Genomic DNA, 144,179 nt, shown 5'->3' with positions numbered 1-144,179 from the left:
GATTGACTGTCCCTATTCATGGGGGGAATAGAGTGTTTACAATAGTGTTGTCAGTACCAGGGAAGACACCAGGATCCAAACCTTCATGTCCCTTACCTGCCACCAGAATGAAATTCGGTAACCAGGGACGCAATGTTTTAGATATAGCAGTGCCAATGGATGCTATTATCCATTATCTTCCTAGCAAATTTGACTTGTCACAGCACTGCTTGTTGAGAACACATAGAGACCCAAGGGACGAGTCCCCCAGGGTAATGAAGTTCAGATAATTCTGAAAGGAAAGAAATCCAAAGATACGCACTGTTTGTGTGGGGCAGAAATGGCCAGGGTGCTGTGCGGTGTGGTTCCATGTACAAGACAAGAACCTGAGACAAGAAGGACCCATGAGAAGAAGGTGGAATGTTATGCCTACCCTGAAACAAATTTTCAGTCAAACCTGCTGTTGAGTTTTCAGTTGATGACAAGTCAGTTTATATGAAAATGAGGTGTTTGCCTAATTGTGTGGGCAACATATTAGCATAACCTGACAGTGTCCCTGAACCTCTGAGGGATCTGCTTAGTGCAAACCAGCAGTTCACAAAGAGCTAATCATATTTAAAATATATTATCTGGTACCAGCTGCCATCTCTCAGTTAAACTTCAGAACACACATACCATATGGATGAAGATAAGAAAGGAATGATTGTGACTCTGGATCAAAATGCTCCCAGTTCCCGAAGGTGCATGATTTAACTGTGAATGCCAACTGAGATCCTAACATCCTATACAATCAAAGATGAACTAGTCTCTGAACTGGTAACTCATAAAAGACAAATCCCACAGTACATAGGTAAACATGCAGATCCAATCCAGTTATGTACTGTATCAGGATTTGGTTTGTTAAATCTCATGCTGTAGAATTGTCTCTTTCGTGGTATCATTCATATATAATGAATAACGGAGTTAGTTTGTAAATCAATCACGGAATACCAGGACATGGTAGTTCCCACTTATGATTCAGAAACCCCCAAGCATTTGAAAAGATGTTCCAGGAGGTTTACATTTTTAATAATGGCACCACTTTCAATTTTTATATCAATAAGTAATTATTTTGGCATTTTTAATATTGTAGCTTAGGAGGTCTGACCGTGTATTGTGTATGGGCAGTAGTCAGTGGTGATCAGGAAAGAGAGCTTTATAACTCATTCACAGCTCAAACTGTTTATCGCTTTTCTCAGCTTATTAGCCCTCGATGGTTTTAAACATTATGACTATTAGTCATAAGGCATGAGTAAATACAGGAAAGCAAATGGAATTATGATGTCCAAATATAGTTAATGAATAAAGTGGAAAAATGATAACTATGAACATCTAAACACATTTCTATTCACCAAGGTTGTAATTTTTATTTCTCTGCTAAAAAAAAAATCCCTATATAGCACATCTGGAATTTCAAAATAAAATGCTGGGTAAAAAGCAATTACAGCAATAATAAAAAACATTGATTTCTTATTAGTAATAAAGACTATCTGTTCCTGTACCAATTAGTTACTAAGAATTACCTACAAATGTCATCTTGAAATCTTGAAAGGCCTTTATCTTAACATTTGAAAGGAAAATTATACATATGTATGTAGGTATGTGTGTGTATGTTTGTGTGTTTTCTTAACATTTGAAAGGAAAATTGCATGAGTTTGTACATATAAAAACATGCATATCTATATATATATATATCTCAACTGGATTTTCAAAGTGTAAAATGCAGACAATTTAAAGAAACATGAAATTATTTCCCCCAATTTTGATCCTTTAACACATTGTTAAATTTCAATATATTTACATGTACTTTCACCTCAAATTCAAATAAACTATTATGTCATTAAAAAATATATAATATCAAATCAGATTTTATATTACAAAATTTATTTAAAGAATATGTGTTACTTGTTAATTTAAAAGTCTACATATTATCTCTATCACTAAGCAGTTATTAAAATGAGATTTATAATATAATAGTTTCCTAACCATAAAAATAAAATGTTTACTTAAAATTATATCATGTACCACACAAAAAATAACAACCTGATTTTTTAGATCTTTAGATTATTTTCATTATTATATATTAGTACTAGAGTAATTTCCAAGTCAGATCATTTGGAAACACTATCATAGATTATGTATATAGAGAAAAAAATAAAACGTGTCATGGAGTAATACTTTCCCTAAATGGCAATGAAAATATTTTCCATTAACATCAATTCACTCAAGGAGCATTTACTGATTCTTTCTATCAGGGTGCACTAAAATATTTGAACAGGAATAAATAAAATTACATCACGTACCACACAAAAATAACAAACTAATTTTTTAGATTCTTTAGATTATTTTCATTATTGTATATGAGTAGTAGAGGAATTTCCAAGAGAGATCATTTGGAAACACCATCATAGATTATGTATATAAAGAAAAAAAGAAAACATGTTATGGAGTAATAGTTTCCCTAAATTACAATGAAAATATTTTCTATTAACACCAGTTCACTCAAGGAGCATTTACTGATTCTTTCTGTCAGGGTGCACTAAAATATCTGAACAAGAATAAGTAAAACATGATCAACCATTCAACATTCACAAAACATCTATTTTTCTGATAGTCTGTTGGGCTCTGAAGGTATAATATTGAACAAGGTGGACAACATGCTCACTTTCATTAGATGTAGAATTCAGCAAGAGAGATAAATCAACAAAAAATTAAAAATTATGGAGAAAGCTATGAAAGAAAGTAAATTCATAATAATATAAATATAGTTTCTAAATGTTCTGCATTAGGACTGACCTTCGACATACCATGGGAGATTTAACTATACTTATGGATAGCACATTAGTAGTTCTGATTTGGGCAATATAAATGTAAAGGTACAGATAATGAAGGTTGAAAGATGAAAGGGGGAGGAGAGGTGAGAAGAAATGAAGACAGCTAATCTTTTCATCCAACAAAACCATGGTTAAGAGAGAGTTGTAGCTACACTGCCCAATGCAGCTACTATTAGCCACATGCGGCTACTTAAATTTAAATTAATTAAAATTAAGTACAATTTCAAATTCTGTTTTTCCTAAGTCACACAAATTCCAAGTGCTAAATATTCACCTGGAGGTAGTAGTTACCATATTGAAAAGAGGGGATAGGTACATTTCCATTATCACGGAGAGTTCTACTGGACATTGCTGACCTACAGTAAACAGATAAAGCAGCAAGGATTGAAGAGTGCCGTGTGGTGGAAGTGAGATTAGTGATGTAACCAGAATGAGAGGAGACAGGAAGGTGGCTCAACCATCAATCAAGGCAAAATGTCAATAGTGAAATGATAATGCTCAGTTGAATTATGCTTTCTTTTTTTTTTTTTTTTTTTTTTTTTTTTTGAGACGGAGTCTCGCTGTGTCTCCCAGACTGGAGTGCAGTGGCGCGATCTGGGCTCACTGCAAGCTCCACCTCCTGGGTTCATGCCATTCTCCTGCCTCAGCCGCCCCAGTAACTGGGACTACAGGCGCCCGCCACGACGCCCAGCTAATTTTTTTGTATTTTTAGTAGAGACAGGGTTTCACCGTGTTAGCCAGGATGGTCTCGATCTCCTGACCTCATGATCCACCTGCTTCAGCCTCCCAAAGTGCTGGGATTACAGGCGTGAGCCACCGTGCCCAGACGAATTATGTTTTTATAAGGCACTATATTTAGAGTCATTGAAATAACCACCAAAAGCATTAAAGATAGAAGTTGTTTCCGTAGAGAAGTCTTGAGGAGAGGTGCAGTGGGGCTAGGGAATACTGCCTTTCATTGTATATGTTTCAGTACCATTTAATTTTTAATCATCTGCAAATATCACTAAATTTAAACACATTTTTGAATTTTTAAAAAATATTTAAAAATATGTGAGAAAACAAATAGGCTTAAGTAGGCAGGCTATTTCTGGGGACTTCATAGTAGTTCAGGGGAGAAATCACGGTTTTTCTCTACAATCAGTAGACAGCCCAATGATCAGTTTAAACAGAGAAGGTGGGAGGACAATAACGAAAGGGAAGAAAATAAGAATATGGAGCAAAGGGCTTTGATGTAGTCAAAAGGTTGATAAATAAATTAAATTCAAGGTATTGTCCTACTTGTGTCTAACAATAATTTGAGGAAAAGATGTGTGGTCTTTCTCACGGCCTAAATTTCAGCCCAAGGAATAGAAAGCTGTTCAGGGGAAGTCCTCATCTGACCCATACCCTACCCCTGGTGCACACACTTCCCCAGCTAATGAGTAGGACATGACAGACACAGCTGGAGGGTGTGCAGTCTCACCAGAGAGTTCTTAGAAAGGACAAGTTAAACCGTCCCATCTGTATGCTAGAGGAATAAACAGTGATGTTCCTATGCAGTGTTCCAATTTCTTCAAATACATGCAATTAGGAACAAGCAGTAAATATTACATTATTATGTTAATGTTCCAACTGGCAGGCTCCAGAGATAATAGGGTCTCCCAGAGTATATGTATGAATGGAACTCAATGTCCTAGAGAAAAATATTAAATATGCAAGTTATCAGATAACTTTCATGGCCAGTTTCATACTTACTGCTCTACTTGTTTCCTACTGGCTGTTGTTTCCCTTTTCCAGCTTATTCTTTTTAATTTCCTCAAAACAATATTTATATAGGTGAGGAAGGTAGCGTGTAGCCTTTAAGGGAGGCATGGGAATAAAGCAATTAATGAAATACTAGATTTTTTTCAGAAAAATTAAACATTATGAACTTGTAGCCAAGTTTTCTGCAGTAAATTAGGAACATAATGCATCTCCCTGACTCCAAACACACAACAATGATATATAAATAGCCAACAAAAACAATATAAATAAACTCAGAAACAAGAGAGGACTCTGGGGACCAGAAACAGAACTGAAACGTAAAATCCGTGTGTAAGACTAAAGTCTCAGATGTGCTGGGCTCTGAGTCTGCAGTGAGTGGTGATAGGAGGACCTCAGCTCCTGCAGGATACACAAGATTAAAATTGTTTCATGCAGGTCAGGGAAACACTGACCCTTGAAGGTGCTTGAAGTCATTCTGTACTCATAAAAGAAGATGGAAGTAATACTTGACCAGCATGAATCTGCAGCTTTGAACAGGCTACAGGCCTATCATTGCTGGAAGACACGAGCAGAGCATAACAAATCAGACAGTGATTAGTAAATGGGACACCGAATCCCACTGCTTAGTGACTGGATCTGTGATATCATCATAATCCACACAATGGAGATAGTCTCACAACGGCCCCAGAATGCCGTTATGGCAAACCCACACGATGAGTGGAAGTAACTGCAGAATCTCTAACCAGGGATAGTAATATCCTCAATACTAACTTACTGTCTTTATCTAGTCTAGAGTTTAACTAGAAGATAGAAAGTAAAAAGACACATACAAAAGGTCCTCCCCAAATTACACAAACAGCAAAATTCCAAAATGCATTAAAACATCTAACATTAAGAAAAACAACAAACAAATGTAACCATAAGAATATTAATTCATTTTGGGTGAAATTAATTTTGTGTAGCAGTTTGACAAAGACGTTAAGTACACAGAGTACTCTGAGAATTAAGTGAAAGAAATATTCTAAGATGAGCAAAAGTTTATGAATCAAAAAGAGAAATTTAAGAAGAGATGAATATGGGAAGATCTAATTAGAAATCTTGGGATGAAATAGTATATAGTTATTGATTTAAAAGTACTTGATAGGGTGGTTAAACTCTATGTTGCATACATAAGAGTAAGTTAGTATTGAAAATATCACTAAGAATGAAGATGAGGAAACAAAGAGATGAAAAATATATATAAGGAATAAAGAGGCAACAAGGATGGAGTAAGAGGCTACAGCATACATCTAATAGGAATTCCAGAAGAAAATAATAAAATAAATGGAGGGAAGTAACACCTGAAGAGATAATAACTACAATTTTTCTAGAATTAAAGAGAATTAAAAACTATTAACCTTCATAGCAAAAGTACATGTTAAGTACCAATATGAATAAAAATAAATCCACATCAAGGTACATTCTTGTGAAACTATAGGGAAGCAGTGGCATAGAGAAGTCCTTAAAAGTTGCCAGATAGGAAAAGACAGATTACTAATAAAGGGATAACCTTCACACATGAAACAGGTTTTTTATTGGCAATGATAGATGCCAAAATGCAGTAAGATAATAGCTCCAAAGTGCAGAAGAAAAATAACTGGCAATGTAGAATTGTATATACAAATGGACTATCTTTAAAGAGCAAAGGCTAAATAATGGCATAAAATAAAAACATACTATATATACAAATGCTGGGTCCATCCCACAGACTCTGGCCAAGCAATGGATGAAAGGAGTATGCAGACACAGGTATTTTACCTGACAGTGCAGCTAAGGGACTGCACCGCTTAGCACCACCACCGAGAGTGCAGCACCAATAAGCTGGAGCCATTTTTATTTATTTAGTACAGATTTAATGACACAGGCTTGGAGCAAATGCAATTTGTGGGTAATTAACATTGTCGACCCCCTGAGTAGAGAACAGTCCTGCATGCAAATGATCAAAGGTTGGTTTCTGGAGACATAAGTAAATCAATTTATCTAGATAAGTTTCTTTATATTCCCTTGTTATCTACCCTTTGCCCTTAAGAGAATTTAACTGCCTTCAGCTAAATTCTCTTTCAAAGCTTTTGCAAAACCTCCTGGCCTTCCAAGAAGGTTTGTGTCTTTCCCTATAATTTTTCCCACCACTTTGACCAAATCTCCTACATACAAACACAAGAACTTACCATCCATAGCCCTCACTACAAGTTCTATTAAAAGATAAGCCAGAAGGAAAGTGAAACCAGAGAAACCACGTGATAAAAAACAATAGGCAGAAATTGATAAAACAAGTAATTCTAATTAACACACTGTTTCTAAAAAGGAAATTTTTGTAATATGAAAAGAAAAACTAAAATGTGTTACTGCAGGGAGGGACATTTAGTTTTAAATATGTAGTTTTACTATGTAAAGCTCTCTATTGTGACTAGTAGAAAAAGACAAAGGCTGATTAATTGTAGGCTTTGTTACACAAATTTATATTGAAGCAAATCTGTTTAAATATTTAAAAGTAACTACTAAAATAATAGAAAACATATTTCATTGCATTGAAAACAATTTCAAATTGCACTGAAAAAAATGCTGCTACTTTTCACCTTCTGCTGGTTTGGAGGCAATGGAATTTTTATCTAATGTTTTAGTGATTGGAAATATACACAATGTAATTAAGTGAACAACATGCCAAATGGAGACAAAAGAGGCAAATAAAAAAGGCATCTAAACAAAGTGTAATATGATGGCATAAATCATTGCAAATATATTTAAAAATCCAATAAATAAAAGTGGGTAAATCTCAATATTATAAGAAAATAAAAGATCAGATTGGATTTCCAGCTACATTCTGTTTACAAAACAACACAGAGCAAAATAAATACATAAATTTTAAAAAGCATGGTCTCATGAATAGCCCACGGTGAGTGTTTCATCAGTGGCAGCACTTCTTTCAATGGTGATTCAGGAATCTAAGCTTTTTTTTTTTATCTTGAGTCTCCTTTATCTTCAATACATTACTCCCAATTTCATTTTGCTTTGGTTCACCGAGTGAGTAGGAAAGAAAGAACGGAGAATTGGGCATGAGAATATTTTTGTGTGTGGACCTGGAAGTGACATGCATTACTCTCGGTCACATTCCATTGACTAGAACTCACTTAAGAGCCCTAAGTCAACTACATTAGAAAGGAGGCTATTAAGAAAGGTAGCCTACCAGATGCCTAGGAAATAGAGGACAGGGGGAAACACTGTTCTTCTACTCTCCGCATTTCACATCTGACACCCAAGTGTCTGGGTTTTCTTCTCCCATTAAGCAATTCTTCAATTCTCTGTCACACCAACTGGGTGTTCTACAGTCTAATTCAATTCAATTCTAACAGTATCCACCTAGAGTTAGCATCAGATCCATCACAAGTTAGAAAGCTCAATCCCACACAGCTGCCCATCGCTTCAGATGCCAGCTGTAAGTCCTAGGTTGTAACCTGTATTTTTGACCAACTGGCTATAAATCAGGGCTTCTGACAACCCCGTCCTTGGGTTTGGGAATTTGCTAGATTGTCTCACAGAAGTTAGGGAAGTTACTTTATTTGCATTTACCCATTTATTATAAGAGATAAAACTCAAGAACAGCCAGATAGAAGAGATGCCTAGGGCAAAGTATTGGCAAGGGGGTTCCATGCCCTCTCTGGGGTGCCACCCTTCCAGTAACCTGCAACCCCTTCCATTAGGGTTTTTACTGTAGGCTTCATGACATAGGAATGATTCGTTAAATCATTGGCCAATGGTGATTAACTCGGCCTCCAGCTTCTCTCTTCCCTGGAGGTTCATGGGTGGAGCTGAAAGTTGTAGCCCTCTGATCACATGGGTGGTGTTACACTGGCAACCAGTCCCTCATCCTTAGGAGCCTTCCAAAAGTTACCTCACTAATATAAACTCAGATGTGGTTGAAAGGAACTTGTTATGAGTAACAAAAGATGCTCCTGTCACCGTTATAGCTCCAGAGCTATTTCAGGAGCTGAAGAATTTGTTATGATTATTGTGGGAATGGCTAAGTCAAAAATTGGTAAAAGAGCTAGGGTATAAGCACTGGGAACTAGATTTAGAAAACTGCTATATGATGCTGATAAATGGCAAGCTATGTTACAGAGCGGAAAACGTTTAATGAAAGTATTGTTTGCTATCAATATAATGAACGTCAACATTTTAAGGCAGAATATAGCAGTGGTAAGCTGACTGCTGCTAGCTGCCTTTAATGAGATATTATAAGACAGCTGAAAATTAATCAGCTGAACTGCAAACTGAATTTATGAAGGATTGGGAGACTCAAAAAAGCACTTGAAGGGTTGGAATGGAAAACAATATTCAAGTCAATGGTGTGACCATTATGACATAGACTCAAGGAAAAGACCAAACCCAGGACACTATCAGTAAGATATGGCCTCAAGGTAGAGGACATACTAAGATTTTGGCTACTAAATCCCTTGTGACGACTTCTGAAAAAAGTTCTTCTCTGCCAAAGTGTTCCTAGAAAGATTAAGGGTATGTCCCACAGAAGCTTGATATGCCCAAATTCTCTGTAATTAGGTCTTAAGAGAAGGTGCAAGTCTAAATAGTATTGTGGATATAGCTTTTAGCACATGGGATTGAAGAGAATACAACAAAATAATATGAGATATTTATCCTGGCAAGTGTCATTATCAGCCTGAGTAAAAGGAGACTAATAGGAACTAAGATGTAAAAAAAGAAAGTACTCCTAGACCTCGACTTTCTGCAGGCAGGAAGTAGGCTGATAAAACTGTTAAGTTGTTAAGAATGAAATACACTCAGTGCCTACTTCAGAAGTGATTTAAAAAGATGGAAAAAAAGAGAGAGGGCACAGCCAAGCACCACAGGGAAAAAATGGGCTGCAGAGCCATTCGAGTTTCAAACTGGAATCTAGTGAAGATATATTCCCTAGTCTAAAAATAAAAAGATACTTGCCATATTTGTTCAGTAGTATTCAAAATTGCTGTGACTGCTATGTGTTATTTTCTTTTTGTGAATGGGAGAGTTCATTGCAGTTATTCTTCCCATCTTTCTTCATTGCTGGGTGTGTGGGAGGCAGATAACTTGTCTTTTTAGTTCTGAGTTGCATCCAGACCCAATATTGATAATTAGGTCCTTGCTTTAGAGCCTAATGCTTTGAATGAGTCTTTCAGGGGTATAATAGAAAGGGACTGAGTGAACTTTGTATAAAATGTACCTAAAAGCATAGCCTGTGGTAAATTTCATTATTGCTCCCAATATTTCACCCCTCGCTGCCACCACACCCATTGCTAATAGGACATTGCAGTTCTTCCTACTAGAGGCAGGACATATTTCCCCATTCCACCGATTCTGAGCTTGTCTATGTGTCCTGTTTTGGCCATTAGAATGTCAGCAGATGTCACATAATCAAGACTTGAAGTGTTCTAATGAGTTTGGACTTGCTGTCTTTCATTTATGCCTTTGTTCTGGGTAGCCTACTGCTGCCAGAATTATGGCAAATGTGTGAAGCCAACTTCACACAAAAGCTGAGTCTGTATCCAAACTCAGCTGAGCACAGACAACATCAGCCAAGCTCTAGTCAAACCAAAGGTGTTTAAAATATAAATAATTCTTTTTTTGTTACAGCCCATTGGTGTTGTGGATTGTCTTAGGCAGTATTACTGTGACAATACTTCATTAAAAGACTTTATTTTTTTCTACACAGATAAATTAATGCTAGACAGTTTATTTTTATTTCAACAGTTTTGGGGGAGCAGGTGGTTTTTAGTTACATGGATAACTTCTTTAGTCGTGATTTCTGAGATGTTGGTGCACCTGTCACCCAAGCAGTATACACTATAACCAATGTGTAGTCTTTTATTCCTCACCCCTCTCCCACCCTTCCCCCTGAGGACCCAGAGTCCATTATATCATCCTTATGCCTTTGCATCCTCATAGCTTAGCTCCCACTTATAAGTAAAAACATACAATATTTGGTTTTCCATTCCTGAGTTACTTCACTTACAGTAATGATCTCCAACTCAATCTAGATTGCTGCAGATGCCATTATTTCATTCCCTTTTATGCTGAGTGATATTCAATGGTGTATAGATACCACATTTTCTTTATCCACTCATTGGTTGATGTGCATTCAGGTTGGTTCCATAGTTTTGCAATTGTGAAATGTGCTTCTATAAACATGCATGTGCAAGTGTCTTTTTCATATAATGACTTCTTTCCCTTAGGTAGATACCCAGTAGTGAGATTGCTGGATCAAATGGTAGTTCTACTTTTAGTTTTTTAAGGATCTCCATACTGTTTTCTATAATGGTTGTACTAGTTTACATTCCCACCAGCAGCATAAAAGTGTTCCCTTTTCATCACGTCCACGCCAACATCTGTTACTTTCTAATTTTTAAATTATGGCCGTTCTTGCAGGAGTAAGGTGGTACCTCATTGTGGCTTTAGTTTGCATTTCCCTGATAATTACTGATGTTGGGCATATTTTCATATGTTTGTTGGCCATTTGTATATCTTCTTTTGACAATTGTCTATTCATGTCCTTAGCCCACTTTTTGATGGTTTATTTTTCTTGCTGATTTGAGTTCCTTGTAGATTCTGGATATTAGTCCTTTGTCAGGTATATAATTTGCTAATATTTTCTCCCACTCTGTGGTTTGTTTGTTTACTCTGCTGATTATTTCTGTTGTTCTGCAGAAGGTAGACAGTTTAAAGATGTAAATACGGGATAAAAATTTTTAACATATATGAGCAAAAATAGAGAAAAACATTTTTAAAAATTTCTGGAATAAACCAAAAGCACAAAGTATAAAAATGGCTAATTTTCCTACGTTTAACTTTAAAACTTTAACAAAAGATATCAAATATTAAGATAAATTATGAAGTCCAGATTGAAATATTTGCTTATGTTTACCAAAATATTATGTAGAATATATAGAAAAGAGAGCTAGACAAACTAGAAACTAAAGCTGAACAAACTATAGCTAAACAAACTAGAACAATAGTCGAAGGTATGAACAGGCCATTTACCAAAGAAAAAATCTAAACGACTGATAATCACGTGGAAAAATAAAAAAAAGAATCACATTAGTAATCAAGGAAATACGAAATAAAATGATGAGATATTATGATATTATTTCATATTGTCAGGATGGCAAAATTTTTAAAAAGACAATACTAAATCTTGATGAGGACATGGATAATTATGTGGGATTTTTAAATGGGTACAACTGCTTTGGAGAATATCTGGCATTGTATAGTGAGAACCAAATCCAATCTGATTCACTGTTTTCCATCCTTGTGTTAGACAAGTCTGAGAGCAGACATACTTTTCTGCCTCTTTGTGAAACAGTATTTAGCTACTTGCTCTAGGAAATATTTGCTCCTGGAAGATAAGATTGTGAGGCTACAAAAATAACTTACTTATCAAGACTAATAGCTTGCTCATCAAGGCTTGCTTCAAGAGCCTTGCCTCACTGTGCCCACCAATCCAAACCTTTTGTGTCATAAAGGCTACTTAATCCCCTGACATAGAAGTTCTATCTTAAAATCACCTAACCCAGGTCACAAAACTATATAAATAGCTTCTTCTTAATTCACTGTCTTGAGGCACTATTAAGACTTGGCCATGAGAATGTTCTTTCTTATTGCAGTGGGCCTAATAAACTGAGATTTGTTTATCAACAGTAGGCTTTGTTTTTGTCTTCTCTTTGGAGGTAGTGTTTTTGTTTTCTTTTCTAGGGATATCTGGGGAAGCAATAAAAATAAAAAGGCAAAGATTCATACACTATTCGATTCAGGAATTCATCTTTGAATATGAAACCTAAAGCAATATAACTCCAACAATGAGTTTAGACTAATTAGTGAAATGGGAAATTAGTTTGATGAGTCGTGACCTACATCTTATTTTTAGAATAAGATAGAATGAACAAGAATGAACAAGAATGAAATGAAAACAGTAAATGAATAGAAAATAATAAAAATAGCAAAACAGTAAGAAGTTGTTTTATAAATGTTTGGTTTCAGTATATGTCTAAGTGTGTGTATGTGCATGAGTACACATGTATATTAAGCCACTGCCTTAAAAACTTTTACATATGTACACAAGAAAACCTGTATATATTCAATGCAGAAGATCTATAATAATAAACAACTAGAAAAACCCCAATGTTCATCAAACAGAATAGATAATATGCAGTGAATACTATAGAGCAGCTAAAATGAATAAACTGCAGTTATGTAAAGAAAAAATAGATGAATCTCAAAAACATACGGCATGAAAAAGGAAGTTATACAATGATATATATACATATTTATAAATAAGAAAACTACACTAAATATTTGTTGGGAATTCTATAAGCTAGAACAATATGATGCAAACGTATAGAAGCTAGAATCACACACAAAATCAGGGCACTAGTTTTCTCTGCAGAAGGTGGAAATGAGAATGAGAAAGCAAGGGACAAGTTGGAGCAGTGAGAGGAGGGAGAAAAGGAAGAAGGGGAAAGATCAAGGACGGACAAACGGGCTTCAAGTGTCTTGGTATTTTGATTTCTTTTAAAAATCTGAGGCAATAATGGCAAAATATTAAAACCTAATGAAACATGAGGTGGGAATAGCAAAACACAATAACTGTTGTCTGTCGTCGAGACACTGTTCCAAGCACTTTACACATTTTATTTGCAAAGTTATTTGCTAAATATTTTCCCTTTACTTTTCTGTACATTTGAATGACTTCACAATTTAAAAAATAAAATTAGGGGCAAAATGGTAACATATTAAATGTAAATAGTAGATATATCGATGTTCATTGTAATTTTCTGTATGGCTAAAATCTTTCATTACAGAGGCACATTTAAAGAAATCAGTTGTTATGACAGGACTGGTAATTAATTCTTAATCCGAGACCTTAAAATATAGGCAATACATAAAAGTGTTTAAGATGATCTAGGCACAGATCTCTAGTTTTCTGTTTTTTAGCAGAGTTCCATTAAAATGTTTGCTGTTGTTTTGTAAAGGATCTGACTGGTCATCCATAGAGATTACAAGGTGTGGCTCTTTTCTCTTCAGAGAAAGCACAGAAAGTTCAAGCACAGAAAGTTTCATCAAAGCCATACTGGTCTTAGCCCTGTGCCATCTAGGATTAATTAAGTGTCTCCATTTTTCCCCCTCTTGTCCTCCTCCAAATAACTGAAGGGCATATTCAGAAATGATGACAGAAAAGGGCCAAAGTTCCCACACCCTGTTTGAGAAAAAGGCTGGATCTGAAGAAAGCAGAAATCAATAACATCACACTGGGTGGGCTGTGGGAAAGAAAAGAATGATCTAGTGTGAAGTTTCATTTGAACAGCCTTTTTTGTGGTCTTTATGTCTGGAATTTCTTCACCAATCTAAGGCTGAGATCTCAACCGGTTTTATTATGAGATGAAAACAATCAACATCAAAATCGTTCATAAACTTCAGATGAGTTCTAACTCAATGACAGGCTCTCTGAGTGGAATGTGCATCTTCTCTTTGAGTTGGTTGTTCGTTTTGGATTTCCAGGTGTCTTGGCTCCACCAATGGTCCTCCGGTTGGACCATTATTTCACAGCACTGACCAGCTGTTTGATAAAACTGACTGAACTAACCTCTTGTTTTGATATCATGTAAATACTGCTCAGCTCCCTTCCCAGCTCTGTGCCTTCTCTCCTGGAAGAACTTGGCTAACAGCCAACTTTTAGATAAAAATCTGAAGATATGGATCCAACTCTTTCAGATTCAAATCAACACCACATCCTTCTGTGTCCTTCTCTTAAATAAGAATTTTCTTTAAAACAAATAAAAGTAATAAGTTTTTGGACATAGTTTTGAAGCTTATACTTGAAAGTATAATGTAGAACTGAAGTCAATATAAAGCTGAAATATTTAATGAAAAAAGTAACAATATTCATAGTTATACAAAAGGGCATCATACTGGTTATGGTATGCCACGTCTTCTTCCAAACATTTTACAAATACAAACTCATCCTTCCAACAACTCTATGAAATAGGTGATTATTACTCCCATTTTATAGCTGAGGACATTGAAGCTTGAATAAATTAAATAATTTGCCCAGGATCATAAAGTCAGTGGTAGATCTTACTGGAAACTTAGAAATTGTATGGTTCAACTCCTCCTTTTAAACATGAGGGAGCTGGCGGTCCCAACAGGCTGCACTGTTAACATGAGGAAGTCCACTTGCTTCCAGGGATATTACACTTTCCTCTTGAGAGAGAGAGAAGGATACTTGCCTAGGCCCCTAACCCAATTATATCAACACTGGGTTCACACCCTTGTCTCCCAGTGAGAAAATTTAGACCAGAGAGGCTAAATAACTTGCTCATGGTCAGGCATTTAGTAAATAGCAGGGCTAAGACCTAACTGCTCAAGTCTCTAGAGTATCGACCTGGTTCTCTTGACTGTGAATTTGGCTTTCTCTATCAATTCTTTTTTTCTCAGAATGATTTTAATTTGCTTTATTCTCCATATTTTAAAATTTTTATTAGAAATGGGTTCATCTTCCCATTCAGCCTCTAGGGTAAATTCTTTTCAGAATTCCAATTCAAATAAGGTTTCATTGATCATTTCACCATAAAGAACTTGTCAAAACAAACCTCTAATTTGATTGGGGGTTGGAGATTTCTCACCGATTTGGGAGTCTTCTTGCTTTTTTGTGTAGTTTGGGCAACATTCATCAGTTGCCTTCCCCCAGACCTTGTAATGAATTGGCATACTGAAACCTGGGTGATACAAGCCCTTTGACCTTTCCTATGGGTGTATGATAACATATCCCATGACTCCTCTTATTCCTTTTCCCGTAGAACATAACTTGGCTTGAAAACGTAGCTGGAGAAGATCCAGAGATTGTCCCTTTAAGAATTTATATTGTGCTGATTAATATTAAACAACAGAAAACAGATACCAAAACAATGAAGATACTCTCCACCCTGTCCCCTCCCCTCAGGAATTTACTTGAAAATTGCAACAACAACAAAAATTCAGCTAACTTCTCCCCTCCCTCCAATTTGGGCACAACAGTGGTCACATCTTATCCTAAGTTGTTTCTTTTAAAGGGATCTTTTCTAGAAAGTCCACATGTTTGGGAAAATTGATATACCGAACTAGACAGAAAATAGAAGAACCAAGACATTTGATCATGAGAACAGGTTTACTCAGAGTCAGCCAAATATCAAAGCAATACAACCCAGCATTACTTGAATTTTTTCAACCCTATGTTAACATAAACATAAAAGCTGGGGCATTGTTCACAATGTAATGATGCTAGTATTTCTCTAACAGCATAAATATGTACTGAATGGCACTTTAGGAAATGTCTTCTGGCTCTTCTGGAAAGTTCAAAGTTTCCTAAGTAATGAGAGAGGTGAATATAGCATCTATTCAATTTCCCTTTCACATATTCCTCTCTCCTTTGGCATGGCCTGGAGTCCATCTGCCTGCACCATCTGCCTTGCCCTTAATTGCCAGAATTGATTTGTCTGATATGAATGCATAACTAGTAACAGGGGACTTGAAAAAGCATTGCTTTAATTGAATTCTTTACTAATAATAATATTAGGGTAGTCTGAAGAATGTATTCTGCTGAAAAAGCCATCTTGGAAAGTTGAATTTGTTGACCCTAGAAATAAGGTAGTGATTAGGAGAAAATATTTTATTGGATATCTATAATTTTCCATGATTTTTAAAGACCTTTCTGCCTAGTAAAGCACAAAACCGCCACTGGCATCTCATTCAGAAAGCACACAGATCTTCAAAGAGGGTATCTGTCTAAAAGTGATGTCACTGGGAGACAAGAGAAAAAAAGTGGTCAAAAGAAAGCACTGTGTAGTGACTATGTGATTTAAATCCCAACTTCTTCAAGCAGTGGGGCATCTTGGAGCAATGTTGCTCAGCTCTGGCTACATAGAATCACCAAGAAATGTTTTCAAAATACTATTGGTGACCATATGATCGTTTTCAGGTGCAATTGGATTCAGTTTGTTAGTATTTTGTTGAGGATTTTTGCATCTATATTAATCAGGGATATTAGGAGGTAGTTTTCTTTTCTTGCAGTGTCTTTGTCTGGCTTTGGTGTAAGGATAGTGCTGGCCTCACATAATGAGTTTGGAAGTATTCCCTTCTCATTTTCAGTTTTTTTGGAAGAGTTTTAGAAGGATTGGCATTAATTCTTTAAATGCTTGGTAGAAATTACTTGTGAGGCGATCTGGTACTGGGCTTTTCTTTGTTGGGAGGTATTGAATTCCTGAATCAATCTCCATGCTAGTTATAGCCCTGTTCAGGCTTTCAACTTATTTATTATTTAGTTTTGGCAGTTTGTATGTTCCCAGGAATTTTTCCATTTCTTTTAGGTTATCCAGTTTTTAGTATGTAATTGTTCATAGAAATTTCATGTAATCCTTTTTATTTCTGTGGCATCACTTGTAATATCTCATTCATTTATAATTTTGAGTCTTTTTTTCCCCCTTAATTTAACTAAGGACTTGTAAATTATCTTTTCAAAAAACCAACTCTTAATTTTGTTGATATTTTTCTGTTTTCTATTCCATGTATTTCTGCTCTAATCTTTGTTATTGCCTTCCTTCTGCTAACTTTGAGCTTATTTGTTCTTCATTTTCTGGTTCCTAGAGGTATAAAGTTTGGTTGCTTATTTGAGATCCCGCTTTCTTTTAATGTGTGTATTTATCACTATGAACCATCTTAGTGCTGCTTCTGATGGATATCATAAATTTTATGCTGTATTTTCTTCTGTCTTAAGATATTTTCTAATTTCCTTTTTTATTTCTTCTTGACTCAATGCTTGTTCAAGGGTGTATGTTTAATTTCCATTTTTTGGTGAAGTTTCCAGTTTTCCTTTTGCTATTGATTTCTAGTTTCATTCCATTGTGATCAGAAGAAATATTTGATATGATTTCAATCTACTTAAATTTGCTGGGACTTGTTTTATAACTAACATGTGATGTATTCTGAGGTAAAATCCATGGGCACTTGAGAAAAAAGTATATTCTGCTATTGTTGGTTGGAATGTTTTGTACACGTATATTAGAGCCATTTGGTCTGTAGTGTTGTTCAAGTCTCCTGTTAACTTACTAATATGCTGTTTGGATGTTCTATTCAGTATTAAGAGTATTATTATTATTACCATTACTGTATTACTGTCTATTTCTCCCTTCAGATTTGTCAATGTTTGTTTTATATATTTAAGTGCTCTGATATTGGGTGCATATGTATTTATAATTGTTAAATCTTCCTAGAAAATTGACCCTTTTGTCATTATATGGTATCATTATTTCTCTCTCGTGATGGCTTTTACTTACAGAGTATTTTATCTGATAAGTATAGTCATCTGTGCTCTCATTTGGTTGCTATCTGCATGAAATCACTTTTTTCATTTCTTTATTTTCAGCTTATGTGTATCCTTAAGCCTAAAGTGAGTTTTTTGTAGGCAGCGTATAGTTGGGTCATTAAAAAATTCATGTAGTTACTTCATATATTTTTATTGAGAAATTTAATCAATTTACATTTAAAGTAATTATTGATAGAGAAGGATTTACTGTTTCCATTTGTTAGTTGTTTCATGATATCTTATAAATCCTTTTCATGATGTCTTATAATTCCTTTGCCTTTTTCCTCTTGTGCTGTCTTCCTTTGCGTTTTGAAAGTTTTTGTGTGTATTGATATGCTGTGATTCCTATCAGCTTCTCCTTTACATAAATTCAATAGGGTTTTTTATGGTTACCTCAGGGTTTACATAAGATATAACAGTCTATTTTAAGTTGGTAACAACTTAAGCTCAATCACATACAAAAACTCAACATGAACTCTCCCCTCCCGATTTTATGTTGTTGTTGTCACAATTTACATGGTTCAAATTGTGTATCTTTAAACATATTTTTAAAGTTATTTTTAATACTTTTGTCTTTTAAATTTTACAAATGAATTAAAAACAATACCTACCACCATTATAGTAATGGAGTATTCTGAATTTGTTTACATATTTACCAACATGTTTCATTTTTATGCTATTATGTTACTATTTAGCTTTCTTTTGTTTCAACTTGAAGAATTCCCTTTAGTATTTATTGTAAGCCATGTCTAATGGTGATTAACTTTCTCAGTTTTTGTTTATCTAGTAAAGTTTCTCTCTCCTTCATTTCTGAAGGCTAGCCTTGCTGGGTATAACATTCTTGGTTGTCAGGGTTTTTCGTTTGTTTGTTTCTTTCTTCCTTTCAATATTTTTCTCATTCCTTTCTGTCTTGTTAGGCTTCTGCTGAAAAATCTGCTGATAATTTATACAGGTTCCCTTGTACATGATTGATTGCTTTCTCTTGCTGCTTTTAAAATTCTTTTTCTTTGACTTTTGACAATTTGTATAATGTGTCTCAGCATAAATTTTGGGATGCTATTTCGGCTTCTTGGATAGATAACTGCTTTTTTATCCAGATTTGGGGACTTTTTAGCTATTGTTTCTATGAATAAACTGTTTCTTTTTCTCTTGCTTCTCCTTCTAAAACTTCCATAATGTATATATTACTCTGCTTTATGGTGTCCCACCAATCCCCTAAACTTTTTTCACTTTTTTCGTTCTTTTCGATCTTCTGACTAAATTACTTTCAATGACTGGCCTTCCCATTTGCTGATCCTTTATTCTGCTTGATCTAGTATTCTGTTGAATCCCTCTAGTAAATTTTTTTTCAGTTCAGTTATTGTGTTTTTTAGCTCCCTAATTTCTATTCTCTCTATATATATGTTTTTTTAATATTCTCTATCTTTATTGAAATTCTCAGTTTGTTCATGCATTGTTCTCTTTACTGAATTAAGTATCTTTATAACAGCTAGTTTGAATTAACTCAGGTAAATCATAGAATTCCATTTTGGTAAGGTCAGTTCTGAAGATTTATCTTGTTCCTTTATTTAGAACAACTTTTCTTCACTTTCCTTAACTCTTTGGGGTGTTATCTGTGCATTAGACAAAGTAGACTCCTATTCTTATCTTCATGGGCTGGTTTCATTATACTGATTCTTAACTTGAATTTCCCTCAAGCCAGACCCAAGACAAGAACTTGGTTACAGGTAGTATACTTTAAAAGATCATTTCAGGAAACACAACTAAGGAAATGTAGATATTGAGAAACAGAAATGTGAAAACCATGTAGGAGTATTGATAAACTGCCAATAAATGAGTCGCATCCCACTTGGGGTCTCTTTGAAGAGGTATGTAGAATGTGTCCTAAATTGTCCAATCAAGGGACTGAAAAAAAGATATATTCATCCACAAATTGTATCCCTCATTGACTTGGGACTGCCTATGGGAACAGTAAATACCCAAAACTTTTAGTGCCTCTGTCACCTTAAGGTAAGCAAATATGGAAAATGCTTGAGAAAGCCCACAGGACAAAGTAGGTGTCTGAGATGTAAAGCTGTCATATTGCTTAACACTGTTTATTGCATCTGTGGGTAAACTCAAAGGTAGATGGAAAGTTATGTTGCAAACTATCTTGATAGTCATTTGCTTTGGTCATTTTGCCCATTATGCAGCCAAAGCTAAAAGCTTTAGAAAATCATTTCCATTAAGCAATGACTTAGGAACTCCAGCATTATGAAAATATTTTTTCTGTTCTTTGGAACCTGTAATATTTCTAAATGTCACTTTTAAATCAGTTGGACTCTGTATCTCTCTATTATTCTATTGTTACTCCAACTCAGAGTAATAATTATAGGAAGAAGACAACTGTTATGCTAATAAATCTGTTTGAATATGAGATGGCACAGGAATAGCTTCTTGCTTTCTTTTTAAATTAATATTATAATCAAGTTGTTATGTAGTCTAGTTTAAAATTTAGAAATAAAAGAGAACCATTATAAAATATTTAAAATGCTAATGAAATCATCTCTATTTCAAAAATTAAAAAGAATCAGAAAAATAGGACAGCCCTTCAGAATGTGATAAAATCATTTACTCTAAGAGAATTAACATTTTTTACAGGAAAAAATATGTGACAATAAAACATAAAGATTATATATAATCTTACTATCCATTGGTATCATTTTCACTTTGATGTGTCCTTACATGTTTTTTGTACTTTTTTCTATATAACTTAACCATATTACTATAAATATTACTATTAATTGGCCATAGTTTTTGTAGATTTCTTTGCTCTCAAAGTTATTCCATAAATTTCCTCCTGCACTCTTTTTGTCTTTTACAAATTTTGCTGATTTCCTATTGTCATGTTTGTGTTTTATTATTTTTAAGGTTTTTCAAAAATAGGGGCTATTATCTCTTTGATAAATTGTTGAAGTTATGGGCTTTTTTGTTTGTTTTGTTTCATTTTGCTTTATTTTGGTTTTATTGTTGAGACAGACTCTCACTCTGTTGCTCAGGCTACAGTGCAGTGGTGCAATCTCTGCTCACTGCAACCTTTGTTTTTTGGGTTCAAGCGATTCTCGTGTCTCAGCCTCCTGAGTAGCTGGGACCACAGGCACGTGCCACCATGCCCAGCTAATTTTTGTATTTTTTTGTGGAGATGGGGTTTTGCCATGCTGCCCAAGCTGGTCTTGAACTCCTAGCCTCAAGAGATCCTTCCACCTTGGCCTCCTAAAGTGCAGAGATGACAGGTGTGAGCCACCATGCCCCACATGAGATGATGTTTTAAGTTTGAGATTAAATTCTGCTTATGGTGTTATTGCATAGTTTTTTATGTCATCATGTCTACATTTTATGTAATCAAATCTGTCAGTCATTTCTTTACATTTTCTGCCTTTGGATTCAAGTTTATAAAGATGCTGACTCCTAGGTTATATAAATAATTGATAAATGTTTTTGGTGTGTTTGAAAATCCAGATTTACTTTAAAATATAAAATCCAAATAGAAATTGCTTTACCAGTTATAGTGTAATAGAGAAGTAATTTTGTTTGATTTTCTGAACTCATGTAATTTTTTTAACTCCAAATTCACCCACCTCGCTTTAAAATGGCATATACATTATATCATTTTTCTTTATATTTAATTATATCTTTCAACGTTTCAAGTCATTTTGTATTATTTTATTTTTCCATAAGTTATCGGGGTACAGGTGGTATTTGGCTACATGAGTTCTTAAGTGGAGATTTGTAAGATCCTAGTGCACCCATCACCCAAGCCGTATATGCTGCACTATATTTGTTGCCTTTTATCCCTCACCTGCTCCCCCCAACTCTTCTCCCCAAGTCCCCAAAGTCCATTGTATCATTCTTAGGCCTTTGAATCCTCATAGCTTAGCTCCCACATATCAGTGAGAACACACAATGTTTGGATTTCCATACCTGAGTTACTTCACTTAGAATAATAGTCTCTAATCTCATCCAGATCATTGCAAATGCTGTTAATTCATTCCTTTTTATGGCTATGTAGTATTCCATTGTATATATATGTACCACAATTTCTTTATCCACTCATTGATTGATGGGCATTTGGGTTGGTTCCACGATTTTTGCAATTGTGAATTGTGCTGCTATAAACGTGTGTGTGCAAGTATCTTCTTTGAATAATGACTTCTTTTCCTTTGGGTAGATACCCAGTAATAGGATTGATGGATCAAATGGTAGTTCTTTTAGTCCTTTAAGGAATCTCCACACCATTTTCCACAGTGGCTGTACTAGTTTACATTACCACCAGCAGTGTAGAAGTGTTCACCGATTGCCGCATCCACGCCATCTACTGTTTTTGATTTTTTTTATTATGGCCATTTGTGCAGGAGTAAGGTCATATCACATTGTGGTTTTGATTTGCATTTCCCTGATCATTAGTGATGTTAAGCATTTCTTCATATGTTTGTTGGCCATTTGTATATCTTCTTTTGAGAATTGTCTATTCATGTCCTTAGCACATTTTTTGATGGGATTTTTTTTTTCTTTCTACTGCTTTGTTTGAATTCATTGTAGATTCTGGATATTAGTCCTTTGTCAGATATATAGATTGTGAAGATTTTCTCTCACTCTGTAGGTTGTCTGTTTACTCTGCTGACTGTTCCTTTTGCCATGCAAAAGCTCTTTAATTAGGTCCCAGCTATTTATCTTTGTTTTTATTACATTTGCCTGTGAATTTTTGGTTAAAAAATCCTTGCCTAAGCCAATAATCAGAAGGGTTTTTCCAATGTTCTAGAATGTTTACAGTTTTAGGTCTTAGGTTGAAATCCTTAATCCATCTTTAGTTGATTTTTGTATAAGGCAAGAGATGAGGATCCAGTTTCATTCTCCTGCGTGTGGCTGGCCAATTATCCCAGCACCATTTGTTGCAAGGGTGTCCCTTCCCCACTTTATGTTTATCTTTGCTTTGTTGAAGTCCAGCTGGCTATAAATATCAACTTATTTTTATTTCTATTCATAGTAATTTATTGTGTAACTTTATAGTATTTGGTGGTAGAAAGTTCTCTTCATTATTCTCCTTTATTCTAGATTTTACAGATTATTCTTCTGCCTATATTCTAGTTGAATTAAGTAATCAATTACTGAAATTCAAATAAAACGCTAAAATTTTTGGTTTGAATCTTGTTAACGTTGGAGATTATTTTATAATATTTTTGTTAACTAGGCTTTCCAGTCAGTAATACAATATGTCCTTTAATTTACTCAAATTTTCTTTTATAAATCCTGGGAACACTAACTTTTATATGAGTATTATGCATTTAAGGTTATGATGGATAGTGTACATTTCTGATTGCTAATTTAATAGCTGTTTTCCACTGTAATTTATAAGGTTTGGAAAATAGTAAAGCTATTGATTTTTGTATATTTGCAACTACATTTTATAGGTCTCATTTTTTTCAGATGGATATGTATCTTTTTGTCATATTTCGTTTATTTTTTTCCTTTTAAATCAGAAATATGTGTTAAATTTTATCAAGTGACCTTTTGGCATCTGTCTAGAATCTGTGCTGTCAAATCCTGTAGTCAGTAGCCACCTGCAGCTACTGAGCACCTGCAAGTGGCTGGTCTGAATTGATATATGCTGTAAGTTTAAAATCAACACTGATTTCAAAGACTTAGTTAAAAAAAAAAAAAAAAGCAAAGGGCATTTCCCACTAAGTCAACAAGATTCTACTTATTTCTCTTGTTCTGAATTATTTAATGATGAATCCACAGCATTTTCTTTTTGCTTACTCTCTTCCAAAAATCAATATATAATGACTTTCTATAGTCACTAGATTGTTACCTAGAATGGACAAACCTCATAGGTTAGAGATATAAGGGGCCTGACGCAATGTAACTATATTACGGTGATTTGAATTAAGGATTAACACTACATTTTAAAAGCTATTGTGTGTTTGGCTTTTAAGCATATGTAAAAAAGGACTAGGGAGATATTTTTGTTTGGGGCATTCTAGTCATAAATATATAGCTACCATTGATAAGCTTGGGTAGTTTACTCCCTAAATCCAGTTCATCCTCCATGAGATTAGACTGTACAGACTCTATTTATCTTAGTGACACAAGCTGACCTCATAGTATGGAAGGTCTGGAGGACATCTCAGCAGGACAGCCATAGAGGCCAGGATATCACCTTACCTGTGAAGTAACCTTCTGGGTCTTCCTAGAGAAGATGCTGCCCTGCTTTAGGTGAAGCAGCTTTCAGAGGAAATACCATCAACTGGTTCATTCCCAAGAGACTCCAGAAGTCTAAGAGGGGCATATAAGCTGGCTTATATTTTTATCACCTGTCTGCAATCTTATAGATCTCAGCATAAAATTCTACTGAACGAGTAGAGGAAGAACATAATGCGTTCTCCTCTAGAACTAGTAAATTTTTTTCAGAATAATATGCCAGACTAATCATTGATGCCTTTCTTTAATGCACCTCAGAAATGCAGTCCTGTTAGAAAGGCCAATAGACATATATTGCACAAACAGGGAAGTGGAAAAGGAAGCACTGATGGCAGACATCATTGTAAAGTTGGCTAGGGCCTCTCTCTTCTCTAGGGTCTTGGAAAGTAACCTGTAAACATACAAGAGTGCAGGTGTTGCATATTTGGGAATATTTATAAATAGCTGAGAAAACAGCATCAGAAAGAAACTCTAGAAAGGCTTCAGAAGGACAGGCATTCTGGTCTTTTCCCATGAAACAGAGCAATTTCCTCACGCTAATGGAGCCATCACCTAGCTCTGTGCTTCTCTACTGTGGCTCCACATAAGCATCACCTGGAGAGTTTCTAAAAGAGACTGATGCCCAGATCCTACCCTCACCCACACCAAATAACTCAGAATCTCTGAAAGTGCGTGTGGGCACTGATATTTTTGACAGTTTCCCAGGGAATTAGTACATGGCTGGACTTAAAAGCTGCTCCAACTGATGGAACCAGGATATAAAACATAAAAAATGAAAACAATATGATAAAGGGAAATGTTTTTGTTTTTTGTTTGTTTGTTTGAGACGGAGTTTCACTCTTGTTGCCCAGGCTGGAGTACAGTGGCCCGATCTCAGCTCACCACAACCTCCGCCTCCTGGGTTCAAGTGATTCTCCTGCCTCAGTCTCCCGAGTAGCTGGGATTACAGACATGCACCACCACGCCCGGCTAATTTTTGTATTTTTAGTAGAGACATGGTTTCTCCATGTTGGTCAGGCTGGTCTCAAACTCCCATCCTCAGATGATCGCCTGCCTCGGCCTCCCAAAGTGCTGGGATGACAGGTGTGAGCCACTGCACCCGGCCGATAAAAGGAAACGTTTAGTAGGCTAGTTGCCATGTAAAGTACTTCCTTGCTTTGCCTTTTTTTCTCTTTTCTTGCATGTCCCTGCTAAAACACCATTTCCCTGTGTGTATATTTTCCCAAAGCAGGTATTCTGTTGGTCTCTTCTGCATTCTTCCTTCTGGTAACAGGATAAGTCAGTTCTCTGTCTTTCAGCTGGATGCTGTCATTCACTTTCAAGGAGTCAAAGGGAAACTGTAGCCTTGTGAAGCTGCATGGTCCTCTCCTTGCTGACCTCAGACATAGGAATCATGGAAAGAGTTAGAGAAGTAGCTACTTTGAGGGAAGAGATGAGGTTTCCCCTATTTTTTTTAAGGTTGGCAAGCTTCCAGAACAGGTTTATGAACTCTTTATTTGTTCATAATAAACATCTAGCTAACAGATACCTATATAGTGGCAGATCTTGGCATGAGACTCACTTTTCTTTTAAGAGGTAACCTCGCTAACCTCACATTTCTTTGGCAGCTACTATAAAGAACAAAAGAGTCGTGTATGGCCAGATTGGTGAGGTCAGGCCACAAGGCCAGACTTATGTCAGACCCAGTAATGTACCTTTTGAAACTGTTTCTGTGTTGGATTTTTGTCCTGGATTGGAACTACCTGCAATGAATGAGATCCAGTTTTACCTGCAGTTGTGATAGAAAACACTATTTCTCCTAGTCAACTGTTTCTTATGGGAAGAAGAAATTATTTAAGGAATTCGAGATTACTTACCCCTCCAGCCTTTTGCCTCTGACCCTTTCATCTGTGTCACCTCAAAAACACTTGTAAATAAACAGCTGGGATGGGATGTTTGTGTTGAAAAATTATAACTGACAAGAAATTTCCAAATCCTGCTAACTCAGCACGGTACTTTATTGAAGCTGCTTCTATTCTTTCTGTTGGTTGATTCTGCACATTGACTTGAATTTACTTTAAACCCCATTATGGGCTCAAGTTTATTGAAAGTTTGTGATATTCAAAGCATAAACAATCTTTACCTGTGACAGTGGCACTTGCTTCCCTCCCCAAGTTTTTTTTTTTTTTTTTTTAACTTACCACAGCATCACCTCTAGGTATTTGTGACCCACTAATCCTATTCTGGGTGAATTTTAGAAAACCAAGCACAATATATCTGGATTCTCATCATTCAGGAAGTATCCTGGACTTCAAATGAAACTTCTAAAGGTATGTTAGCAAAGTAGTTATTGTAATGGAACAGAATAAAAGAAGTAAAATTTCTTTTCTCACCAGTTCTTAAAAATCAAAAGCAGAAACATGTTAAATGTGCTTTGTGATGTGCTGTGAGTACTGACTGCTTGCTTCTGTTTCTGCTCATGATCTCTCCCTGGTTAAAAGAGGCCGGTACATGTCATACATGGTCATCCAGAGAGGCAAGCATACTGGGAAGGGAACCTAAAGATGATCTTCTCTTGGTTGTCTGGAGCATTGGGGTCTTATATGATCCTTTTGCCACTACATGGATCTAAAGAGAGAGGTTGGCCTGGCTCTGTTTCTTCTCACTATCTCATTCTCAGGTGAGTGTAGGGCAACCCACACATGAGGAAGAGGAATAAGGTACAGAAAGCCTGGTGCAGCGCTAAGAGTGATAGCCTGGCTGGTCTTATGTGTGCATAGAGGAAGTAAACATCTGTGCTGTAGGATTGCAGGAGTATTGTGGCTCCCCACATAAATGACTACTGAAACCAACCATCAGAGCTTTACTTCTGTTGCTTAAGATTATGACTATGGGTGCTCCTTGACTTACAGTGGGGTTATGTCCTGATAAAACCATTATGATATTTTCAATGTATAAGTCTTTCTAGAGGTAACCCCACGTAAGTCGAGAAGCCTAGTGAATGGGTATGACTTTTGCACTATGGTTAAGTTGAAAAATCCCAAGTCGAGCCATCATAAGTTAGGGACTGTCTGTACTATGTAAATATCTCTGAGACAGGAATAAAAGTGGGGTTGGAGGGAACTAACATTTGAATATTTACTTTGTGCCAGCACCTATTCTCAGTCTGTTAGAATTTGTACTTGCTACTCATTTAATTCTCACCACTTTTTAGGGAGATACTATCCCCACTTCTAGAATGAAGATATTGAGTCTTGAAAATACTCAGTAAGTGGTGGACTAAGGATTTTGAAGTACAAATTCTCTGACTCTGGATGGAGTCCATGATATTTAGGAGAAATACACATAAAGCTGTTATCAGTTATTTATAGTTTTGTATTGATTTGGAGAGGAATTAGCAGCAATTCTGACTTGAAGTGTGTGAGAAGTAGCTTGTTATCTGATAAAGGAAAAACCTAAGGAAGCTGAAAACAACGCTTGGCTCCCTTTTAGTCTTGCCCCAGAGCCTGGTAGGGCTTTCCACCCTTCGGGGCTTTTACTTCCTTCACTTTCTGCTGCCTGATCCAAATAGATTTGTTCTAAGGGGAAAAGCTCATTATATGAAAATAGCAACATCAAGCAAGAGGCTCTCTTTCCTAGTATGCGCCTGAGTAACCTTGGGGATATATAAGCACTTAGTAAATTAGGCATGAATTTGTGATAAACAGCCTATAGCCTGTCACTGTGTAACAAGGATTTGGTAGTTGAACCCACTAAATATTTTTAGATGAAGAGGCCAGAAAGGTGTCAGAAGAGGTGTAGAAAGTGCCTCATGCATTTACATATGTGTCACTCTTTGGGTATATTTTGAAGTTTGGAATAACAGACATGGTTGACCTCTTCAGTGGAGCAAACCCTGAACTTGGAAGGAGAAGACCAGTGTGAGAGGCCCAGCCCTGCAACCCACTAGTGCCACCACTTTCAAGGAGTGGCTGGAAAAGAGAACAGATGCAAATCTGGGTGCTATCACATACAAGAGCTGTAACCTCTGGGTAATTTTACCTAATCTCTTAGTTTCCCCATCTCTCATTCTCATAGGATAATTAGGCTCTAAGGAGAGAATGAATGCAAATGTTTGACTACAGTTCTAAAACACCTTAAGTACTCAGAATTGGTGGCCTGCGCCTCCATTTCCCTCCTGTGTAATATTAATCATAACAATTGGAATATACAGCTGAAAAATACCATACATGGTAAGGTAAATTTTATAATTCCTTCCAGTTCTAATGTCCTATGAAACCACAGCCTTGCTTACAATTCTTACTATCTAAACCAGACTCTTGAGAGATGCTGAAGGCCATTCCTACAAGGGCTAGAGGTGAAAGCAAATTGGGCCTGGGGTGGCGGACCAGTGGTCCCTTTACTCAAATCTAGCATAGCTTCAGACAAAGGACTTTGTAATTTCAGACCAGCCTGGGGTGTCTATTTTCCATGAATAAAAATACCAGTGCATGATTTTTCTTGAAACTCTATCAACTAGTTGGGCCTTGGAATTCATCATGAACCACAGGAGGGAGAAGCTCAACGTAATGAACAAGATTTATAGTGATCTGTTCTCCTCATTTGGCCCCTGTATCTACTGTGCAATTTAAGGAAAATAACTGCTCTTGCAGCATATTTGGATCAAAATCCGTCTAGTGAAGATAGTGAAAAGGCCAGTATTGAACATCCAGGATTTAGGATGGGGCTGGCTCTGTATCTATGTGCCTAAGGATACAGGAACAGAGACTAGAAACAGCCCATGATTAGGATGCCCATGAGCCACTGGGTCTGCACCAGAAGGTCCTGCAAGCCATTTCAAAGCACAAGTGCAAATGAGAATTCTTAATACTAAATAAAAGCAACCAAACTTTTCCTCATCTCTAAGTCCTGGTGGGAAAACTCAAGTCTGAAGGATACAATTGCACCCTTACATGTCATGGGTGCAGCTCTGAGAATTTGATGCTATAGATCATCTACATTTGACAATAGAATGGACCAGCTAAAATGGCAAAGAAGAAGCTTGGTGAGCAGTTTAATCAGCTCTTATCTCTCCCCAGTGCAGAGGTGGGGAGACTCAAGATGGTTATGCAAAGAAAATGGCCATCCTGAAGGCTTATGCAATTTTTTTAATTTTTGTTTTTTGAGATGGGGTCTTGCTATATCACCCAGGCTGCTTCAAACTCCTGATCTCAAGCAATCTGCTTCAGCCTCCTGAGCAGCTGAGACTACAGGTTCATGCTACCAGGCTCCACTCTAAAGTCTTGTTGAATAACTGAGCCTCACCCTCATTGCATGAGGTGTGAAGTTCAAGTGAATTACCCATTTCACAGGGCTCAGTATGGCAGAACATGCTAGGTGTTTTCCTGCACATTCTTTCATTCTCACTAGCACCTCAAGTAGGCAGTAGGGGAGGCAGGGTGGACATTGCATATCTGAAAGTAATGAGTTCACCACTGTGGCTAAAACAAAGGTAGGAAAATAATTGTTTAAATAGAGTGCTTTGGAAAAGATTAAAAATGATGCTAGATTAAGAATTTGTGCTTTTCTGAATGAGAAGCCTTTGAAAAATTTTAGGATGTGAACTGGAGTGAAGAAAAGAGAGCTATCTGACTTTGGCATATAAAGTGATGTAGAATGGGGAGGAGGTTGAGGTTAGGAAGACTAGCTATGAAACAGTGTTGATAATCTAGCCATGTGCGCTGACAGTGTCTCTTTGGGTGGAAAAGAAAATAAAGGGACATGGCATACTGAATGAGCAGGGGTGAGGCTTTCCTGGGTTCTTTTGTTTAGGTGAGAGACAGCAGACTCTGACCGATGAGGCCAGCTTCCTCCCTCTATAGAAGAACCTAAAACAAAGACCATGGACTTCATATTCACCTGAGGAAGGCAGACAGCTGGCCAAGATAAGCGCCTCTCCTTCAAAACAGGGCAGAATTTCATATCATGATTACTAGACACAACCCTGAAGAGGCCAATGGTTCTGCTAACACTGGCTACCCTCAAGGTAACAAACACTGCCAGCCAGGACTACCTCATCCTAATGGATGATTCCTGGAGAAGACAATGAAAAATCTCCTATTCTCCATAGTACCATAACTCCTACCCCTAGAAATGTCTAGTTTCCCAACATGCTACCTCCTTTGCTTCCAGACTTCTGGGGAGAAACTTCTTTCCATTTTACCACTTGCAGAAACCCCAGTCTCAGAGAGACAACAAGAGCTGGACTGTCACCAGGGCTCAGATAAGTCATAGCACTGACAACAGGCAAATGAGTTAATAATCATGTTAGGTTTCTATGATTAGTGACAGTGTATAAAGATCTTTTAATGTCAAAGTAGTTTGTGGAACAGAGCAAATTTTCAAATAAACATTTGTTTTTTTTCGTATAACTTTCTCACATTTAAAAGTCAAGTATGCCCTTGTAGTGAAAACATCCATTAATGAAACAAAAGCAGTCATGAGAAGAAAAACAAAGTGCTTAGTATAATTCCTGCTTCATGGTAGAAGAAATGGTACCCATTGTTTTCATGACTTAGGGTGATTTAATGCAATTCAAGAGCAAAGGTCCAATTTCTTTTAGACAATAGGACTAGAGCTTGTGAGAGAATTTGGGGTTGAAATGATGATTTGAAAGTCACTTGCATAGGACGGTTAGTAGAAATTATCAATGAAGGTTTCCATACTTGTGTGGAATTTGTATATTTGCTAAGAAAGCAGAGGACTCAATCCCACCTTTTTTAGGATATGAAGGACGTGGAGGAAGTGGATACAGGCCAGGAGCTGTAGGGAGAAAATAAAGACAAAGGCCTCGATGATTGGGAAAGAGAGTCTTGAGAGGCCACAGAGGAGAGCAGTTCTAAGAGGACTCTACCTACCATTAATCATGTCTTTTAATGGCGGACACTGGGAGCTATGGCCTGGCATGTGCAGTTAATGAATCCAGAGCTTCCAGCCCACAAGATTTCTGCCATTGCTTAATCTTGTGTTTCCCGGGCCCTAGATCTGAAACCATAAAATGTGCAGTATTTATTTAGCATTAGACCAGGTTCTGAGGATGCTTTTTCTGGAACTGTTTTGTGACCACAGAATTAAAAAGGGTTTTGAGATGAAATGCTAGCCCTGTACCCAGGTTGGCCTGTCATTCTTTCCATTGAAAGCCACTGGTAATATGGCTGCAAGATGTATTTTGCCCATTTTTTAAAAGCCATTTTCTACTTTCTACTTTCCAACCACCAAAGTATTTGGGAGTGTCATAATTGTTTTTCTCTTTGGAACTTTAGAAAAGATTGTTTTTTATGATAGAAATAGCATTTCTTTAATTTTTTTTTCTTTTTTTAATCGCCAGTGACTGCCATACCAAACCACAGTCTTGGCTCTTTATATTTCCAATTCTAGCTTGTGCTTTCTGGCAAATGATTGTCACAGGACTGGCCAAAATATTTCTGAGGAGTTTTATCTCAGAGGATAGTCAGATGAAAGACTAAGAAAATGAAAATGGACTTAAATGCATTGATTCAAGTAAAGCATTTAGAATAGGCTGTGGCACATAGCAAGCATATATGAGTACTCGTTATTATCACTGTGGCATTCTAAGATAATGTAGCATAAGAGACTGGAATAGAACAAGACCATTGTCCTTATGAGAGAATAAGTGTTCCATAAGAATTCAAAACAAATGATGATCAGAATTTAGAAGACTTCCATGAAGCTCTTAAAAGGTGACCATGGGTGATAGGCTAAGCATGTAAAGAGATTGACCAGTTGGCAGTTGGGTAAGCTTACCTACAAAATGTATCATGGAATGGGACGTGGAGGAGTTTAAAGTTAGTTATTAAAACCCAGCTGTAGAATCCACATACTTTGGACATGGTTTAACAGTAACTGAAATATAGAGGTGACTGGAAAGTAAGTATTGAGATCCTGTAAAAAGCATGGTGTTCAGGCATTTGCAAGTTGTCAACAATGTGGAAAGAGATAAATGAGTTTCTAACCAGGTTTCTATATTTTTCCTTTTACTTAATTACTTTCAAGTTGTCCAAGTTCTCTTGCATTAGAGCAATGTGATCAGAGCATTTATGAATAAACAGTCTCATTTCTGCAGATCAGTTAGTAAATATTTAAACACCTATTTGTATAAACACTTGCTCTGAGACATGTGAAAATCACTACAATAGATGATTTGGGTATCAAACATAAACTTCTATATAATTCTGATTATTGCCAAGGATATAAGGAATGCATCATAGGATATTAGATAAAGGAGGGAGAGGGCGTCCTCCCCACAAATTTACATGCTGACAATGGCAATCTAACCAATGACATAATATGTCTAAGACTCTTTGAAAAGAATTGGGAGAACCAGACCAATGTTTAGTAAACATTAAGGGAATAGGGGAAGAATATATGAGATGTTTCGAGTTAGTGAAATTTCCTGAAGACTCACCACACACACACACACACATTAGTGATGAGAAAATATATACAGCCACCAGCCAATCTAGTTTACTTCCTACCAGGAACTCTAGCAGCCTCAAGAGCCCATTCCCAGGCTGAAATTCTGCAAAAGAAACAGCCAGTTCTGGAGGGGGAATGATTATAGCCCAACCCTTTGAAACAACCCCTAACCCCATCATTCCTACCAGCCATCAGAAAGGATAGTAAAGATTTTATTTTAAAGGAGGGTTATAGACATATTTTCAGACCAGCTAACACAGAGGTGAAGAGGTGAGAATACCCAAATAACCTTTGGGACAGGACAAAGAAGAAACTGTTCAATGAAGAATAATATTCATGTCAGGAATTTGGAAGATGAGGTTGCAAAAATAGGTCAGAACCTAATAATAGCTTAGAAATGAAAGCTCAAAGTTTCTCTTGTCGGCATGGGAAGTGAGTAAAAGATTTATGAGCTAGAGAAGGGATCAGACATTAAAAGGTATGTGTTTTATGTATACTTTTTAAGGACAAAGGTACTAGTTTTCTGGTTGGTAATGATGGGATAGACTGCAGTGGAAGGACAACTTAAGAAGCAGAGAAAACAGGTTGTTGTGACTGCCATGAGTCATGCACAAGGGCTGGTTATGCCATAAGGCTAGAAATAAGAGATCTTCTTAAACTAAAATTGCATGAGTGTTTTAAAAAATTACTTTTACTTTTCATTAGGAACAAGACTCAATCATACATAATAGTAGAGAATATAATAGAATGACTTCCCAAATACTTCATACCCTAATTATCAATATTTTGTCCATCTTGTTTCATTTATCTCCCTCCCCCACCGCTGTTTTTACATGTGTTTAATTTTTTATTTTGAAATCATTTCATGCTAAAAAAAAGTTGCAAAAATAATGCCAAAAATTTCCATACACCCTTCAACCAGATTGCTCACATGTTAACATTTTACCACACTTGTTTTAATATTTTCTCTCTTCTTTCTTTCTCTCAAGATTGTTTCTCTGTGTGTGTCTCATTTTATTGCTCAAATTGTCCCAGATTTGGCCAGTGAGAGCCCCTGCAAATCGGCTTCTAGGTTCTTCTGACATTTCCCCATTATCCTTTCAGTTCGTCCTTATTTCTGACACAATACATTGTTCCAGGCTCATGATATACTTTCCATGTCACAACCCTGGAATCAAACATTTCTCCAAGGACCTCTGGTTCTTTTTATTGAGAAATGATGTATAGAAACAAAAATATGGGCATTAGGTATACTGATTTTTGCTGCTAGGCTATCTTAATAAACATATCTAGAAAAAATACTATATAGTTGTATCAATAACTATATGTATATCTATTTCCATATATAAAATCAAGAATTCATACTGAGACCTTCAAGTTCAATCCAGTACCATAGGATTTATTCTAGCCTTACTCCTTTCCTAATTTTAATTTCCTTTTCTCACAGTGAAAAACCTGACTGTTATTATCCACAGTATAGCTAAAATCACACTTTTAATGAATTATCTATAGAATTCACTGGTAGCTTTCTCTCTTTGACCTGGCTACACTTGGTTTCAGTAGAGAAGAGGAAGAAAAATGCCCACAGCAAACAACAGTTGACATACATATTCCCCACATTTTCCAATACAAAGGCAAACACAGAGTGAAATGATGTTTCCAGGGCAGTTAAGGACTAGTAACCTCACATCTGTCCTTAGATGGGAGTTTATTTTCTCAGACTAAGTCTGGGCTTGACATTCCAGCTGCTTGCCCTTCCACTGCAGAGGGATATGAAGAAGTCTGCCACCAGCCGCTAATGGAGAAAGCAGCTGCCTCTAGAGAGAGGATGAGCCACACTTTCCAATCCCCTGCCTCCCCATCACTGCAAACACAGCGTGCACAACCACACACAAATGAAGGGAAAGGGACCCCTGTTTGTTGCTAGGAAATCCTATTGGAAGTGAGAAAAGTCTCCCTGTAAGCAAATTCTTTTTTAGCCTTTTTTTCTTTTAAATGACCATTTGCATGAACAATAATTCGAGCCTGATGATTTTATTTGTGAGTGGTTGTCCATGTGAATTTGTGCAGTTTCCTGAGAAGGTGGGTGAGTGATCACATTATTTTAGGAAGTTTGTTTGCAGAGTCTTAATTCATTGATTAAACACATGGTTACTGAGAACACTTTGTGTGTCAGCTACTGTGTTAGACACATGAAATATAGATACGATCAGAGACTCAAGAGCACATGGTGTAGTCACCAGGAACAGAAGTAGGACCTCTTTTCCCTAAGGGATTAACCATTTCTGATGGCTTTAAAGCAACCACCTGATATGGTATGATGTAGGTAATGCTTAGCAGCTTTCTCTAATTCTTAAGTATCTCCCTGGCACTTCTTATGATATCTCAAGTTCCATCATTAGTTCCATAATCACTTTTTGTGATTCCTTCCTAAGAGCTTTGTGAATTTCTTATAGAATTTCTTACAGCATTTCGTATTAGTATAAACACTTTGGCAGGATATTTGTCTTAAATCATGACAGATGATATATTATTGATATTATTTAGCAGTAAACTTAGGGCAAGGTCTTATGAGTAGAAACTCATAAGAAGGAAGGCAAGTCAGTTGGAAGTTGAGGGCAGGGGATCCTAGCTAACACTATCAGCAATTTCTTAATCTTCTGTTTATAAAAACTGGTCAGCTGAGAACAAAAGCTGTTACCTCTTACAATATATAACCTAAAATATGTGTTTTGTCATTCCATCTGAAAAGGATTATGAGGAGTGTCGTCAGGTGCTGTGAGGCAAGAAGAGATCGGAAACTTAGACGCAGGTACTTTCCCCCACATAAGTTAAAAGTGATTGCTTGTCATATACTTTTTCCCCAAAAAACTCTACAATGAACCTATATCACTCTGCTTTCATAATGAGGGAGCACTCCAAAAGGAAGACCTAATGCCACAGCATGTGTTGGTTAGGATTCTTGATGGCAGTGACATAAACACAGCTCAGCCAGCTTAAGGAAGATCTACCTGCCAAACTGAAAAGAATATAGCCACAGCTCTGATGTGAGACAATGCTTTGTGGTTCTCTCAGGTTTGTGAATTTTTTGTGAGTAGAGGCAATGACTGTTTGTATAGGGAACAGTCACTTGAGTAGAGAAAGGCTTATAATGGGCAGGATTACTGCCCATTATAAAAATCTGGATTTCCTAAACTCAGGGTTCCTCCTCAGTAATGGAACTCACTGTGAGTCCAAGTGTCTCTTGGTCCTCTTTACATCACCATTTGGGAAATGGGACTGGAGGCACTGGCACCCTGGCTACTACTATTGTTGTAATAACAACCTTTGTCTCTGAGCCAAGTTTCATGTCTTCAACCAGCATCCATGAAACTGTGGCAAGTTCACTTGTTAGTTTGCAAGCAAAGTAAAAATCTCAGACCCTTCCCAGAACTTATCAACTCAAAGGATCAAAGTAAATACTAACTACTAGAACCAGGATCTCAAATTCATTTCCTTAAGGACTCTCTCTCACCATCCCTTATCCATTTCTGTCTATTCCTGTTTGGCTTTAGTCTCTAGACATAAAAGAGAAATGGCTTTTGTCAATCCCAGATTTACAGTCTCTCAGCTCAGAAGCTATCTGTGCATCTTTCCCAGAGAAGAACTCTGATTGACTTAATTTGGAGCATGGCCCCCAGGATCTATCTTTATTTGACAAGTATACCCATGACATATTCACTAAGAGTATATTTTTGGAACATGTTCTTGAACATGAAAATTCTTGGGAATATAGGTTCTAAAAATATGAACAACTTAATGAAGAAGTTATTAATGTCAATTACTTATATTCAAAACTTTACACTCATACACCCTTCAATTTTACTTCTCTCTCTCTCCACCTCATTATTCAGCTACAACAGAGAGTTGGGAAAGAGAAATAAAACATTCCTAAAATGACAGTGAAGAAGGTAAAATAAAACTAACTGTGAAAGTTAGAAAAAAAGTAAATTCTATTTACTTTTGAAATGGTTATTTGGAAAGTGGATCATTCTGCAAGTTGGTTCTAGACAAACTCATATAGAACCCTCCTTTCCACTCCTGCTCTGACCCCTGCTGATATTAACTCCTTATTACTACACATGTCTATTTCCCCAATAAGCTCTTGAGAGAATAGAGATTTCTCCTTACGCTTCACACAAAGTATTTTCTACAAATAAAACTTTTTTAATGTCCACAAAAAAGACACTTACTGGGCTCTTCTTGTAAGCGAAAGGTCTTATAAAGCAGTGATCCCCAAACTTTTTGGCACCAGAGACCAGTTTCGCAGAAGACAATTTTTCCAGGGCAGCCAGGGATGGTTTCAGGATAATTCAAGCACATTAACTGTACACTTTATTTCTATTATTATTACATTGTCACATATAATGAAATAATTATACAATTCACCATAATATAGGATCAGTGGGAGCCCTGAGCTTGTTTTCCTGTGACTAGATGGTCTCATTGAGGGGTGATGATACACGGTGACAGATCATCAGGCATTAGATTTTCATAAGGAACCCATAACCTAGATCCCTCGCATGCACAGTTCACAATAGGGTTCATGCTTCTGTGAGAGTCTAATGCTGCTGCTGACCTGACAAGAGGCAGAGCTCAGGCAGTAATGTGAGTGATGTGGGGTGGCTGTAAATATAGATGAAGGTTCACTGACATGCCTGCCCTGCTGCTCCCTGCTGCTGTGCAGCCTAGTCCCTGACAGGCCACAGACCAGTACGTCCTGGGGGTTAGAGACTTCCGTTATAAAGGAACATAGGAAGACAAAAAGATTCCCCAAATCCTCATTTATATTGTTCTAAACAATTTTTTCTGTCTAGTTTGAAAGAAAGAATTGCCTAAGTTCCAAAGACTTGAGCAGACTTTATTTTCTTGCTCGTTAATTCTCAGTTTTAAGAAACTGCTAAAAAATAGAGCTCAATTAAACTAATTAGAATAAAACATCCTGTTAAATTATGTGAAGATCATTGAGATCATATTAAAATAAACTCTGTAACTTCTATTTGAAAACACCTTTCTTTGGTCATGTACCTTCTCCTGCCAATTTTCCCCCAAATTGCTTACTGAATTTTTTAGTGAGTCTTTAATTTCGATATTAAATAGATGGTTATAGCTTGGTGTTTTTTTGTCTGACTCTTCATGCTTATTGCTGCCTTTTACCTTGGTAAAGAACCAAGAGAGGCCAAGACCTTGAAATGAGGACTCTGGACAAAGACGAAGGAGCCAGTTTGGCTTTTGCAGGGCCAGTGAGTCATGGTACAGTCACAGATCCCCACGGGCTGAAGCCCATTGGCAGGCCGGGCCTCAGCTTCTGTAGCAGGTAGGCCAGCCAACTGGATGACAGGGGATTAATATTACTAGTCTTGGTCTGCTTTCCTTCAGTGGAGTGCTTTCGGTATATATATGTATATATATTTCTTAAATCTGTTTTCAAATGATGATGTAGCTGATGGTGATTTTACAAACCGTTATCATACTTACTAGAATGGCCTTAGGCAGCATCTCCTGACTACTTTGAGCCCCAGATTTCCCTGTAAATTAAATACTTAAATAATTCTAATTATGTGACCTTTTTCTAGGAGTATGTATATCAGCCACATTTAAAAAAAATAGCATGGGACAATTATGGATTACATTAAGTCGGACCTATAGATGTAAGTTTCTGGAGCACTTGGAATTGATTCCAAGGACAACTCCTGTAATTGACCCAACCATCTTTTCTTACAATAGATAGTCTAGTATGTGATGTAGTGCAGGGAAATCCCAAGAGATACCTTCTGCATCTGCAACACAGACATCTGAAATGCTTCCATAGATGACACACTTATCCATGGAAGTATATTGTTCTTATTGACAGAGAAAATAAAATTCTGTTTGGGGTTCAAAGCTTTTTTCACTCACCTCAGTAAAAACAGCCAAGAAATCAGTGTGTCTCATCTTCATAGATTTACATTTAAGAGCTTTATTGATTTTGTGTGATGTTAAAATTCTGAAGGCCTGAACAAAAGAGATACGTTATTTTTTTACCAGTGTAACTAGCCACTTAGAATATTTTGATGGTAGTACAAAGCAAATGCTTTGTTCTGGAATAAATAAATAGCTTTCTGAGAGTTCCAAATTTTGGCTAATTCTTGATCCAAGCAAGCACAGTCTTTTCATTGACAATGGAATAGAAATGTGTTAGCAAATATTAAATGCATCAATTTTCATAGTTTGCCATTCTTAAAGATAGACAGATTTATAAAATATTCTAAAAATAAGCCTCACAGAATTATTAAGAAGCAAATAACAACAACAAAAATAACTGGTTGGGGAAAAATATGTAGTAAAGAGAAGAAACTCAAAAAGAGGAGGAACAATTCAGTTCTCATGATGAACTATGAGAGATAGTTTTCAAATGCTCCTTCAGTTAAATCAATACAAATCCAATAATTTTTGCAAACTAAGAAATCTTAACAAAAGGCAACTAATAAAGGATGAGCCCAACCTAATAACAATCAAAACTTTTGAGGAGTGGACACAAAAGAGAAAACTAGCATATTATATTAACTCCTTTTTAAGATTGCATATAGAGTTCATGTATTCTTCACTGTCAAGATTAATCTGGACATCTGATGAACATTCTCAGTAAGTGTTGTTTAATAATACAGAGGCAAGAAAAAAAACTTCTGGCCAGATAATGTAAGACTCAATTTGCTTAAATACTACTTAATAAACCATCAAAACAAGCTAGGTGGGCTGGAATGAACCTTTGTTTTCCTGTATAAATTTGAGATAAACTTTGATAAGATATTGATATTTTTATAGGCTTAATATTTGTGACTTTTAAAAAGTAGAGGTTGTGTCTTCCCTAATATGGATTATGACATAGATAAATAAAGGGGAAATTAGTGAAGAATTCTTCTCTGATTGTGTCGACTTGTTCCATGGAATGCATAATTCCAGTTCATCACAATTGACATACATAAGTTAAATTTTATTTTTGCACTTTCTTAAACTTCTTGTTTTTATTATCCTCTCTTTTCTTCTTCTAAAACCCACTTTTCTAGATATGTATCCTCATTCCTATATTCCCAAAGCATTTAGTTAGCCAGTCATTATACCTTTACATTGAGAGCACTCATAAGGGAGGAGCAGAGGTCTCTGAATGACTGAAGAATCCATAGTATTTCCTTCCAAAGTAAAATCTCTTTTCTCCCTAAGATTCTGTGCCAATAAGCATGTGTGATATGGAATTGCTGAAGCTTAATGGATAGAATGACCCACGTATGTCAAAGCAAAAATGCTGAGCTCAGAGGTGGCAGGCAGATAGTGTCAAATCCAGCAGGCCACTAGATAACCCTGTCCTTAGTGGCCTACGAAGGGAGGCCGATTTCCCTTCTGCTTTCTGCCCATAGACATGCCATTCTGTCATCTTCCCTCATCTACTTTATAGAACACAGCTGCCCATCAGCTAGCATTGCCCTGCTAAGCCAACCCAGTCTTTCCCAGTGGCAATTTTAGAGCTAGTGATCTTATTTTCTAATGAAAAGACCTTAAGCTCTGAGTCAAATACGGGCCCTGCGTATTGTTTTTCTGGGGCAGCATCTTCTGGGCGCATGTGTATGTACCTCTCACACCTGCACAGCGTTGCCTTTCCCAGTTCTAAGAAGAGGAAGCCAAACTCCACATGAACACTGGGCTGAGAAACAAGGCAGGGAGAGCAGACAAGCCCTGGTGAGGTGTCTCTAACGCCAGGGCACACATGGTACCCTGGGCTGTCCAAGGGAGGTGTGACACTGTTTACCAGGGAGAGTGGCTGTGCAGCCTGGCTCCCTACGCCCTGTCTGGCCTATGAAATTTGATCTCAATCACAGAAGGCAAAAACATATTCCTTTGACCACAATTCACATTCCGTAGGAGGAGACAGGATTAGAACATTTCTATTCTTGCCCAATGCTGCTAAATTTAAAGTCAATTTAACTGTTCACTGCAGTCTTCCTTCAAAAGACCAAAAGCAAGCCTCATTTTCTGGTGGCAAAATGCTCTGGAACATCATCATGAGCTGTGTTGTTGCGCAAAGGAAGATGACAGGTCACAAAAAACAGTCTTAAGCTCACAGTCAAGGCTGCTGCTAAACACCACCGCTTATGCCTTCATTCTTACTCCCATCCATTTATGTCTCAATGTATGTATTTAAACAATAATTTCCTAAGCTTGCATTATATTAGAATATGAAGGTGAATGAGGCATAGTCCCAGGCCTTGAAAGGCAAGCAGTCTAATAAAGACAGGCACACACAGAATCAAATAGAGAAAATTCTCCATCAAATTAAATCTGGGGTGCCGATGGCTCCTCTCTCCTTTTCACTTCTGCATCCTTCCTCAGCTGCTCTCTAGAGTCTTTCATTTCCTGTTTACTCAAGGACCCTCCTTATCATTTGAAAGGCAACTCAGAAGTAACTGTCTAGCCTTCCTCTTTCAGGAAGTCCATGTGGATTTACCACGTGAGACACAGGAAACATTTTACGGTTGACTTCAGGATTACTTTCGTGTTTTTCAATCTTCCTCTCTAGGCTTGAATCTCCACTCTCCTCCCCTTTACAATTTTTAAAACCAATTTTCTTCTGTGACAAATAATTTCTTTAGGTTATATTTAACTTCTTGAAGATATCAGCATCTGAACTAGTTTTTCAGCCTCTCGTGCCATTCGGGATTTTCAAGGACTTCTATAGACTATCGAGCTTCTGCGGACTCATTTACATTGACCTCGTCAGATCTCTGTGACAGGCATCTACTAGAAAAGCTCTTCTTCCTCCATTCAGCCTGAGATCAAAGATCCCTGGAGGGAAACATGGGCAGAATTGTGGTAGTTAAGGTCTGTGTTTGGAATTAACTTTTATTTCTGCTGGCCCACCAGGTTCAGGGTGCTAATTCCTAAGGGTTATTTTCCTACCTCTACTTGAAATAATATTACATAGTATTATTTTATATAGGTGAAAAGGCCAGACTCTAGGTCTAAGGAATGGCTCTGAGCTTACTGCTCCACCTGTACCTATATGATCAGTGCCATCAAATGAAGGAACTCAGGAGCCCTCTTTGCCACCTCCTTCCTCCAGCCTTACCTTAGGGGACTGCTTGAAGACTAGTGAGCATCCCTGCCTGTGACATCACGTTCCTCCACCCCTTAGCTCCAGTGGCTGGAACAGGAGGCTAAGCATCTCTTGGGCAGCTAGTATTTAAAGCTCTTTGCTCATTTCTGTATGTGTGTCCTCTCCCCAGAGAAAAAGACAGCAAATCACCAGGGAAGAGGGATGAGAGATTGAAGAATTAGAGTTAAAAGTGGGGTTTGGAGAGGGTTACAGCTTAAGGAAACTTGAAAAATGACCTCTTAGAATCCTAGGATTGACTAAAAAGCATTTGCCCAGGGGGGAAAAAAAAAAAAAAACCTGAGGAAAGAATTTAAGTTACTTGGAGTTTTCAGCAAAGAATTCGACGATTCTAAACTGTGGTGATCTGTACCAGGAAGGAACATGTCCCTGGCCTGGTCTCCTGCATCCTGGGGCACCTGAAACAGGAGACTGAGATCCCAGCATATTGAAATTACATTAACTGAAATGTTATTTTCTTTCCATGGAAAAATTATAGCAAGGAGATTAAGGTATGATTAAGTGCATTTCAAAGGAAAATAAACATTTATTGCAATAAATAACCATAAAATAGATTTAATAATACTCTAAAAATACTTTCATAAATTGGAAAAACAGTGAAACTTCTTTTTCACCATGCCTGAATTTTCACAGAGCATTATATGAATGATTAGAGATATTCACCACTAACTCAGGGGCTGTGTGGATTCATGGCATGGCTCGCAGCTGACCACCTCACATCTCTGGGACTCCAGGTCTTTCTCTGCAAAATGAGATACTTCTTTTCTACCTTCTCAGAAAGCATATTCTGAAACAAGTAACATAATAAAAGGTTTTATCTCTTAGAAAACATGATGCTCACAGATACATTTTATTTCTATACACAACCTTTTTAGCCAACAATTCTAAGTATACCCTCATTGTAACTCCCTGATACACACACACACACACACACACACACACACACACACACACACACACACAGAGCAAGAAGTTGCAACAGATCCAAATAAAGTTACAGAGAAAAAAATATTGGAATGGGAGACCAGACTCAATATCAGTTCAATAGAACACAGTATATTTTAAACAACAGCACACTTCATTAGGTCAAGATAAACACAGGAGTTTCGAAATTTAGAGCAGGCAGGCCGGGCGCAGTGGCTCACGCCTGTAATCCCAGCACTTTGGGAGGCCAAGGTGGGTAGATCATGAGGTCAGGGGATCGAGACCATCCTGGCTAACATGGTGACACCCCGTCTCCACTAAAAATACAAAAAATTAGCCGGGCGTGGTGGTGGGAGCCTGTAGTCCCAGCTACTTGGGAGGCTGAGGCAGGAGAATGGTGTGAACCCGGGAGGTGGAGGTTGTAGTGAGCCAAGATCATGCCACTGCACTCCAGCCTGGGCAACACAGAGAGACTCCATCTCAAAAATAAAATAAATAAATAAATAAATAAATAAAATTCAAGCAGGCAGCAACCAATATATTTCCCCTCAACTGTGTGGAGCCACCATACTGTCTGTGAGCCATCTCAGAATATATCGGCCTCCTTGGCAACATTCCCCACACCAAATACGATCTCTCCTTTGCAATATCCTTTCCAGGTCTAATATATGGCACCATTATCACCTAGTGTTTATTTATATGCTGCCAGTCATCACTTCTGGCTGGACTGTCAAAAGCTCTGTCTGGAGAGCTTTTGAAAAATATCTTTCCCACCATCCACCCACAGAAATTCAAGTTTAATTGACCATAGATGGGATACAAGAAGCCTAAGTTTAAAAGGCTCACCAGGTGATTCTAATGTGCTTGGGATCAAACACTGGTTGAACAAGAGAGAAGCTTTCACTTATCCAGGTGGAGAGAGTGAAAAAAAATGTATTGATGCTCAAAATATGTACCTCACTTAAGGAATCACTCTTATGCAAAACAGGCACAGTTGTGTCCCTGATGGCCCAATGTGTAACTCACCGTGTTACAAGTGAAATTCTGCATTTAATTCTGTGCTTTTGGGCAGGCTGACCATATCCCTCAAACTAGGACACTTCTGAGAGAGAATTGCATAGGTAGAACCAGCCAAACTGGGACACCCTAATTATAATAATAAGTCACCCTAATTATGGTAGATCTTTCTAAATTGGGAAACATTTACAGACTTTTGGGATACAACTTATTGCCCCAGAACAAATTAGTTTTCTCATTTGTAGAATGGTAAGAATAATACTTATCTTACAAGCTGGATAGATGTTTAAATGGAGACATTTATATGAAATGCCTTTGTAAACTTTGAAGTGCTATATATATAAACTTTATATACTATTTAAGCAAAACAGTTGCCATCAGAGAGATGGCATGTCTAGAAAGTGTTAATATAGGAGAACTGACAATTATTATTCAAGACCCTCTTTTCTTCTTCAATCCCACTGCTAAGTTGGAAGTCAAGCAAGCCAAAAGAAGAAATCCACAGATCCCTTTCAAAGGCACCCATTGTCCTGTCATGGGAGGTGTTACACACCTAACTTGTTAGGTGCCTTTTGCCAGATATTCTGGTACATATTTCTTAGGACATCAAAGAGAATTTACAACTGCAGGATGATAGTTGCAAAAGTCTTTAGTAACTATAACCATTACCAAACCAACTATGCTTTACAGATTAAAAGACAATGTAATTTAGGGAAGGAAGGGCCTTCAGAGATGCTCATCACTGCTAGCTTTATTTCCTTGATTGTTTCTTAACCTTTCTCATTCTCAGTTTTCTTATGCAAAAATGGAGAAAATGATGCTCTCTTATCCTAAGGTTGTTTGTGGATTGAAGTGGGAATATTTGTGTTTAGCACACGGAAGGCACACAATAAATGACAGCTGTTGTTATTATTATCATCTTGACTATCAGTTCTTGATCTGCTCATTAACCCATGAAGTGAACAGTGCAGAAATAGCTCTGACAAAAAGCAGAAGAGAAGCAGAAGAGGAGGAGAAAGAAAAGGATAATCATTCTCATTTTGCAAATGTGGATGGATACTGAGGCTTGGGTTTATTAATAGAAGCGACATGTCCTGTTGTATCCAGAGAGCATGCTTGACACAAGCCTGGCTGAAGGATCTCATCTGTTGTGGGGCTGCACATTGATAGCATAGGATAGCAGGTGCCACACAGAACCACCAACCCATTTATGGTAACCATCACCATCCTCTCTCCCGTGGCCCTGTCCTTTGAGATTATTTTCTTAACCTCCCTGACCATCCACATTTTACATCCACATCATGCAATCCTTAGCATTTAACTATGAGGTGGAATGTACCCCAACACATTTAGATAATTTATTTTCGGTGCTAAAATGTTTTTATAACCTAACCTAGATTAGATGGAGCCTTTTCCTCTTTTCCAATGCAAGAGAAGCAATTGAAAGAAGTGGATGTGTTATTGCGGGCGCAATGGAGCCATTGAACTGCAGTGCAAAAATGCAGTAAGGGATACAGATGGAAGAAGAATGTCAGGAAAAGACAGCAGAGGTTCCATAGCTAAGGTCAGAAGGGACAAGGAAAGAGTGCTCCTTCTCTGCCCTATCCCAGAGAGATAAGGCAGGTAACAGGAGGGCATTGAGGTGGAACTTTATGCAATCTAGGGTTCTTTGCTTTGGGCGTTGATGTATGCCTTGCGAAGAGATATTCCTGCCTCTACTTCTTGGGAGGAGCTGGGTGAATGGATGTTGTTGCTAACACCCCATCTACCTGGGTCATGAGTTTCTAATCTATGTCTTAAAAGATTGGTGGGTTTACCAACCAAAAGTTTGTTATCAAGGGCTTGAGAAGAACAAGTCACTAGGTCCTTGTAAAGAATCTTTCACTCTTAACTTGAAATCCCAAATCTCAAAATAAACATGAAACTAGGTTTCCCATGTGGCACAGTGCCCTTTAATTTTCAGCTCACTAGGCTCTATAAATTTCAGCTTTTGAATTCACAGACAACATTTGAATGGGTAAATGAGTTCACTTGCCCTGAGATCTGGCTGCAAGGTTTGGCACCTGATATGAATATGTATCTGAGGACAGTGTTGGGAGAAAGCTTCCTGACCCCAATCTTAATTTCTCCTTTGCCTATTACTTTACTTGTGTATGGTTGCTTAAAAGCAGCACATATTGTGGAATGTGAATCCTACCATTTCTGATGGAGTATTCCTCCGATAAAAAAGTAGGGTAGGGTAGGCAAAGCCAGTTAAACAGTCAGCTTGGCAGACTCCAGCAAAAGAGCTACTAACAAAATATTGAGATCCGTGGAAAGATAAAGTGCACAGAGTTGAAGCACTGACCTCTACACGTTCATAATCAAAATATGAAGGTAGCAGATCTAGGATTTAATACTCTCCTCTTCTCTCATTTTCTCTTGTTTCCTTCCCATTTCCTGCCCCCTACACTCCACAAACACACACATAAGACCTGGATGACAGCTTAATGGCAATTCCATACCCACTTTTAATCTACCCAAATTGCCAGGTTCCCACTGCCATATGCCAAGGTGCCAGTGAGCTTTCTGGTGCCACCCAGCAATTCAGAGTGGTTACGATGGTAAGATGAGAGCTGTGCTTCTGCTACAGTTGGCCTCACAAACTTCCTTTGCTTATGGCTTCTTAACTGCAATAATAAACCCCTTGGAGTGCAAAAAAAAAAAAAAAAAAAAAAAACCAAGGAATGAGGAAGGGAACCCAGACTAAATATGAAAAGAAGAAAATAAAACATCCATTTTCAAATCATAAGACAGGAAAAAACAGGGGCAGGAACTGGTCGTTAAAGATATTGTTTTTATAGGACTCGTGGCAACTAGAAATTCGCTTTATGTATAAAAGACAAATACATTCATTGATTGGAAACTGAATAAAAATTACAGCATTTCATTTCTGTTTTCTTGTTTTAAATTATAAATTCATTCTTGTCTTCATAACATTTTCTGTGATTTGGTCACTTTCTATTTTGACTAGTGAAAGATTCTCCTACAAACTTAGAGTATGAATTGGCTGAATTGTACGAGTGGAATAGAGGAAAACCTCTCCTTCACTCACCCTTTTATATTTAGCCCTTTCTTTTATGTGGCCCTTAGAGAGCTACCCAAATCCTTTCATTATCAAGTATGAGACCCTTTACAATTTCAAGGGTAGCCAATGTCCCACCACACTTTCAGACCCCATCTCAGTTTCGTCCTTGGCCTCGGTCTCATTTAACTTCCTTTGTTTTCATCTCCTGTTCTTTCCCTTGGCAAATGTTGATGTGCTAGGAATATAGCAGTGAAGAAACAGAACAAAAATCTCAGCCATTATTTAAATAGGAGAGACAGGCAATAAGGAAAATAAATACAATATATTTTGTTTCATGGTGATAGGTTTAGGAAAAAATAAAACGAAAAGGTGAATGGTTGTTGTGTTTGCCTGGGTGGACTGTGTTGTTAAGGACTTCCTCCTTGAGTAAAGCAAGCCCTATGACTACTGGTGGTCGAAGGGCAAGTGATACCAGGATGCTTGTTCTTTTGTTAGTTCTCAATCGACACACAAGCAACTTGACACCAAACAGCTGCTTGACACCAGATCAAGGAACAGTGATCTTGTTTAATATGCTTTGTGTTCACCGTGGCAGGCATTGTGAGGGAAGTAAAAAAGTAACAGAAATAAAAGATAACTTTGTTTTTATTTTGAAACTCCAAATAGATTCCACTTTCTTGAGGGTAGAAATCAGCAGCATGAATCATTATATGCTTTGAAAACTTCATAGAAACCATGCTGTAGAAAAACTGTGCCACAAGTAGGACATCGGAGAAGGTTCCATCTAGTAGCTCGCTTATGATCTAAGATCTGAGCTTTAAAAACCGTGACATGGGTGACTGGAAAAGGACACTGTAGATGAGGAGAACAACAGGGCTCTGTAGTCCCGAATTCCTCAACACAGTTTTAAAATAGTCTACGAGCCAATGCATTTGGAGCTCCAAGATAATTTCCAATTTCCAAACTTGTCTCCAACTCGCTCTGCCACTTTCACCCCACCATACATTGTCTCCTTTCTTCATGCCTAATTTTCTCTTTGGTAGTTTGGATAATTATGACTTCAGTACTCAGGATCATGGTCTTTTCAATGTTATTTTCCTAAGAACTTTATGAGCACCAGGCTCTTCATAGGCTACTGAAATGAAGAAAGCTCTTACCCTCCACCCCAGGAGCTGCTAAGCTGCTAAGTGAGCTAACAACTATCCAACGATGGCATATAATGCTCACTCTTTCAAAAAATGTGTTCTCCCTTGTTTTGTTTTCCCAGAAGAAGCCACATTTCCAGACTCCTTTGTAGGTAAAGGTAGCTTCAGCTGTGGCCAGTGAGGCATATTCCAGAACTCTTGCCTAAAATTCATCTTTAGTTGATTTCTACTTCTGGTACAAAACCAGCCTACTTAGGACAAATAACTAGAAAATTAGGCAAAATACATAAAACAAATCTTTCAGACATTGAGAGAACAGGCAGAGTGGGACTGTGATCACTGAGAAAAGGGAAACAGAGGTGAAGCCTACTATTGCCCTTGCTTTCTGCCTGTAGACAACTTCTGGAAGATGGCAAAGGCAGGAAGATCCCAAGCAATGCAAAAGAAATGTCACTAAGCTGAAAAGACAAATATTGAATTTGTGGGAGGCTGAGGCAGCCAGAATTTACGGGCAAATTATTGGAGAGTAACAATTTCTGCAGAGAAATATGCATAAAGGCCCCCTTAACTATGCATGGATGCAACAAAACTCCACAAAGTTGCACAAATAGTAACTGCTGAGGAAAGAAACTATGGGAACTGTAACCTGAACAACTCCTAGAGTTTAAGCAAGGTTAAGAGATACTCAAATCCCTTCCAGCAGAGCAGAGAAACCCATTTAGCCTCAGGGAAGTCAGTAAAGAACCTAGAGAATCATGCATTGATAGTTTTGCTTAATTAGCCCTAGAGTTAGGGCTACTTTGGACAACCCTAACAAAGCTTAAAAAAAGTTTTGAATGCATTAATGTGATTTGCAAATAACTTAATTGCCTAAGAAGACAAACCTTAGCCCTCCTTAGAGAAAAATAATAATAAACCACTGTTATAAAATGTATGTTATTCAATAAAAATTCACTAGACAAGCAAAGAAACACCATATTATTACCTCAAAACAGAAGAAAAGAAGAAGTAGAATCAGAAGTGACAGAAATAATGGAATTATAAGAGAATAATTTAAAATCAACTTTTATAAATGTGATCAGTATTTCCTAAAGGACAAGATAGTCATAATCATAATAAAGAAATCAATAAGAATACTTTCCAGAAATAAAAATACAATATCTGAAATAAAATTTTTCTTAATAGGATTAATAGTAGATTGATACTGCAGAAGAAAAGATTAGTAAAAATGAAGACACAGCAATTGAAACGAAATTGAAGCACAGGAAGGAAAAGGAGAAAAAATAGACTCAGGGACCTGTGGGACAATATCAAACAATCAACACATGCAAGATTGTTTTCTGAAAGGAGTTGGAAAAAAAAGGTGGATAAAATTTTTTTTGAGTAAATGCTGAGGTCTGACCCGCTGACCCAGGCTGCATGATGGATGAATAATGTACTCAAACACCGGTATTCAGTGAAAGAGCAGCTGGGGGGCCAGGCCACTCACAGAAAGAGTTGTAGCAGCCGCATGCCTTGACTAGCTGGCCCTGAGGGCATTTATTCAGCACAGATTTAATGACAAAGGCTTTGAGTCAACATACTTGTGGATAGTTAATGTGGTCGCCCTCCCCAGAGAAAGCAGTCCTACAAATGATAGAAGTTGGTCTTAGGACCACATGAGTAAACAAGCTTTTTAGATAAACTCCCTTACATTCCTTTGTACCTACTCTAAGCTATTAGCTCACTGTAAGAGGATTAGGCTGTTTTAAGCCATAACTCTCTTCTGAGGCTGTTACAAAACCTTCCTGCCTTCAAAGGAGGTTTGCTTCTCCTTCCTTTAATTTCCTCTGACAATTTTTCCCACCACCCTGACTGACATCTCCCCCTTTTCTGTTTTTAGCATCAGGTTTTGTTGGGGAGTACAGATGTGTGCAGCAACAGGTCTGTCAGGCATGGTGGTCACTGCCCATATTCCAGCTTTGCATCCTAGAATTAGTAAATAACATAAGACAAACATGAGTATAATCAGCAACATTCTTTGCCAATGCAACCTGTATTGGTACTTGGCAATCTAGTTTGATGTGTGCTGTCACTAAGGAACCCCATTGCGGGTATGTTAATCCCTCTCAGTTAAGTAGTCGCATTGTTAGAAGCTGGGAAAGGGGGTGTTTGTCAAAGCAACAGGGCAGAAGAAAGGCAGATTTAAGAGATGAGCCTAATAGAGTGTAGCAGGTACTGGTTGTAGGCAAAATGAGAGAATAAAAAGGAATAAATTATTTGGAGTGAATGGTGTTAGTGTTTGAAGCAGGATTTGCTTTGCCTTCTGAGTTGTCTTCTTCAACATTCTGTCTGGGGCCTGTGTCATCCACAGAAGCCGCATTGTCTGGGGCTGCGAGTCCTGTAGGGTCATTTTCTTCATTTCTGGTACTGGGTTGGGTCCTAGCCATGTCATAATATGGTTTGATGCATCGTGCTGGAATCCAAAGAGGACCTGAGGGGTATGAACACAAGCATATCCTCTTTCCCATGTTAGCAAATCATTTGGACCACACCATTCATTACTGTTTACATCTTACCATAAAACTGCAGGTTTTATGTCTTGAGAGGTTTTAGCAAAGTGCTTTTCTACAGCTGATTGGAATTTATCATCTAAATTTAAAAAATTAAACGGTGCTCTACACATTCAGAGAAACTTCTCTAGTAACAAACTATAGAAATGATCCCTGAAAGTATAGTCTTTGGGAAAGTTGAAATTGTTATAGTTAAGTTTCTCCAATTTTGGTGGAAAAGTTGATGCAACTGGGTGGCTTGGTCAAGCAGTGATGTCATAACCTGCAGGTCTGCTTGATCCTTGCTGTAAGCCAATGGGCCAGGCAGTGAGCTGTAGGCTCAAATATGTGTGATAAAAATAGGATGTGTATGTTGATCTAGCAATTACTGAAGTCAGAGAAAAAGAGCATGTGGGGCTGGCTCCAGAGTAGACTTAATTAGTGCTGTCTCAAGGTTCTGCAATAAATAAACAGCGTAAGGCCAGGTGTGGTGGCTCATGCCTGTAATCCCAGCACTTTGGGAGGCTGAGTTGGGTGGATCATGAGGTCAGGAGTTCAAGACCAGCCTGGCCAAGATAGTGAAACCCGATCTCTACTAAAAATACAAAAATTAGCCAGGTGCAGTGGCAGGCGCCTGAAATCGCATCTACTTAGAAGGCTGAGGCAGGAGAATCGCTTGAACCTGGGTGGCAGAGGTTGCAGTGAGCCGAGATTGTGCCACTGCACTCCAGCCTGGGCAACAGAGTGAGACTGTCTCAAAACAAACAAACAAACAAACAAACAGAGTAAGCAGGGTCACTAACAATATTGATGGGCTGAGCAGAAAAAGTCTCCAAAGCCAGTATTAAGGCTCCAACCTCAGCTCTTTGAGTGCTAGTAAACTCAGATCAAGTGAGGGAATTATGTGGTCTTCACCAGACGGCCACTTTTCCATATTTACCCGTCCATCAGTAACAGTGTTAAGGCATTAGGTATAGGGGAGAGAACTACTTTTGTAGGCATAATTATAGGAGTACGAGATAAGAACTGAAGCAGTTTGTCAGCAGGGAGGGTATGTTCTAAATCGCCTGTGTCATCAGTGAGTGGTATCTGAAGATCTAAAGGCAGGGGCAATACTGCTTCAAATTGCCTTTTGCTCAAAGGAATTCTTATGACATCAAGGTCATAACATAGCAACTGATTGCATCATCTGCAGCCTGAATAGATGACTTTACTAAGTAGCTAGATATAGGGAGAGAGTGTTTTAGTCCCAGTATGTGAGCAAAAATCCCATTCTAAAAAGTGCAGTCCTGGGGTCATCTGTCCTATTAACCCTGTAGGGGAATATTTAGTGGGAAACATAAACAACTGGACAGAATATTGGGTGTCCACGCAATCCATTTGCCTTTGGGAAATAACTTGCTCTATTTCTTCAATTTCCCTTTTTGCTGCAGCAGTCAAATACCTGGGAGAATCCAGGGCTATATTGCTCCTTAAGATAGAAAACAGGTTTTGCAACTTATCAGTAGATACGCCCAAGATGGGGCAAAGCCAGTTAATATTGCCCAATAATTTTTGATTATCATGTAAGGTATGTAAGTTGCTAGTATTTAATTTAACCTTTTGAGTTCTTACTGACTGGGAAGTTAGTATGTACCCAAGATATTTCCAAAGAGAAGACATCTGTACTTTTTCAGATGCTATGATTAAACCTCTTAGGTATGTATTCTTCACAACAGAGGTATATAAATTTACAAGTACTGGCTTCTTTGGGGCTGCTAATAAAATATCCATAAAATGAATAATCTTGCAATCAGGAATTTCTTTTCTACTGGTGGGCAAAGCTTGATTTGCATGATACTGACACATGGCAGGACTGTTTAGCATCCCTTGAGGAAGCACTTTGCAATGAAATCAGCAAGTTGGCCTCTCATTATTGATAGCTGGTATTGTAAATGCAAATTTTTTGTCCTGTTCTGCTAGGGGAATAGTATAAAAACAGTCTTTTAAGTCAATAATAATTATAGATATCTCAAGGAATCACTGCAGGGGAGGGAAGGGCCCATTGAATGAGCCCCATAGGTTGCAAATTTGCATTAATAGCATATAAGTTATGCAAAAGTCTCCATTTACCAGACTTTTTGGGAATGACAAAAATAAGCGAATTCCAAGGGCTGTTTGATGGTTCTATATGGCCGGCTTTTAATTGCTCCTCAACTAATTCATGTGCTCTTTAATTTGTCTCCCTTCAGAGGTTACTGTTTTACTTAAATTGGATATGGAGAGAGTCACATTAGGGGTAAGGGAGAAATAATAGTGGCCATTATTAGGAACGGGTTTCTTAAATTCTTAAATTTTAGCAGAGAATTATAATCTGGGATATCACTTGTATACAAGGAACACATGAAATTTTGCCATGGGCTTCCCGTGGAGCTGGAGGGCAGCAGTGTGGTCCCTGGGCAGCAGATGCCCTTTATTAAGTTGAAGACATTTCCTTCTCTCCCTAGTTTGGTAAGAATTTTATTCAAAAAGAACATTACATTTTGTCAAATTATTTGAAAGTATACATTGAGATTATTTTATGTTTTCCCCTTATTTTGTCTATTAGTTTGAGCTATGATTGGGGATAACTGACCACAAAAGAACCAAAAAAGCTTTTCTGGATTCATGAGAATTTTCTGGGTCTTGATTATTGCTGGTATCTGTAATCTAATTGTGGATTTAAAATGTGTGCATTTGATTGTATGTTATACTTTTACATAGTTTATTTTAAAAATACATTTGGATTGCATTCTTGTCACCTTATTGTGTTATATCTTCCCCCCTTCTGCTGCCTAAAATTTGTGCATAGTGACCAGAGCTCTAGCTGCCATCTTACACCTTATCATCTGATAAGAGGATGACAGGCATGGATGCAAGGAATCCTAGTCTCTAAGAGCTCTGAGAAACTAAGCGCAATATCTAGTTTTGCACTGACTACTTCTAGATTTTTACCTGAGAGAAAAATAAACCTCAAAAATATTAACCTACTGTTACCTTTTGGCAATCCTAATTTTAAATACTGAAATAACTGAGTGCAATATGGTACCATGAACATTTGATGCAGAGGAAGTACCAGGAACATTTAATAAAGTACATGATGAGTTATAACTAGTTGGATTTCAGTAAAAACACTGTTGGCAAGCGGTGCAGGGTAGGAGGCAGGGGGAGAGAGAGAAAGATTTGAAGTGGACCTAAGAAGTGAATATAATTTTAGTAGACAAATGTTGAGGAAACCAGCCCCACACCACCCAACAGGTACCCTGAGTCCGGCAGAGACAAGAATCAGAAAGAGACAGAATAAGTGTTTAAAAGGTGGGTCCAGGGGACCAGAGTGTCAGAGGCTTGCTCATGGCCCGAGCTCTTGGCCTCCACCCAATTTATTGGTTTACAAGATCTTTGTTCTTAGGGCAGATGGAAGGGTGAGGAAGGGATGAGGAAAATCAGTGAAGGAGAACTTGTGAGTCATTCGATAAGATGTATAGCAGTGGCATTTTCTGTGAATTTCCTTGAGCAAAGGCGTGTGTCTAAACTACTTAAGATCTTTCACTTATAGGGACTGAAATGGGTGGGAGCAGGTTTCAGGAGGAGCCAAGATGTTTGATTATACTCCAGTGCTTCAAGGGAGTGTTATCTTCCTGAGCAACCTGTGGAATGCCACTGAGTGGTTATGCTTTTGGGGCATAAAGACATGAAGGCAATAAGGAGACTTTTCTCCTCAGAGGCTGCCCATGGCTTCCCATGGGTGTCTCACACAGGGGATACCAACTCGACTGGCACCCCAGAAACTCTCTTTCCCACAACAAATGTGGTAGAAAAGCATTCAAGGAAAAAGACAGTCATTAAAATAGGTGCACAGATGATGAGAGGTAGAAGCATTCTAGAGGTAGAAGGTGATGTAGGGAACATGTAGGAAAATAAAAGGACAAAGTGCTAAGCAGTTATGCTGGACTGCTCTGGAGAACCTGACTGGAGAGCTGGGATTCATTAAACTGTAAGAAGTCAAGAAAGTTTTCTGGGCAGGTAAAATTAACCCATGGCAGCCCAGAGAGAAGCAGCAGAATAAATTCAGGGAAAGCAGAAAGTATGCATAAGAAGCAAAACATTTAGGGCCGGGTGCGGTGGCTCAAGCCTGTAATCCCAGCACTTTGGGAGGCCGAGACGGGCGGATCACGAGGTCAGGAGATAGACCATCCTGGCTAACATGGTGAAACCCCATCTCTACTAAAAAATACAAAAAAACTAGCTGGGCGAGGTGGCGGGTGTCTGTAGTCCCAGCTACTTGGGAGGCTGAGGCAGGAGAATGGCCTAAACCCGGGAGGCAGAGCTTGCAGTGAGCTGAGATCTGGCCACTGCACTCCAGCCTGGCCGACAGAGCAAGGCTCCGTCTCAAAAAAAACAAACAACAAAAAAGAAGGAAACATTTAGTTTAGCTAAAACCTGGGATGTGTTGAGAGGAATTGGGTACGGAATAGAATAACAACTTTGAATTATTGGCTTGGTGTGAACTTATGTCTTTAAAAAGTATAAGTGATTATTTCTGACTTAAAATCAATTTGCCTATAGAATGATATAGAAGTTACATATTAGAATTAGTAAGGCAGTGTGGATGAAAATACAAGATTGGAGTCTGTTAACATAGTACAGACAAGAGAAAATAAGAATCAGGATCAAAAAAGAAGGTAGGAAAGTTTGTGTAGTAATGAAATCAGGACGTGGAGAATGATTACATGTGAGGGACCCTGGGTAAGAGATGAGTCAAGGCTGGCTTTGAGGGTGCAAGTCTGAGATAGTCACTCAACCAAGAATGATGCAACAGGGGTAGTGACGTTCAGGATATAATTCCTCCATCCAACCCTGGGTTGTGACACCCTTCTTTAGAGAAATTCAATTATTCTGCCTATGCTGATACATGGAAAGAAGGGGAGAAGTGTAAAATGCAGAAAATACTAAGATAAATATGGGAGACAGGGTTATTGAAGTTTCAAAAGGAGAAAAGATTTTAAAATAGGGCAAATCTATGTTTGAAGAGATAATCGCTAATAATTTTCAAAGCAATGAAAGATACCAAGCAACAAATTTAGGTAGCTTTACAAATATCAAGCAGGTAAAAATTGTATAAAGAAAACATCACATAAGTATATAATACAAAATAAAAACATTCAAAACAGAAGACAATTTAAGTCTGACAGCTGACTTATTAATAGCAAAGATGGGAGTCAGTAAGCAATGGGAGAATTTCCTCAAAGTGTTTAAAGAAAATAATCACCAACCTAGCATACACTTCTATCCCCATTGAATACATGCTTTAAAAGGAAAGGCAATAAAACCTTGCCAAACAAAACCTCAGATAATCTATCATTAGTGAAATAGCCCTAAAGGAAATAATAAAGGGTCTTCTTCAGGCAAAAGGAAAAGATGCCAGATGGAAAAATAATAATGAAATAATTAATGAAGAAGAATATAAACAACAAAAATATGAGCCAGTGCTTTTCCCACTGTGCAACTTTCCCTCTCTGTACTTTACTAGTCCATATAATCAGCTCCACTGGTAACAGCATGCACATTGATTATCTCTGCTTGCTATATGATGTGTCAACCTTGGTGAACCCTTACTCTAAATAGGTATGTTTTCCAGACTGTTAGGAATAGATCTTTTAAAATACTGAGATATTTTAATTGTAACCATTTGAAATTTGACACTTCCAAACACATAATATACATTTCTATTTTTCATAAAAAGACATGGTAATTGTTTATTTTGGCATCATTTTATAAGATAAGGATGGGCCCATGGATGGGTGTAGTGTAATTTTTCTCCCACATGAAGTAAACTAACACTTTCATGTACTGAGTCACCTGTCACTTTAGTCAATAAGCCTACCTCTAATAGCTTCTCAAACTATAATTTGATATTTCTAACCTGCTGTGGAATCAGAAAACAAGTGATCAGGCTTAGTATCTGTTTGTTTATCAAACCTACAAATACTAGATGCAGTATGAATTTTTTGGAGGGAGAAAAATGGCAAGCTATTTCCAAATTTTTTTTTTTATAAATTAGGTTTAATCTTGATAACTAAACTTTTAATACCAATTATTCATGAATATGTATACAAAAATTATCAGTGAGACAACTACTAGAATTAGAAAACACATTAGCAAAGAGAATTCAACATTATATTAAGAAAATGATACACTATAACCAAACAGGATTTATTCTAAGATAATTCAGCATATTAATAGATACAAAGAGGAGAAACATAATAATTTCCACAGATACTGACAAAGTGGCTGAAAGAATTCTCTAATCATGCTAAGGAAGTGTTAACATGATTAGAGAATTCTTTCTACCACTTTGTCAACATCTGTGGAAAAGGAAGCAGTAAGAAATGCTTCCTTAACATGATTAGTCCTCAACTCAGCGTCTCACCTACTTAGTGGGGAAATACTGGAAACTTTCCACTAAAACCGGAAACAAGACAAGGATGGCCACTATCCACTACTATTCAACATAGTAATAGAGATATTTACCAATGTGATTTGGCAAAAGAAGACAGAGAAATAGAATTTAAAAATAAACAAAATTGCTTCCATTTTCAGATCATATGATATCATACATGAACAATTCAAGAAAATGATAAAAAACTCAAGAAAAATAATTTAGTAAAGTAACAGAAAATGTAACCAACATAAAAAAATCACATTTACAAACAATAACCAGTTGGGAGGTATAATGGAAGGTAACCCCACACTTACAACATCAATAAAAACAGAACATAGGAAAGACAAGCCTTCCTAAGGAAACTGTGAAAACACACACCTGTGAAGGATGCAAGTAGACTTGAACAAATTTTTCATTTTAATAATGTTAAATTTATTTAAAAATCTTTAGATATTTAAACATATTTAAAACATTTAATTATAATTACTAATTGAATATTAAATAAAATATTTATATATAATAGTTTTAGTAGTTTTAAATTTACTACAACACCTCTATACTTAAAATAATTTCACTGGCACATGAAAGACAGACCAAATAGAACAAAATTTAATGTCCCTAAATAGTCCTAGGAACATGTAGAAATTTAGCATAATGCTATAAATTATATGTAATGAGTTTATCTGAGTTTCTAAAATGATTCTAAAACAATTTTATGTGCATAAGAAGACTGAACAAAAGAATGAGTTCTTTCTGTGAGAAAAGAAAGTTAAAAATATAGAATCTCTGTAGAAAAGGAAAAACTCTGTAGTGTTTGATTGGATTATAGAAAATATAAACACACAGATGTAGATAGATTAGATGTAGTGGTAGATGTAGTTATTTCCCAGCTCTGTCAACTGCAAGGGACTTAAGGTAGTGACATCCAATAGAAAGAAGCATAGCTAGTATTTAGGTCCTGACATCTAAACACTATTTCATTTTTTTATAAAAGGAACTAATGATTCTTGGAGAAATGCTAATTCTAGGATTACAGCAGGAAAAGTTGGTGGTATTTTTGACCACAAAGTTTTGGTGTTGTGCCACAAATTAAAGGAGTGCTCAAAATCTGATGGGGCTATGTCAAAATGACACAGTAATCAGCTCAAAAGAGCTTTTCACTGACCAAATTTAGATAATTTTGAGCACGAAAGTGAAATCTTTCAGTAATATAACATATTGAAAAAAAAGTTAATTCATAAGTTGATACTTATCCAATAAATAAGAACAAATGTACAAATGAATGAGTGGATATAAGAAATGGGAAATAAAACCCTTATTTATAGAACAGTGCCAACTAATAATGTATAAGATATGATAGAATATGAAAATCTTCATTTTCCAATTATTGTAGTCATAATTGATTATATAAAGAATCATCCTAGGGGGAGGGATTGCATTGGGAGTTATACCTGATGTAAATGACGAGTTAATGGGTGCTGACGAGATGATGGGTGCAGCACACCAACATGGCACAAGTATACGTATGTAACAAACCTGCACGTTATGCACATGTACCCTAGAACTTAAAGTATAATAATAATAAATAAATTTTAAAAAAAAAAGAACCATCCATGGAAGCTAAAATCATTGGTTAAAATATTGTCAAGAAACAGGATATCCACTCAGTCGCAGATTATCAGTTATCAATTACATAGTAGGAAAGACAACTTTATAAGGAAATTTTTTTGTTGTTTTTATTTTTAGTTCCAGGGCATATGTGCGGATGTGCAGATTTGTTACATAGGTAAATGTATGCCATGATGGTCTGCTGCACCAATCAACCCATCACCTAGGTATTATGCCCAGCATGCATTAGTTATTTTTCCTAATGTTCTCCCTCCCTGACCCCACCTCACCCCGACAGGTCCCAGTGTGTGTTGCTCCTCTCCCTGTGTCCATGTGTTCTCATTGTTCAGCTCCTACTTATAAGTGAGAATATGTGGTGTTTGGTTTTCTGTTCCTGTGTTAGTTTGCTGAGGATAATGGCTTCCATCTTCATCGATTTCCCTGCAAAGGACATGATCTCATTCCTTTTTATGGCTGCATAATATTCCATGGCGTATATGTACCACATTTTCTTTATCTAGTCTATTGCTGATGGGCATTTGGGTTGATGCCATGTCTTTGCTATTGTGAATAGTGCTGCAACGAACATACATGTGCATGTATCTTTGGAACAGAATGATTTATATTCCTTTGGGTACATATCCAGTATGGGATTCTGGGTCAAATGGTATTTCTGGTTTTAGATCTTTGAGGAATCACCACAGTGTCCTCCACAATGGTTGAACTAATTTTACATTCCCGTCAATGGTGTAAAAGTGTTCCTAATTCTCCACAACCTTGCCAGCATCTGTTGTTTCTTGACTTTTTAATACTGGCCATTGTGACTGGCGTGAGATGGTATCTCATTGTGGTTCTGGTTTGTATTTCTCTAATGATCAGTGATGTTGAGCTTTTTTTCATGTTTGTTGTCTGCATAAATGTCTGCTTTTTAGAAGTGTCTGTTCATGTCATTTGCCCACTTTTTAATGTTTTTTTTTTTTTTTTTTGTAAATTTGTTTGAGTTCCTTGAAGATTCTGTATATTAGACCTTTGTTGGATGGACAGATTGTAAAAATTTTCTCCCACTCTGTAGGTTGCCTGTCCACTCTGATCAGTTTTTTTTTTTTTTCTGTGCAGAAGCTCTTTAATTAGACCTCATTTGTCAATTTTTGCTTTTGTTGCAATTGCTTTTAGCAATTTCATCATGAAATCTTTGCCTGTACCAATGTCCTGAATGGTATTGCCTAGATTTTCTTCTAGTGTTTTTATAGTTTTGGATTTTACATTTCAGCCTTTAATCCACCTTGAGTTAATTTTTGTATAAAGTGTGAGGAAGGGGTCCAGTTTCAATTTCCTGCAAATGAATAGCCAGTTCTCCCAGCACCATTTATTAAATAGGAATTCTTTCCCCATTGCTTTTCTCTGGTTTGTCAAAAATCAGATGGTTGTAGACGTGCAATCTTATTTCTGAGTTCTCTATTCTGTTCCATTGGTCTGTGTGTCTCTTTTTGTACCAGCACCATGCTGTTTTTGTTATTGTAGCCTTATAACAAAAAGTCTGGTAGTGTGATGCCTCCAGCTTTAGTCTTTTTGCTTAAGATTGTCTTGGTTATACGGGCTCCTTTTTGGTGCCATATGAGTTTTAAAACATTGGTTTTTTTCTAATTCTGTGAAGAATGCCAATGGTAGTTTAATGGTAATAGCATTGAATCTATAAATTACTTTTGGAAATATGGCTATTTTCATGATATTAATTATTCCTATTTATGAGCATGGAATATTTTTCCATTTGTGTGTATCCTCTCTGGTTTCCTTGAGCAGAGGTTTATAGTTTTCCTTGAAGAGGTCAGGTTGATCACTACCCTTGTTAGCTGTGTTCCTAGGTATTTTATTCTCTTTGTAGCAATTGTGAATGGGAGTTCATTCATCATTTGGCTCTCTGCTTGCCTCTTGTTGGTGTATAGGAATGCTTGTTACTTCTGCACATTAATTTTGTATCCTGAGAGTTTGCTGAAATTGCTTATAAGTTTAAGAAGCTTTTGTGCTGAGACAAAGAGGTTTTCTAGATACGGGATCATGTTATCTGCAAACAAAAACAATGTGACTTTTCCCATTCCTATTTGAATTCCCTTTCTTTCTTTCTCTTGCCTGATTGCCCTGGCCAGAACTTCCAATACTGTGTTGAATAGGAGTGGTGAGAGAGGGCATCCTTTTCTTGTGCCAGTTTTCAAGGAGAATGCTTCCAGCTTTTTCCCATTCAATATAAATGGCTATTATTTTAGGTATCTTCCTTCAATACCTAGTTTATTGACAGTTTTTAAAATGAAGGAATGCTGAATTTTATTGAAAGCCTTTTCTGCATCTATTGAGATAATCATGTGGTTTTTGTCTTTAGATTTGTTTATGTGATGCATTACGTTTATTGATTTGCATATGTTGAACTAGCCTTGCATCCTGGGAATGAAGCCAACTTAATTATGGTGGATAAGCTTTTTGATCTGCTACTGGATTCAATTTGCCAGTATTGAGAATTTGAATTTTTGCATTGATGTTCATCAGTGATATAGGCCTGAAGTTTTCTTTTTTGTTGTATCTCTGCCAGGTTTTGGTATCAGGATAATGCCAGCCTCATAGAATGAGTTAGGGAGGAGTCCCTCCTTTTCAAGTGTCTGTAATAGTTTCAGAAGAAATGGTATCAGCCCCTCTTTGTATTTCTGGTAGAGTTCAGCTATAAATCCATCTGGTCTTGGGCTTTTTTTGGTTGGTAGGCTGTTTATTACTGCCACAATTTCAGAACTTGTTTTTGATCTATTTAGGGATTCAACTTCTTCCTGGTTCTGTATTGGGAGGGTGAATGTGTCCAGGAATTTATCCATTTCTACTAGACTTTCTAATTTATTTGCATAGAGCTGTGTATAGTATTCTCTGATGGTTGCATTTCTGTGAAGTCAGTGGTGATAGCCCCTTTATCATTTTTATAGCATCTATTTGATTCTCTCTTCTTTATTAATCTAGCTAGTGGTCTATTTTATTTTTTCATTGATTCATTGATTTTTTGAAGGGTTTTTCATGTGTCTGTCTCCTTCAGTTCCACTCTGATCTTGGTTATTTCTTGTCTTCTGCTAGCTTTGGGGTTTGTTTGCTATTGGTTCTCTAGTTTAGTCGTGATGCCGTGTGTGTCAATTTGAGATCTTTCTAGTTTTTTCGTCTTAACACTGCTTTAGCTGTGTCCCAGGGAATCTGGTACATTGTCTCTTTGTTTTCATTGGTTTCAAATAACTTCTAGATTTCTGACTTGATTTCATTATTTAATCGGGAGTCATTTAGGAGCAGGTTGTTCAATTTCCATGTAATTGTATGGTTTTGAGTCCTAATTTGATTGTGCTGTGGTCTGAGAGACTGTTATTATTTCAGTTATTTTTCATTTGCTGAGGAGTGATTTATTTCCAATTATGTGATGAATTTTAGAGTAAGTGCCTTGTGGTGCCAAGAAAAATGTATATTTGATTGTTTTGCGGTGGAAAGATCTGTAGGTATCTGTTAGATCCACTTGATCCAGAGCTGAGTTCAAGTCTTGTTATATTTTTGTTATATTTTCTGTCTCGATGATCTAATATTGACAGTGGGGTGTTAAAGTCTCCCAGTATTATTGTGTGGGAGTCTAAGTCTTTTGTGGGTCCCTAGGGACTTGTTTTATGAATCTGGGTGCTCCTGTCTTGAGTGCATATATATTAAGGTTAGCTCTTCTTGTTGAATTGACCCTTTTACCAATATATAATGTCTTTGTCTTTTTTTGATCTTTGTTGGTTTTCAGTCTATTTTGTAAGAAACTAAAATTGCACCTCCTTCTTTTTTCTGTTTTTCATTTTCTTGATAAACTTTCCTCCATCCTTTTGAGTCTATGTGTGTCTTTGCATGTGAGATGGGTCTCTTGAATACAGCACAATGATGGATTTTGATTCTTTATCCAGTTTGCCACTCTATGTCTTTTAATTGGGGCATTTAGTTCATTTACATTTAAGGTTAACATTGTTATGTGTAAATTTGATCTTGACATTGTGATGCTAGTTGGGTATTTTACAGACTTGTTTATGTATTTGCTCCATAGTGTCATTGGTCTGTGTATTTCAGTGTGTCTTTTGTAGTGGCTGGTAACAGTTTTTCCTGTCCATATTTGGTGCTTCCTTCAGGAGCTCTTGCAAGGCAGGTCTGGTGGTGAGGAATTCCGTCAGCATTTGCTTATCTGAAAAAAAAAAATTATTTCTCTTTCACTTATGAAATTTAGTTTGGCTAGATATGAAATTCTAGGTTGGAAATTCTTTAAGACTGTTGAAAATTAGCCCCCAATCTCTTCTGGCTTGTAAGGTTTCTGCTGAGAGATCTGTTGTTTTTCTGATGGGCTTTCCTTTTTAGGTGACCTGGCCCTTTTCTCTGGCTGTCCCACACATTTTTTTCCCTCATTTTCACTTTGGAGAATCTGACAGTTATGTGTCTGGGAGTTGATCTTCTCATGGAGTATCTTACTGGGGTTATCTGGATTTCTTGAATTTGAATGTTGGCCTGTCTTGCTAGGTTGGGGAAGTTCTCCCGGATGATATCCCAAAGCTTGTTTTCCAACTTGATTCTGTTCTCCCCATCTTTTTCAGGTACCCCTATCAGTCTTAGGTTCAGTCTTTTAACACAGTCCCATAGTTCTAAGAGGTTTTGTTTGTTCCTTTTCATTCTTTTTTCTCTAATCTTGTCTGCCTGTCTTATTTCAGCAAGATTGTCTTCAAGCTCTGATATCCTTTCTTCTGCTTGATCTATTTGGCTATTGATACCTGTGTTTGCATTATGAAATTCTCATGCTGTGTTTTTCCGCTCCATTAGATCATTTATTTTTCTCTCTACACTGATAATTCTGGTTAATAACTCCTGTAATGTTTTATCATGGTTCTTAGCTTCTTTGTAGTGAGTGAGTTAGAACATAATCCTTTAGTTCAGCAAAGTTCGTTATTACCCATCTTCTGAAGCCTACTTCTGTCAGTTCATCTGTCTCAGCCTCAGCCCAGTTCTGTGCCCTTGCTAGAGATGTGTTGTGATGTTTTGGAGGAGAGGAGGCACTCTGGCTTTTTGAGTTTTCAGCATTTTTGTGTTTTGCATTGATTCTTCGTCATCTTCATGGGTTTATCTACCTTTGATCTTTGAGGCTACTGACTTTTGGATGGGGTTTTTGTGGTGTCTTTTTTGTGGATATCATTGCTTTCTATTTTTATTTTAGCAGCCAGGTCTCTCTTCTGTAGGGCCGGTGTGGTTTGCTTGGGGTCCACTCCAGCCCCTATTCACCTGGGTCTCTTGTCCCTGGAGATATCACCAGTGGAGGCTGCAGACCAGCAAAGATGGCAGCCTGCCCCTTTCTCTGGGAGCCCTGTCCCAGAGGGGCACTGGCCTGTTGCCAGCCGGAATGTTCCTGTATGAGGTGTCTGGAGACTCCTGTTGGGAGGTCTCAGTCAGGGGGAGCAGGGTCAAAGACCTGCTTAAATAAGCAGTCTGTCTGCCCCTTGGGAGGGCACGTGTGCTGTGCTGGGGGGAATCCCCCTTGTCTGGGCTGCCCTGACTCTCCAGAGGAGCAGGCAGAAAAGACTAAGATCACTGATCCAGGATACCGCAGCCACTCCTCCTCCTAGGAGCTCCTCTGCTGGTTATCAGTGTTCTGTCCATAAACTTCCTGTCTGGAGATGCAGAGATTCCCACAGGGAGGCCCCACCCAGTGAGGAGGACTGGATCCGGGTCCTGCCCCATCTGGCTGGGGCTGGTGGCAAGGGAAAGTGGTGACTGGAGCTGCAGTAACAGTGGCTGCCTATCCCCTGGGGAACTTGGTCTTCTTAGGCAGTTTCTAGCCCACTGCGCTGACAGACAGTGATGCCAAGCCAATGGTTTTTAGCTTGTGGAGTTCCACGGGAGCAATGCCACTTGTCTCCCTGGCTTCAGTCCCCTCCCCACAAGAATGGATGGATCTCTTGCCTCATGGGAGTTCCCAGAGCCAGAGTATGCAGATACTCCTGTGTCAGTGCCTGCTCAAAGTGGCTGCCCACAGGAACAGCCCACCAGAGCAGCTGCCATGATTCTCCACAGCCTTATGCTTTGAACCCAAGGCTCTGGTAGTGTGGGCTCAAGAGGGGACCTCCCAATCCACAGGTTGCAAGGATCCCTTGGAAAGCCCTGGTCTTCAGGGAGGGGAAGCACAATCCCTCACCATCTCCCTTGGCTGGGGGAGGGAGTTGCCTTTGCTGCGTGCAGCTCCCAGGTGGGGTCTTGCTCGACTATCTGTGGGTCATGCCAACCACCTAGTCAGTTCCTATAAAAGAACTTTGGTCTCAATTGAAGATGCAGAGTTCACTCAGTTTTGCCCTTCTTTGTGGGAGCTGCAGAGTGGAGCTGCCTCTATTCAGCCATCTTGGTTCCACCCCAAGAGGAAATTTCAAGTCTACCAACTTGCCAAACGTTTCAACTTAATATTATTAGTAAAGGGACAATTAATATTGTTTGCCTTATTTTAGAAATGGCTGAGACTACATCATCATCTATATAACATTTCCTCCAAATTATTTTAAATCTAGTCATGAGGAAACCAAATAAATTCAAAATGTGGGATATTCTGAAAAACAACTGGCCTGGACTCTTTGAAGCAAGAGAGATTGATCTATGTGAAAAGTGTATGGTTGTCTATTGAACTATTCTTTAAACTTTGCTCCTAGTGAGGGAGCATAACACAGAATAAATTCTCAAAAGAAAAAGCATCAATGGGCTGTGAGTAGAATGCCTAATGTACATTCATGTACATCATATGTATGCTTCAGGTATGCTTAACCCCACATCACCCTCATTTTTAGGAGTGCTTACTTTCTGATTTTCACTTGGGTTTCACATAGGAAATGTGTTGGACTGCTAAGTGAGAGTCTCTAACATGAGTTATAAAAATAGCCACGAAGAAAAATATAAGCATATATAAAATAACTATATCATTAGTTGCATAGCAAAACAAGATTGTGAAGTGTCCTTTATAATCTTGTATTATTACAAAATATCAATTGTAAAGAATATTCTCCTTGTTGTGGCCATCCAGCATCTTATGAACAACATTGCTATTAATGGAGAAATTCCCACCTTGTATATTCCTTCTTTCCAAGAAGAGCCAGACTCTCTCCCCTAGATTCCCTTCTAGGTGCAGCACAAGGGATGTAGTAAATTGAGTCTACCAATTGGATACATTCATGAAAGTCTTTTGCAATTGATTCATGTGAAAAGAGAGTATGCAGAGCCTGTCTTTCAGTAAGCAAGGCAGAAGAGGTACCAGCCTTTTGATGCAAAGAATGAAAAACTTTGTGTCTTGTAGTCACCAGCATCTTCACTGAAATCTGGGAGGTCTGGGCTGCAGCAGCCCTTGATGTGTGGTTTGGGTACCATTCCCAGTTGTGTAGCCCCTACTTTGGTTCTCTGGCTCTCTAAGAAAACTGGTGAGCATCCTAATCTCCTTTGGCAAAGTTCTTTTCTGTTTAAACTAACTAGAGCAAATTCTGGTTTTGCTAATGAGAACCCTGTCAGGTATGACACTAACTGACTTCTAGATTTACCATTATCCATGGAATCTTAGGATATTCTGTTAGAAAAGTATTACTCCATTGGACACCCTTCCACCATTTTTACATCTGCATGTTCAATCTGACACCGAAATAATTATATATCATGAACAGTGATCACAGAACTTGTTATTCAACATAAAAATATGAGAACTATTATAACGTTTACAAGGTCGTAACTTCATTTTTAGAGATGGTCCAACCTGGTGGTTCTTGGATTATGAAAACATTTCCAAATGCCTTTCAGTGATCTTTTAGTTTGTCAAAATCTCCATCACATCCGGTGACTTTGAGATATTTAATCCATGTTTCTAATTTACATTGAGTCAACTCATTCCAGCAAATCTCCAGGATGATAAAAGAGTGCTCAAGAAGGTAAATAATCTGTTAATGGATTTTTGTTGCTGGTCGTATATTCTTGACTAGAGTACTTCCAGTCTGGGAGAGTTGGAAGTAAGTTCAGAACTTGGCTCAATTATATATGAATTTCATTTGAAACTGAATTGTGGCACTATACCCTATGCTACTTGTTTCCTTGGTAGTCTACCCATTCTTCATTTTGTGTGTAGCTGAAATGCAATCTGGATGTACTAGTGGCACTGATAATGAGTTGGATTCATTTTTCCTGGTTTAAAGTTTATATGACAGGAAACTGTCAGTGATTTAGGTCCATAGTGATAGATTACAAAATAACTTTTGCCACCCCATCAACTCCATTTACTTTGGATTGAAGCTGAGGGACACAGTTATTGATGAGGCCATAGCAAAAAGAGTGTTAAGATTTTTGTAGTTCTTGGCTAAACACTCCAGCTTCCCGCTACCAACTATCACCAACTAAACTCCATTGAATTAAGCTTCTTAATCCAATAGGCAAATTTGCAACTCACTGTCAGTATTGTATTTGTTGCATTAAATTCAGTGTCCATATTAGTGTATGTCTATCCCAGGAGGCTGTGTGCCCTCCCCCGAGTAGTTTCTATTCTTGGAAGAGATGTTAGAATGACTGGAGATGAGATCATAACTTGGGGCACAAGTTAACCTCCTTAAAAATTTTTTAGGAACTTTATTCATTATTGACAAAAATGTATTGGACCCTAGTGTGCCGATGGGACTGGGCTAGCTACTCTAGTGGATGTCATAAACCATTCTCACCTTCTTCAGTATGCTCCAACCATATTGATGGTCTTTCAGTTCCACATCTCTGCAAGGTATTTCTTGCCTAAAACACACATACACGCTCTTCACTCTGCCTGTGAACATGTCTCCTCCTCGTTTATTTCCACAAATAGACACCTGTTATTCCCAGCTGACTCTTCCTTATCCTTAAGGCCTCAGATTAAATGTACCTTCTTTAGAGAGGTGATCTCTCATCACCAAATGTAAGTTCTCCTTCCTGGCACCCACTGCCTTTATTGTACATCATAATCTGTGATTATTCATTTAATTGTTTCCTTGTTTAATTTCTCTCTGCCACAAAACTATAAGCTTCACAAGGGCAAGGACCAAGTCTGTTCTGTTAACCACCGTGCAACCAGGGTTTCTAGCACAGGGTCTGGCACGTGGTTGACACTCCCCATAATCCATTGAGAGGTAGTTTCCTGTTCTCATTTTAATCTGATGGAAAATGTATTTAATTAAACATGTAAGTAGGTTAATAGACAGTATGTTTATGTCCAAGAGATGAATTCAGTAAAGAAATACACAGCTATCATTCCCTATCCGTAGTTCCTTCTGCAAATTAGTCTAAACAGAGATTTCCTGGCAGTCTCTTCAGACATTGCTGTGAACTTGGGCCAAATAATAAAGGTCATAAAACTATATCCCACTCAATTCATTTGTGCTTACATTATGTTCAGTCCAAACCCAGAGGAACAGAAGTGGCTTTTCATCATTGGGAAATGAAAAAATGCAATGAGTAACCCATTGTTTTGATACCATTTTATATTAATCATCTAAATGCTTCATTTCTCTCATCCTTGCTGTTAATTGTTCTTACCAGAAGTGAATAAGCTTCCAACATTTCTGTATATGAGCTAAGAGAGAGGGAAAAAAAAAAAGACTAGGCATGATTTCAAATTGTTCCAGTCATCTGTCCTGTTTGGGTGACTTGCATTCCTTCAGTCTACTAGTAAAATGCTAAGCATGCCTGACTGAGTGAAAATGGAAGACAAGCCTTCAAATTCCATGTTACCGAAAAGTGTTGAAACCAGTTTTAATGAAACATGGGAAAACAATACCCAACAAGGGGAAGTCTGAAATTTCATAGAATTAGAGACTTCATGTCTTCCCTATTGATTCCTTAATGTCATCTCCTAATGAAGGAAGCCTTTCTCCAATGAGTTTTAATTAGTATTGTTTATGTCCCAAACTTTCTACTCATCTGCCTTCCATATGATGGGAATTGGGAAAGTTGAGCAGCTACCTGGGGTGCTATGAAAGACCAAGCACATTGGAGGCCCTTCAGATATCCATAGCACAGTAAACACTGGAAACACAAGGAGGAAAGGGCACATAGATGACCCATAACCCATTCACCAAAACGCAGTATGGCTAAGAGACAGGAGAAGGGACAGGGATATCTGTTTCTATCTTCACTGTCAACAAAGCTTCAGAATGGGCCCTCCATCTAAGTAGTCGTTCATTTTTCACACCATAGTCAACCTCTCTCATGACCTAAAATGTCTCTGCCCCATGCAATACAATCTATTTAGAGAACCCAATGCCCTAGTAAGTGCCAGGCCTTCTATTTCCCACTGTAATCACAAAAAGAACAGCAATGACTCCTGCCCTTGGGAAGCTCATTGTCCTGGAATTGGGGGTGAAAATGGGGATTGCTAAGGGGACCTGTAATGTGTTAAGTTCCATAATAAAAGTATATCAATGTTCTATGAGAATATAGAGGAGAAGAGATTCCACGTGGAGTTTTGGGAATAGTGGGAAACCTTCTAGAATGCAAGTTCCCCAAAGCCAGTCACGGGCCAACCTTGTAGGCTTTTTTTTGTGTGTGTGTGGGTATCAGTCTCAGGCCTGCTACATTAACTTGTTTCTGCATACCTATTCATTTATTTGTGTATATATGTAGTCATAAAATTAGAAGAATAGCCATTGAATTTGTATTATAGTTTCAATTTATGTTAAAGAATACTGGACCTTCCCTATAATATATAAAATAAATTTAATACCTATTTTTAGTGGTAGGCTGGAGCTATTCTGTAACTGCATGTTAAAGCCAATGATTAAATCTCCAGGAATTTTGTGAGCTACTCACTTGAAATCACCTATAAGAGGAATATTTACACCAAAGAAATCGGCAAGTTCTGCAGATCAGGACTTCCCCATCTCCATGAAGAGCTGGTTATTAAACATTTATCAGCACACCTTTGCCTATTTACGTGTTCCAAAGGAAAGGGTGAGAAAGTAAATAAAAAGCATAAACTTTCACACCTAATAAATAAAATCCCTATTCAGATTTATTAATTAATTTAAATTTATTTAATAAATGTGAAATGCAGAAGTTCTGCAGCTAAATTCACTGACTTTCTGGAGCTTGCAATCTAGTGGGAAAGACAGATAATAAACAAAAACATGGTGGAGCAAAATGCTCTCAGCTTAGCCTGTAATTTCCTTCACTACCATAGAAGACTCAGAAGGAAAAGTAGTGTTTTTTTCTCTCCTACTCTGAGAAGCTTTATCTGCATTTGGGCTCTGCAATCTTTAATAAATACAGTGATGCAAAGTTTCCTGAAGCCAGTCCCCCACCTCCAACAAATACATGAATAGGCTTTTGTTTGGCAAGTAAAGAACAAATGACAGAGGCTGATACTGAGAGTAGAGAGGGAGTACTGGCCTTCCCCGAGGAAAAAGGGCTGGTGTGTGTGTTCGATCTGGGGGAGCTGTGTACTTTAGGGGAGTTGATAGGAAGGTGGCCATCAGCTATAGCATGACAGGATTGGTACATTCTTCCTGTTCCTATGGTGTACATATGAAGTGCTTTGAGGGATGACAGGGGTTCCAAAGGAATGGCACATGGAAGCCAGGAGGGCAACACCAGGAGGCGCAGCTTTCAGAGCACAACTAAAGATGCTCAGACAGCAAGAGGCAGTGACATTGACAGGGTTCTTACAGTGTTCTGGATGCTGTTGTAATCCTTGTGCATGCTTTAATACTCTTAATCCACACAACAGCCCTGTGAGAGGGGTATTGTTTTATACAAGAGGAAACTGAGGCACAGAGAGGCTGGGGAATTTTCCCACACAGCTAGAAAGTGTCAATTTCATGCTTGGTTCATTTGGCCACAGAAGCCATCTCTTAACCAGTACACTATGTCACCTCGTCAAATGAACATACCCACTCTAAATAGACCATAGGGTTTGGACAAAGACCATTTACATAGCAATCATCTTGTTTGGACTGCTAGGAGCTCTTTCTCTATTTTCAAAGCACTACTTAAGCCCCTAAATTTCAAGGCAGCTCTGGGAATGAAGGGTCAAGCTGTGACTGAGATTGGATTTCTTGTTTCCCTGGCCAACGGGGACCTTAAATCAAATAGAACAAGTTCTCTGCTTCTCTGCCATAAAGGAGGCCCCAGTCCAGAGGGTTCTGAGATAGGTAAATAAGCAAATCCAATCTCATCTAAAGGTGCTGCCAAAGGCGTCCCCTAGGGACTGCTCACTTGTCTGACACCAACTTTGAGAGAGGTTTCTGCTCTCTAAAAGTCTGTAGTTAGAAAGCAAATGTTCCAGCTGCTGATGGAGTGCTCAGCCTCTCCAGCCCCACATCTATGACAACATTTAGCTCGCCAGCCAGCCCTGCCCCCCTGCTCAGTTCTCTCTGTTGCGTGGACCTGGGAATGACTTCGCTCCACTGGTGAGTATGTCTTCATCAGAAAGTCTTTGCAACTCTAACAAAAGGCATGAACCAAAGAAGAACATGATAGGGAGAGCAATTCAAGTAACATGCAGAGAGGTCCCAGGCAGGCAGAAACACAGGGAAAAGGAGGGGTGTCCTCAGTGGTAAAACTGGCAGCCATGGCCAAGGTTCACGTCCTTTCCTCTCTCGCTGTTTGATTATTAGAGTTTTTCTCTTGCTCAAATGACACTCACGGTTCAGGCCAGCCCACCGACACACTAATGCTCAGTGAAGCTTCAAGGAAGGCTATTGGGTACTGAGCTCTTTCATCAGTCTCTAGGCTTTTACTCTCCTCAGTAGTAATTGACTTCTCAAGTTCTATCTGCCTTCAAAGACCAGAAAAAAAGCCCTAACTCGGCCCTGTCCCTTTCCCATTTTTCGTAAGACACTGAAAGAACCACCATAATTTTTTAGTTACATAGATTAGATTGACTTTAACATGGGCATTAATGATCATCGTCAGTGTAGTGCAAGTATGTTGGAAACATATTTAAGGCAGGGAAACTTAAGCCTTTCCACAGTTACATGCCCTGTAAAAAGATAAAGTGTAAATGCCTCAGAGCTGTCAGCTTAGTGTGATATAAATATATTTTGAGTTATTGTGGAATTGGCCTCTCTCTCTGAAGGATGCTTAGGAGCTTTGCCCTTGGGAATCGCATTGTTCCTCCTGAGTTTCTTTGTTGTCTTGCTTACTGCCTGTGAGCCTGCTGTGGGCCCTCAGCAGAAAAGGATGCTTTTGAGTCTATGTGCTCATGCAATATGTCATTTTGAAGAAAGTCAGCTGCAGTCATAACTGCATTCGCTAGAATGATAAATTCTGAAAGTCAGCTGCAGTCATAACTGCATTTGCTAGATTGATAAATTCTCTGTGTGAGCTTTGTTCCTTTCCATACGATTCTTTCAGAGGCCCTCTCATCTGCTGGAGATTCTGGAGAGAAAGCTATAAATTCAAGAAAGCTCTTTAAAAATATGTCCATAAAGAAAACTCCTCTTTGAAAGTTGAGTCTTCTAAAAACTCTTAATATTGCTTACTAAAATTAGTTTAATGCAAATACGTCGTACAACTGAGTTTAATAATGAGACTAAGTAGAGAATATTTGCCTAAAATGGCCAAAAATGGCTCGGAGAAGTTTATTCCTATATTACCTATACTTTGCCTCTTTTTTTTTTCGCTTTTTTCCCCTCATCTTTTGGCCAAATAAATAAAGTACATGGAGAACCATTCATTCAAGTCCCCTTTGCCAGAATCTTTTTCTGGAATTTTCCCTTCCATTCCACAATCCTGCTAACAAAAATTTCATATTAGTGAGCAAATATTTCCCTCCTAAACTCTAAACTGAAATTCTGTTACTTTAGTTCCCACTTGCCAAAGCCAGCGTGATTTGAACATTCCTCTTCACTTAATATCAATCCCCATCAGATAACCATTAAATGAACAGAGGCTGCAGGTTAGAAGGAATGCTAACAATGCAGATAAAGTCCTCATAACTGGCAGCTATGAATTAATTCAGCCACATCAAACAGCCCAGGAAGGAGACTGTCAAAGGGAGCAGAGGGGGCTGGGAGAGTTGGCTTTGGTGCCTGTAACTTACAGCACCTTCCCCTAGGCCAAGCAGCCTGGCATTTCATATCTAAAGTCATCACAGGAATGAGACGAATTCCATTGTCCTATCTGGCAACTGCTCACCATGGCAAGTCAACCCCCTGTGACTGTTAGAAAGGGAAGCTGTCATATATTTTCACCCACGAGAAAGAATTAAAGTGACTGACTGTGAGGGAGCAACTGACTGTGAGGGAGCAACTCACCCAACTAGGGGACTGTAGGCAAAGAGTCAGTTGACCTCTTACACCATTCCATTTCCTGGTTTAAGGTCCTGAAAGAACACATGAACAGAGCTTTGGGGAATCTGAGTTCTAATCTTACCCCCGCTCCTCCTTTCATCTCTCTGAATAGCCTGCCTGTTGATTGGAATTTACCTTCACCATCAGCAAGAACTGACTGTTTTGAATTTCTGAGCTCCGTGGCCAAGCTCCTCTCGTTTTGGGTTGCTTTGTGTCCTCAACTAGCCATTTCAGGCAGGGGAACGTTAGTGTATTCCTGAGTTTCACCAGTAGATGGAAGCATTTTTGACTGTGTGACACTTGGCTTCCTAGTCCTAGGAAAAAAACAATCTTAGATTTCTAGGAAGAGCTGAGAAGCTGAGGCACCAGACCCTTTGTCTGACATAGTGCCTTTTTTGTGTATAAAATACCTTTCCATTCCAAACAAAAAATACCTTTCCATAACAAAAAAGTATGAATATTTTGAGAAGAATCAAAAAAGAAGAAATTAGGAAATGGTCAGAGTTTACTTTCAATAGCAACAACCACCTAGGTCTCTTAAATCCCTCACACTATTAATTAAGCAATGTAAAATGAAGATCATGATTTATAACAACTTTTAGTTTAGAATCAATATAGTTCTCCTTAAAACCCAAAGTATTTAATAAACAAAACACTCCATCTTTAACCAAAGGCCAACGGGAGAAAAGAGTTTAACATATGTACTCTGCCCAGCTGGCTGCTGGATTCTAGAGCAAATAATCTTATCATTGAGACCTTATTATACAATTTTCTTGACCTATATTTCTTCAGGTTGGTAGGTTTTATTTAGATACCATAGAATATATTTGACAGAAATGTCAAGGAGATTGTAGGTTATTGCTAATCATTGGCAGTAATTCAAATATAGAGCAATTATGTGTCTTGACATAGTTGATAACTAGATTGATACTGAAACTTAAATATAAATCACTTTCTTACTCTGCACCTCCTAAAGCTGAAACCCAAGGCATGTTCAAATAAAGCTTTGAATAACTTTTCTGCCACTGAAAGAAATTAAATCTATAGCCTACACTTTGAATCATACCAGAAGGAAGACTGGCAGCCCGTGATGGTATTACATGTCTTATATTAGGGCATTCTCCAGCAAAAGCTCCTGTATTCTGTGGTAGCTAGGGGTATCCCAGGGACACTTTAGGGCATCTGCATATGGATCAACCTAGAAACTTTGCTGATATACTCTTCTAAATATGTTCTCTTCAGAGTAGAGGGGCTAGATAGATAGGTCATCTACATATGTATAGTTTCTATATTAATATATAGATGTGTGTGTGTGTGTATATATGTGTGTGTGTGTTCATACACAAACACACAGAGAATGAAAGGCCACAGAACCACACAAGAGAGAATGCATCAAGCAAATGTGGATTTACTCATTTAATCCTGTAATCCTAGAGCTAGCCCCAGCTAGTCCTGACTTTGAAATAGGGCATTATGACAAATAAGTCCTTTATTTCAGAGACAAGTTTCTTGAAGGAGTTGTCCATCTTAATTCCTATTTCCTCACTTCCTACTCTTTCTTCAACCTACAGAAATCTAGTATTTCCCCTTCACACCCTGACATTTTTTTCACAAAGGTGATCAGTGACTTAGACGTCCTTAATCTAATGGAACTGCATTGATTATTTTGACCACCTAGCAGCATTGAACATTATTCCTTCTTTGTCAAAACAATCTATTCAATTGCTTCTATAGCATGCTGTCCTCTGGCATGAGCTTCTTCCATGCCATTTCCCCAGAAGTACACTGTTGGCCTTCTATTCTTCTCACTTTATAGTTTCTCCCTAGCCCATTTTGTCCACTTACTACCTATATACTGATTTTTAACCTACGCCTATACCTCAAATTCAGATATGTCTCCTATACATAGACATGTACTTAAAAATATATACTACAGACCAGGCATGGTGGCTCATGCCTGTAATCCCAGCAGTTTGGGAGGCAGAGGGGGACGGATCATGAGGTCAGGAGATGGATACCATCCTGGCTAACACGGTGAAACCCTGTCTCTACTAAAAATACAAATATTAGCCGGGCATGGTAGCGGGCACTTGTAGTCCCAGCCACTAGGGAGGCTGAGGCAGGAGAATGGTGTGAACCCAGGAGGTGGAGCTTGCAGTGAGCCAAGATTGCGTCACTGCACTCCAGCCTGGGAGACAGAGCGAGACTCCATCTCAAAAACATAACAAAAGAAAACAAAAATCCATACTACAGTGTTTTTCAAACTGTAAATCCCAACCCATTAGTGAATTTGAAAACCATTGTGTGAGTAGAGACAATAATTTAAAAGTGAAATATAGTATGGAATAGCATGCATAGCATAGCATAGCAAATATCCAGTGACTCACATGTAGGTAGAATAACTTTTTTTTCATGAAACTTTTTTTTTATTTGTGTGGAACTATGGGATTGTGATTTTTTTACTCTGGATCATGGTCAAAAACATTGGAAAGACACTGGTCCACAACTTCAAGATACTATAAATTAGGTAGCTCATAAACAGGATTTTTGTTCTCCCAATTTTGGAGGCTAGAAAGTCTAAGATAAAGACACTGGCAGATTCGTTGTCTAGAGAGGGCTTGATATCTGGTTCATAGATGGTGCCTTTGAGCTGTGTCCTCACATGGTGGAAGGGCCAAACAAGCTTCTTTAGGCCTCTTTTATAGGGCAGTAATCCTAATAATGAGGGCTGTACCATCATGATCTGATAACTCTCCAAAGACCCTACCTTTTAATACCGTCACCTTGGGTGATAAGATTTTATTATATGAACTTTGGGGGAAACATTCTGACCACAGCACAGGGTGACATAAAAGTGGAGCTGAATTCACAGATGGTACACCTTACCAGACTGCTGAGGGATTTGGACAACACACTTAATGTTTTAAGACTGTTAGCAAGCAACACCCATCCCTAGATTTCACAGTCTGAAAAATGCCAAATAAAGTATTGACCATTTGGACTATGCAGCTGACCTAGAATGGTTTTTCTTAAGTTCAGAGGAGGATGAGAAACCAGTTACCTAAATCCTGATCATAGGTAGCAGCCATGAGAGTTGCTACAGGAAAGATTCCCAAGGATTTAAGAAAATGATAATGATGCTATGAACTATTATTTTGGTAGCGCCCTGAAATTCATCTTTACTTCTCCTCAAGGGGTACCTTCCTATGCTAAGGCTTACATAAATAAAGCAACATTTAGCAGTGCATATACAATACACACCACCCTACTTTCTAATGTAAGACTTTACAGGCAGTTAATGGACTGAGACTTGATTTTATTTCTAGTAAGTATATGAGTATGAGTGAAAATCCTGACTCAGACTCCAAACTAAGCTGACCTATTCAGTTTTTGCTGCTTCTCCCCAACAATACAGCCAGATTCTAATTTAAGCAATAGTAAGCATGTTCTTATTAGGAGGAAAATGAAGAAAATCTTGCCAACAATTATCAGCAGTAATATCTAATTGAATTCGTATATGGATCCATTTTGTGATCCAACCAGAGGAGCTACAAGTTTGCCTACAAGGCAATGAAACATTTTAGTTATTCCTGGGAATACCAGGGTCTAGCCAGCTAAACCTGGTGAAAGCAAATCAGGCTTTTCGTTTGTGGTTGCCTACCATCAATTTTGATTCAGCCTTGCAAGGGTTAGTGTTATTTCTGAAGTTAAGTTGACCTTACTTACCTAAACCACAAAGTAAACAAAAGGATGTCTAATGAATACGTAGTCTTTCAGAAGGTTTTTCACTGAAGGCTACAGTTCTTCTCAATTTCTATTGATCATAATTTCTATACATTTATGGAATAGAGAAAGTCTGCAGCTCCTCTCTCGAGGTTATTCAAGGCAATTGATTCATATAGAAATACCCACCTTCTTTGCCATACGGCTAGCACTTCCTGAGACACTTTTAGTGGAAGAGATGGGAGCTTAGCCATTATTAGGATTGGAGACGCCACTGTTTTCTCTCTTGGTATGGCCCTTGTTCCAGGACCTTTTGTATCTGCAGGACAAACAGAAAGGCTCTGTGAACAGTAAGTGAAGCTGGAGCTACAAAAGCACAAAGCCCTTGGAGGGAGCCCCCGACGCCTCCCTCCATCTGCAGAAAAAGTTAAAAATGAGTCAATATGTGAAAAATTTGGAGGTGTTCTGAAGCTTTCTGAAGACATCAAAAGCCAAACATCATAAGAAAAGGAACAAGAAAAATAAAAACTGCCATTTGTACAGCCTTCCCAGGATCACCACTGATTCTATTTAACCTGAAAATATTTAGCTGGGTTAATGTTAGTCATAACATAAAAACCAGAGAGACATATTTTTAGCCAAAATAAATATAAAAGTAAAAGAGAAACTTTGAGGAAAGAAACCTTTGATAATGAATATTTTAGAATTACTGTATATCAAGTCATTTAACAATGCCTTTGCCTGGCAGTATGTCCAGGGGTCCCCTGGACTGTCAGATGTGAGTCTCATCTGAGTATACCTTGGTGTCTGCATCATAGCCTGAAGGCTTGGAGCAGGATACCTAATTTACCCAGAGCAATGGAAGTGCAATTATGTTTAAGAGTTATACAAGTGTTGAGACAGATCCACTTTTTGAAATTAAAAGATTTCCAAAGATTTTGGAAAGGCATTTTCAGGTGCTAGAACTTTCAAAAATAATAGCATCAGTTGAACTTTGGATAACTCTTTCAAAACTTCCTAAATTGTCCCGCTTTTCTCCCCATGCCAAATACTTTACAATTTAAATGTATATTAAAAGACTCTCTAAAAGAATTATATTCAATAATCTAGAGCTGCACAGCCCAATATGGTAGCCATTGGCCATGTGTGGCTGTTTAAATTTCACTTAATTAAAATTAAAGATGATGTTCCCCAATCATACCGGCCATATTTAAAGTGCTCTGTGACTGCATGTGGCTACTAGCTACCATATTGCATAGCACAGGTATAAAACATTTCCACACTGCAGAAAGTTTTTTGGACAGCACTGATCTTAACTTTTCTTAGTGTGTACTGCAGGTGAGTAGCTTTAGGCTCTTAAAGGAGAAATATACAGAGTTCTGAGTTAAGCATGTCTATTCTCTCATGTGTGTGTATGTGTGTTGGTGCCTTTATTATGCTTGTAAGAACAGTCAATCTTCAAGACGAAGCTCTGCGATATAAGGGATTCCCAAATCCGTTTAGATATCAAACTCTTCTTTGTGGAGTAACTTCCAAGACAGTGTTTCATGGAACAAACTATGGAAAATGTGTATCTGTGGAGTAAGCAGCTTGACATTATGAAGTATGCCTTATCCATGTGTCTCCCCTTCTGTGTCCAGAATAATCCTTCACACATAGTGGGTTGCACTGTTGGTTTAACTGAGGCAAGTGATATAGCCAAGTCAAAGACAAGTGGTAAACAGATATAGAGTGATAACCATTTAGTTTAGTTTTTGTACTCCTAACCCAGTTGCCTCTGTACTGCAGCTACCACATAGATAAAACCATCACTCTTTGACCGGGCATCATGGCTGACACCTGTAATCCCAACTGTATTACTTTGGGAGGCTGTAATCCCTTTGGGAGGCTGAGGCAGGTGGATCACTAGGTCAGAAGTTCGAGACCAGCCTGCCCAACATGGCAAAACCCTGTCTCTACTGAAAATACAAAAAATTAGCTGGGCATGGTGGCAGGCACCTGTAATCCCAGCTGCTCAGGAGGCTGAGGCAGGAGAATCACTTGAATCTGGGAGGAGGAGGTTGCAGTGAGCCGAGATCGTGCCATTGTACTCCAGCCTGGGTGACAAGAGTGAAACTCCATCTCAAAAATAAACAAAAATAAAAATAAAACTGCCACTCTTCTATACCCAAGTACAAATAAGCTTTTAATTTCTACATTTAGATTCACTTCTCTGATGTACACCTTTCCATTTTTTTGAGAAAGCAAAACACATCCTAACAGATATACTGTTCTGAATTATTATTTAGTTTGCTAAATTAGGTTTCATTTGAATTTGTTTAAAACTCCAGTTTCTCTCAATGCACTGGAAAGAAAAATCTACAGGCTACAAAAGCCCTCTATCTTCCTAGTATTGCAGTTTGGACATGTTCTAATTGGAATTTGATGCTTTAGAAAACAACTTAAATTTTATTTTCGGTGATCTATCTTACCAGAAGCTGGCTGGAACTTGTGGGAGGCAAAAGAATATTCCAGGGGAGCCACAGATCCTTCTTTTGAAAATCTCTTCAATATATGATAGCTTAATTTACTTTTATCTGAACCCTCCTTTAAAAATCTCAGCACCTTGATTGTCCTCTCTCTGAAACAAGATATCTTTAATCAGGATAAATGCTCCAAGACCCTAGCAGACTGCAGAAGAATGAAGATGGGAGGAAACTGCTTTGACCTCCACAGAGGCCAGGTGCTAAGCAAACTCCCCATGGCTTTCCAGCTCCTAAGTCTTTCTCTTCTCTTTTTCTCAGATATCTCCCTCTTCTACATCCAAAGACCCATCTTCTCCAGGAGACTTTATTTCCCTTCTTCTGAATGCTTATAATGGTCACTATTGAACCTCCTGCTTGGCTTGGCCCTGGGTTTTCCTTCTCTCAATTGGCTACTGAGAGAAGGAAACATGTCATGTTTTGTCTCACAGATGAGCTGGCTGGCTCTTTACAACAGAGATCACAATTTATGTTTCTTGAGCACTTAGGACAGGTTGTGCAAGCACCAGGTATTCAGTAAATAACAGTAAAAATATGATATTGCAAATACATATTTTTAGGTGCATGCCAGGTAGTGAAAATACTACTACACACATGTTAGCATATGCATGGATACACGCACCCTCACCCACTGCTTAAAGTATATTAGTTACTCATAACAGTAAAATCTCCTTTACATGAAGTTGTCTAACTTTAAATTTCTTATAAGACATGTAACAGGGAAGAGCTTGGCAAATTACAGAATAGCAAATATATATATATATAATATATACATACACACACACATATTTATAAATTTAATCTACATAAATAACAAATCATTTTAAGTCCTTTAGAAATATCTAGTCACATAACAGCTATTGTGATAAGGCAGAAGTTAGATAAACTGGAATTTATTTACCTTTTTTGATTGATAGTATTTTTATTGAGATACACTAAATTTATTAAAGTTTGAATAAACTCAAAAATCACCATTTTAAAGTATACATTCAGTAGTCTTTAGCATATTTTCCATGTTGTGCAACCACTACCACTATCTATTTCCAGAAATGTTCTGTCCTCCTCCACAAGAAATTCCATACCTGTTAAAATTAGCTTCAATATGCCCCCTTCTAGCATGCCCTGGATTAGCAGCCTTAGCCACTTCACCCATCTTATGTGTAGACTGTGGGGCACTAGGGTCCTCCCCACTCCACTCCCAGGCACTACTCCAGGCATTCGGTGCACTTGCTTGCCTGAATTAGCTGCCTGAGCTGCCCCACCCTTCCTGTGCATAGATTGTGGTGCAGAAGTGCCCTCTCCACTCCCTGTCCAGGCAGATCTCCAGGCACTTGTAGCACTTGGTTAGGAGTTTAGGCCTCCCTTCCTCCCCATGCAGAGAACTTGGGGTTGAGGAGGTTTCCCAGGTCCATACCTAGGCAAACCTCTAGGCACTTGGTGGCCACCCACTGGATTCTCCCTCAGCACTGGCACTTGTGCCTACCATTGGGAGGATTCCTAGGAGGGCTGGCTCATCTTGGTTCCCTGCCCCCTGCCACCTTCCAGCGATGAACAGGGAGCTCAGACCACTGCACTTCACAGATCAGCCCATTGCCTGAGCCAACAGAGAGCTTCTCCTATTAAACAAGGATCAAGTATATGCCCTTCCACATTGGCAGTAGCCGGCTCTCACCCATAAGAGCCACCTACTGGTCTGGAGGTTGAACAACAAAACATAATAGGAAATCTGTCACAAGCACACAGCACTAGGGAACAAGATACATCTCCTGTGACCACTCACCCAACCCCACGAGAGGTAGTGAGCCTGCTCACATGCCTAGTACATCACTACTGAAACCAGCACTTGGATAAGCCATCCTACAAAGGCTATAACCAGGGAACTTTTACCACTAAAAACACCCAGCACTGGAGATCTAACCCTCAGCATAGTCTGCCCCTAAGGGAGAGGGGAGTGAAGGCTGCCAAAGCCCCCACTGTGTCCAAAGAAGTGCAAGTACAGCACCAGCTGCTGAAGGCGGCACCACCATAACCCAGGAACAGATGTGAAGAGGCAGTCATCTCACCCCCTGGCCTTCTCCTCTGTGTACTGTTGCAGGCTCAACAGTGGCTCTTACAAGGGCACAGGGAGTGTGGGGTGAAAGAAACTGCTTCTTAGGCTTATACAGTGGCTCCAACCCCATTGAAGGTGAATGTACACCGGGGGAGGGTTCTTTTCATGCTTCTCCATTCCCTTCGCCCTGCCCTTATTGGCTGGCTCTTACTCTTAACTGCCACCTAATGGACTGCAGCCTGAACTCCATTGCTAAAGAAAATTATATCACTGCCATAAGTAAACACGGAGAAAGCCACTATATGAACTTGTTTGCAACCAAGGAACCCATACATACAGAGTCTTGGCACCCTGAAAGCATCCAGAAACAAACCCAGTAGGCCGTACACAAGATATACCACAGTCATATCCCCAAGGGAAGAAAGAATTAAAAAATCAAAAAGCCCCATACAAACATTAGCATTTTTTTAAGGAAGAATCAGCTCTCTCAAATGAGAAGAAATCAGCACAAGAACTCTGGCAATACAAAAAGCTAGAGTGTTTTGCCACCTCCAAAGGATCTCACTAGCTCCCAAACAATAATGGATTCTAACCAGAAAGTAATGTCTGAAATGACATATATAGAATTCATAATATTGATGGAAAAGAAACTCAGTGAGATCCAAGCAAAAGTTGAAATCTAACACAAAACAAAATGATTCAAGATTTGAAAGACAACATAGATATGTTAAAAATAAGATAAAAGGCCTAACAAAGCTTCTGGAATTGAAATGTTCACTACAGGAGTTTCAAAATACAACTGTAGCCTTAACAACAGACTAGACCAAGCAGAATAAAGAATTTCAGAGCTTGAAGACTGATTCTTCAAACCCACGCAGTCAGGCAAAAAATAAGAAAAAAAGAATTACAACAAAATCAATAAAGCTTTTGAGAAATATCAAGTTATGTAAAGTCACCAAATATATGATGTATTGGCATTCCTGAGAGAGAAGAACAGAAAGTAAGCAACTTGGAAAACATATTTGAGAAAATAATTCAGGGAAATTTCCTCAATCTTGCTAGAAAGTTTAGCATGTAGATACGAGAACTCCTGTGAGATACTATACAAGATGACAATCTTCAAGGTACATGGTCATCAGACTATTCAAAGTCAACACAAAACAAAAAATTGTAAAGGCAGCTAGACAAAAGGGTCATATTACCTAAAAAGAAACCCATCAGACTAACAGTGGACTTTTCAGCAGAAATCTTATGAACCAGAAGACATTGAAGGCTTATTTTTAGAATTCTTAAAGAAAAGAAATGCCATTCAAGAATTTCATATCCTTCCAAAGTAAGCTTCATAAAGTTCCAGATAAGCAATCAGCAAGGGTATTTGTCACCACCAGACCAGCCCCACAAGAGATGCTTAAGTGAGTTCTAAACATGGAAATGAAAGAATAATTGCTACCACAAAAGCACACACCTACAGACTCTATAGAGCAACTACAAAACCAAGACTACAAAGCAACCAGTTAACACTATGACAGGGATAAAACCTCACGTGTCAAAATTAACATTGAATGTAAACAGCCTAAATGCCCGTTAAAAGACATAGAGTGATAAATTGGATTAAAAAAAGACAAAGCCCAGACTTCTGCTATCTGCAGGAGACCCATCTCACATGAAAAAAACACCCATAAGGTCAAAAAAAAGCAAGGAGGAGAAAGATCCATCAAGCAAATGGAAAACCAAAAGAGCGGGATTCACTATTCTTGTATCAGATAAAATAGACTTTAAACCAACAACAGTAAAAAAGGACAGAGAAGGACATTACATAGTGATAAAAGTTTCAATTCAACAAAAAGACTTAACTATTTTAAATAAATATGCATCCAACATTGGAACATCCAGATTTATTAAAAAATTACTTCTAAACTTAAGACTCTGGTAGCCACACAATAATAATGGGAGACATCCAGACAACACTGACAGCATCAAACACATCATCAAGACAGAAAACTAACAAACTCTGGACTTTAATACTTGACCAATAGAAGCTAATAGACATCTACAGAATACTATGTTCAAAAACCAGAATATACATTCTTCTTATCTGCACATGCAACATACTCAAACATTGACCACATCCTTGACCATACAGCAAGTCTGAATAAAGTCAAACAAATCAAAATTACACCAAGCATCTCCTCAGACCATACTGGAATAAAAATAGAAATCAATACCAAGAGGAACTCAAAATGACATATTTATATGAAAATTAAACAACTTACTTCTGAATAACTTTTGAGTAAACAATAAAATTAAGGCAGAAATAAAAAAGTTCTTTGAAACAAATGAAAATATAGACATGGCCGGGCACGGTGGTTCACGCCTGTAATCCCAGCACTTTGGGAGGCCGAAGTGGGCGGATCATGAGGTCAGGAGATCAAGAACATCCTGGGCTAACAGGGTGAAACCCCATCTCTACTAAAAGTGCAAAAAATTAGCTGCACATGGTGGTGGGCACCTGTAGTCCCAGCTACTTGGGAGGCTGAGGCAGGAGAATGGCATGAACCCAGCGGGTGGAGCTTGCAGTGAGCCGATATTGCGCCACTGCACTCCAGCCTGGGAGACAGAGCAAGACTCCGTCTCAGAAAAAAAAAGGAAAACAAAATACAGACACAACATACCAAAACCTCTGGGATATGGGAAAAGCAGTATTAAGAGGAAAGTTTATAGCACTAAACACCTACATCAATAAAATAGAAAGATCTTAAATTAACAATTTAATTTCACACCTAAAGCATCTAGACCTAAAAGAAAAATCTAAACCCAAAGCTAGCAGAAGAAAAGACATAACTAAAATCAGAGCAGAACTTTATGAAATTGAGACCCCAAAAACAAAAAGAATCAATAAAATGAAAAGTTTGTTCTTTGAAAGGACAAGATTTATAGACCACTAGCTTGATTAACAAAAAAGAAAAAAAAAAGAAAAGAGAGAAAAGATCCAAATAAGCACAAAGGTAAAAACGGTGGCATCCAACCAATCTCATAAATGTAGAAAAGATGCTCAGAGACTGCTATGAGCATTTCTATGCATACAAAATAGGAAATCTAGAGAAAATGAATAAATTCCTGCAAACACACCAACTCCCAAGATTGAACCAGGAAGGAAGAGAAATCCTGAACAGACCAATAAGGAGTAAAATAAAATTGAAACAGTAATTAAAAAAAACAAACAAACTACTAATCAAAGCCCAGGAAGAGATGGGTCAATTTCTACAAAAAGAGCTGGTACCAATCCTACTGGAACTATTCCAAAAAATCTAGGGGGAGAGACTTTTCCCCTACTCATTCTATGAAACCAGTGTCATCTTGATACCAAAATTCTGGCAAAGACACAACCGAAAATGAAAACTACAGGCCAATATCCCTGATAAACAAAGATGTAAAAATCCCCAACAAAATACTAGCAGACAGAATCTAGCAGCACATCAAAAAGATAATTCACTATGATCAAGTAGGCTTTATTCCTGAGATACAAGGATGGTTAAACATATGCCAATCAATTAATGTGATACACCACATAAACAGAACTTAAAAAGCAAAAATTATGTGATCATCTCAATAGATACAGAAAAAGCATTCAGTAAAATACAACATCCCTTCATGATTAAAAATCCTTGACAAACTAGGCATTCAAGGAATATCTCTCAAAATAATAAGAGCCATCTACATCAACCCTACAGCTAATATCATACAGAATGGGCACAAGCTGGAAGTATTTCCCCTATGAAACTGGAACAAGATAAAGATGTCCACTCTCCCCACTCCTATTCACTATAGTACTAGAAATCCTAGCCAGAGCAATTAGGCAAGAGAAATAAAAGGCATCCAAATAAAAAAATAAGTCAGATTATCTCTCTTCACTGATAATATGATCCTATACCTGGAAAACCCTAAAGATTCCTCCAAAAGACTGCTAGAACTAGTTAATGACTTCAGCAAAGTCTCAGGATACAAAAGAAATGTATAAAAATCAGTAGCATTTCTATACATCAAAAACATTCAAGCTGACAGCCAAATTGAGAATGCAATCCCATTCACAATGTCCACAAAAATAAAATACCTAGTAATACATCTAATAAAGAAGATGAAGGATCTCTACAAGGAGAACTACTACAAAAGAATACTTAAAGAATGTATAGATGACACAAATAAATGGAAAATCATTCCATGCTCATGGCTTAATAGAATCCATATTGTTAAAATGGCCATATTGCCCAAAGTGATCTATAGTTTCAACACACTTTCTATCAAATTGTGACATCACTTTTTCACAGAATTAGAAAAACCTATTCTAAAATTCATATGGAGGCCAAAAAGAGCACAGATGGCCAAGGCCAATCCTAGACAAAAAGAACAAAGCTTCAGACCTCACATTACATGCCTTCAAACTATACTATGAGGCTACAGTGACCAAAGCAACATGGTACTGGTTCAAAAATAGACACATAGACCAATGAAACAGAATAGAAACCCTGAAATAAAGCTGCATACCTACAAACAACTCACCGTCAACAAAGTTGACAAAAATAAACAATGGGGAAGGACACCCTATTTAAAAAATGGTCCTGGGAAAGCTGGCTAACCATATGCAGAAGAATAAAAATAGCTCCTATTTCTCATCATATACACAAATTAATTCAATATGGATTAAAAACTTAAACGTATGGTGTCAAACTATAAAAATTATAGAAGAAAGTCTAGGGAATACTCTTCTAGACATTGTCTTAGGCAAAGAATGTATGATGAAGATCCCAAAAGCAAATGCAACAAATCAAAAATAGACATATGAGATTTAATTAAACTAAAGAGCTCCCACAAAGCAAAAGAAACTCTCAACGAGTAAACAGACATCCTACAGAATGGGAGAAAGTACCTGCAAACTCTGCATCCAACAAATACCCAAAATCTATAAGGAACTTAAATGAGTCAACAAGAAAAACAAACAATCCCATTAAAAAGTAGGCAAAGGACATGAACAGAGACTTCCCAAAAGAAGCCATACAAGCCGCTAACAAATACATGAAAAATGCTCAACATCACTAATCATCAGAGAAACGCAAATTAAAACTCAACTGAGGTACTGTCTCAAGCCACTCAGAATGGCTATTAGTGAAAAGTTAAAAATAATAGACATTGGCAAGGTTGTAGAGAAAAGGGAACGCTTATGTACTGTTTATAGGAATGTAAATAAGTTCAGCCACTGTGGAAAGCAGTGTGGAGAGCTCTTAAAGAACTAAAAATAGAACTACCATTCGACCCAGCAATCCCATTACTGAGTATATACCCAAAGGAAAATCAATCATTCTTCCAAAAAGATACGTGCACTCCTATGTTCATTGCAGCACTATCTACAATAGCAAAGATGTGAAATCAACCTAGGTGCCCATCAATGATGGATTGGATAAAGAAAATATGGTATACATAAACACCATGGAATACTACACGGCCACAAAAAGAACAAAACCATGTCCTTTACAGCAACATGGGTATGGCTGGAGGCAGTTATGCTATGTGAACTAATGCAGACACAGAAAAGCAAATATTACATGCTGTCACTTAAAAGTGGAAGCTAAATCTTGGATTCACACAGACGTAAAGATGGCAACAATAGACAACGAGGACTTTGAAAGAAGGGAGAGAGGAAGGCAAAGGCTGAAAAAGTTTCTATTGGGCACTATGTTCCCTACCTGGATGATGAGGTTAACAGAAGCCTAAACCTTAGCACCACACAATATATCCTATAACAAATCTATACATGTTCTCCCGAATCTAAAATATAAATGGAAATTTTTAAAAGACAGTGTGAAGATGCTGCTAGTTTTGAAGTAAATATTAAATAAATGAGCTTGATCTTAGTAAATCCCATCTAGTTCATGAGCAAGGTGGCTAGGCTTCTTGGTAATAAAATTGAGCCATGGTTTGGCTCAAATAGGTTTTATGCATGTCATTAAGAGTTTCATGTTAGAACCTCAAGTCCTATTCACATCTGATTTTCACCACAAGATATAAGTGAGAATTAAATCCACAAAGTTTATTCCTAATCCAGCAACAAAATGTTATTTTAAAATCTGAGAGAAATGCTTAGTTCTATAGAAAATCATTTTTCTTCCCTGCAGAAAACTTAAACAAAAGCAAGATTGCCTCTAGGTTTTATTTTGCTGCTGCTTCATTAGAAGCTGTGAGAAGCTGTCTCCCAAGAAACAGACCTGCTGTATAATAACCTATGAATACACAGATTTTAATATAAAAATGAAATGATCTACAATTGAGTTAAAACCACCAAGTTTTAAAACACAGGCCTAATCATAATTGTGATACAAAATAACTGGTCAAGCTTTGAAAATTATATTCAAAAATAAAAGCAGTCATTACTATTTAAAAAGATATATAAATAATGCTTAACTTATATAGAAGTGAAAGTTCAAGAAGTTTATACCAAATAATGATTGCAACAAAGTTCACCTGAATTATAAGAGACAGTTCTGAAAAATTATGAAACAGTTTGAAGTTACTACTTGAAATCACTACTTTAGAATTTAAGAAACTTATAGGTTCATTTTTATTTTATTTTGATTTTTATTGGATGACTGTATTTTAAGGTTATGTCAGTGATAGCTTAAAACCAGATTTTAATTAGGTGTCTTTTTGTGTTTTACTATTCCAGTTATTGCTTAAGAATTCTGGTTGCCTGGGTCAACTGCCATGTCTTTAAATTATGATTTTTAAATGTTTTATTTAGTTTACTTTTTAGAAACACATGAATTCAGTAATCTATTTAGGACTTAAATTAACAAAAGGATCAGAAGCACTTACATACAGTAAACTTCCTCACTTTAAATTATTTTAACAGGTTGGGCACGGTGGCTCACACCTGTAATCCCAGCACTTTGGGAGGCTGAGGCAGGTGGATCACCTAAGGACAGGAGTTCAAGACCAGCCTGGCCAACATGACAAAACCCTGTCTCTACTAAAAATACAAAAAGAATTAGCCAGGCGTGGTGGCAGGCACCTGTAATTCCAGCTACTTGGGAGGCTGAGGCATGAGAATCGTTTGAACTTGGGAGGCAGAGGTTGCAGTGAGCTGAGACTGTGCCACTGCACTCCAGCCTGGGGGATGGAGTGAGACTCTGTCTCAAAAAAATAATTATTTTAACAATCCAACAATTTCATTCTTCAATATATATACCCCCCAAAAATGTATACATGTGCATTAAAAAATTGTGTTAAGAAAGAATGAGCATGACATCCTTCTTAATATTAACTCTAAACTGAAATGACCCAAATGTCCCTCAAAAATAAAATTGACCAATAAATTGTGGCATATTAATATGATGAAATACTCCACTCAATGAACATGTAAAAGCCAAAGTAACAAGCACAAACACGGATGAATCTTATATATGCTTTTGAGCAAAAACCTGGTAACATAATACATGTTGCATACTTCCATTTATATTAAGTTCCAATTCCAGTAAGCATTAGAACTCACCATAGATCTGTTTAGCGGGTAGGAAATGGGTAATGATTGAGAAGAGACACAGAGTGGGATCCTCAGCAGGAGGGATTCTTTCATGATCTGGGTGGCCATTACATAGATTTATTCACTTCGCATTAATTACTGAATGATTTGGACAGTTTTCTGCATGCATATTGTGCTTTAATTAAACAGTTTTTAAAATTAGAAAAACTAAAATTAGATTCCTCTGCCTCTTGAGTCACTAGAGCTATTTGACTAAGAGGTGGGCAAATGGGCAAAATAAATACCAGTCCATCATTTGGCACAGAATCTTTGGGGGAACATAGTTCCATGATGTGTAATAAGGTTTGTGTGGGATAGGTGAGTAGAGTTGCTCCTTAATTTACCGTGGCAGAGAGAGGGAATCAAGGACAGAGAAGTGGTGGGTGCTATAAGGGACCTGGAAGAAAGAGTCCCTCCTTGAAGGTGGGCATGGCAATAAAACTGCCTATAGCCAAGTGCCTATTTGCCCAGTAAGTAAGGCTAATGGTCAATTTGGGATGAGGAGATAAAAATGATCTATAAAGTGCCCCAAGATGAAAACATATGGCCTATTTCCAAGCTTAAAAAAAATATATTTGTTCTTATAGGCCTATATAAATGATTTAGCAATGTTTTTCAGCCTACAGGTATAAAATCATTTTGATAATCACAATCAGCATCATTTTTATCAGATAGAGTGGGATAATACAGAATAGCGCATTCCCAAGTAGCAAGGATAAGTACTGTTTTGTCAAAGTGTCTTGTGTGTGTGTCTGTGTGTACATGTGTGTGACACATGAACGTGTGCACAGAGACACAGAGTTGGACAATACTATAAAATGCATGTCTTACTCGGGTTACTCTCAGAAATGTTTGAAAGTCACGCCTCTGTGGAAATCTTCAGTTATTTTTTTCTTGTTTTCTGTTAGCCATGGGCATTTGCAAACGTTTCTGAAAATTATCCTGGCTTACGTGTAAATACCCTATTTGTTTCTAAAGCAGAGGCTAATTTCCATTTAAATCATTCTCTTGTAGCCAAAAGTTGTATAAGAGGCATTGTGGTATCTTTTATGTGAAAGGCCAGATGCAGTGTGCTATGACATGTTGGAAAGAAAGATTTCTAAAATAGATAAATGTTCTTTGAAAGAAAACTTTACTATCAATCTTTTCTACCCCCAGGAACATTTCAAATGGGCTTAAAACATTGTTTTGGAGGTGTGACTAATGAAGCCAAGGACATTAGCAAACATCATGAGAGCAGGTATGACCCAAAACATTCCAATGGTTTTTTCTAGAAAACTCCAATCTGCCCTTTTCATTCATACATTTCCAGACAAAATAAGTGGCCTCCCAGCAGAAGTTTTAACATACATGTCTCTGAACAAAGGAAAAATGTATAGGTCTCTTTTTGGTGGCATGAAAAGGTCAGTAAAACCCATGAAACATACAAGAGCTTTGCCACTAAGTTTTCTGTTGTAATAAGTGTCCATTTTCTGGAAACTCAATGAAGGAGAACCTAGTTGACCTCTGATAACACAAGTCCTCTCCAGTCTTAGTTATCACACCAATTCCTGTTGGACACAAATCTATATCAGCCATTAAGTCTTCACAATGGCTGCATAATCACATAAATGAACATTTCTCCAATGAGGACTCCAGTTGCATTTGCTCTGTGGCCAGTATCTCCAGGCTTTGATTCTTATCTCAAGCACTTCAGTCAAGGCATTATTTTCCTCAAAGCCCCATGTTACTTCTTTTTTTTTTTTTTTTTTCTCCCATCCTCACTCATAGAAATAGAAATGATCTTCAGTCTTGACTTCTCACATATATTCCAAACTTCCAAATGCTAAACTTCTAAATAAGAGACTTTAAATTTGACATCTGCTTGTCTCACCAATTTCAGCATTTCCATCACCCAAACTCTCATGTCTCTCAAGCTTTCAGTCAAGATCCTTCACAAGTAACCCCATTTTATATAGAGCTACCATTATTTCTTCAGGCAATACATCCAGACATCACTTTGGAACTCTTCACTCACAATTTCCAACCTGGCAAGAGGATTTGTTATTTCTTTCCTTGAAATGTCCTTGAGATTTGCCCTTTTTATCTATTTATACTGAAACCACCATATTCATGGTTGTCATCAGCTTATGCCTGGATTACTGCTATAGCCTTCTTATTCCTGTTTTAGCTGATAAGGAAATTATTTAGCAGGAGGATAACTTAAAACTTGATTAAGAATGTGCTATGTGTCAGACACTATGCTAGTCACAGAATATACACCACAAATTAAATAAGACCCAACACCTGACATCAAGTTGCTCAAAATCTCTTGGCTGCTACTGCTAAACTTATACCAGGCATTCTTAAACATTACTGTCATCATGTCACTTTCCTCTTTCAGAACTTGGAATGCTTCACATACTTGCTTCGTTAAGTACAAATGCTTTTGTCTGATTTTTGTAGTTTTTCCCTGCATCTGTCCTACCTTGTTCGCCTTTATTCCCTCACATGGCTCATTTTATTCATCAAGCATAAAATACTGCTTGTCACTACATGTTCCATACAGTTCCTTTCCTTGACTCCTGATCACTCTTCCTGGAGGCCTTCCTTTCTCCTTCTCCCACACAAACCTTATCTATCCTTCAGGGCCCATTTGCCAGCTTCTCTTTTCCATAAAGACTTCTGAAATTTTTGCAAACCAATTCTTCCCTTCTCAATGCCTATTGCTAGAGATAATTCTACCTTAGAATTGAGGGACAATTCTATAGTTAGGGGACAGTTCTATCTTAGAGCACTGAGTGTGCTATTGATTTTACCATGTGTTTAAGGATGTTCCTATACATAGAACATAAACTTTTTGATCTTCTCTGAAATACTGGATGTTGGCCCCATACCACCTAGCACTGTGCCAAATCAATAGAGGATTTGGTCTTCATGAGGCACATTCTTCTATCTCACCATTCTGTTATGTCTCTTTATTCATCAAGTGTTTGGTGACTGACCATCTGTGTCTGGCCTAGGGTTAGACATTTGGGGTTAAACATATTGTATTAGTCTGCTCTCATGCTGCTGTGAAGAAATACCCAAGATTGGATAATTTATAAAGGAAAGAGGTTTAATAGACTCACAGTTCTGCATGGCTGGGGAGGCCTCAGGAAACTTACAATAATGGCAGAAGAGGAAGCAAACATGTCTGATATGATTTGGCTCTGTAGCCACCCAAATCTCATCTTGAACAGTATTTTCATAATCCCCATGGGAGGGACCTGGTCGGAGGTAATTGAATCATGAGGGCAGGTTTTTCCCGTCCTGTTCTTGTGAAAGTGAATAAGTGTCACAAAATCTGATGGTTTTATAAAGGGCAGTTTGGTTCCCTTGCACATGCTCTTTTGCTTCCCACCATGTAAGACATGCCTTTGCTACTCCTTCCTTTTCTACCATGATTGTAAGGCCTCCCCAGCTATGTGGAAATGTGATTCCATTACATCTCCTTTTCTTTATAAATTACCCAGTCTCGGGTGTGTCTTTATCAGTAGTGTGAGAACAGATTAATACAACATCCTTCTTCACAAGGCAGCAGGAGAGAGAATGAGTGCCCAGCAAAGGGGGAAGCCCCTTATAAAACCATCAGATCTCATGAGAGCTCATACACTATCACAGGAACAGCATGAGGGTAACAACTCCCATCATTTAATTACCTCCCACCTGGTCCCTCCCAGGACACATGGGGATTATGAAAACTACAATTCAAGATGAGATTTGGGTGGGGACACAACCAAGCCATATCACATATGCAATCAAATAAATATTGATATCAGAAATAAATAGGTAGTACAGCAGAAGCCCAGGGTAGGAGAGCCTAAGCCTGTCTCCAAGAGTAAAGGGGATCCTCCTAAAAGGGATGTTCTTTCCTGCCTGGCATAGCTTTCCTTTCTAGTTTAGCAATTTCTCTCAATCCCTAAGGCTTAGTTCAAAGTTTACCCCTTCTCTGTAGTTAACAACAACAAAAAAAATGGTGATCTTAAAATTATACATAAAGAAGTAAAAGAAAGACCCAGAAAAGTGTGATGACTTGCCCAAATGATGTATGCATTTTATTCATGTTCTCCATGAGTATTTTTCTTTTTGATATTTGTTTGCAGTAATTATGCTTATAAATTACTTTTTTTAGATTTTGTGGTAACTAAAGGGCAATGTTGATGCCAGGTGTGTTAGAGTTATTTGCAGAAATTATTTGGATTCTGTGACCCTCCATGTCTATTTCTATTTCTGTACTTAATTTCTCGAAGGCTCTGAATGGACATAAAAGAGTCTATATAGGATGCTAGAACAAGCCCCAAACTGTAAGGCTAATCTAGTGAGTATGTTTTGAAAAGGTCTCAATTTCCTTCCCTAGATCACAGGGAAGAAGTGTTTGATCTAACCCACTCTCATTTCCAACCAGTTGTGAAAACATGCCTCTCAAGATTTTAGACTGCTGGAACAGAGAGGAGTAAATAATCAGGGGAAAGTGGTTAAATATAGAGCAGGGTTTAGATGTATAAAACCTCAGCAAGCTGGTCTGACATCTCCTCCATGGAACTCCAACTAGAGCTACTCTTGTCAGTAATGGACATCTCTTAACTTTGATTAACCATTTTAGTGCCAGAGCTCTTTATTTTTTCAATATTTCTAATAATGTAACTGTACTATCTTGCCATTTTTTAAAGCATAAAAATTTACTATGTCCATTCAAAGTAATTCAGTAATTTTTTACTAATTCCTATGCCTCAGACATTGCAAAATGTCACTGAGGAAAAAGGACTCAGCATAAAATATCAGCTTATAAAATCACTGGGAAATTTCCATTAACACAAATGAATGTACGTAAGTTTACTTCTTCTTTTAAATTATTGTCATATAATACCTGTGTGGGAGAGAGTATGAAAAACACAAACTGTCTTACACTATTGGCAGGAATATAAAATGGCACTCAGGGTACTTTGTCACTAGCTATCAAAATATCAAATATTTCTTCTTTTGATCTATCAACTCCACTACCATAAATGTAGTCTACTGGTATGTTTTTTTGCAGTATTGTCTGTAATAGATAAAATAACTAAATATCTATTAATGGGGATGTTTACATAAAATACAGTAAAGGCATTCTATGATATATAATGCAACTATTTTTTGAAAATGAGACAGATCCATATATACTGATATGGAAATGTTTCTAAAATGTATTATTTTTTAAAAAATCGGAGCAAACTTTTGGGATATCATTTATATTTTAAAAAATTCTTTGTAAGAACTTCCATTTTGAACCATAAACATAAAAATAATGGGTCAGACTTACTTTGCCTCAAATAACTAAAAAAGTAAACAAAATATTTTTAAGCAACTCTGTTTAGGAATTTGACAATAGACAAGAGAGAGTTGTCTCTGATCTTGGAGAAAAGGGAAACACGTGAATGAGCTTCAAATCTGCCACAGTTTTCTACTTCAAAAAACCTTACCAACTATGGTGCAGTAAAGTAGAGACCAAACAGAGAACAACAATCTCTGTAAGTGAAAGATCAAAATTCAGGGCTTCTAGAGAAGGTGTAATTTGAAGGGCACAGTACTGGAGAGAAGGAAGCTATACATGATATATCCCCTTGAATATTAGCTGTGCATGTAAAGTGTGAAACCCTGAAAAAAAATCTGGGATAACAGCTACTGAAGGATTGTGAGCTGGAAGGAGATTCTGGAGATTACACATGCTGAAATATGGTGGAGTTCCAACCAGTTAAGTGTAGAGAGCTTTCTAAATACTCTGAGCGTTTAGTTAAGACCTCAAAAACTACATACCATAGAAAAGTGCTACTGTATCCCAGCGTAAAGGTAATCTTAGAGTAACGTCACCAAAACTCCAAACCAACTTTGCTTAGATTAAGCTGATTCTCCAATAAATCAACTAATTTCTAAAATAAAACAAAGCACTGTTCAAAAGAAAAAAAAAAAAAACACTGTCTTCAAGAAAAAAATATCATCCTTGGTCAAATAGTAGTTCTATTTTTAGTTCTTTGAGATACTTCCATTCTGTTTTACCATAGACGTTGAACTACTTCAAATTCTCAACAGTGTATAAGCATTCCCTTTTCTCCACATCCATGCCAACATTGTGATTTTTTGACTTTTTAATAATAGTTATTCTGACAGGTGTAAGATGATATCTCAGTGTAGTTTTAATTTGCATTTATCTGATGATTAGTGATGTTGTATGTTTTAAGAAATAGCTGTTCATGTCCTTTGCCCACTTTTTAATTTTTTTTGTTTTTTTTTTTTACTTGTTGAGTTGTTTGAGTTCCTTGTAGTTTCTGGATATTAGTTCTTTGATGAAGGTATAATTTGCAAATATTTTATCCCATTCTGCAGGTTGTCTGTTTATTCTTTTGATTATTTATTTTGTGGAGCAGAAGCTTTTTAAGTCCTACTTGTCTATTTTTTATTTTGTTACATTTGCTTTTGGGATTTTCATCATAAATTCTTTGCCTAGGCCAATGTTCAGAAGTGTTTTTCCTAGGTTTCCTTTTAGGATTTTTATAGTTTTAGGTCTTACATTTAGGTCTTTAATCCATCTTGAGTTAATGTTTATATATAGTGAGAGATAGGGGTCCAGTTTTATTCTTCTGCATATGACTAGCCAGTTTCCCTAGCACCATTTACTGAGTAGGGTGTCCTATCTTTATTGTTTATTTTTGCTAACTTTATCAAAAACCATTCCACCCAGCAATTCTGCTATTGGGTATCTACCCAAGGGAAAATAAATCGTTACATGGAAAAGACACCTGCATTCATGTTTATCACAGACCTACAGCTATCAAAATATCACAATAGCAAAGTCATGGAACCAACCTAAGTATCCACAAATGGTTGATTGGATAAAGAAACTGTAGTATATATACACTATGGAATACTATGCAACCATAAGAAATGATATCATGTGTTTTGCAGCAACATAGATGGAGTTGGAGGCCATTAACCTAAGTGAAATAACTCAGAAGCAGAAAATCAAATATCACCTATTCTCACTTACAGGTGGGAGCTGAATAATGGGTACACATGGGCGTGAAGATGGAAATAATAGGCACTGGGGATTTCAAAAGGGTGAAAGGGGCTTGCAGGTTGAAGAATTAGCTATTGGGTACAATGTACAATATTTTGGTGATGGGTACATTAGAAGCCCAATCCCCACCTTTATGCAATATGCCCATGTAACCCATGTGACAAACCTGCACATGTACCAACTGAATCTAAAAGTTAAAATTACTTTAAAATAAAATCCTTACTATCCAACATATGCTAAAATAAAATGTTAGGCATGTAAAAATGAAGGAAATATTATTTATAATGAAGAAAAAATAGTAAATGGAAACAGGCCCAATGATAATACAGATGTATAATTTAGGAGAAATGACTTTTAAAAGGAAAAGAAAGGAAAATATGGATCTAATGAGAGACTACATGGAAATCTCTAAAGAGAGGAGAAAAGGTTATATCAAAAAAAAAAAAATAGCACCCAAACATGCAATATCTGAAAAGTACAGTAAATACACTAAAAAAAGATTGAACACTCCAAAAGAAAGTAAAGCCTTTGAAAATTGTTTAATAAACAATATGCAAAATAAAATATACAAAAGGAAGGAAGACTGAAAAAATAATAGAGACACAGTGACTGTGAGACAATATTGAGCATTCTAACATATGTGCAATTGGAGTCCAAGACGGAAAGGAGTGACAGATCAAAGCAAAGAAAACAAAACTTTGAAAAATAATGACTAAAATGCTAGAGAAAATTTTCAGAGCAGCCAAGGAAATAGAGAACACATACAGAAGAACAATAAGAATAAGCACTGTCTCCTCATCAGAAACAATGTAAGCTGGAAGAAAATGGAAAGGCGTCTTTTAAGTTCTGGGAGTAAAAACAGCTTTTCAACCAAGAATTTCATAGGCTAGAATTCTATAGCCTGAAAAAAATGAAGGTAAAATAAAAAGATTTTTCGACAAATAACTGAAAACATTCATAACTAGCTGATATGGTTTGGCTGTGTCCCCACCCCAATCTCATCTTGAATTCCCACCTGTTGTGGGAGGGACCCAGTGGGAGTTACTTGAATCATGGGGGTGGGTCTTTCTCCTGCTCTTCTTATGATAATAAGTAGGCCTCATGAGATGTGATGGTTATTATAAGGGGGAGTTTTCCTGCTCAAAACTCTTTATGCCTACTGCCATCCACATAAGATGTGACTTGCTCCATCCTGCCTTCTGCCATGATTGTGAGGCTTCCCCAACCATGTGGAACTGTGAGTTCTCCATTAAACCTCTTTCCTTTGTAAATTGCCCTGTCTCAAGTATGTCTTTATCAGCAGCGTGAGAACAAATACAGTAAATTGGTATCAGGAGTGGGTTGCTGCTGAAAAGATACCCAAAAATGTGGAAGCGACTTTGGAACTGGGTAACAGGCAGAGGTTGGAACACTTTGGGGGACTCAGAAGAAGACAGGAAAAGGTGGGAAAGTTTGGAACTCCCTAGAGGCTTGTTGAACGACTTTGACCAAAATGCTGTTAATAATATGCACAATGAAACCCAGGCTGAGGTGGTCTCAGATGGAGATGAGAAACTGAGAAACCCCATCTCTACTAAAAGTACAAAAATTAGCTGGGCATGGTGGTGCGTGCCTGTTGTCCCAGCTACTTGAGAGGCCAAGGCAGGAGAATCGCTTGAGCTCAGGAGGCGGAGGCTGCAGTGAGCTGAGATCTCACCATTGCACTCCAGCCTAGGCAACAGAGTGAGACTCTGTCTCAAAAAAAAAAAAAAAAAAAAAAAAAAAGCATGACCCAAACATATTAAAACAGAGACATTTGAAAGTAAAAAAGTGGAAAGATATTTAGAATGTATATGAAAAGAGAAACATCAGAGAGCTCATAAAGGTATTTTTAAAATAAGGGATTATGAATTGTGTCAATAACCAACCCTACACAAACTCTTTCAGAAAATAGTAGAGGAGGAAATACTTCCAAACTCATTTTATGAGGTATTACCCTAATATCAAATCCAGAGAAAACCTAAGAAAACTATAGAAAAATATTCTTCATGCAAGAATCATAAAAATTCTTAATTAGATGTTAGGAAACTAAATTCAGTAGTATATACAAATCATAATGCATCATGACCAAGTCAGGTTTACCTGGAATGCCGTATTGGTTTACTGTTTGAAAATCAATCAATGTAAACTACTATGCTAACAAAATGAAGACCAAAAGAAACCACCATATAGTTATTTTAATAAATGCAGAACAATAATTTAACGAAATTCAACACTCATTCATGGTAAAAATCCTCAGCAAACTAGAAATAAAGGGAACTTCTTCAACCTGTTCAAGGTTGAGGAAGTTCAGTCATCTATAAAAAATCTACAGCACAGCACAGAAGATGTTTAGGACAGCGAAACTGTCCTGTATGATACTGTAATGGTGGATACATGACTTAGACATTTGTCAAAATCCCTACAACTGTATACATGTACAAAGAGTGAACTCTCATATAAATTTTGGACTTTAGTTAATAAGAATGTGCTATGGTCTGAATGTTTGTGTCTCACCCAAAATTCTTAAGTTGAAATCTAATTCCCCATGAGATGGTACTAGGAGGAGGGGCCTTTGGAAGGGGATTAGGTTCTGAAGGTGAAGTCCTTATGAATGACTTAGTGCCCTTACAAAAGAGGCCTGAGAGGTCTTGTTTGACCCTTCCACCATGTGAGGACACAGCAAGAGGGAGCTATTTATGAACCAGAAAATGGGCCCCCACCAGACACCAAATCTGCTCACACATTGATCTTGGACTTCCCAGCCTTCAGCCCTGTGGAAAAGAAATTTTTGTTCGTTTAAAAGCTATCCAGTCTGTAGCATTTATTATCTTACAGCAACCTCCATGGACCAAGACAGAATGTGTCAATAATTGTTTCTCAATTGTAACAAATATTCCACACTAATGCAAGGCATTAATCAAAGAAGAAATTGGGAGTGGGGAAAGGGAGCATACAGGAAACCTCTGTACTTGATGTTCAATATTTCTGTAAACCTAAAACTGCTCAAAAAATAGTCTATTAATTTTTTAAAACCTATGGAAAATATCATATTAAATAGTAATGAACTGAGTACTTTCCACCTAAAACCGGAAACAACACAAACATATCCATTCTCACCACTGCTATTCCACATTGTGGTAGAGTTTCTGGCCAGCACAGCCAGGCTAAATAAATAAATACATAGTATGAAGATTGGGAAGAAAGAATATTATCTTCATTTGTAGATGATATAACGATTACATTAAAAAAATATCCTAAGGAAACTACAACAAAATTCCTAAACCCATTAAGTGGTTTTAGCATGGTCACAGGAAGCAAGGTTAATATATAAAAATATATTTCAACAAGTGAGCAGTGAACAGTTGAAAAAAATAAAATAGTAACAATAGCATCTCCAATAGAATCAGTAAGTACATGATACTCAAGCATAAATTTAACAATAAGTGTGCAAAAGCTGTAGAGTGGACACTATTCCAGCAGGCTTTTGAAAAGAAATTTTGACAGACTGATTCTCAATATATACAGAATTTCAAAAGGCATTATAATAACAAAACAATCTTCAAAAAGAACAAAATTGGAGCATTTATACTACCTAAGATTTACGGTAAAGTTACAGGGATCATGACAATGTGGTATTAACTTAAGAATAAATGTACAAATCAATGGAATAAAATAAAAAGTCTAGAAGGAGAATGACAAACATATGGTCAAAATGTTTTTTAAATGGCACCAAAGCAAATTAAAACGAAAGTATTTTGAAAACATCATATTGGCACAACTGGATATCCATATTTTTAAAATGAACCTTGACCACTATCTCATACCACATTTAAAACTTGATTTGAGATGAATCATAAACATAATTATAAAAGCTAACACTTCTAGAAGAACACAGAGGAGACTATCCTTGCAATGTCTGGGGAGGCAAAGATTTGCAGGCAGGATAGAAAAAGCTCTTACTAGAAAAGAAAAAAAAGATAAATTATACACTTCCTTAAAATTAAAAACATCTGTTTAAAAAAGACAATATTAAGAAAATGAAAAGGGAAGCCAGAGCCTATGGGAAAATATTAATAATACATATATCTGAAAAAATGATTTGTATCCAGAAAACATAAAGAACTCTTACAACTTAATAATGAAAAGATAAACAGCCTGATTAAAAAGTTGGCAAAATATTTAAACAAGCACTTAACAAAAGAATGTACAATTGCCTCTATCCACATAAAAAGGTGACCCAAATCATTAATCATAACAAAAATGCAAATTAAAACTAAAATGATATATGACTTCATACACAGGAGGTCTATATGTTGAAGATGTGTAGTAATGGGATTTCTCAGACACTGCAGGAGTGTAAAGTGGCTCAGGTATTTTAGAAGGCTAGTAGTTACACTTACATCTATTTTATGACCCAGGGATTTCACTTCAAGGAGAAAGAGACAAAAATCCACAAAAATACTTTTATAGATATGTTCACATTCATGTTATTCATAATAATTTAACTGGAAACAATTCAAATATCCATCAAGAAGAAAACGAATGTTGGTATACTTACATTACGGAATAGTGGAAACGAATGAGTCACGGATGCATGCAGTAAAATAAGTGCATTTCAAAAATGTTTTGCTAAGTAGACGAAGCCAAACATAAGACACCATATGATTCCATTTACATTAAAGCGTGCAACAAATAAGGATTTGGTATTAGAAATCAGAAGGGTCATGGCCTGCGATGTGAGGTTGGAGCAGGGATTGACTGGGAAGGGGCATGAACGAACTTTCTGGGGTGGAAATATTCCATAACTTGATTTATTTTGCAGGGGCCTACAGATGTTTGTATTTATTATGACTCTTTAAATTTTTGGTATGCAGATTTCACTACATATAAATTAGATCTGAATAAACAAAGGGAAAATGTTTTACAGACACACACACACAGCCTAAGGAGAGAAGGAAGATGAGAAAGATGTTTTGTTCTTTTTATTTCCTTAATCCATCCCAAGAAACTGTAAGAGTGTCTGGCACATAACAGGTACTCAGTACTTAGCTCAATGAATGAAGTGACATGCATGAAAAATTTTGAATGAACAAAAAAGTATAAATAATAGTTACCTTTAAAGGTCAGCCAAGTAGAAGACAGGAGGGTGTTTACTTACAATTTCACATCTTTCTTTATAGTCCTGAGTACATACTACATCCACACATGGGTGCGCGCGCACACACACACACACACAAACTTTCAGAACTTTATCATGTTATATTTAGGTATGTTTTTTAAAATCTAAATTTTGGTAAAAATTAAATATGTTTCTGGCACCTAATAGAGCCTAATGTATTTTTGTTGAACAAATGAATAGATAGATAAACGATTATTTTCCAATTTTAGGTGGTTGGGTTTTTAATGATGTTAAGCCATTTTTTACATAATTTGTGCTTGTCAAAACGTGAACTAAAAATTTCACAGTACCTGCTAGCAATGAAATTCGCTCTCATTCGTGAAGAACATCATGGAGATTAAGTGTTGGTAATCTTCCCAACAAATTCGCAAGGCTAATAGAAGGGGTTTCACCGTGTTAGCCAGGATGGTCTTGATCTCCTGCCCTAGTGATCCGCCCACCTCGGCCTCCCAAAACTGATGCTTTTTATAATGCTTTCCTTTGCTTTTCCTGTATTAAAAACTAATAAGAAAGTAAAATAAAAAGTCATATTTTAAAAATGCAAATTAAGTTTAGAATATAGCAGTCAGACGACTGGCTTTTGGAAAAAGTCACCAGGAAGAAGAGTTGCTAAATGCCAGATGCAAAATCCGACGAGGCGTAGGCCATCTAGACTGTTACCTGAAGCACTGATACGGGTACATTAAAATATCTGTAGAATACATTAGAAATGGGACACTTGCTGAGTGAGATTTTCTCAAGTGACTTTTTATGTAATGACAGAAATACAAATTGTCCAAGTTCAGCTGAAGCAGGCAGTGCTTCAGATGGAAATGTAAAGAATCCTCATCCACAAGGACATGCCTCTGTTGAATACTTTTGCAACACACACGTGCAGTTGTGGTCAGCCAAAAGACAGCAGTAGCTGGCAGCTGAAACTTAGAGACCAAAAAATTGAACAGCACAATGCTGTTCATGGAATTGAGGAATTTCTTTCATTATCTAAATCTTTAATAAGCTTGCCAAGAAATTGTCTGGTTTGGATAATCATAAAATAACAGAGGAGAGAATAAGATATATAGGAAAGCAGGAAACGTTTGTCTGCTTTTTTTTTTTTCAGACTTTTGATTATTTTGAGGGCAACAAAGTGAATTAATACATAAATCTCTTTCTATATACCTTTTTACTAATATAAAATCAGAGTCTCCCTACATCTTTAAGTAAATGTTAAATAAGTATTTTAAAATTCGTTTTGAAGTGATACCAAATTACTAGTCTGGAGGCACCCACGCGTCTAGGTCCAGCCTTGGCTGTGTTTAGTCTTTCTTTTTATTTCTTTTATCATGGAATCATGGCACGCACACACAAAAGCAAGGACCGCCCCTAAGATTAGGAGTCTCTGAGGGAAAACTGCAGTCTTAAAACACATTTAAAAAAATATATCAGAAATAATTTTGAGTGGTATGCAGTTGAACCCTAAGATGAGTGTGGAATATAAGTGTGTTTTTGAAATTCGGACATGAGAGTGGGCAATGGCCAAAAGCAGAGAGTTCACATTTGATGTAAGCCTTCTGCTGTACTTGAAAGTAGAATTTGGGACTGAGAATTAAATACCAGACACACGTATAATGCCACTAAAAAACTATGATATCCTATTCTATTTCTTCTTCTTAGCCACTCCTTACCATCTCAACCCTTTCCGTAACTTGATGCCTCTCAGTGTCACACACACACATACACACATACATTACATGTACACACGTCCTTATCCTAAAGGAAGATTTTTAGGAAAAGTGTATGGCTGATTCTAGTAGCCACTTATACAACAAAATTAATTCAGTAATTTGCAAGAGCTTCTCACAGACAACAGTCCTTACTGAAAAACAGAATTGCAAAAATAGTGCCAGTGAAGACAAACTTTATATCCCTTGGATTCTTCCACTAGCATAACTTCCCTTCAAACATCAACATGGGACAGTTACCAAATGTTCCCGTTCAGCTTAGGACAAAATAATAATGCTGTGCATTTGGTGCCTGTTTGAAATGGAAGATGCTAGGAGCTCTTTTTTGAAAGAGAATTCTGTGAACAACAAGAACTTGGCCTGCTTCTAATTCTTCGACATCATTTGTAGTATTAAAGGTAAAAATACCATTATCACTCATTAGGTAAGAGGTGATATTTTCTGTTGTTTCTTCAGCACTGAATTAGATGTTCACATGACTTTGTGTTTCTCTCTTTGGTCACTGATGGAGAAGTTTTCTTTGGAAACATTAGCATATAGAGAGGAACCCCTTTGTGGCAAAGAGAAAATAAATTAGAGGGTATTATTTTTGAGGTATTTTTGTATTGTAATAGGTTATTTTTGTAAGAGCTTATAGGAATAAACTACTCTCTTACTTTTAAAATAATAAATCACATTAAAAATCTGCTTTCTTAAATTGAAAATTCGTAAGTACAGAAATGTTATCCTAGTTTTTAACGATGGATCAGAAGTCACTTCCAACCCTAAAGTTACTTCAAGCAATATGGAGGAGAGAAAATAAGTAGAAATAATTCTTAATCATCTTTCCATAATTAAGAAGAAAATGAAATCACATTCTAATACATGTGTCAATCATGCAAATGTTTTCTATAGATATTCACTGGTGAATGGAAGCATTGAGAACTCTAGAAAATATTCTACTGGTATTTTACAACATATAAACAGTGATATGAAAATACATACTTGCTATTTTATACCTACTCTAACTTCTATATGGCCCTGCTCCTGTAGGTATTCTAATTTTTATGATTATAAATGAGATAAGTAAACAATTCACAGGAAAGATATAAGAAAAAATGTATCACAAGGAAATGAATTAAAATATGATTTTTGATTCAGAATAAAACTACCAATAAATTTCAATCTTCTTTTAAAGAAAAACTTCAAATCAGCATCAGTTATATAGCTACTTAGAAGAAACAAAATTTCAGGAAAAAAATATGGTGTGTTTTGTAGGCTTAAAAAAGAATAAATTAAAATGTTGGAGAAGGTCCAGTGAATTAGTTAAAGGAATCAGGCCTCCTAATCTGTACTGATATTCTAATATAAAGGAAAAAAAATAGTGAGAATACAATGGGAGATACCTTCTTATCTCATACTGTGAAGAAAATGTATGGCCTTAAAAACTTATAGAGAAAAGCAGGAAAAAGAAAAATATAGAAAGTATAAACACAAATCAATAATTTTACAGGAATGTTTTGTTTCTGTTAGTACATGAAAAATCACTGGGAATTGTCAGTTACCCTACTAACAATGAGAACAAGCCAGATAAGCTACAAAATCATAGCTTTAAAAAAATTCATCAGAAAGCCAAGGATGCAAATAAATCTAAATGAACTAAATTCCATCAGTGACAAGCTCTTCCTAGGAGACAAGGAACATGACTGTTTTCATCCCTAGTGGAGCTGCCAGAGAAGGAAGAACCAATATAACTTCCTGGTTGTACAGACCAGTAAGAAGACATTAGCCAAACTTTTTGAGAACTTTTAATGCCAAGTGAGGGCTGGCATGGCAGATTAGAATCACAAGGAGCCCCAAGAAATGATTTCCACACTCATCTGCTGAGTGTTTCTCATGAACCTTCACTGACTGCATGGAAATCATCCACTGAAGGCTGGAGATGAGACAGGAGAGCAGAGGGAAATTCTGAGGTACTCCAGGTTGGAAGATGAAAGAGGTCTGTCACAAGTTATCTGACATGATTCCTGTCAAGATACAGTAATCTATATCCTTTCTCCTTAATCTAGGCAGGCTCTGTGGCTTATTTGGCCCATAGAGTAGGACAGAAGTAATCTAGAGCCAGTTTCTGATCTCAGACATTAGGAAATAAGCATTTTGGTAATTCTTGGTTTTGTTTGTTATTGTTGTTGTTGTTTTGTATTTTCATATAATTATACAATCAGCTTGTGTGTTTAGGGGTCTTTCACATCTTTGTTGGATTGTTTTCTGTTTATTGCTCTTTGATGCTATGGTAAATGACATTTTAAAAATTTAATTTCTAACTGATGGTTACTAGTATGAATATAATTGATTTTTGTACATTGAATTATATCCAACAATTCTGTTAAATCCATTATAAATTTGCTTTTCTGTATATTATTTTAAAATTCCTAAATTTCTGGCATCTGTGAAACATGATGTTTTTCTAACATTTATATATTTATTTTTTAATATTATTGCTCTGGATAGAATCTATAGCATGATGTTGAATGACAGTAGTGATAAATAAGCAACTTTGTTTCTGATCATAGTAAAAAAAGGCTTAAAACCTTACAATTATAGACCATGTTTCATATAGGTTTTCTGTAGGTAACGTTTGTTAGATTAAAGATGTTTCCTCCTATTCCTAATTTGCTAATAGCATTTTATCATAAATGGATGTTGAATTTTATCACTTTTCCTATATTTATTGAAATAAGGTAGAAAGTTCTATATACGATATATATTGTATATATGTATTACATAATATATATGCTGAAAGAATTAATATGAGATTGGTGTTATATATTCCATAAAATTTGGTAGAAATCACTGATGAATATAGAATTTTCTTTGTCAGAAAGTTTTTAGTTAGGATTTTTAAATTACTTTAATTAATAAAAATCTACTCACATCTATTTCTTTTTGTGTCAGTTTTGACAATTTGTGATCTAGGAAGTTATCAATTTCACTTACATTTTTATATGTATTAGAAAAAAGTCTTATTATATTTAACATCTATAGAATTATTGCAGTGGCATGATGGTAAATGTATTAATAACCAGCAGCATATAATGTATCCATTTGTGTATGTATAAGTTTATTATAAATTATACTGATATAAGGCATCTATAATGTAATTTACAAGTAAGAATGAAATAAACTACATAATAATCTTTATTGCAAATCTTTATTGCAAATTTAACATTTGAGCTCACTGAATTTTTTTTATTTTTGCCAAATTCTTTTTTTTTTTTTTGAGAGACAGAATTTCACTCTTGTTGCCCAGGCTGGAGTGCAATGGCATGATCTCGGCTCACTGCAACCTCCACCTCCTGGGTTCAAGCGATTCTCCTGCCTCAGCCTCCTGAGTAGCTGGGATTACAGGCACCTACCACCATGCCCGGCTAATTTTTTTTTTTGTATTTTTAGTAGAGACAGGGTTTCACCATGTTGGCCAGGCTGGTCGCGAACTCCTGACCTCAGGTGATGACCCGCTTCGGACTCCCAAAGTGTTGGGATTACAGGTGTGAGCCATTGCACCTGGCCCATTATTTTTGCCAAATTTTTTTATCCATAGCCAATCTATGGTTGCACAGCAACCTTATTTTGACAATGGAGGTGCATCCTAATTTGCTGTATCATTTCCAAAAAAAAAACGTTTTATTAAATCTGATACATTGTCTATTAAATAATTTCTCACTTTCATTAAATTTTTTAAATGAATCATTAATGAATTTAATTTAATGAATCATTAATGAATGTTCATTCATTAAACTGAATCTTCAGCCTCACTATTATGCATCATAATAGTGGATAATGCATATATGTATATAAAGTAGGAACTTCACTTGTTCTTCATGACATGAAAAACTTTTTTGCGAATTGGATATTTTCAAATATCTGAAGACTATTTCTTCAAATGCTTATGCTATTTACAATGTAAATGGCTAAAGACTTGACACACTTTTGAGATTACTTTGCATTAACATTTTATATATTTTTCATCATCTACACAGTCAAGAAAACAATAAATCAAGCCCAGATTTTGAGGCATTTGCCAACTTCCATAGTATAAATACTCCTACTGTGGCCAGTTTCAAGGTACCAATGACATTATTTAATATGGAGCTGGTAAGAGATGTGTAGTAGCACTCCATTGTATAGTATTTCCGCCATACAGATGCAATCAATACAAATACCCACAAGAACACAGATACTATCGACAGTGGTAATTAGAAAGTGGCTTTGTTCTTAACTTATTTAATTGAAAGTATATATAGTTTAATTTTAATAATGACTGTGTTTAAAAATTGACTTGCAAATTCCTGAAAACTTAGCAATTAGCTCTCATGAAGCAATATAAGCCTGCTACAGTATACCACCGGATTATTGTAATGTCTCCTTTTTCATTCCTGATGTTGCTAATTAACATGCATACTCCCTTTTCATTTTCTTAAATCGATTTCACTGTGAGTTTATTAGTTTTACAAGGCTTTGCAAGATAAATATTTTTCCTTTGTTGATATTCTCTATTGTATGTAGTTCTTTAATTTCTGTTCATCTTTATTTCCTCTCTTCCACGTTTACTTTGTTTTTGATTTGCTGTTCTTTAAGTTCTTAAGATGAAGGCTTAGATTACTAAAATTACCTTCTAAGACTGTGTTAGTTGTATTTCACTTGAAAAGGGTACTTTTTCAAGGTTTTATGACATCTTTAATTTTTAAAACTTTGAGGTATACTTTACATATAATTAACTGTACATTTTCACAAGTACAATGTGATACATTTTGACGTGTTATACACCTGTGAAACTATCACAGTCATGTACAAGCTTTTTGTGGACCATTGCTCTTGAGTAATTTCCTAGGAGTGAAATAACCAGGTCATATGACAACTGTATGCTTAACTTTTTAAGAAATAGTAAAACTATGCTGGCAAAGAGTTTGGCCATTTTATGATCTAACCGGTATTTTATTTGGTTCTTAGTGTCATCAAAATTTCATATGGTCAGTCTTTAATTTCAGCAATTTCAATAGATATTTAAAAGTATTTTATTTAGACGTCATTTGCATTTTCCAGTATTTTATTGTTTTTTATTGCTGAGTAGCATTCTATCATATGGATATGCCACTGTTCATTTATCCATCACCTCCTGAAGGACATTTGATTTGTGTCCAGTTTAAAGCAATTGTGTATAATTTTCTGTAATTGCTATAAACACTTACTTACAATTTTTTGTGAATGGAAGTTTTTATTTTTCTTGGATAAATACCTAGGAGTGCAAGTAAAGGGTCATATGGTAACTGTACATTTAACATTATGATAAATTACCAAACTATTTTCAGAGTGGCTATCACATTTTTTATTCCACTTGCCTATGAGTTCTAGATGTTCCCTCATCCTTTTACTTTAAACCTATCAATCTTTACATTTATAGTCAGTTTCTTATAGGCAACATATAGTTGTGTCTTTTTTTTTTCCACTCCATCGTGACAGTTGCTGTCTTTCCATAGGAGTGTCTAAACCATTTGCATTTAATGTGATTATTGAGAAAGTTGGATTTAATTTACCATCTTGCTGTTTGTTTTCTGTCTTCTTTTGGATTAATAGTTTTATAACTCTATTTCTTTCCATTGTTGGCTTTAGATACAACTTTTATTTTGGCCATTGCCTTAGGGGTTATAGTACACATCTTTAACTTACCAGAGCCTACATTACACAATTTCATGCATAATATAGGAACCTACAACACTATATGTTTCATACAGTGCATAAGGGTGCACCAGGTTAATTTCTGTGCCATAGGATTTCCCACAGTGTTGTTCAATGGCTATGTCAGTGCAATTTCACTCTTTTTAAAAAATTATTTTTAGTAGAGACAGGGTCTTGCTATCTTGCTTGGGCTGGTCTCAAACTCCTGGCCTCAAGGGATCTTCTCTCCTTGGCTACCCAACGTGCTGGGATTACAGGCATAAGCCATCATGCCTTGCCAAATTTCACTCTTAAATTATGTTTGTTTGAGTTTAATTTGTAATACAAATTTTGATTATGTTTCACATTACTTTCCCTGATACCACTTTGAAGTCTACCTGAGTTAGACAGTCCTACCATAAAACAATTGGTATCAAGTTTCTCTCTCCTGAACTAGGTATGGTTTTGAGAAAACGTGAGAAGAACTCTAAAAAGTAAATGATAAAAAGGGTCACTAGCTGATATCAGGTTAAAATTTAAGTTATAATATTTTACAAGTAATAAAACAGGATTTTCTCTTTTCCAATGTAGAAGAGTAAGGAAGCTTTTACTAGGTAATCTCGGAGTTTATAAAAAGAGTTTATAGTTTTCTACAAAACATATGTATGTATTTATGTAACTTTATTAGTTGGAAAGTATTTTAAAAATAAGAATCTTAGCTACACTGCCATAAACAATGGCAAATGGATTAAACAAATAGTTATTGAATGGCTAGTCTATGCTAGGCATTGCTCGGCTCTTGGGGTACATTCTTTAAAAAAAATTATTTTCCTTAATTATTCCAAAACAACAGACTATTTCAAAACGGCAGACTATTTTATGCTCTTAATTTTGGATGGTTTAATTTCACATTCTAGATATATTTAAAACTTTTAAATTAATTTATTCAATTCAATGACAAGACATTTTTCTTTTATTTTTGGTTAATGTATAATCATTTTGTATATTTAAGGGACAGAGAGTGATATTTTGGTACATGTATACAATGTGTAATGATTAAATCAAAGTAGTATATTCATCATCTCCAACATGTATTCTTTTTTATTGTGAATATTCAAAATCCTCTATTCTAGCTTTTTGAAAATATACAATAAACAATGGTTAACCATATTTACCCTGCAGTGCCATAAAACACTAGAATTTATTTGTCCCATCTAGCTGTAATTTGTATCCATTTACCAACCTGTCCCTATCTGGTCCTCCCTCCTATCCTTCCCAGCCTCCCATAACCACAGTCCTACTGTCTACTTCTATGAGCTCCATTTTTTTAAAGTTTCTGCATATGAGTAAGAACATATGGTATTTCTCTTTCTATGCCTGACTTATTGCACTAAACATAATGTCCTCCAGGCTCGAGCGATAGACTTTTCTCTATCATCCTAACTGTTCAGCATGAAGTTTTTTAAAAAGTGATTGATTTTGACAGAATTCCTGACTTCCAGCCAATTTTAATGCCACATAGATATGCATCATAAGGACATAAATGTATGAATAATAAAATGTAAAAATTTTCTTTGGAATTTGTAAACCAAATTAACAAAATTACCTACTGTAATTGAACCTGAACTAGAATCCCGTTTATAAATACCATCATGTGCATAATTGTTCAGTTATACTAAGGTGAGTGGAGTTTCTCTGCTTAGTTTCAAATTAAACCCAAAGTATTTATTTTGTCTACTGATTATATTTTATTTGCGTTTTCCAATATTTCTTTTTATTGCTGAGTAGCATTCTGTCATATGGATATACCACTGTTCATTTATTCATCACCTGTTGAAGGACATTTGATTTATCATTAAATATAATACTGAGTTTCTTCTCTATACTGAACTAGGTATAGTTTTGTGAAATGTCCCAGAAATGCCTCTTTCTGAAAGGGAAATATCGTGAGACAAAATAAAATTTTTAGGCAAGTGTAGTAAATGCCATGTAGTAAAATTTCCATCAAAATATTTTCATGAGTACTGAAGGAAATATCATGAGCCAGTTCTTAAGCATATTTTTGGGGAAGTGCTTAAAAGGTCTGAGAATGCTAAGGATGCTCCAGAAAGTACTTCCCCTTTTTCCAACTCAAACCCAACTTACTATGATATAAGGCTATTTTTCTGTGTTTTAGGTACAAACTCACTGTCAAAAGTACTTTGACTTTTAAGAGTTGAGAAAAACACATTTTAATAATCCTTAAAGCAAATAATTTCTTGCAAAATTATTATTGCTTTTTAAAAGTTACCTTTTTTTTTTTTCTTTTTGGAGACAGTGTCTTGCTCTGTCACCCAGGCTGAAGTGCACTGGTGCGATCATAGCTCACTGTAACCTTGAATTCCTGGGCTACAATCCTCCCAGCTCAGCGTCCCAAGTAGCTCTCATGTACCACCATGTCCGGCTATTTTATTTATTTATTTATTTATTTTGGAGAGACAGACATGGCATTTACTAACACTTGCCTAAAAATCTTATTTTGTCTCATAACAGTTCCCTTTCAGAAATAGACATTTCTGGAGAATTATAGTATAGAGAGAAAACTTAGTATTATATTTAATGACAAATCAAATGTCCTTCAGTGGGTGATGAATAAATGAACAGTGGTGTATCCACATGATAGAATGCTACTCAGAAATAAAAAGAAACAAAATATTGGAAAATGCAAATTAAATATATTGAGTAGGCAAAATAAATACTTTGGGCATACTACATTGCCCAGGCTGGTCTTGAACTCCTAGGCTCAAGCAATCTCCTGCCTCAGCTTCCCAAAGCGCAGGGATTACAGGCATGAGTCACCACGTCCAGCCAAAAAGTTGATTTTTTTAAATTAATTTTTTTCTTTTTTTGATATGGAATCTCACTCTGTCACCCATGCTGGAGTGCAGTGGTGCCATCTTGGCTCACTGCAACCTTCGCCTCCTGAGTTCAAGCGTTTCTCATGCCTCAGCCTCCTGAGTAGCTCAGATTACAGGCTTGTGCCACCATGCCCAGCTAATTTTTGTATATATTTGTGTGTGTGTATACACACACACACACATATATATATACACACACATATATATATATTTTTAATAGAGATGGGGTTTCACCTTGTAGGCCAGGCTGGTCTCAAACTCCTGAGCTCAGGTGATCCACCTGCTCAGCCTCCTAAGTGCTGGGATTACAGGCATGAACCACCGCGCCTGGCCAATAGTTGGTATTTTTAACATAGAACTTTGTTATTCACACTAGAGATTGTTCTAAAGGGTTTTGATAACAGAGTTTGATAAGTGAATCCCCAAAAATTGTACCCGGATTTGTTTTAAAGGAAACATAATTAACCAAAGAAGTTAGACTAGCTGGGGAGTTCTACAACTTACATACCTACAACAAATTGAAAACAAATGGGAAAGTGTAAAACATTCTTGCCAAAGGGTTAAGATCAATCAAAAATATCACACCAGACCAAAGAATATGGGAATCATGTATTGTCTGTAGACATGCATCTCTGTGCAGTAAGAGCTTGATCCTAAGGTTATTATTTAGCTCCTACAATGGACTCCAGGTAAGCCAGTTCATGATTATTCATTTAACATGCCAAATCAGCGACTAAACTACACAATAATTTGATTGACGAGTGCTGTTACTAAGATTAGTGCCAAAGGTATGCTTAGTTCAAGGTACACTAAGTTAAGATTGAGTCTCTCATCACAGGATTGAAACACAAGGCCAGACCCTGCTTAGTGAGCTGGTCTGCTGTACCATTCAGAGGTAGATTACCTTTTCCAAGCTGTCAGAATCCATTTCCAAATGCCATCTGCTGGGAGGCCAAAGGAAGTGGAAAAATCAGTCCTTTGCTCTTAAAGTGATTAAAAATCTAAGAGACAGAAGCTACGCAATAAGATCTATTATCCCTCATGGTTGGTAAGCTGTAGACAATCAAATACTGCTGTCAAGGGTCCATGTATGTTTATAGAATTAGAAATAAAAACAGTTTTAACTCTACGTGTCATAACATATAATGATAAAATATATTTGTAATGATTTAAAAAACACGTATTTTACAGTGCCTCAAAGTCACCATTGCAAGCAATTGTCCTCATATTTACTGATCAGTTCAGACCTGCTAAGGGCCCTTTATTAGCTCAGTAGAGACCAAGCCCCTGTAAAAAAGGAGCAGACTCTATGAAGGGAATTTCTCCACCTGGGTTTTCCCTAATCCACCCTCAAGGAGAAGCCCCTGTCTTTGGTGGTCCCCAGTTACGACTCCCTTATACTCTGATCTGTTTCTATGCCTTTATGTTCTGGGACTCCAGGATGAAATCATCTGTTGGGAAGGTTTTGTTATTTTCCCAGTCTTATTCTTTTCCAGATGCAGTCTTAGGTTCTCCCTTTGTTGTGTACCTAAAGCCCACAGCAAGTCTTTGTTCATTTCTTTGCTGATCCCTGAGAAATGAAGGTTATTATACTAGGAAGAAATATCATACACTACTACTGCCACTTCCAGGCTTTAACGAAAGAGGACCTTCCTGTGGCTCTGTGGCAAAAGACAGACTCATAAACATGAGAAGGAGCTGGGGAGCGCTGGGTAACCTAGACTAACCCAGCAAGCCCATCCCCCAGCCAGAGCCTTCCCGTTGTATGTGTATGGCAGTTTGAACCTTCTACTTGAAAGGGGCCCAGGGTGCAGAATTACCATAACCAGCATCACTGTTGAGAAAGGTTTGCTGTATATTCCAAATATGCTACTAATATAGAGGTGACATTCTTTATCATCATATCCAGAAAGTGAAAGAATCATCTGGAATTTCAGAGGAAAACCACTGAAAAACAGAGTATGAACAAATCACAAAAGAGAATATGTAAAGGCTAAGACGTGGTTTCTTGAAAAAGTATCCTTCCATAGCAATAAAAAAACCTAATAATGTAAATTATAATTTTCTTCCTATAACAGTAGTAAATAATTTTAAAAAATAATCCTTTCTTGCAATGATATGAGAAACAAGAATTGCTAGTACAAATCTGAATTAGTAAACTATTTCTAAAAACCAACTATGTGATTTTTATCAAGAGCATTAAAATGTTTATAACTTTTGATGCAATAATTCTATTTAGGAGTATCTATGCTGGGGAAGTAATCAGAGATAGTGACAAATATTTATACAAAAAAAAGTCCTTTTCTGAATTATTATAGAAAAAAAGAAATAGCCTAAAGGAAAATGAATGGTAATAATAAAAAGAAATATTACTCAGCCATGTACACATTTAAAAAAACAGATATAAGGAAATGTTCATAATCTAGTATTTAATTTAAAAAAAAGTGTGCATGCGTGTATGTAGTAGAAAGACTAAACATACACACACATAGCCTACACACTCTTTGGGAAAATATACTAGCATAAGCATTACTATTTTTCACTTTTAAAGGTTGTCAGTTATGTGTACAGTGAAATAGCACATGGATAAAATTTAATTTTAATTGAAAGTATGGCATGTTTATATAATGCATTTTGTGAATCCTTATAACATGTTTTCACCAAATAGTTTCATAAAGTCAATACTCAATTACTTTACACTTTTTTTCTAGGGCCTAATGTGAGATTAGTTGTACATAGTTCCCACTCTTTTGAAATACCAGGGGATAGAAAGAAAAAGGAGGAGAAACAATACTGGAGTGTTAGTTTTATTAGTCTGTGACACTGCTCTGCCCAATGGCAATCTCATTGTTTCACTGCTCCCTAATCTCTCCATGATTAGGAGCCTGGGGAATAACTGCTTCCTTTTTGTCAAGATAACAATGTGAAAACTTACTTTGTAAACTGAGCAAAAACAACTTAAATGAGATAATAAAGTATAAGGTCAGAACATATGCATCTAAATATGGAAAGAGAATAAGGTGAGAAATGAGAGAATGTATGCATCCTTTGCCTGGAAAAAAATGAGCATCAAAATAACTACTATTCCCAGAGGTCAGACAACTTAATGCCTTTGAGGTTATATGGTCTGGGCTCTATTCCCAGCTCTGTGACTTACCAACTGTGTTGTTTGGAACAAACTGCTTTTTTTTTTTTTTTTTTTCTCGAGATGGAGTCTCGCTCTCTCTCCCAGTCTGGAGCGCAGTGGCGCAACCTCGGCTTACTGCAAACTCTACCTCCTGGGTTCAAGTGATTCTCCTGCCTCAGCCTCCCAAGTAGCTGGGACTACAGGCGCATGCCACCAACGTTTTGTATTATTAGTAGAGATGGGGTTTCACCATGTTAGCCAGGATGGTCTCGATCTCCTGACCTCGTGATCTGCCCGCCTCAACCTCCCAAAGTGCTGGGATTACAGGCGTGAGCCACCGTGCCTGGCCTGCTTTATGCTTTTTAAGCTTATTTTTATTTTGTAGGATTCTGCTTAGCTCTAGAGGCTGTGGTAGTATTCAATGAGATTATATATACTGTATAAAGCATTTACTTTCCCAGCAAATCAGAACAATTAGAGGAAAGGGGGAAGGGTGTTGATGATGATGGTACAAATGGTGGTGATGGCTGTGATCATTAAGGTGAATGATTTATCTTCAGACATGTAAAATGACTTCTCCCCTCCTTTATTTCTCATCTATGGCACACCATTTAATTATCAGTTTGTCTTAAACAGCAAAAATTGACCAGAGAACAGGATTATAATGAAGACATAATCATGGTATAAAATGTTTTATGGGAAAATATTTCATCTTAGCGAAAATACAAGTATTGTTTTTGAAATAGAAATTTATAAATCTTGACCCTTCATTAATAACCTGGCATTGTATATCAAAAGTGTCACTATCATATTTAAAAATTAAACATGCAGCTGAATTTAAATAATTTAACTTGGTTAAATTAGTGGAGTCTAATTGATGGAATCTAATATTAATAGGGAGAGACAAGGTAAGGAGAGAAGAGGTAGCAAACATTCCAAAAGTTATATCTTTCTGGATTATGGAGGAGATAGCTTCTTTCATTTTTTACATTTCCTTTTGTTGTATTTGATATTCTCAATAATATATTTATGACAATGCATTGCTATGACAATCAGAAAAAAATTAAAATTATCTCATGTTTTAGTTTCTGCATCAGATATGTTTCTATAGGCCTCAGAAGGTAGCTGCCAGATGAACCGAATATACTTTAGCAGTCACCAGACACATGAACTCAGCCCCTTTCACCAACCCTGATCCCAAACCATCACTTTCTAATCTTCTCTGCACCGTAATTTTCCTTGTAAGGAAGGAAACCAGGGGCATTAAGTGAGTTGTTGGGCTGCATAGTGAGTGGAATTGCACTCCTCCTCCTTCCTCCCCTCCCTGCAAAATGCCCGCATCTCACCTACTGGAACCCATGAATATGACCTTAATTGGAAAAGGGATCTTTGCAGATGTGATTAAGTTAAAGATCTCAAGAAGTGATCATCCTGGATTACCTGGCCCACCTAAATTCAATAGCGAGTATCCTTATTGTCCTTATAAGCCACAGAAGAGAAGCCACAGGGGAGGAAGAGAAAGTCATGTGAAAGAGGAACAGAGGTCAGAATGATTAGGCGCAATCCAAGGAATTCCAAGAGCCACCAGAAGCTGGAAGAGGCAAGGAAGGATTTTCTCCTGGAGTCTTTGGAGGGAGAGCAATTTTGCCCATACATTATGGGCCTCTAGGACTGAATGGTAACAGAAATCATTCTGTTGTTTCAAGCCACCCAATTTGTCATAATTTTTTGCAGCAGCCTCAGAAAACTCACACAGGCCAAGGGGAAATTAACCGCCTATGAAATAACTTCTCTAAGTCAGCATCGAGTAAGCCCACTACACCCTTTCCTTTGTAGAGCTACGATCTCCTCAGAGCTCCTGCTCTACAAGGCAGGTTGCAAATCAGCACCTCCTTTTTCCATACACTTCTTCCCTTCTTTCCTGATCTTGAAAAGTATTTCTCAGCCTGAGGTCACGGATGCCTAGGGATAGAATGCTGTGGCAGCCATGCGTCTTTAGAATCCTTCTAGGCACTCTTCCATCTCCAGTGTATGAGTTAGAGTTTTGCCAATATTTGTAGATGGGGTTAGTGAAGTAAAATGCTTATTTCAAATGGTTCTCATGTTTGGGTGGATATGTATGTTCTCAAGAGATGTTAAACAAGTGTTATCTTAAGGGAAATGTAAAGAGGTCTTTACATTTAAAAGATTGAGGCCACTGCCTTAAAATGAACAGCAACATCATTCACCCAGTGTAGAAAGAATCATTCTGTCTTCTGTACCAGCTTACTAACTACTGCACATTGGTGTTCAAATTTGCCGTTAATTCTAGCATTGAAGGATGTGTGGATAAAGGAATGACTTTCAAAACCCTGTGATTCCTTTATAAAAGACTATCATTTGTGTATTAGGTCACAGAGAATACAAAAATGAATGTGCAATTGAATGGACTGAATCTTTTAAAAAATTGATCAATTAAGGAGACAATATATCATTGGATGTATCTTGGATCACTTTTTAGCTTTAGGAATCTTGGGTGAGCTACCTAATCTCATTCAGCTTTGGTTTCCTAAACTGTAAACTGAGCTCTTCCATGGAGCTGTAGAGAAGACTAAGGGAGTGATGTGAATGGCCCATGAGGGGGCCCAATGCACAACAGATACGGTAACTTCAGTCTGCCTCTTTGTTGTCTATATGGGCTGCATCTATTAGTTAGTGACTTTGCAATCAATCAGTTAGTGACTTTGCAGACTTTAGGGAGAAATACTCTAGGGAGAAATACTAACTCTTCCAACCCAGACATGAGTTACTTGGTTCTGTTTGGTATGCCAGAACAGGCAATTTACCTGAAAGGTGGCTGTTTCCTTGTTGGTTTTTAGGAGAATGTTCAGAATCATATCAAAGTTATTGGCTCATATATGATTAAAAAGAAATCTCTGACTTTCTGTAAACAGACCCATTGTTTCTCTAGTATTTGAAAATTACTATATTGTTTCATAAATAAACCTATATACTCAAATTTACACAAGCCTCTTTGTTTCAGAGGCAAAATAACTGACTAAATATAAAGCCAATGGGATGATGGGGTGGACTGAGGCATTTTCTAATGCAATCTGTCGAACCTGAGGGTGGGTTTTATGCTTAAGGTCTTTTTTCAGTGAGACAAACCTGGTCTGTTTATTAGGTTTATTTAAGTAATTAGTTGTAAAATGTAGTTGGAATTTTTTAAGCCTATGGTAGTTATTCTTTATGGGTCTGGGCCCTGAACAAAAATATTTCTTTAAGTTTTTTATTTGAAAATTGCTTTCTTCAGGTGAGCTCTGGCAAACACTGTAAAAATGTATAAATCTGGAACACTAGGAAGTATAGAAAAGGGAAGGAAATTACCTCACCTTGGCAGGAGGCACAATGTTACTTTCTTTAAATAAAATGCATCCTCTGTCCTGACTCACCCAGCACAGCCCAATTGAGCATTTCATTGTATTCTGTCACTTGGCCCTGCCAGCCAGAGAAGGGAGCTGACACTGTGTACCTGAGGGCACAAAGAGCCTATGTGTCCCCACTCGGGTTTTCATATCCCTTAGAGGGCTTGAGGGGAGAGCTGCTTTGTTATTTCTCTCAAGTCCTGTCACAAATGGTCTTTGACAGAGATACCCAGAAGGCCTGAGCAAGTACTGCTGGAGCTGGTAGGGACCAGAGGTACCACATGCCCATGACGCAGGAGGTGGAAGGGGGCTCTCTCTCTGAAGGCACCAGTGATTGTCCCTGGCTCCAGCAAAGAAAAGCCATTTGTCAGGGGAAAAGCAAACATCCATGACTGAATGGAAGGGAAGTTCTGACAGAAAGAAGGACCAGGCTTAAGAGAATACAAGGACAGGTCACAGAAGTCTCATGCCAACTCTGGCCAAGGGCTACAACGGTTTCCATAACTTTCCAGTCAGCCAGGTGGTGGATTTTGTAACGAGAGAACATTTTCCCCAAGCCTTTTTCCATGCATTTTCTCTACGATTCCAAAAGAGCCTGTGTCTAGTGGTACAGTGGTAAGGAGTCATCCCTGTATTAGTGCCACACTTGGCATATGCAGCACATCTTCCTTATCGGTGATTCCAATGATGATAATTCTGCACCCTTGCATTTCTACACATAATGACTAGCACAATTCATTGTGGCATTTTGATAGTTAAGACTTAAGCTATTAAATATAAACTGTAAATATATGCCACAATCGGGCACCTGTAATCCTAGCTATTTAGGAGGTTGAGGCACAAGAATCCCTTAGAACCCAGGAGGCGGAGGTTGCAGTGAGCCAAGTTCGCACCACTGCACTCCAGCCTAGGCGACAGAGTGAGACTTTGTCTCAAAAAAAAAAAAAAATATATATATATATATATATATACACACACACACACACACATATACATACATATATATATATATATGCGCACACGCCACAATTATTAGACAGCAGGTTTAGCATGATTCTTTTTTAATACAGCAAGTGACCCTGATGTTTCTTGAACACCCTGTTTTAGCCCTAGAGGATTGTTAAGAGAAGCCAAATTTATTGCAGCCTCTGACAATGTGATTCAAAAAGCATCCATTTCACCATATCATTCTCACATCAGCCTCCATGGCCACCAATGTTTTCTCATCTCCGTGTCACTGGCACATGGCAAGGACAACTAAAAGTCACATGCATCCAGGCTAAGGCACACTTCAGAGAAACACAGGCAATTCTCTCCCTTATGAGGAAATGTGTATCACTTGTGTGAGTCTCTCCATAGGAATGAAGATCAAGGTGGTAAAACATGTATTTCCTTATTGCTATTGAAGACTTCAGGGTCTTAAGAAGTATTTCAAGGAAGGAGTTCTGATTAGAAAAGTTTCTAATGAGAGTCCCTGTGAATGTGACAAAAGGAAATGATATTTGACAATAAAGGTGATTAATGGAGCTGTGGAACAGAGGCCAGTGAAATTCATTTCTTCCCTTTCCTCTGGAGAGTTAGTAATGAGGCCAGTGACTTTCTCCAGCTTCTCAAACTGAAATTTTACTCTGTCAATCATTGACTTCTCTCCTAATAAAAACAAAATAGAATACAGCTATTCAAATTCTTGTTACAAATATTCCATCAGGTCTTTCAAGGGAATCGGAGCTGGATAATACATACCCCCTAGAGTCATGACAGCAGAACTAGTGAGTCTACAAACAGACCTTCTCTCATTTATTTTAAAAATCTGCTTTGTAACACTTACCTTAGTGAAATTTGATATGAGGTAAAGAACACAGAGATTATGTGTGAATTCATGCGAATGAATTATGAAACAGAGTAGTTGGAATGTTTAAGTGAAATTGTGAGTTAGTGATGATGAGGAGGGAACTATAGAAATGAAAACAACAACAATCTTTAAACGAATATCTAAGATGGAAAAGTATGAGGATCATTTCATCCAGAGCATCCAATGTATACGGAGTGTAAAAGCATGAAATACAAGTAGATTGGAGCATACTGTAGATGAGCTTGCATGTCTAAGGGTGAGTCAATTCTCTACTCAGTGGGCAAAAGGAAATTATGACAAGTTTTAAAAATAAAATGCCTTTTTGGAGTTTTACCGTGTTGGAAGCCATGGTTTGGATTCAGGGAGGAAAAGCAATAGTCAGACATCCAATTTGAGGATTTTGGAAATAATCTGAGTGAGATATGATTAGGACTTACATTAAGATGGCCACAATGGTAATAAAAAGGTAGGGACATGGGTGTGAGTGGTTGTAGAATAATTTTCTCCTCTAATCTATGTCTTCCTTCACCCGTCTATATCTAAACATAACTGTAGTTTAAAGATAGAGAAACCAAGGGAGATGTTGATGGGTCGTTAAAAATAGATATGAAAAGAGAGACATGGAGGAAGCTAATTTCAATAGAAAATGCATAAGATGTTAATAAAAATGCTTATCACTGAGATCCAGCTTGTCTTGAGCAATTGTGTAAAATGTTTCCTTTGTAAACAATTTTAAGTAAAAAGTTGAGTCCATTTAAAGAGAAATCTTTAATAAAGAATATGGCAAAAACATCAAGTTGCTTAACAAATGGCTAAAGTTGGAACAACACTGATTTAAGATGAACAGGACTGACTTTGCTATGCCCTAAATTGTGCTTTTATGACTTGTGCAATGTGCTTTCCTGCACTCACTTGTGCAATGCTCAAGCCTGTAATCCCAGCACTTTGGGACCCATTGCTTAAAAGAAAAACAAAATAGCCGGGCCTGACATCATTTGCCCACATCTTCATATCTAACATGAGGCTGTCCAGGTATAGGAGGGTCTGTTACCATTTGCTTAAAAGAAAAACAAAATAGCAAAACAAAAAACCTGAATGGTAGAGTAGCCACCACTAGCACTGTATAATTCAAATAAGCATGAATTGTATTTTTTGCTTTCATTATTCATATGATTAAATTGTGTCACCCTAACAAAATCACCGTCTCCCTAAGGCTAAGATAGCTGGAAACTCTTGTGGATAAAGCATGGGTTCAGAATTGAGCCCTGGCTTCAAATCCGGGTTCTGTCACTTAGCATCTGTGTGAACTCCAGCAAATCCTCTGGCCACTTTGAGCCCTAAGGAGGATCATAATGCTGACTCCATGGGGTAGCCTCCCTTAGCAGTTGACAGGGACTGTATCTGGTTCTGCCTCCCAGCACTCGTGCGAGGCGTGGCTCCTGCTTGCTCTCCAGCCCCGTCTCCTCTGCCAGGCTGCTCCCTTACTGTGATCTCACTGTGATCTTTCCTCCCTGCTCTTCTCCCTGTCCCTCAAGGTCCCCTTTTCATCCCACCTTGGGACCTTGGTATGTGCTTCTCTTCTGCCTGGACTTCTCTTATTTCAGGTGTCTTGCTTCCTCCCATCAAATAATCGTCAGCTTAAACGTAATCTCTCTAGGGGTGATTTGCCAGATACCTTATCAAAAACCACTGCCATCACCAACAACCCTCTTTATCTCCTCCCATTTAAATTTTATTTATCATTTCCCAATTACCATCTGGAGTTGCATCAAGAGTGCTATCAGAAATTGCCTTGCATGTGCTTTCTCATTGATTGTTCTCCCATAGAATGGAAGGATTTTGTCTCTCTAGCTCAGCACTCTATCCCCAACACCTGGAACAGCATCCGATGCCTATTGGGTACTTGGTAAATACTAAATATCATTATTATTAATAAATGAATAAAACAAAATAATTATAAAGAAATTTTGAAAAACCAATGTGGAATTGACTGAGTACTTGCTAAGTACTAAGTGGAGAGAGTTTCAAACCATGTAAAAAAATAGTTTGCTGTAGGTGGGTCATATAAGCATAAAAATTTGCCATTTGCTATTTTTCTTCCTTGTTTTCTGATGGGAAGTTATTAGATCATTGTAGATTATAATTACAGGGGAGGGCACAGAAGACAGTAAGCAGATAGAGAAGCCTGGGAAGGCTTCAGCAAGAGGACAGTGGAAAGGCACTGGAGGCTGGGCCCCAAGCTGGCACTCAGTGTGTCTAAGACACTGTTCAGGGTCCTCATGACAGATCCCATCAGAGCTGCATGTGCCACATGTCTGTTCACTGCCTGGTGCTAGCACATCCCCAGGTGAGAGCATGGGACCTAAGTCTTTTGTGCCTTCTGTTTGCCTTATGTCTGCAGTCAGGCTCTTTGGGAGAATGCATGTGAGCATGTGTGTTTCTTTTCCTTGGCTCCCAAATCACATCAGTCCACTCCTGGTACTTGGCAACCCAGCATGCTTCCTCCCACTAACGACAAGCCTGTCTGCAAAACAGAACAACATCTTTGAGATGGGGTGTTTATCTGGGCAGCACACAGCCTCTGCAGCCCACAGGGGCCCCTCCTTCAAAGGCATTGCTGAACAGGGCTCACCTGATGAAAGGCTGAACTGTGCATGCTTGACTTGATTTACGGGCAACGGCCAGCTCATTAGGCACACTGGCCTGAGGAAGCCAGCTGGCTGTGGGGACAAATGTTTTTGGAGCTCTGTGGTGCCCACAGGGCTGCTTGCAGCTTGGGGACAGGAGTACAATGGGGACAGTGATAAGGAGCTCTGGAATCCATGCCTGGCTCAGGGAGCGTTAACTACCCACGAGATTGATATCTAGGGTGCAAAGGCTATAAAAATTAGATTAACTGAGCTCAGCTGTGCTCACTGAAGGATTATGTTGCAGCTGGTGCTGAAACATTAGCAGTCAGACCTCAGAGATGGGGGAAAGTCTCACACTGGAAGGAAGGGAGTAAGACGAATCATCTCTCAGCATGCCTGCTCCCCAGGAAAATGATAGCTTATAAAGGTAGTCTTGCATTACAGATAATCCTAGAGAACACCAGTAAGAAAGCAAGTTATATGTTCCTTGAGATATGGCATTAGAAATTGGGAGCACATCTTCTATTCCTGGGTAAGTCACTCGGAACAAACTGCTTTTAAAACATTCCCAATTTCCTCCATGAAATAAGACCAAACAATAAAAAATATTTCAGATAACCTGAAAAACAAGTCAATTCTGAATTCTAGTAGTTTGTTTCAGATATGAGTTCCAATATTCCCAATTGTCCATTGATGATTTTTCTGTGGCCCTGGACCTTGGTCTCCCCCAAGTTCATCTCCTTAGAAAATATCTTCACCTGGAAGATTTTCTACAAAAATTCCTCACATTCCCAGTTTGCTGCTTAGGTGACAAGTCTAATAGACTTCACATTCCACATCACATACAGTACAAGAAGGACAACATGTTTCCCACCAGAAGCCCGTTGCTTCATGTTAATTTTGAAAGGAATAGCTCTTAAGTATACTCTTCAGTAAACTGTCAACTCTTTTCACCTCTTTTGATAAAGCTTCAAGTTACCATTTATTGAACACTTACTATGTGCCAGGCACTGTGCTAATGCTTTCTGTAATGAGGGGAATCATTATCCAAATTTATGTGTGGTGTTCAAGAGTAATTATTAGTAAAGCTACTTACTTTCTCAAAAGCATCTAGGTTTGTATTATAAATGCTTATGCTCAGCATATATATAATTCACAGATTAGATGTACGCATGTGTTATTATTAACTAGGTGCTCAACCAGTGGTGACATAGTGAACAATAATAAAGGTTCTGACTATAAAACTGAACATGAAAAATAGAAGCAGCAAAGCCTGATGAATAAAAGCCCACTTCTCACAATGTTTCTTATTCAGAATGTGAATGCCGTTTGAGAGTTAGGTTAAGGCTGGCACACAAGAGATCACTGGCTTTTTAAACTGAGAATTGCAGAAGGTTTACCTCAAGGAAGGCAGTTTGCTGGGGAGTGATACCTTGCACGATGGAATAAGGACTCACAGAAAATAGATGACCGAGTTATCAGCCTTCACCCCATCATGGACCAGTCCCATGATCCAAGGGAAATCATTTCATTTGTCTTTCAAGGTGCGTATGTTGTTCTGTTGATTTTTTGCACAAGGAAACACTGGAAGTTTAACAAGGAACGGAAAGAAAAGGGTTATCTATGGGGTATTTTGGAATGAAGTGGAGAGGGAAGGGAATTATGTGAGATTTAGAAATCAGTGTATGCCCATTTATGTTTTATTAATTTTTATTTACTTTTTTATGTATATCTTTTTTATTTCAATAGGTCTTTGGGGAACAGGTGGTGTTTGGTTACATTAATAAGTCTTTAGTGGTGATTTCTGAGATTTTAGTGCACCCATCACCCGAGCACTGTACGCTGTACCCAATATGTAGTATTTTATTCCTTAAACCCCTCCCACTTTTTCCCCAAGTCCCCAATGTCCATTGGATCATTCTTATGCCTTTCCTCCTCATAGCTTAGCTCCCGCTTATGAATTAGTACATACAATGTTCGGTTTTCCATTCCTGAGTTACTTCACTTAAAATAATGGCCTCCAATTCCATCCAGGTTGTTGTGAATGCCATCATTCTTTACTTTTTATGGGTGAGTTGTATTCTAGTGTGTGTGTGTGTGTGTGTGTGTGTGTACACACACATACATATATATATACCATATATTCTTTATCCACTTGTTGATTGATGGGCACTTGGGCTAGTTCCATATTTTTGCAATTGCAAATTGTACTGCTGTAAATGTGTATGCAAGTATATTTTTCGTATAATGACTTCTCCTCCTCTGGGTAGATACCCAGGAGCGGGATTGCTGGATCAAATGGTAGACCTACTTTTAGTTCTTTAAGGAATCTCCATGCTGTTTTCCATAGTGGTTGTACTAGTTTACATTCCCACCAATAGTCCAGGTGTGGTGGCTCATGTCTGTCATCCCTACACTTTGGGAGTCCAAGACAGGTGGATCATTTGAGGCCAGGAGTTCAAGACTAGCCTGGCCAAAATGGTGAAACCCTGTCTCTACTAAAAATACAAAAAAAGAAACAAAAAAATTAGATGGGCATGGTGGTGCACACCTGTAATCCCAGCTACTCAGGAGGCTAAGGCATGAGAATCACTTGAACCCAGGAGGCGGAGGTTGCAGTGAACCAACATTGCACCACTGCACTCCAGTCTGGGTGATAGAGTGAGACTCTGTCTCAAAAATATTAATAAAAATAACAATAACAACATTCCCACCAACAGTGTAAAAGTGTTCCCTTTTCCCCGTTTCCATACCAACACTTATTATTTTTTGATTTTTTGATTATGGCTATTCTTTTGGGAGTAAGAGGGTATCACATCATGGGTTTGATTTGCATTTCCCTGGTAACTAGTGATGTTGAGCATTTTTTCATGTTTGTTGTCCATTTATATATCTTCTTTTGAGAATTGTCTATTTATGTCCTTAGCCCACTTTTGGATGGGATTGTTTGATTATTTTTTTCTTGCCAATTTGAGTCCCTTGTAGATTCTGGATATTAGTTCTTTGTCAGATGTATAGATTGTGAGGATTTTCTCCCACTCTGTAGATTGTCTGTTTGCTGATTCTTTCTTTTGCTGTGCAGAAGCTTTTTAGTTAAGTTCCATCTATTTATCTTTGTTTTTGTGGCATTTGCTTTTGGGTTCTTGGTCACAAAGGCTTTGCCGAAGCCAGTATCTACAAGGATTTTTCCAATGTTATCATCTAGAATTTTTATGGTTTCAGGTCTTAGATTTAAGTCTTTGATCCATCCTGAGTTGATTTTTATATAAGGTGAGAGATGAGGATCCAGTTTCACTCCTCTACATGTGGCTTGCCAATTATCCCAAAACCATTTGTTGAATAGGGTATCCTTCTCCCACTTTATGTTTTTGTCTGCTTTGTCAAAGATCAGTTGCCTGTAAGTGTTTGGTTTTCTTTCTGGGTTCTCTATTCTGCTCCATTGGTCTGTATGCCTATTTTTATACCAGTACCATGCTGTTTTGGTGACTATGGCCTTCAAGTATAGTTTGAAGTCAGGCAACCTGATGAATCCAGATTTGTTCTTTTTGCTTAGTCTTGATTTGGCTATGCAGGCTCTTTTTTGGTTCCATATGAATTTTAGACTTGTTTTTTCTAGTTCTATGAAGAATGATGGTGGCATTTTGATGGAAATGGCATTGAATTTGTAGATTTCTTTTGACAGTATGGTCACTTTCACAATATTGATTCAACCCAAGCATGAATATGGGATGTGTTTTCACTTGTTGGTGTCATCCATGATTTCTTTCAGCAGTGTTTTGTAGTTTTCCTTGTAGAGGTTTTTCACCTCTTTGGTCAGGTATATTCCTACTTTTTTTTTTTCTTTTTTTTTTTTGCAACTATTGTAAAAGGGGTTGAGTTATTGATTTGATTCTCAGCTTGGTCACTGTTGGTGTATAGCAGAGCTACTGATTCATGTACATGAATTTTGTGTCCTGAAACTTTGCTGAATTCATTTATCACTTGTAAAAGCGGGGAGCCTTTAGGGTTTTCTAGGTATATGAGATACACGATCATGTCATCAGCAAACAGCAACAGTTTGACTTCCTCTTTACTGATTTGGCTGTCCTTTATTTCTTTCTCTTTTCTGATTGCTCTGGCTAGAACTTCCAGTACCATGGTGAATAGAAGTGGTGAAAGCAGGCATCCTTGTCTTATTCTAGTTCTCAGGGGAAATGCTTTCAAATTTTCCCTGTTCATTAAAATGTTGGCCATGGGTTTGTCATAGATTACTTTTATTACCTTAAAGTATATCCCTTCAGTTCTGATTTTGCTGAGGGTTTTAGCCATATGGGATGCTAGATTTTTGTCAAATGCTTTTTTCTGCATCTACTGAGATGATCACATGATTTTTGTTTATAATTCTGTTTATGTGGTGTATCACATTTATTGACTTGCATATGTTAAACCATTCCTACATCCCTGGTATAAAACCCACTTGATCATGGTGGATTATCTTTTTGATATGCTGTTGGATTCAGTTAGCTAGTATTTTGTTGAGGATTTTTGCACCTATGTTCATCAGGGATATTCATCTGTAGTTTTCTTTTTTTGTTATGTCATTCCTGCTTTTCTTTCAGAACATTCCTCATTTGTAAAACATAAGCATCGAATTAGATAATGTACATAAAATTTCACTGAAAATTATAAAACCTTAAACTCATGAAGAAAGTCTACATCTCAGAGGGGTTGTGGTATTTCCCAAGTCACACACCTACTAAGTAGTAAAGGAGAAAACCAACACTCATGCCTCCCAGTCTCTACCTCAGTGCCTCTGTCACACACTCCACATCCTTGTAAGGACTGGTAAAAAGTGCAGGTCCTTGATAGAATGAAAAGTGAAATCAAGGAGTAGCCACAAACCACTATTTAAACAGAGCCACAAAATCAAACATTTACAAATGGCAAAATTAACATTCTTGGATCAAGTTCAAAGGCAAGCAAAATGGTGTACAAGCAGAACTGCTTCAACATAGAAATTCATGGGTTGATTGTCCCAGGGTCATATTACCTCTCAGAGAACAGGACTCTCATTTAAATAACCGTAAATTCAACCAGCACAGAAATATAAGAAGACTTAACTTCTGCAAAAAGATCACTCATAACAGCAAGAAGAAGCCATTATTAACTTCTAAGAAAGCTGCACCAGTACAGTGGTAATACAGAAATCAGACTCTGGAACAGGGGTTTTAAACCAAATGCCTGCAAGGGTGAGAAATTGCATAAGTGAATGGAATAGGCTGGGGATAAAAGTGCAGAGCATTGAGACTGTGGCAAATACAAAAGCAGATGCTATATTACTACTCAGCTTCAATCCACTGGGGCCATGTCCAAATGCATAGACCAATGGGGTTTGAGCTGACAGTTTTTCAAGTAAAAACAAAAGTTAAGATTTTATGTAAATTCCTTTTTTTTTTTTTTAATGCTTACAAAATAGTTAAAACTCTGTTCAGGCCAAACAAAATATGTGTCTCTGGGCATCATTATGTAACATTTGTTCATGAAAGTGGAGAGAAAACAGAAGCAGAGAGCATGTACTGAGACCAAGGCTTGGAGATGGGTGGAAGAGAAATAAGAACGAAAAACTCCAGGAAATGTAGTAGAGCCAAAGTCGAAGTTGGTTTCCCCAAGCCATCCATGTCCACTGTGACAATGCAGAAGCTAACTCACTTTCAGCTTTAATTAGTCACCTTGCAATTAAGGAATATGACTAGTAAGCAAGGGTAGTCAGGAGGCCAAGAGATGGCAATGGACAAGGCAAGAGGATTTAAATTAATGTTGTCTACACCTTAGCATGACAGTGCATGTATCTTTTTAGGTAAGCCTCACACTGAGTGCAGAGAAGCAAATGGAACCTACTCAATGTTGGTTAACATGTCACTGACCAGAGCTAAATATTGCTATTATGACTTGGTTAAAGCACTCAAGAGACAAGACCAATATTGAAAGCTTTCATTCACAGGATCACGTAAATATTTTTCACATGACCTAAGTCAAATAGTATACTATAATTACATTTCCCATTTTGCTCATTTTTTTCCCTTCTAAGGTTAATCACTGCCTCTATTTTAATAGTTTTTTAAATTGACTTACTATTAATTTATCCCCAACCTCCATCACAACTCTGGAACTCCTCTTTCTCTAGAATGGTGACTCTTTAGGTTTGCCAAGCAACTGTGATCCTGGAAGTTGACTTCACTAGTAGCTTCCTTTGCTTCTACTCTTAGATTAAATGTCTATCTTTTTTGCTCTCACAGCATATATTGGTAAAGAATACCTTCTTCCTAAGAAAAGATACAGGGTAATATGTTTTTAGAATGTCCATATTGGAAATGTATTCATTTTTCTAATATTTGATTAATAGTGGGGCTAAGTATGGAAACAAGTTTCTCTCAATATTTTGAAAGCATTACTTCACTATCTCTTAGTTTCTGGTGCTGCTTAGAGAATTGTGTGCCATTCTGATTCTTACCCTGTGTCTATGATGTTCTTTATTTCTCTCGATGCACATATATAAAGAGAAAATATTATCTTTATGCTAATGTTCTAAAGTTTGTGATTCATAAAGTTTTGTCCAAATTATAAGGTTTTGTGCAGTTTTGAAGATTAGGAAAAATAACAAGTCAGATTTGCCACTTGTTTCACTATGAATTCCAAAAGACAAAAAGAGTTACAAAACAAAGAATCTCATGTTAGCAAGGTTCCCTGATGCTTCCTGAATCTGTTGTGAAAGCTAACCTAGAATGTAATATTCTCAACAAACTGCACAGACGAGGGCAAGGCTCGTGAACTCCGGAGCACAGGTTCACTGCCTTCTGTACAATTCAGGCTAAGTGGCAGTAGGCACATTAGATCCAGGGAGGCCCCTATTCCTGTATTCAGAAATCTATTCTTTACCACAGTTATATCTATTGTTAGCATATTTCTTTTTTTTTTTTTTTTTTTTTTTTTTTTTTACTTTTAAGTTGAGGGATATAAGTGCAGGTTTGTTCCATAGGTAAACTTGTGTCAAGGGGGTTTGTTGTACAGATTATTTCATCACCCAGGTATTAAGCCTAGTACTCATTCTTCCTGATCCTCTCCATCCTCCCACCCTCCGCCATCCAACAGGCCCCAGTGTGTGTTGTTTTCCATGTGTCCATGTGTTCTCATCATTTAGCTCCTGCTTATAAGTGAGAACGTGTGTTATTTGGTTTTCTGTTCCTGCATTAGGTTGCCAAGGATAATGGCCTCCAGATCCATACATGTCCCTGCAAAAAACACGATCTTGTGCTTTTTTATGGCTACACAATATTCTATGATGTATATGTACCACATTTCCCTTATCCAATCTATCACTGATGGGCATTTATGTTGATCCCATGTCTTTGCTTTTGTGAACAGTGTGGCAGTGAACACACATGTGTTAGCATATTCCTTACTGTGTCATCAGTCCTGTGCATATTTTCTCTTTTTAAAATTTCTTCTTAACATTAAGCAGGGCCTTTCAATCTGGGGACTTTCATCCTTTGGTTCTAGTAATTGTATTATTTATTTGAGACTTCCATCTATTCTCTCTCTTTGTGAAACTCCTATTAGATAAATGATAAATGTTTGAGGTGATGCATATCTTCATTACACTGATTTTATCATTACACATTATATACATGTGTCAAAATATCACATGTACCCCCATAAATATGTGTAATCATTATGTATCAATTTAAAAATGATTTTCCTATTATTTTCTAATTTTTGGTTTTGGATTATAGTTTTTATTTAACTTTATCTTCAAATCTTCTGTTGTATCATTCACTTCTTTTACCAATTATTCATTTTCAGTAGCTCTTATTCAATGAATAGTTACACATACACATATACACACAAGGTATAATATATATGATATATAATAGCATATATTATACAATATAATCATAACTTTCTACTATATTTGGTTATATAATACTATATAATGCAATATTAGATAATATACAGTGTACCTCCTTTTACTGTGCTTTGCATTACTGTGGTCCCAGATTTCAAGCTTTTTGCAAATTGAAAGTTTGTGGCAACCCTGTATGAAGGAAGTCTGTTGGCACCATTTTTCCAACAGTGTGTGCTCACTTCATGTCTCTGTGTTACATTTTGGAAATTCTTGCAATATTTCCAGGTTTTCCAATACCATTATGTCTCTTAAGGTAATCTGTGATCAGTGCTATCTGGTATTATTATTGTCATTGTTTGGGAGCACCAGAAATTGTGTCTATATAAAACGAAAAATGTAATTGATAAATGTTGTATTGTGTTCTAACTACTCCGTCGACCAGCCATTCCCCCATGTTTCTTCCTCTTCTTAGGATTGCCTATTCCCAGAGAAGCATTAATATTGAAATTAGGCCAAATAATACCCCTACAACGGCCTCTAAATGTTCAAGTAAAAAGAAGATCGTAAGTCTCTCACTGTAAATCAAAAGTAAAAAATGATTAAGCTTAGAGAGCAAGGCATGATGAAAGCCAAGATAGGCTGAAAGCTAGGTTTCATGTACCAAACAGCTGAGTTTTAAAGGCCAAAGAGGAGTCTTGAAGGAAGTTCACTACTCCAGTGAACACATGAATTATAAGAAAGTGAAACAGACTTATTGCTGATACAGAGAAAGACTGAGTCGTCTGAGTGGTCTGGATAGAAAATTAAACCAGCGACAAGATTCTCTTGAGCCAAAGGCTAGTTCAGAGTAAGGCTATAACTTTATTCAATTCTATGAAGGCCGAGAGAGGTGAGGAAGATGCGGAAGAAACATCTGAAGCTAACAGAGGTTGACTCATGAGGTTTAAGGAAGGAAGCTCTCTTTGTAACATAAAAATGCAAAGTGCAAAGTGAAGGCAGGAAGAAAACCACAATAGCCAACTAAATGCAGTCAGGAAGTATTTCTCCCAGTGAGAGACCAGATGATCAAGAAGACTGGCACACTACAAGCAGATCTTCAGAAGGAAGGCATTGAGACAGGATGGAGGGAAGGTGTAGACCCAAGGCTGAGGTGCGGAGGAACCTGGGAAAACTGCACAGCATTTCTGAGCACCAGGACTTGTTTCTGGCATTGAATAGTTCCCAGGGAATGGATGAGTTACATAGATATAGAGTATCCCAGTTTTACCACAAGCTCCGGAATCCTAGCTGCAGGAGACCCAAGGACCCCCATAGACGTTTGAGCTGGCAGGAAGAGCTGGTTGGAGAGTTACAGGAACAAGACTCCAGCTCGTGTGGAACCCAGAGGGTTTGGCACGGGTATGACGGTAGTGGAGCACGGCCAGGGAAACCCATCCTCCAAGGCTTGCCATGCTCCTCTAGATAGAACTTGGCCATTGCTGACTGTTGAAACTGGACAAAACATGGTGATCTTGCCCATGGGTTGGGGCCTGTCTGATCTGAATAAACCCCCTGTCTGCTGGTTTCTCCCAGTGTCCCTTCCTGGCTGCACCTACCTGTAGCCCAGTCACAGATGCCCTATCAGGGCACTTAGTGGCAGCTGCTGCCATAGCTCCTTCACTGGAAGACCCCACCTAACATCAGAGAGCTTCTACAGATGGGCTACCACCAGTGTGCACCCATCCTCAGCCTCCTGTCACTGCTTTTCTGGTGCCCACAGCCTCTTTCCACCACTTTGCCAGCATGTATATGCTCATGGACTTCACTGCCCAAGTACCCCTGGTGCATGCACACATATGTGAGCATGGACCCTGCTCCCATTGCCCCAGTGGAGCACTTTTGCTGGCACCCTTTACTGGAGACTGGAGTGCTGTTCCTAGCAGACTGGAAATATCTCAGCTCCTCCAGCACAGCAGGAGCTTAACCACGAGGGGCCAGAGAACAAAGCAGTGGGTCTGGTCCCAGTCCCCTAGGGTGAGAGCATGCAGCCTGGGAGTGCTGAGCTGAGTCTTGGCTCCCTGAAATCATCCAGAAAGGAAGCCAGTCAACTGAACTCAACTTATACCACAGTCAAACCCTCGAGGGATCAAAGAATATAAAAGAAAAAAGCCCTGCCCAAAGGATAGCAACTTCAAAGAGTAAAGCAACATTAGCCCACAGAGATAGGAAAGAATCACCTGTGCAAGAGCTCCAGCAACTCAAAAAGTCAGAGTGTCTTCTAACCTCCAAATGACTGTACTAGCTTCCTGGCAATGGTTTTAGCTAGAATGAGATGGCTGAAATGACAGACATAGAATTGAGAAAATGGATGGCAAGGAAAATCATCAAGATTCAGGAGAAAGTTGAAACCTAATCCAAGGAATATAAGGAATCCAGTGAAGTGATACAAGAGCTGAAAGACCAAATAGCCATTTTAAGAAAGAACCAGGTGCGGCTCCGTGGCTCACACCTGTAATCTCGGCACTTTGGGAGGCTGGGGCAGGTGGATCTTCAGGTCAGGAGATCGAGACCATCCTGGCCAACATGGTGAAACCTTGTCTCATCGTCTCTACCAAAAATACAAAAAACAGCTGGGTGTGGTGGCACATGCCTGTAATCCAGCCTGGTGACAGAGTGAGACTCTGTCAGAGGAAGGAAAGGGGGAGGGAGGGAGGGAGGGAGGAAGAAAGAAGGAAGGGAGGGAGAAGGAAAGAAAGAAAGAAAGAAAGAAAGATCCAAATTGATCTAAAAGACCTGAAAAACTACAAAATTTCATACTACAATCCAACATACTGACAGCAGAATAGACAAAGCTGAGGAAAGAATCTCAGAACTCAAAGACCAGTTCTTCAAATCAACTCAATCAGACAAAAATGAATAAAAATGAACAAAACCTTCAAGAAATATGAGATTGTATAAAGAGACCAAACCTATGACTCATTGACATCTCTGCAAGAGAAGGAAAGAGAACAAGCAACTGGAAAACATATTTGATAACATTGTCCACAAAAATTTCCCCAACCTTGCTAGAGAAATCAACATTCAAACTCAAAAAATTCAGAGAACCCTTGCGAGATACTACACAAGATGGCCATCCTCAAGACACATAGTCATCAGATTCTCCAAGGTTAATGTGAAAGAAAAAAATTAAAGGCAGCTAGAGAGCAGAAGCAGGTCACATACAAAGAGAACCCCATCAGTATAACAGTGGACCTTTCAGCAGAAACCCTACAAACCAGAAGAAATGCAGTCCTATATTCAACATCCTTAAACAAAAGAAATTATACCAAGAGTTTCATATCCAGCCAAACTAAACTTCATAAGCAGAGAAATTAAATCCTTTTCAGATAAGCAAATGCTAAGGGAATTGGTTACCACCAGATCTACCTTTAAGAGGTCCTTAAGGGAGTGCTAAACAAGGAAATGGAACACTGTTACAAGCTACCACAGAAACACACTTGAGTACATAGACCATTGACCCTAAGAAGCAGCTACACAATCAAGTCTACATAAGAACTAACAATACGATGATGGAATCAAATTGGCATGTATCAGTATTAGCCATGAATGTAAACGAGCTAAACACCATCACTTAAAAGGCACAGAATGGCAAGTGGGATAAAGAAGCAAGATCCAAATGTATGCTGTCTTTAAGAGACCCTTCTCACATGCAATGACACCCATAGGATCAAAGTAAAAAGATGGACAAAAATCTATCAAGCAAACAGAAACAAACAAACAAAAAAAGAGAGGTGGTTGCTTGCTATTCTTATTTCAGACAAACCAGACTTTAAACCAACAATGAAAGAAAAGTACAAAGAAGGGAACTGCATAATGATAAAAAGTTCACTTCAAGAATAAGTCCTAACTATCTTGAATATATATGCAGCCAATACTGGAGCACCCAGATTCATAAAATAAGTTCTTGGAGATCCACAAAGAAAGATACTTAGATAACAATACAATAAAAGTGGGAGACTTCAACACCCCACTGCCAGTATTAGATCATTGAGACAGAAAACTGACAAACATATTCAGGACCAAAAGTTGGCCCTTGATCAAATGGCTCTAACAGACATCTACAGAACACTTCACCCCAAAATAACAGGATATACATTCTTCTCATGTGTACATGGCACATACTCTAAAAATCAGCCACATGCTTGGCCATAAAGCAATTCTTAACAAATTAAAAACAAAACAAAATCATACCAACCACACTCTCAGACCACAGCACAGTAAAAATAGAAGTAAGTATCAAGAAGATCTCTCAAACCCATAAAAGTCCATGGAAATTTAGCAATCTGCTCCTGAATGACTTTGGGGTAAATAATGACACTGAGACTGAAATCAAGAATTTATTTGAAATTACTGAAAACAAAGATATAGCATACCAGAATCTATGGAACACAGCTAAAGCAGTGTTAAGAAGGTTTACGGCACTAAAAGGCCAAATCAAAAAGTTAGAAAGATCTCGGATTAACAATCTAACATCACACCTGGAGGAACTAGAAAAGCAAGAGCAAACCAACCCCAAAGCTATCTGAAGAAAAGAAATAACCAAAATTAGAGCAGAACTGAATGAAATGGAGACAGATAATATAAAAGATAAATGAAACCAAAAGTTTCTTCTTTAAAGAATAAGTAAGATTTATATACTGGTAGCTGACAAAGAAGAGAGAAGATCCAAATCAACAAAATCAGAAGTGACAAAGAGAACATGACCACCAACCCCATAGAAATGCAAGAACCCCTCAGAAACTATTATGAACACCTCTATGAACACAAACTAGAAAACGCAGACAAAAAATGAGTGTATTCCTGGAAGCATACAGCCTCCTAAGATTGAACCAGGAAGAAATTGAAACCATGACCAGACCAATAATGAGTTCTGAAATTGAATCAGTAATAAATAAATGAAAAAATCTACCAACCAGAAAAGGCCCTGGACCAGATGAATTCTACCAGATATATAAAGAAGAGCTGGTACTGATGCTACTGAAAGTATCCTAAATAATTGAGGAGGGAAGACTCCTCCTTAACTAATTCTATGATGCCAGCATAATCCTGATGCCAAAACATGGCACAGACACAACCAAAAAAACTTCAGGCCCATATTGCTGATGAAAATGGATACAAAAATCCTCGACAAAACACTTACAAGCCAAACTCAGCAGCATATCAAAACACTAATCTACCATGATCAAGTAGGCTTTATTACAGGAATGCAAGTTTGATTCAACATATACAAGCCAATAATTGTGATTCATATATAAAGAGAACTAAAAGTAAAAATCACGTGATCATCTCAACAGCTGCAGAAAATTCTTTTAATAAGATTCAACGTTCTTCATGTTAAAAACTCTCAGTAAGCTAGGCATCAAAGGAACATATTTCAAAATAATACAAAATAATAAGAGTCATCTATTAAAAACCCACAGCAAACATCATACTAAATGGGCAAAAACTGAAAGCATTCCCCTTGAGAACCAGAATAAGACAAATATGCCCACCCTCACCATTCCTATCCAACATAACACTAGAAGTCCTAGCCAGAGCAATGAGGCAAAATAAAGAAATAAAAGGCATCCAAATAAGAGGAGAAAAAAATCAAACTCTCTCATTTCACAAATGATATGATTCTACACTGAGAAAATCCCTAGTCTCTGGCCAGAGGCCCCTAGGTCTGATACACAACATCACCAACATTTCAGGATACAAAGTCAATGTACAAAAATCAGTAGCATTTCTAGACACCAACAACATCCAAGCTGAGAGCCAGATCAAGAACACAGTTCCATTCCCAATAACCACGAAAGAATAAAATACCTAGCAATACGGCTAACGAGAAAGGTGAAAGATCTCTACAATGAGAATTACAAAATACTGCTCAAAGAAATCAGAGGTGACACAAACAAATGGAAAACATTCCGCAGTCATGGACAGGAAGGATCAATATTGTTAAAAAGCCATACTTCCCAAAGCAATTTACAGATTCAATGTTATTCCTATCAAACTACCAATGACATTTTTTTAACAGAATTTAAAAAAAAACTATTTTAAAATGTGTATGGAACCAAAATAGAGCCTGAATAACCAAAACAATTCTAAGCAAAAACAGCAGAGCTGGAAGCATCATTACCCCACTTCAAACCATGCTACAAGGCTACAGTAACCAAAACAGCATGGTACTGATACAAAAACAAACACAGACCAATGGAACAGGTTAGAGAACATATAAATAAAGTGCACACCTACAGGTATTTGATCTTTGACAAAGTCAACAGAAACAAGCAATGGGGAAAGGACACCCTATTCATAAAAGGTGCTGGAATAACTGGCTAGACATATATTTGAAGATTGAAAACTGGACACTTCATTCCATCATGCACAAAAATCAACTCAAGATGAATTCAAGACTTCTATGTAAAAACTAAAACTATAAAACCCTCGAAGAAAACCTAGGAAATACCATTCTGGACATAAACCCTGACAAAAATTTCACGATAAAGACTCCAAAAGCAATTGCAACAAAAATAATATTGACAAATGGGATCTAACTAAACTAAAGGGCTTCTTCAAAGCAGCAGAATAAACAGGCAACCTAAAGAATGGTAGAAAATATTTGCAAACTATGCATTCAACAAAGCTCTAACACCCAGAATCTGTAAGGGACATATATTGGCAAGAAAAAAGCAAACAATTCCATTAAAAATAGGCAAAGGGGCTGAGCATGGTGGCTCATGCCTGTAATCCTAGCACTTTGGTAGGCCAAGGCAGGCAGATCACCTGAGGTCGGGAGTTTGAGACCAGCCTGACCAACATGGAGAAACCCCATCTCTACTAAAAATACAAAAATTAGCCAGGTGTGGTGGTGCATGCCTGTAGTCCCAGCTACTTAGGAGGCTGAGGCAGGAGAATCGCTTGAACCCAGGAGGTGGAGGTTGCGGTGAGCTGAGATTGCACCGTTGCACTCCTCCAGCCTGGGCAACAAGAGCGAAACTCCGTCTCAAAGAAAAAAAAAAAAAAAAAAGGCAAAGGACATAAGTAGACATTTCTCACAAGAAGACATACACATAGCCAACAAACATATGAAACAATATTCAACATCACTAATCATTAGAGGAATGCAAATCGAAACCACAATGAAACACCACACCAGTAAGAATGGCTATTGTTAAAAATTCAAAAAATAACAAACTGGCAAGGTTTCAGAGAAAAAGAAACGCTTACACACCACTGCTGGGAATGTAAATTAGTTCAGCCACTGTGGACGACACAGCCATAAAAAAGAATGAGATCATGTGCTTTGCAGAACATGGATGGAACTGGAGGCCATTGTCCTAAGCAAATTAATGCAGAAACAGAAAACCAAATACTACATATTATCTCTTATAAATGGGAGCTAAACATTGAGTACGCATGGACACAAAGAAGGGAATAATAGACACCGGGGCCTACTTGAGGGTGGAGAATGGCAGGAGAGTGAGGATCAATAAACTACCTATTGGGTAGGTGCATTACTTGGGTGACAAAATAATCTGTACACCAAACTCCCACAACATGCAATTCACCATATAACTAACCTGCACATGTACCCCCTGAACCTAAAATTCGGGAAATGTGCAAGGTGAAGTAGCAAGTACTGATGTAGGAGGTACAGCAAGTTATCCAGATCTAGCTAGAAAATTAATAAAGGTGGCTACACTAAGTTACAAAATTTTAATGTAGATAAAACAGCCTTATTTTGGAAGAAGATGCCATCTAGTATTTCATAGCAAGAGAGAAATCAATACCAAGCTTCAAAGCTTCAAAGGACAGACTGACTCTCCTGTTAGGTGACTGTCAGTTGAAGTCAATGCTCATTTGCCATTCTGAAAATCCTAGGACCCTTAAGATTTATGTCAGATCTACTCTGTGCCCTATGGATAGAACATCTGCTTATAGCATGATTTACCAAATATTTTAAGCTCACTGTTGAGACTATTCCTTTCAAAATATTATTGCCCATTAACAATGCACCTGTCACCAAAGAGCTCTGATGGAAACATACAAGACGAGTAACATTGTTTTCATGACTGCTAATACAACATCCATTCTGCAGCCCATGAATCAAGGAGTAGTTTGGACTTTCAAGTTTTATTGTTTAAGAGATACATTTCATACCATCACAGATAGTGATTCATCTGATTGATCTGGGCAAAATAAATTCAAAACCTTCCGGAAGGCCTTCATCATTCTTGATGTTATTAAGAACACTTGAGATTCATGGGAGCAGGTCAAAATATCAACATTAACAGGAGTTTGGAAGAAGTTGATTCCAACACTCAGATGACTTTGAGAGACTCACAACTTCAGTGGAGGAAGTAACGGCAGATGTCATGGAAATAGCAAGAAAACTATAATTACAAGTGAAGCCTGAAGATATGACTGAATTGTGCAATCTCATGATAAAACTTAAACATCTGAGTTGCTTCTTATGGATGAGCAAAGAAAGTGGTTTCTTGAGATAGAATATACTCCTGGTGAAGATGCTGTGAACATTACTGAAATGGTAACAAAGGATTTAGAAAATTGATAAAGCAGTGGCAGGGATTGAGGATATTGGCTCTGATTTTGAAAGAAGTTCTACTATGGATGGTATGCTATCAAACAGCATTGTATGCTACAGAGAAATGTTTCATGAAAGAAAGAGTCAATCGATGTGGCAAACATTATTGTCTTACTTTAAGAAATTGCCACAGACATCCCAACCTTCAACAATCACCGCTCTGATCAGTCAGCAGGCCTCAACATCAAAGCAAGGCACTTGACCAGCAAAAAGATTACAGCTTGCTGAAGGCTCAAATGATTGTTAGCAATTTTTAGCAATAAAATATTTTAATTAAGGTATGTACATGTCTTTCTTAGACCTAATGCTATTGTACACTTCAAAGGCTACTGTATAGCATAAACATAACCTTTACATGAGATGGGAAACAAAAACTTCATGTGATTTCTTTATTGCAATATTTGCTTTATTGCAGTGGTCTGAAACCAAACCCACAATATCTCCAAGGCATGCCTCATTTTTATTGTATATAATTCCTTATATATTATTCCTTGTATGTGTGTGGGTGGGGTGGTGGTATACAGAGGATTCAAAGACCACCAAATGTTTAGATAAATAAATGGAAAATAAAATAGACCCATGGGATTGATGCACAGTAAGAAATAGGCTGACAATGGAGGTAACTATGGCATAGAATAGATTTCTGAATATGGTGTTAGGCTCCCTAGATTCCTTGCATTTACATATACATAAACAGACAGTCATACCTTATACTATATAAGGTATTATATATAATGTAATATATCAGGTAGTAATATAGTATTATACCTGTATTATAAATTATATTAAATATATAGGAAAGACTAATATGTAAAAATATATAAATATATATTAATTTAGATAGCTATGGGTCAGTAGGTAGATGGCTGGCTGGCTGGCTGGATAGATAATGCCAAATAGAAGTATCTAATCTGGGTCAGTATTTCTCTCTGGATTCTTCTTGTCCATCAGAGAGCATCATCTTTTCATCCACTTACTCCATTTCACATATTTTCACCCAGTAGCTATTTTCACTGGGTCTAGTTAGAAGAAGGAAAAGATAAACTTATTCATTGAATTTTTCCCTCATATTTGGGGTCTTAGAATTCTAAGGTTGTTGTTTTTATTTGTTTCTGCTTCTAGCCATAAGGGCTTCACTCTGCTAGTAGCACTCTGCTCTTCGTAATAATTTTCTTTTTGCTTCTTGTTGCTTTTTGTTTTTGCTGTTGTTGCTAGCCAGCAGTGCTTCAGTTATGGAAGTAGATTCCATGAAAACTGCAAAAAAATTTTTTTTGGACGCTTTGTTTTGAATTGTGTCTTCAGGTTTGGTTTGGGGAGGATTAGGGTAAGATGTTTCCATCAGGAAGCTTGAATCCACTACCTTAATCGACAAGCCCACAGTGCAAGTACAACTAATCACTATCTAATCCTTAACTTTTGCAAGATTTGGAAAAGATATTTATGATTGGGTTTTATTAAAATAGATATCATGAGTAAAGACAGTTGACCTTTTTATTTGAGCTTTTTGTTTTTCTTTTTATCAGGAAGCTCGTATCTGTTAGACCTTGGAGAGGAGATCTAAGATCTACACCTTGATACTAATGGCATTAGGTAATTTAGCAAATTTATTTTAATGGATTAAATGTGTATATGTATCACATATAAATATGCACAAAAATAGAAATATTAAATATTGTTTTAATGAAAAAGATATAAACTGTTTATACAGTAGAAAAGAAAACCTTTAATTGCTAAACAAATGTTTTCTTCTTAAACTAGCCATATCATTTCTATCCAGTGGTTCATAAGTATATACTGTGAAGCTATATTTTTATTTAAACTGTCCATTAATTAAATATACTCTTGCTTTTTAAAAAAATATTGGTTAGTCAGAAGCTGTGAGTCTACATAAATAAGGAAGAATAAGAAAATTTTAAATTGCTTATAACAGGCAGACTAAATTTTTTTAAAATGCTGCACCTTTAGAAGTTACCAGAAGTTCTTTCTGAATGACTCCATTGATTTCTGCTGTTTTCATTGGCTTTTAAATGCTGGCTTCCATTCTTTCAAAATGAGGACAAATAGGGTAAGAAATATTATGTTTAGTAGGTAATTATATCAATTAGAGTATTTGCTTATCTAGATTGAATCAAGCAGTCTTTTGTCCTAAAATAGTGTTTTCAAAATTACAAAACAAAAGCTTAAAAAAATACCTTTTTGTTTTGTAAGAAAGTTTCACAGAACATGGACTTGCAGAGATGGAAGTATATATAGCTAAGTTATCGAACTGATGCTTAAATTCCTTGGTGCCAATTATGGAAATAATTGTACAAATTCCTGGTAAAAATTTATATTTTTCAGCTAACACATACTTGGAGACATTCACAGAAGATACATGTACAAGTCTATATTACTTTGGGTAAATACCCTTCTAGAACAATTTTGTTTATCTCTGTTTTCTGATTCATAATAATGGCTTGATGTAAATCTATGGGTGTCAGGACTGCTTTCTCTAGTTTTTGAGCTCCAGCCTGTATTGCATCTCTACCAAGACACTCCAAAGAATCTACTGTGTTACTCTCTAGGGGTGGAAAACAAAGAAACAAAAATAAAGCATTACTTTACATCCAGGTGAATTTCTTCAAATCATTTCTAATTGGCTTTCCAGAGGAAATCCTATTGAATTAATTTATATCTCTAGCTGCTATTTTAAAATAACATTTGTCTGCAAGTAGGTGAGCAACACTTTCTAATACCAATAGCTAGAGACCAAGCATACCCATGCACACACAAACACACACATTTTGAGAGAATGAGAGGAGAAAAAAGTTGTTTCTTTCAGCTAGTGCACTGAGCAAGTCTTGCACCATTCTTAAGAGAATGAACTCACACTATGAGCAACTCACAATTAAGCCTCCCCAAATTTATGAGAACTCTGGAGAAATACACTACATATATGGTGCACTTTAATATACTTTTGACTTTAGTCTACTCTGGGGTACTTTCCTTGTGCAATTAATTGTATTCTCCTACACAACTATAGCAAAAATGAACAAATTCAGATAGCTCTTCAGAGTCAATGTTAAGCGTGATCTCTATCATGACATGATGAGATACATATAATTTCTGTAGGACAAAGACTATATTTCCCAAGTTAAATCATAATTAGTTCAAAATGTCATATGTAAATTCCCTTTGCTTATTCAGAAATGCATCAAATAAAGCAAATTCAAATATATTTTATAGTATTGTACAATCACTGCCATATAAAAAGAGGTTAACTTAAAGGAACACTATTTTTTTTTTTTTTTTTTTTTTGAGAAAGGGTCTCATTCTGTCATCCAGGCTGAGGACAGTGGCACAATCACAGCTCACTGCAGTCTTGATCTCCTGGGTTCAAACCATCCTCCCAGCTAAGGATAGACTATAACCCCTGGTAACCACTATTCTACTCTCTGAATATATGAATTAGGTATTTCCGGTGATAACTTATACACCCTCTTGATGTAAAATGCTTTGTTTTCATCTAGGTAATGTGTTAGATGTATAAAATTGTTGGTGTTTATCTACCTTTTGACAGACGGGCTGCAAAGGCAGTTTCCTTGACATCAAACTGTCAAGGAAGCACATATCCACCACTGGGTTCATGAATTCCTGCTTTGTGTCACAGGATACCAAGAGCCCCCCCAGACCAAAATAATCTTATTAAAGATGTCCAAGAAGCATCTCCATATAGGAGGCAGGTTTCCTCAGACAGGCACACTTCTGTCTCCCTTGCCCCACCCCTGCACCCCATCATGAGGTGTGAGCAGTTAGGGTGGTTAGGGATTATGAATAGCCATTGGAAAAAGTATTAATTTTTATTTATGTATTAACAAAATGTACTCTCTTAAAGATGGGATATGCATAGCCTAGCAGGCATGATTTTCTTACTACCCTTATTTTCCCTGCACATCCCTGTAAATAGCCAAAGGGCCATGGTGACCAAGGGTAGGAGGTATGGGTACTGGTAACATCAGGAACTAATTTAGTTTAGGCCGTAGTCTCGCCCCTTGCACGCCTAAGCATTCCTCTGCAGTAGAGAGTTCTGTGATATGTTAGGGATGAGCCTAGTGTCCAGCTGAACCACTCAGGGAAGTACAGTCCAGGGCTGGGTTCAAGTGGGAGCTCTAACATCCTGGGAGTCAAAATCAGACTTGGGGAATCACTGAGCCAGAAACTGGTGCTTGAAGACTGGGAAGTGATTCAGACAGGGGCGAACCCACATGCTTCCAGGTATGTAGTCAACTCCTAGAGTCAGACACCAGGGAAGTGGGGAACAAGTCCCCCAGAAGGTACTTCCCTCTTGCCTCTCTTGATTCCCCCACTCCCACCTTCATCAGATAAGAGTTATTAAAGGCTGTTGAAAAGGACCGTGAAATGATCATAGAAGGAGGTTTTTCTTTTTAATTTTAGTAAGTATTGCAGAAAATGTGCTCTCTTGACAAGATTTAAGACATGCGTAACTGGTCCTTATAGACCAGGGATGGATAAAGTGTGTAGATGCAGTGCCGCCACAGCTGCTTTGTGTTGTATACGACATTCCTGAAAAAAGGGATGCACAGAGGTAGACAGAGCAGATACTGTACTGTGATTCTAACCCCAGAGGCCTTATTCTACACTATTTTCTCCCCCAAATTATAGCTGTAATCTGGGGTACATATTTGAGAGTTTGATTTCTGGTTTTGCTACCCAACAATCCATGACAGATAAATACAAGATCCCAAGCTGGTACCCCTGCCCTGCCACCCTCTGAATTGTTTGCTTAGTAACTGGAATGGGTTTATTGTGATCTGGCCACAGCAATGACCTTAGACAAAAATCATGCAGTCTGTACAATGCTTCCCCCTTGCCTCTGCGGTCCACCCTCCTTTCCCGATGCTCCGCCAGGCATCGTTGTACTGTCCTTTGGCCTACTTGGGTCTTTCTGTTACCTGTCACCGTGTCACACTCAAAGCAACATCCTTAATTTGGACTTGCAAAGTTTCCTTCTCTAATGAAATGTTATTTGTGCAATTTTTACTTCCTTTGGGGTCTTCCTCAAAGTCAAGAAGATTGAAGCTTCATATAGGAATTAGACCTCTGACTTTGGACTTGTTATCACAGCTTTCTAACCTACTAAGCAAAAAGGCCATATTTAAGTCCAACACAAACACCTTGTCCTCACATGCCCCAGCCCCCATTGCAGGAGGAGAAAA

General features: G+C 37.4%; 1 long non-coding RNA gene and 1 pseudogene across 1 annotated transcript; one reads left to right on the top strand and one right to left on the bottom strand.

Moving 5' to 3' along the window:
• Window positions 1-23,728: 23,728 nt before the first annotated feature.
• On the top strand, window positions 23,729-142,148 carry LOC126957927 (uncharacterized). Its single transcript, XR_007727018.1, has 5 exons — window positions 23,729-32,157; window positions 35,459-35,518; window positions 90,014-90,095; window positions 140,487-140,553; window positions 141,304-142,148. It is a non-coding gene; the product is annotated as an uncharacterized LOC126957927 (long non-coding RNA).
• LOC126960487 (uncharacterized) lies at window positions 50,679-50,764 on the bottom strand (annotated as a pseudogene).
• Window positions 142,149-144,179: the final 2,031 nt, after the last annotated feature.

This window comes from Macaca thibetana, chromosome 7 (genome assembly GCF_024542745.1).
Source record: "Macaca thibetana thibetana isolate TM-01 chromosome 7, ASM2454274v1, whole genome shotgun sequence".
NCBI classification, from domain to species: domain Eukaryota; kingdom Metazoa; phylum Chordata; class Mammalia; order Primates; family Cercopithecidae; genus Macaca; species Macaca thibetana.
The sequence above is the reverse complement of the archived record's forward strand: the minus strand, read 5'-3'. Positions and strand labels throughout refer to the sequence as shown.